Source organism: Triturus cristatus, chromosome 1_1 (assembly GCF_964204655.1).
Source record: "Triturus cristatus chromosome 1_1, aTriCri1.1, whole genome shotgun sequence".
Lineage (NCBI taxonomy): Eukaryota > Metazoa > Chordata > Amphibia > Caudata > Salamandridae > Triturus > Triturus cristatus.
In genome coordinates this window covers 970224342-970368520 of record NC_140579.1, presented here as the reverse complement: position 1 = coordinate 970368520, position 144179 = coordinate 970224342, and positions in this window count along the sequence as shown.

Sequence of the window (144179 nt, the reverse complement as noted above, 5' to 3'; positions counted from 1 at the left end):
CTTTTCAGGGTCGGTGCTGGGCTAAAAGGTGCAGCACTGGGTTCTTTCCTGATAACAGGTGAGTAAATCGGAATTCATAGTTCGGTTGATTTTAGAGGAATATTTGTATGTTTCAAAAATGGACACTTACAAACTTTTCTGCTGAAAACCACACAATGGATTCCTATGGAAGGAAATACAAGTTACTGGTAAGTACACTTAGAATTACTTTCCAGGGTCAGTGCTGGGCTAAATGATGCAGCACTGGGTTCTGACCTGATAACAGGTGAGTATATCGGAATTCATAGTTCGACTTATTTTTGAGGAATATTTGTACGTTTCAAAAAAGGACAGAAGAAACTTTTCTGGTGAAAACCACACAATGGGTTCCTATGGAAGGAAATACAACTTACTGGTAAGTACGCTTAGAATTACTTTTCAGGGTCAGTGCTGGGCTAAAAGATGCAGCACTGGGTTCTGTCCTGATAACAGGTGAGTAAATCGGAATTCATAGTTCGGTTGATTTTAGAGGAATATTTGTACATTTTAAAAATGGACAGTTAGAAACTTTTCTGGTGAAAACCAAACAATGGATTCCTATGGAAGGAAATACAACTTACTGGTAAGTACGATTAGAATTACTTTTCAGGGTCAGTGCTGGGCTAAAAGATGCAGCACTGGGTTCTTTCCTGATAACAGGTGAGTAAATCGGAATTCATAGTTCGGTTGATTTTAGAGGAATATTTGTACGTTTTAAAAATGGACACTTAGAAACTTTTCTTCTGAAAACCACACAATGGATTCCTATGGAAGGAAATACAAGTTACTGGTAAGTACGCTTAGAATTACTTTCCAGGGTCAGTGCTGGTCTAAAATATACAGCACTGTGTTCTCTTCTGATAACAGGTGAGTAAATCGGAATTCGTAGTTCGGCTGATTTTAGAGGAATATTTGTACGTTTCAAAAATGTACACTTAGAAACTTTTCTGCTGAAAACCACACAATGGATATCTATGGAAGGAAATACAAGTTACTGGTAAGTATGCTTATAATTACTTTTCAGGGTCAGTGCTGGGCTAACAGATGCAGCCCTGAATTCTCTCCTGATAACAGGTGAGTAAATCGGAATTCGTAGTTCGGCTGATTTTAGAGGAATATTTGTGCGTTTCAAAAATGAACAGTTAGAAACTTTTCTGATGAAAACCACACAATGGATTCCTATTCAAGGAAATACAAGTTACTGGTAAGTACACTTATAATTACTTTCCAGGGTCAGTGCTGGGTTAAAAGATGCAGCACTGGGTTCTTTCCTGATAACAGGTGAGTAAATCGGAATTCATAGTTCGGTTGATTTTAGAGGAATATTTGTACGTTTTAAAAATGGACACTTAGAAACTTTTTTTCTGAAAACCACACAATGGATTCCTATGGAAGGAAATACAAGTTACTGGTAAGTACACTTAGAATTACTTTCCAGGGTCAGTGCTGGGCTAAATGATGCAGCACTGTGTTCTGTCCTGATAACAGGTGAGTATATCGGAATTCATAGTTCGACTGATTTTCGAGGAATATTTGTACGTTTCAAAAAAGGACAGTTAGAAACTTTTCTGGTGAAAACCACACAATGGATTCCTATGGAAGAAAATACAACTTACTGGTAAGTACGCTTAGAATTACTTTTCAGGGTCAGTGCTGGGCTAAAAGATGCAGCACTGGGTTCTTTCCTGATAACAGGTGAGTAAATCGGAATTCATAGTTCGGTTGATTTTAGAGGAATATTTGTACGTTTTAAAAATGGACACTTAGAAACTTTTTTTCTGAAAACCACACAATGGATTCCTATGGAAGGAAATACAAGTTACTGGTAAGTACACTTAGAATTACTTTCCAGGGTCAGTGCTGGGCTAAATGATGCAGCACTGGGTTCTGTCCTGATAACAGGTGAGTATATCGGAATTCATAGTTCGACTGATTTTCGAGGAATATTTGTACTTTTCAAAAAAGGACAGTTAGAAACTTTTCTGCTGAAAACAACACAATGGATTCCTATGGAAGGAAATACAACTTACTGGTAAGTACGCTTAGAATTACTTTTCAGGGTCGGTGCTGGGCTAACAGATGCAGCACTGGGTTCTTTCCGGATAACAGGTGAGTAAATCGGAATTCATAGTTCGGTTGATTTTAGAGGAATATTTGTACGTTTCAAAAATGGACACTTAGAAACTTTTCTTCTGAAAACCACACAATGGATTCCTATGGAATGAAATACAAGTTACTGGTAAGTAAGCTTAGAATTACTTTTCAGAGTCGTGCTGGCCTAACAGATGCAGCACTGGGTTCTCTCCTAATAACAGGTGAGTAAATCGGAATTCGTAGTTCAGCTGATTTTCGAGGAATATTTGTACGTTTCAAAAATGGACAGTTAGAAACTTTTCTGCTGAAAACTACACAATGGATTCCTATGGAAGGAAATACAAGTTACTGGTAAGTACGCTTAGAATTACTTTCCATGGTCAGTGCAAGACAGCACTGGGTTCTCTCCTGATAACAGGTGAGTAAATCGGAATTCGTAGTTCGGCTGTTTTTAGAGGAATATTTGTACATTTCAAAAATAGACACTTAGCAACTTTTCTTCTGAAAACCACACAATGCATTACTATGGAAGGAAATACAAGTTACTGGTAAGTACGCTTAGAATTACTTTCCAGGGTCAGTGCTGGTCTAAAAGATACAGCACTGGGTTCTCTCCTGTTAACAGGTGAGTAAATCGGAATTCGTAGTTCGGCTGATTTTAGAGGAATATTTGTACGTTTCAAAAATGTACACTTAGAAACTTTTCTGCTGAAAACCACACAATGGATATCTATGGAAGGAAATACAAGTTACTGGTAAGTATGCTTGTAATTACTTTTCAGGGTCAGTGCTGGGCTAACAGATGCAGCTCTGAATTCTCTCCTGATAACAGGTGAGTAAATCGGAATTCGTAGTTCGGCTGATTTTAGAGGAATATTTGTGCGTTTCAAAAATGAACAGTTAGAAACTTTTCTGATGAAAACCACACAATGGATTCCTATGGAAGGAAATACAAGTTACTGGCAAGTATGCTTAGAATTACTTTCCAGGGTCAGTGCTGGGCTAAAAGAAGCAGCACTGGGTTCTCTCCCGATAACAGGTGAGTAAATCAGACTTCATAGTTTGACTGATTTTAGAGGAATATTTGTACGTTTCAAAAATGGACACTTTGAAACTTTTCTTCTGAAAACCACACAATGGATTCCTATGGAAGGAAATACAAGTTACTGGTAAGTACACTTAGAATTACTTTCCAGGGTCAGTGCTGGGCTAAATGATGCTGCACTGGGTTCTGTCCTGATAACAGGTGAGTATATCGGAATTCATAGTTCGACTGATTTTCGAGGAATATTTGTACTTTTCAAAAAAGGACAGTTAGAAACTTTTCTGCTGAAAACAACACAATGGATTCCTATGGAAGGAAATACAACTTACTGGTAAGTACGCTTAGAATTACTTTTCAGGGTTGGTGCTGGGCTAAAAGATGCAGCACTGGGTTCTTTCCTGATAACAGGTGAGTAAATCAGACTTCATAGTTTGACTGATTTTAGAGGAATATTTGTACGTTTCAAAAATGGACACTTACAAACTTTTCTGCTGAAAACCACACAATGGATTCCTATGGAAGGAAATACAAGTTACTGGTAAGTACACTTAGAATTACTTTCCAGGGTCAGTGCTGGGCTAAATGATGCAGAACTGGGTTCTGTCCTGATAACAGGTGAGTATATCGGAATTCATAGTTCGACTGATTTTCGAGGAATATTTGTACGTTTCAAAAAAGGACAGTTAGAAACTTTTCTGGTGAAAACCACACAATGGATTCCTATGGAAGGAAATACAACTTACTGGTAAGTACGCTTAGAATTACTTTTCAGGGTCAGTGCTGGGCTAAAAGATGCAGCACGGGGTTCTTTCCTGATAACAGGTGAGTAAATCGGAATTCATAGTTCGGTTGATGTTAGAGGAATATTTGTACGTTTTAAAAATGGACACTTAGAAACTTTTTTTCTGAAAACCACACAATGGATTCCTATGGAAGGAAATACAAGTTACTGGTAAGTACACTTAGAATTACTTTCCAGGGTCAGTGCTGGGCTAAATGATGCAGCACTGGGTTCTGTCCTGATAACAGGTGAGTATATCGGAATTTATGGTTCGACTGATTTTCGAGGAATATTTGTACTTTTCAAAAAAGGACTGTTAGAAACTTTTCTGCTGAAAACAACACAATGGATTCCTATGGAAGGAAATACAACTTACTGGTAAGTACGCTTAGAATTACTTTTCAGGGTCGGTGCTGGGCTAAAAGGTGCAGCACTGGGTTCTTTCCTGATAACAGGTGAGTAAATCGGAATTCATAGTTCGGTTGATTTTAGAGGAATATTTGTATGTTTCAAAAATGGACACTTACAAACTTTTCTGCTGAAAACCACACAATGGATTCCTATGGAAGGAAATACAAGTTACTGGTAAGTACACTTAGAATTACTTTCCAGGGTCAGTGCTGGGCTAAATGATGCAGCACTGGGTTCTGACCTGATAACAGGTGAGTATATCGGAATTCATAGTTCGACTGATTTTTGAGGAATATTTGTACGTTTCAAAAAAGGACAGAAGAAACTTTTCTGGTGAAAACCACACAATGGGTTCCTATGGAAGGAAATACAACTTACTGGTAAGTACGCTTAGAATTACTTTTCAGGGTCAGTGCTGGGCTAAAAGATGCAGCACTGGGTTCTGTCCTGATAACAGGTGAGTAAATCGGAATTCATAGTTCGGTTGATTTTAGAGGAATATTTGTACATTTTAAAAATGGACAGTTAGAAACTTTTCTGGTGAAAACCACACAATGGATTCCTATGGAAGGAAATACAAGTTACTGGTAAGTACACTTAGAATTACTTTCCAGGGTCAGTGCTGGGCTAAATGATGCAGCACTGGGTTCTGTCCTGATAACAGGTGAGTATATCGGAATTCATAGTTCGACTGATTTTCGAGGAATATTTGTACGTTTCAAAAAAGGACAGTTAGAAACTTTTCTGGTGAAAACCACACAATGGATTCCTATGGAAGGAAATACAACTTACTGGTAAGTACGCTTAGAATTACTTTTCAGGGTCAGTGCTGGGCTAAAAGATGCAGCACGGGGTTCTTTCCTGATAACAGGTGAGTAAATCGGAATTCATAGTTCGGTTGATGTTAGAGGAATATTTGTACGTTTTAAAAATGGACACTTAGAAACTTTTTTTCTGAAAACCACACAATGGATTCCTATGGAAGGAAATACAAGTTACTGGTAAGTACACTTAGAATTACTTTCCAGGGTCAGTGCTGGGCTAAATGATGCAGCACTGGGTTCTGTCCTGATAACAGGTGAGTATATCGGAATTTATGGTTCGACTGATTTTCGAGGAATATTTGTACTTTTCAAAAAAGGACTGTTAGAAACTTTTCTGCTGAAAACAACACAATGGATTCCTATGGAAGGAAATACAACTTACTGGTAAGTACGCTTAGAATTACTTTTCAGGGTCGGTGCTGGGCTAAAAGGTGCAGCACTGGGTTCTTTCCTGATAACAGGTGAGTAAATCGGAATTCATAGTTCGGTTGATTTTAGAGGAATATTTGTATGTTTCAAAAATGGACACTTACAAACTTTTCTGCTGAAAACCACACAATGGATTCCTATGGAAGGAAATACAAGTTACTGGTAAGTACACTTAGAATTACTTTCCAGGGTCAGTGCTGGGCTAAATGATGCAGCACTGGGTTCTGACCTGATAACAGGTGAGTATATCGGAATTCATAGTTCGACTTATTTTTGAGGAATATTTGTACGTTTCAAAAAAGGACAGAAGAAACTTTTCTGGTGAAAACCACACAATGGGTTCCTATGGAAGGAAATACAACTTACTGGTAAGTACGCTTAGAATTACTTTTCAGGGTCAGTGCTGGGCTAAAAGATGCAGCACTGGGTTCTGTCCTGATAACAGGTGAGTAAATCGGAATTCATAGTTCGGTTGATTTTAGAGGAATATTTGTACATTTTAAAAATGGACAGTTAGAAACTTTTCTGGTGAAAACCAAACAATGGATTCCTATGGAAGGAAATACAACTTACTGGTAAGTACGATTAGAATTACTTTTCAGGGTCAGTGCTGGGCTAAAAGATGCAGCACTGGGTTCTTTCCTGATAACAGGTGAGTAAATCGGAATTCATAGTTCGGTTGATTTTAGAGGAATATTTGTACGTTTTAAAAATGGACACTTAGAAACTTTTCTTCTGAAAACCACACAATGGATTCCTATGGAAGGAAATACAAGTTACTGGTAAGTACGCTTAGAATTACTTTCCAGGGTCAGTGCTGGTCTAAAATATACAGCACTGTGTTCTCTTCTGATAACAGGTGAGTAAATCGGAATTCGTAGTTCGGCTGATTTTAGAGGAATATTTGTACGTTTCAAAAATGTACACTTAGAAACTTTTCTGCTGAAAACCACACAATGGATATCTATGGAAGGAAATACAAGTTACTGGTAAGTATGCTTATAATTACTTTTCAGGGTCAGTGCTGGGCTAACAGATGCAGCCCTGAATTCTCTCCTGATAACAGGTGAGTAAATCGGAATTCGTAGTTCGGCTGATTTTAGAGGAATATTTGTGCGTTTCAAAAATGAACAGTTAGAAACTTTTCTGATGAAAACCACACAATGGATTCCTATTCAAGGAAATACAAGTTACTGGTAAGTACACTTATAATTACTTTCCAGGGTCAGTGCTGGGTTAAAAGATGCAGCACTGGGTTCTTTCCTGATAACAGGTGAGTAAATCGGAATTCATAGTTCGGTTGATTTTAGAGGAATATTTGTACGTTTTAAAAATGGACACTTAGAAACTTTTTTTCTGAAAACCACACAATGGATTCCTATGGAAGGAAATACAAGTTACTGGTAAGTACACTTAGAATTACTTTCCAGGGTCAGTGCTGGGCTAAATGATGCAGCACTGTGTTCTGTCCTGATAACAGGTGAGTATATCGGAATTCATAGTTCGACTGATTTTCGAGGAATATTTGTACGTTTCAAAAAAGGACAGTTAGAAACTTTTCTGGTGAAAACCACACAATGGATTCCTATGGAAGAAAATACAACTTACTGGTAAGTACGCTTAGAATTACTTTTCAGGGTCAGTGCTGGGCTAAAAGATGCAGCACTGGGTTCTTTCCTGATAACAGGTGAGTAAATCGGAATTCATAGTTCGGTTGATTTTAGAGGAATATTTGTACGTTTTAAAAATGGACACTTAGAAACTTTTTTTCTGAAAACCACACAATGGATTCCTATGGAAGGAAATACAAGTTACTGGTAAGTACACTTAGAATTACTTTCCAGGGTCAGTGCTGGGCTAAATGATGCAGCACTGGGTTCTGTCCTGATAACAGGTGAGTATATCGGAATTCATAGTTCGACTGATTTTCGAGGAATATTTGTACTTTTCAAAAAAGGACAGTTAGAAACTTTTCTGCTGAAAACAACACAATGGATTCCTATGGAAGGAAATACAACTTACTGGTAAGTACGCTTAGAATTACTTTTCAGGGTCGGTGCTGGGCTAACAGATGCAGCACTGGGTTCTTTCCGGATAACAGGTGAGTAAATCGGAATTCATAGTTCGGTTGATTTTAGAGGAATATTTGTACGTTTCAAAAATGGACACTTAGAAACTTTTCTTCTGAAAACCACACAATGGATTCCTATGGAATGAAATACAAGTTACTGGTAAGTAAGCTTAGAATTACTTTTCAGAGTCGTGCTGGCCTAACAGATGCAGCACTGGGTTCTCTCCTAATAACAGGTGAGTAAATCGGAATTCGTAGTTCAGCTGATTTTCGAGGAATATTTGTACGTTTCAAAAATGGACAGTTAGAAACTTTTCTGCTGAAAACTACACAATGGATTCCTATGGAAGGAAATACAAGTTACTGGTAAGTACGCTTAGAATTACTTTCCATGGTCAGTGCAAGACAGCACTGGGTTCTCTCCTGATAACAGGTGAGTAAATCGGAATTCGTAGTTCGGCTGTTTTTAGAGGAATATTTGTACATTTCAAAAATAGACACTTAGCAACTTTTCTTCTGAAAACCACACAATGCATTACTATGGAAGGAAATACAAGTTACTGGTAAGTACGCTTAGAATTACTTTCCAGGGTCAGTGCTGGTCTAAAAGATACAGCACTGGGTTCTCTCCTGTTAACAGGTGAGTAAATCGGAATTCGTAGTTCGGCTGATTTTAGAGGAATATTTGTACGTTTCAAAAATGTACACTTAGAAACTTTTCTGCTGAAAACCACACAATGGATATCTATGGAAGGAAATACAAGTTACTGGTAAGTATGCTTGTAATTACTTTTCAGGGTCAGTGCTGGGCTAACAGATGCAGCTCTGAATTCTCTCCTGATAACAGGTGAGTAAATCGGAATTCGTAGTTCGGCTGATTTTAGAGGAATATTTGTGCGTTTCAAAAATGAACAGTTAGAAACTTTTCTGATGAAAACCACACAATGGATTCCTATGGAAGGAAATACAAGTTACTGGCAAGTATGCTTAGAATTACTTTCCAGGGTCAGTGCTGAGCTAAAAGAAGCAGCACTGGGTTCTCTCCCGATAACAGGTGAGTAAATCAGACTTCATAGTTTGACTGATTTTAGAGGAATATTTGTACGTTTCAAAAATGGACACTTTGAAACTTTTCTTCTGAAAACCACACAATGGATTCCTATGGAAGGAAATACAAGTTACTGGTAAGTACACTTAGAATTACTTTCCAGGGTCAGTGCTGGGCTAAATGATGCTGCACTGGGTTCTGTCCTGATAACAGGTGAGTATATCGGAATTCATAGTTCGACTGATTTTCGAGGAATATTTGTACTTTTCAAAAAAGGACAGTTAGAAACTTTTCTGCTGAAAACAACACAATGGATTCCTATGGAAGGAAATACAACTTACTGGTAAGTACGCTTAGAATTACTTTTCAGGGTTGGTGCTGGGCTAAAAGATGCAGCACTGGGTTCTTTCCTGATAACAGGTGAGTAAATCGGAATTCATAGTTCGGTTGATTTTAGAGGAATATTTGTACGTTTTAAAAATGGACACTTACAAACTTTTCTGCTGAAAACCACACAATGGATTCCTATGGAAGGAAATACAAGTTACTGGTAAGTACACTTAGAATTACTTTCCAGGGTCAGTGCTGGGCTAAATGATGCAGCACTGGGTTCTGTCCTGATAACAGGTGAGTATATCGGAATTCATAGTTCGACTGATTTTCGAGGAATATTTGTACGTTTCAAAAAAGGACAGTTAGAAACTTTTCTGGTGAAAACCACACAATGGATTCCTGTGGAAGGAAATACAACTTACTGGTAAGTACGCTTAGAATTACTTTTCAGTGTCAGTGCTGGGCTAAAAGATGCAGCACTGGGTTCTTTCCTGATAACAGGTGAGTAAATCGGAATTCATAGTTCAGTTGATTTTAGAGGAATATTTGTACATTTTAAAAATGGACACTTAGAAACTTTTCTTCTGAAAACCACACAATGGATTCCTATGGAAGGAAATACAAGTTACTGGTAAGTACACTTAGAATTACTTTCCAGGGTCAGTGCTGGGCTAAATGATGCAGCACTGGGTTCTGTCCTGATAACAGGTGAGTATATCGGAATTCATAGTTCGACTGATTTTCGAGGAATATTTGTACTTTTCAAAAAAGGACTGTTAGAAACTTTTCTGCTGAAAACAACACAATGGATTCCTGTGGAAGGAAATACAACTTACTGGTAAGTATGCTTAGAATTGCTTTTCAGGGTCGGTGCTGGGCTAAAAGATGCAGCACTGGGTTCTTTCCTGATAACAGGTGAGTAAATCGGAATTCATAGTTCGGTTGATTTTGGAGGAATATTTGTACGTTTTAAAAATGGACACTTAGAAACTTTTCTTCTGAAAACCACACAATGGATTCCTATGGAAGGAAATACAAGTTACTGGTAAGTAAGCTTAGAATTACTTTTCAGAGTTGTGCTGGGCTAACAGATGCAGCACTGGGTTCTCTCCTAATAACAGGTGAGTAAATCGGAATTCGTAGTTCAGCTGATTTTAGAGGAATATTTGTACGTTTCAAAAATGGACACTTAGAAACTTTTCTGCTGAAAACTACACAATGGATTCCTATGGAAGGAAATACAAGTTACTGGTAAGTACACTTAGAATTTCTTTCCAGGGTCAGTGCTGGGCTAAATGATGCAGCACTGGGTTCTGTCCTGATAACAGGTGAGTATATCGGAATTCATAGTTCGACTGATTTTCGAGGAATATTTGTACGTTTCAAAAAAGGACAGTTAGAAACTTTTCTGGTGAAAACCACACAATGGATTCCTGTGGAAGGAAATACAACTTACTGGTAAGTACGCTTAGAATTACTTTTCAGTGTCAGTGCTGGGCTAAAAGATGCAGCACTGGGTTCTTTCCTGATAACAGGTGAGTAAATCGGAATTCATAGTTCAGTTGATTTTAGAGGAATATTTGTACATTTTAAAAATGGACACTTAGAAACTTTTCTTCTGAAAACCACACAATGGATTCCTATGGAAGGAAATACAAGTTACTGGTAAGTACGCTTAGAATTACTTTTCAGTGCTGGGCTAACAGATGCAGCCCTGGGTTCTCTCCTGATAACAGGTGAGTAAATCGGAATTCGTAGTTCAGCTGATTTTAGAGGAATATTTGTACGTTTCAAAAATGGACACTAAGAAACTTTTCTGCTGAAAACCACACAATGGATTCCTATGAAAGGAAATACAAGTTACTGGTAAGTACGCTTAGAATTACTTTCCAGAGTCAGTGCTGGTCTAATAGATGCTGCACTGGCTTCTCTCCTGATAACAGGTGAGTAAATCGGAATTCGTAGTTCGGCTGATTTTAGAGGAATATTTGTATGTTTGAAAAATGTACACTTAGAAACTTTTCTGCTGAAAACCACACAATGGATTCCTATGGAAGGAAATACAAGTTACTGGTAAGTACGCTTAGAATTACTTTTCAGGGTCAGTGCTGGGCTAACAGATGCAGCCCTGGGTTCTCTCCTGATAACAGGTGTGTAAATCGGAATTCGTAGTTCGGCTGATTTTACAGGAATATTTGCATGTTTCAAAAATGGACACTTTGAAACTTTTCTGCCGAAAACCACACAATTCATTTTTATGGAAGGAAACACAAGTTCCTGGTAAGTACTCTTAGAATTACTTTCCAGGGTCAGTGCTGGGCTAAAAGATGCAGCACTGGGTTCTCTCCTGATAACAGGTGAGTAAATCGGAATTCGTAGTTCGGCTGTTTTTAGAGGAATATTTGTACATTTCAAAAATGGACACTTAGCAACTTTTCTTCTGAAAACCACACAATGCATTACTATGGAAGGAAATACAAGTTACTGGTAAGTACGCTTAGAATTACTTTCCAGGGTCAGTGCTGGTCTAAAAGATACAGCACTGGGTTCTCTTCTGATAACAGGTGAGTAAATAGGAATTCGTAGTTCGGCTGATTTTAGAGGAATATTTGTACGTTTCAAAAATGTACACTTACAAACTTTTCTGCTGAAAACCACACAATGGATTCCTATGGAAGGAAATACAAGTTACTGGTAAGTACACTTAGAATTACTTTCCAGGGTCAGTGCTGGGCTAAATGATGCAGCACTGGGTTCTGACCTGATAACAGGTGAGTATATCGGAATTCATAGTTCGACTGATTTTCGAGGAATATTTGTACGTTTCAAAAAAGGACAGTTAGAAACTTTTCTGGTGAAAACCACACAATGGGTTCCTATGGAAGGAAATACAACTTACTGGTAAGTACGCTTAGAATTACTTTTCAGGGTCGGTGCTGGGCTAAAAGGTACAGCACTGGGTTCTTTCCTGATAACAGGTGAGTAAATCGGAATTCATAGTTCGGTTGATTTTAGAGGAATATTTGTACGTTTCAAAAATGGACACTTACAAACTTTTCTGCTGAAAACCACACAATGGATTCCTATGGAAGGAAATACAAGTTACTGGTAAGTACACTTAGAATTACTTTCCAGGGTCAGTGCTGGGCTAAATGATGCAGCACTGGGTTCTGACCTGATAACAGGTGAGTATATCGGAATTCATAGTTCGACTGATTTTCGAGGAATATTTGTACGTTTCAAAAAAGGACAGTTAGAAACTTTTCTGGTGAAAACCACACAATGGGTTCCTATGGAAGGAAATACAACTTATTGGTAAGTACGCTTAGAATTACTTTTCAGGGTCAGTGCTGTGCTAAAAGATGCAGCACTGGGTTCTGTCCTGATAACAGGTGAGTACATCGGAATTCATAGTTCGGTTGATTTTAGAGGAATATTTGTACATTTTAAAAATGGACACTTAGAAACTTTTCTTCTGAAAACCACACAATGGATTCCTATGGAAGGAAATACAAGTTACTGGTAAGTACGCTTAGAATTACTTTTCAGTGCTGGGCTAACAGATGCAGCCCTGGGTTCTCTCCTGATAACAGGTGAGTAAATCGGAATTCGTAGTTCAGCTGATTTTAGAGGAATATTTGTACGTTTCAAAAATGGACACTAAGAAACTTTTCTGCTGAAAACCACGCAATGGATTCCTATGAAAGGAAATACAAGTTACTGGTAAGTACGCTTAGAATTACTTTCCAGAGTCAGTGCTGGTCTAATAGATGCTGCACTGGGTTCTCTCCTGATAACAGGTGAGTAAATCGGAATTCGTAGTTCGGCTGATTTTAGAGGAATATTTGTATGTTTGAAAAATGTACACTTAGAAACTTTTCTGCTGAAAACCACACAATGGATTCCTATGGAAGGAAATACAAGTTACTGGTAAGTACGCTTAGAATTACTTTTCAGGGTCAGTGCTGGGCTAACAGATGCAGCCCTGGGTTCTCTCCTGATAACAGGTGTGTAAATCGGAATTCGTAGTTCGGCTGATTTTACAGGAATATTTGCATGTTTCAAAAATGGACACTTTGAAACTTTTCTGCCGAAAACCACACAATTCATTTTTATGGAAGGAAACACAAGTTCCTGGTAAGTACTCTTAGAATTACTTTCCAGGGTCAGTGCTGGGCTAAAAGATGCAGCACTGGGTTCTCTCCTGATAACAGGTGAGTAAATCGGAATTCGTAGTTCGGCTGTTTTTAGAGGAATATTTGTACATTTCAAAAATGGACACTTAGCAACTTTTCTTCTGAAAACCACACAATGCATTACTATGGAAGGAAATACAAGTTACTGGTAAGTACGCTTAGAATTACTTTCCAGGGTCAGTGCTGGTCTAAAAGATACAGCACTGGGTTCTCTTCTGATAACAGGTGAGTAAATAGGAATTCGTAGTTCGGCTGATTTTAGAGGAATATTTGTACGTTTCAAAAATGTACACTTAGAAACTTTTCTGCTGAAAACCACACAATGGATATCTCTGGAAGGAAATACAAGTTACTGGTAAGTATGCTTATAATTACTTTTCAGGGTCAGTGCTGGGCTAACAGATGCAGCCCTGAATTCTCTCCTGATGACAGGTGAGTAAATCGGAATTCGTAGTTCGACTGATTTTAAAGGAATATTTGTGCGTTTCAAAAATGAACAGTTAGAAACTTTTCTGATGAAAACCACACAATGGATTCCTATGGAAGGAAATACAAGTTACTGGCAAGTATGCTTAGAATTACTTTCCAGGGTCAGTGCTGGGCTAAAAGTAGTAGCACTGGGTTCTCTTCCGATAACAGGTGAGTAAATCGGAATTCATAGTTTGACTGATTTTACAGGAATAGTTGTACGTTTCAAAAATGGACACTTTGAAACTTTTCTGCTGAAAACCACACAATGCATTTCTATGGAAGGTAATACAAGTTACTGCTAATTACGCTTAGAATTACTTTCCAGGGTCAGTGCTGGTCTAAAAGATGCAGCATTGGGTTCTCTCCTGATAACAGGTGAGTAAATCGGAATTCATAGTTCGACTGATTTTCGCGGAATATTTGTACGTTTCAAAAATGGACACTTACAAACTTTTCTGGTGAAAACCACACAATGGATTCCTATGGAAGGAAATACAACTTACTGGTAAGTACGTTTAGAATTACTTTTCAGGGTCAGTGCTGGGCTAAAAGATGCAACACTTGGTTCTCTCCTGATAACAGGTGAGTAAATCGGAATTCGTAGTTCAGCTCATTTTAGAGGAATATTTGTACGTTTCAAAAATGTAGACTTAGATACTTTTCTGCTGAAAACCAAACAATGGATTCCTATGGAAGGAAATACAAGTTACTGGTAAGTACACTTATAATTACTTTCCAGGGTCAGTGCTGGGTTAAAAGATGCAGCACTGGGTTCTTTCCTGATAACAGGTGAGTAAATCGGAATTCATAGTTCGGTTGATTTTAGAGGAATATTTGTACGTTTTAAAAATGGACACTTAGAAACTTTTTTTCTGAAACCACACAATGGATTCCTATGGAAGGAAATACAAGTTACTGGTAAGTACACTTAGAATTATTTTCCAGGGTCAGTGCTGGGCTAAATGATGCAGCACTGGGTTCTGTCCTGATAACAGGTGAGTATATCGGAATTCATAGTTCGACTGATTTTCGAGGAATATTTGTACTTTTCAAAAAAGGACAGTTAGAAACTTTTCTGCTGAAAACAACACAATGGATTCCTATGGAAGGAAATACAACTTACTGGTAAGTACGCTTAGAATTACTTTTCAGGGTCGGTGCTGGGCTAAAAGATGCAGCACTGGGTTCTTTCCTTATAACAGGTGAGTAAATCGGAATTCATAGTTCGGTTGATTTTAGAGGAATATTTGTACGTTTTAAAAATGGACACTTAGAAACTTTTCTTCTGAAAACCACACAATGGATTCCTATGGAAGGTAATACAAGTTACTGCTAATTACGCTTAGAATTACTTTCCAGGGTCAGTGCTGGTCTAAAAGATGCAGCACTGGGTTCTCTCCTGATAACAGGTGAGTAAATCGGAATTCATAGTTCGACTGATTTTCGAGGAATATTTGTACGTTTCAAAAATGGACACTTTCAAACTTTTCTGCTGAAAACCACACAATGGATTCCTATGGAAGGAAATTCAAGTTACTGGTAAGTACACTTACAATTACTTTCCAGGGTCAGTGCTGGGCTAAATGATGCAGCACTGGGTTCTGTCCTGATAACAGGTGAGTATATCGGAATTCATAGTTCGACTGATTTTCGAGGAATATTTGTACGTTTCAAAAAAGGACAGTTAGAAACTTTTCTGGTGAAAACCACACAATGGATTCCTATGGAAGGAAATACAACTTACTGGTAAGTACGCTTAGAATTACATTTCAGGGTCAGTGCTGGGCTAAAAGATGCAGCACTGGGTTCTTTCCTGATAACAGGTGAGTAAATCGGAATTCATAGTTCGGTTGATTTTAGAGGAATATTTGTACGTTTTAAAAATGGACACTTAGAAACTTTTCTTCTGAAAACCACACAATGGATTCCTATGGAAGGTAATACAAGTTACTGCTAATTACGCTTAGAATTACTTTCCAGGGTCATTGCTGGTCTAAAAGATGCAGCACTGGGTTCTCTCCTGATAACAGGTGAGTAAATCGGAATTCATAGTTCGACTGATTTTCGAGGAATATTTGTACTTTTCAAAAATGGACACTTTCAAACTTTTCTGCTGAAAACCACACAATGGATTCCTATGGAAGGAAATACAAGTTACTGGCTACGTACACTTACAATTACTTTCCAGGGTCAGAGCTGGGCTAAATGATGCAGCACTGGGTTCTGTCCTGATAACAGGTGAGTATATCGGAATTCATAGTTCGACTGATTTTTGAGGAATATTTGTACGTTTCAAAAAAGGACAATTAGAAACTTTTCTGGTGAAAACCACACAATGGATTCCTATGGAAGGAAATACAACTTACTGGTAAGTACGCTTAGAATTACTTTTCAGGGTCAGTGCTGGGCTAAAAGATGCAGCACTGGGTTCTTTCCTGATAACAGGTGAGTAAATCGGAATTCATAGTTCGGTTGATTTTAGAGGAATATTTGTACGTTTTAAAAATGGACACTTAGAAACTTTTCTGCTGAAAACCACACAATGGATATCTATGGAAGGAAATACAAGTTACTGGTAAGTATGCTTATAATTACTTTTCAGGGTCAGTGCTGGGCTAACAGATGCAGCCCTGAATTCTCTCCTGATAACAGGTGAGTAAATCGGAATTCGTAGTTCGGCTGATTTTAGAGGAATATTTGTGTGTTTCAAAAATGAACAGTTAGAAACTTTTCTGATGAAAACCACACAATGGATTCCTATGGAAGGAAATACAAGTTACTTGCAAGTATGCTTAGAATTACTTTCCAGGGTCAGTGCTGGGCTAAAAGATGCAGCACTGGGTTCTTTCCTGATAACAGGTGAGTAAATCGGAATTCATAGTTCGGTTGATTTTAGAGGAATATTTGTACGTTTCAAAAATGTACACTTAGAAACTTTTCTTTTGAAAACCACACAATGGATTCCTATGGAAGGAAATACAAGTTACTGGTAAGTACACTTAGAATTACTTTCCAGGGTCAGTGCTGGGCTAAATGATGCAGCACTGTGTTCTGTCCTGATAACAGGTGAGTAAATCAGACTTCATAGTTTGACTGATTTTAGAGGAATATTTGTACGTTTCAAAAATGGACACTTTGAAACTTTTCTGCTGAAAACCACACAATGGATTCCTATGGAAGGAAATACAACTTACTGGTAAGTACGCTTAGAATTACTTTTCAGGGTCAGTGCTGGGCTAAAAGATGCAGCACTGGGTTCTTTCCTGATAACAGGTGAGTAAATCGGAATTCATAGTTCGGTTGGTTTTAGAGGAATATTTGTACATTTTAAAAATGGACACTTAGAAACTTTTCTTCTGAAAACCACACAATGGATTCCTATGGAAGGAAATACAAGTTACTGGTAAGTACACTTAGAATTACTTTCCAGGGTCAGTGCTGGGCTAAATGATGCAGCACTGGGTTCTGTCCTGATAACAGGTGAGTATATCGGAATTCATAGTTCGACTGATTTTTGAGGAATATTTGTACTTTTCAAAAAAGGACTGTTAGAAACTTTTCTGCTGAAAACAACACAATGGATTCCTATGGAAGGAAATACAACTTACTGGTAAGTACGCTTAGAATTACTTTTCAGGGTCGGTGCTGGGCTAAAAGGTACAGCACTGGGTTCTTTCCTGATAACAGGTGAGTAAATCGGAATTCATAGTTCGGTTGATTTTAGAGGAATATTTGTACGTTTCAAAAATGGACACTTACAAACTTTTCTGCTGAAAACCACACAATGGATTCCTATGGAAGGAAATACAAGTTACTGGTAAGTACACTTAGAATTACTTTCCAGGGTCAGTGCTGGGCTAAATGATGCAGCACTGGGTTCTGACCTGATAACAGGTGAGTATATCGGAATTCATAGTTCGACTGATTTTCGAGGAATATTTGTACGTTTCAAAAAAGGACAGTTAGAAACTTTTCTGGTGAAAACCACACAATGGGTTCCTATGGAAGGAAATACAACTTATTGGTAAGTACGCTTAGAATTACTTTTCAGGGTCAGTGCTGTGCTAAAAGATGCAGCACTGGGTTCTGTCCTGATAACAGGTGAGTACATCGGAATTCATAGTTCGGTTGATTTTAGAGGAATATTTGTACATTTTAAAAATGGACACTTAGAAACTTTTCTTCTGAAAACCACACAATGGATTCCTATGGAAGGAAATACAAGTTACTGGTAAGTACGCTTAGAATTACTTTTCAGTGCTGGGCTAACAGATGCAGCCCTGGGTTCTCTCCTGATAACAGGTGAGTAAATCGGAATTCGTAGTTCAGCTGATTTTAGAGGAATATTTGTACGTTTCAAAAATGGACACTAAGAAACTTTTCTGCTGAAAACCACACAATGGATTCCTATGAAAGGAAATACAAGTTACTGGTAAGTACGCTTAGAATTACTTTCCAGAGTCAGTGCTGGTCTAATAGATGCTGCACTGGGTTCTCTCCTGATAACAGGTGAGTAAATCGGAATTCGTAGTTCGGCTGATTTTAGAGGAATATTTGTACGTTTGAAAAATGTACACTTAGAAACTTTTCTGCTGAAAACCACACAATGGATTCCTATGGAAGGAAATACAAGTTACTGGTAAGTACGCTTAGAATTACTTTTCAGGGTCAGTGCTGGGCTAACAGATGCAGCCCTGGGTTCTCTCCTGATAACAGGTGTGTAAATCGGAATTCGTAGTTCGGCTGATTTTACAGGAATATTTGCATGTTTCAAAAATGGACACTTTGAAACTTTTCTGCTGAAAACCACACAATTCATTTTTATGGAAGGAAACACAAGTTCCTGGTAAGTACTCTTAGAATTACTTTCCAGGGTCAGTGCTGGGCTAAAAGATGCAGCACTGGGTTCTCTCCTGATAACAGGTGAGTAAATCGGAATTCGTAGTTCGGCTGTTTTTAGAGGAATATTTGTACATTTCAAAAATGGACACTTAGCAACTTTTCTTCTGAAAACCACACAATGCATTACTATGGAAGGAAATACAAGTTACTGGTAAGTACGCTTAGAATTACTTTCCAGGGTCAGTGCTGGTCTAAAAGATACAGCACTGGGTTCTCTTCTGATAACAGGTGAGTAAATAGGAATTCGTAGTTCGGCTGATTTTAGAGGAATATTTGTACGTTTCAAAAATGTACACTTAGAAACTTTTCTGCTGAAAACCACACAATGGATATCTCTGGAAGGAAATACAAGTTACTGGTAAGTATGCTTATAATTACTTTTCAGGGTCAGTGCTGGGCTAACAGATGCAGCCCTGAATTCTCTCCTGATGACAGGTGAGTAAATCGGAATTCGTAGTTCGACTGATTTTAAAGGAATATTTGTGCGTTTCAAAAATGAACAGTTAGAAACTTTTCTGATGAAAACCACACAATGGATTCCTATGAAAGGAAATACAAGTTACTGGTAAGTACGCTTAGAATTACTTTCCAGAGTCAGTGCTGGTCTAATAGATGCTGCACTGGGTTCTCTCCTGATAACAGGTGAGTAAATCGGAATTCGTAGTTCGGCTGATTTTAGAGGAATATTTGTACGTTTGAAAAATGTACACTTAGAAACTTTTCTGCTGAAAACCACACAATGGATTCCTATGGAAGGAAATACAAGTTACTGGTAAGTACGCTTAGAATTACTTTTCAGGGTCAGTGCTGGGCTAACAGATGCAGCCCTGGGTTCTCTCCTGATAACAGGTGTGTAAATCGGAATTCGTAGTTCGGCTGATTTTACAGGAATATTTGCATGTTTCAAAAATGGACACTTTGAAACTTTTCTGCTGAAAACCACACAATTCATTTTTATGGAAGGAAACACAAGTTCCTGGTAAGTACTCTTAGAATTACTTTCCAGGGTCAGTGCTGGGCTAAAAGATGCAGCACTGGGTTCTCTCCTGATAACAGGTGAGTAAATCGGAATTCGTAGTTCGGCTGTTTTTAGAGGAATATTTGTACATTTCAAAAATGGACACTTAGCAACTTTTCTTCTGAAAACCACACAATGCATTACTATGGAAGGAAATACAAGTTACTGGTAAGTACGCTTAGAATTACTTTCCAGGGTCAGTGCTGGTCTAAAAGATACAGCACTGGGTTCTCTTCTGATAACAGGTGAGTAAATAGGAATTCGTAGTTCGGCTGATTTTAGAGGAATATTTGTACGTTTCAAAAATGTACACTTAGAAACTTTTCTGCTGAAAACCACACAATGGATATCTCTGGAAGGAAATACAAGTTACTGGTAAGTATGCTTATAATTACTTTTCAGGGTCAGTGCTGGGCTAACAGATGCAGCCCTGAATTCTCTCCTGATGACAGGTGAGTAAATCGGAATTCGTAGTTCGACTGATTTTAAAGGAATATTTGTGCGTTTCAAAAATGAACAGTTAGAAACTTTTCTGATGAAAACCACACAATGGATTCCTATGGAAGGAAATACAAGTTACTGGCAAGTATGCTTAGAATTACTTTCCAGGGTCAGTGCTGGGCTAAAAGTAGTAGCACTGGGTTCTCTTCCGATAACAGGTGAGTAAATCGGAATTCATAGTTTGACTGATTTTACAGGAATAGTTGTACGTTTCAAAAATGGACACTTTGAAACTTTTCTGCTGAAAACCACACAATGCATTTCTATGGAAGGTAATACAAGTTACTGCTAATTACGCTTAGAATTACTTTCCAGGGTCAGTGCTGGTCTAAAAGATGCAGCATTGGGTTCTCTCCTGATAACAGGTGAGTAAATCGGAATTCATAGTTCGACTGATTTTCGAGGAATATTTGTACGTTTCAAAAATGGACACTTACAAACTTTTCTGGTGAAAACCACACAATGGATTCCTATGGAAGGAAATACAACTTACTGGTAAGTACGTTTAGAATTACTTTTCAGGGTCAGTGCTGGGCTAAAAGATGCAACACTTGGTTCTCTCCTGATAACAGGTGAGTAAATCGGAATTCGTAGTTCAGCTCATTTTAGAGGAATATTTGTACGTTTCAAAAATGTAGACTTAGATACTTTTCTGCTGAAAACCAAACAATGGATTCCTATGGAAGGAAATACAAGTTACTGGTAAGTACACTTATAATTACTTTCCAGGGTCAGTGCTGGGTTAAAAGATGCAGCACTGGGTTCTTTCCTGATAACAGGTGAGTAAATCGGAATTCATAGTTCGGTTGATTTTAGAGGAATATTTGTACGTTTTAAAAATGGACACTTAGAAACTTTTTTTCTGAAACCACACAATGGATTCCTATGGAAGGAAATACAAGTTACTGGTAAGTACACTTAGAATTATTTTCCAGGGTCAGTGCTGGGCATGATGCAGCACTGGGTTCTGTCCTGATAACAGGTGAGTATATCGGAATTCATAGTTCGACTGATTTTCGAGGAATATTTGTACTTTTCAAAAAAGGACAGTTAGAAACTTTTCTGCTGAAAACAACACAATGGATTCCTATGGAAGGAAATACAACTTACTGGTAAGTACGCTTAGAATTACTTTTCAGGGTCAGTGCTGGGCTAAAAGATGCAGCACTGGGTTCTTTCCTGATAACAGGTGAGTAAATCGGAATTCATAGTTCGGTTGATTTTAGAGGAATATTTGTACGTTTTAAAAATGGACACTTAGAAACTTTTCTTCTGAAAACCACACAATGGATTCCTATGGAAGGTAATACAAGTTACTGCTAATTACGCTTAGAATTACTTTCCAGGGTCAGTGCTGGTCTAAAAGATGCAGCACTGGGTTCTCTCCTGATAACAGGTGAGTAAATCGGAATTCATAGTTCGACTGATTTTCGAGGAATATTTGTACGTTTCAAAAATGGACACTTTCAAACTTTTCTGCTGAAAACCACACAATGGATTCCTATGGAAGGAAATTCAAGTTACTGGTAAGTACACTTACAATTACTTTCCAGGGTCAGTGCTGGGCTAAATGATGCAGCACTGGGTTCTGTCCTGATAACAGGTGAGTATATCGGAATTCATAGTTCGACTGATTTTCGAGGAATATTTGTACGTTTCAAAAAAGGACAGTTAGAAACTTTTCTGGTGAAAACCACACAATGGATTCCTATGGAAGGAAATGCAACTTACTGGTAAGTACGCTTAGAATTACATTTCAGGGTCAGTGCTGGGCTAAAAGATGCAGCACTGGGTTCTTTTCTGATAACAGGTGAGTAAATCGGAATTCATAGTTCGGTTGATTTTAGAGGAATATTTGTACGTTTTAAAAATGGACACTTAGAAACTTTTCTGCTGAAAACCACACAATGGATATCTATGGAAGGAAATACAAGTTACTGGTAAGTATGCTTATAATTACTTTTCAGGGTCAGTGCTGGGCTAACAGATGCATCCCTGAATTCTCTCCTGATAACAGGTGAGTAAATCGGAATTCGTAGTTCGGCTGATTTTAGAGGAATATTTGTGTGTTTCAAAAATGAACAGTTAGAAACTTTTCTGATGAAAACCACACAATGGATTCCTATGGAAGGAAATACAAGTTACTTGCAAGTATGCTTAGAATTACTTTCCAGGGTCAGTGCTGGGCTAAAAGAAGCAGCACTGGGTTCTCTCCCGATAACAGGTGAGTAAATCAGACTTCATAGTTTGACTGATTTTAGAGGAATATTTGTACGTTTCAAAAATGGACAATTTGAAACTTTTCTGCTGAAAACCACACAATGGATTCCTATGGAAGGAAATACAACTTACTGGTAAGTACGCTTAGAATTACTTTTCAGGGTCAGTGCTGGGCTAAAAGATGCAGCACTGGGTTCTTTCCTGATAACAGGTGAGTAAATCGGAATTCATAGTTCGGTTGATTTTAGAGGAATATTTGTACGTTTCAAAAATGTACACTTAGAAACTTTTCTTTTGAAAACCACACAATGGATTCCTATGGAAGGAAATACAAGTTACTGGTAAGTACACTTAGAATTACTTTCCAGGGTCAGTGCTGGGCTAAATGATGCAGCACTGTGTTCTGTCCTGATAACAGGTGAGTAAATCAGACTTCATAGTTTGACTGATTTTAGAGGAATATTTGTACGTTTCAAAAATGGACACTTTGAAACTTTTCTGCTGAAAACCACACAATGGATTCCTATGGAAGGAAATACAACTTACTGGTAAGTATGCTTAGAATTACTTTTCAGGGTCAGTGCTGGGCTAAAAGATGCAGCACTGGGTTCTTTCCTGATAACAGGTGAGTAAATCGGAATTCATAGTTCGGTTGATTTTAGAGGAATATTTGTACGTTTCAAAAATGGACACTTACAAACTTTTCTGCTGAAAACCACACAATGGATTCCTATGGAAGGAAATACAAGTTACTGGTAAGTACACTTACAATTACTTTCCAGGGTCAGTGCTGGGCTAAATGATGCAGCACTGGGTTCTGTCCTGATAACAGGTGAGTATATCGGAATTCATAGTTCGACTGATTTTCGAGGAATATTTGTACGTTTCAAAAAAGGACAATTAGAAACTTTTCTGGTGAAAACCACACAATGGATTCCTATGGAAGGAAATACAACTTACTGGTAAGTACGCTTAGAATTACTTTTCAGGGTCAGTGCTGGGCTAAAAGATGCAGCACTGGGTTCTTTCCTGATAACAGGTGAGTAAATCGGAATTCATAGTTCGGTTGGTTTTAGAGGAATATTTGTACATTTTAAAAATGGACACTTAGAAACTTTTCTTCTGAAAACCACACAATGGATTCCTATGGAAGGAAATACAAGTTACTGGTAAGTACACTTAGAATTACTTTCCAGGGTCAGTGCTGGGCTAAATGATGCAGCACTGGGTTCTGTCCTGATAACAGGTGAGTATATCGGAATTCATAGTTCGACTGATTTTCGAGGAATATTTGTACTTTTCAAAAAAGGACTGTTAGAAACTTTTCTTCTGAAAACCACACAATGGATTCCTATGGAAGGTAATACAAGTTACTGCTAATTACGCTTAGAATTACTTTCCAGGGTCAGTGCTGGTCTAAAAGATGCAGCACTGGGTTCTCTCTTGATAACAGGTGAGTAAATCGGAATTCATAGTTCGACTGATTTTCGAGGAATATTTGTACGTTTCAAAAATGGACACTTACAAACCTTTCTGCTGAAAACCACACAATGGATTCCTATGGAAGGAAATACAAGTTACTGGTAAGTACACTTAGAATTACTTTCCAGGGTCAGTGCTGGGCTAAATGATGCAGCACTGGGTTCTGTCCTCATACCAGGTGAGAATATCGGAATTCATAGTTCGACTGATTTTCGAGGAATATTTGTACGTTTCAAAAAAGGACAGTTAGAAACTTTTCTGGTGAAAACCACACAATGGATTCCTATGGAAGGAAATACAACTTACTGGTAAGTACGCTTAGAATTACTTTTCAGGGTCAGTGCTGGGCTAAAAGATGCAGCACTGGGTTCTTTACTGATAACAGGTGAGTAAATCAGAATTCATAGTTTGGTTGATTTTCGAGGAATATTTGTACTTTTCAAAAAAGGACTGTTAGAAAATTTTCTGCTGAAAACAACACAATGGATTCCTATGGAAGAAAATACAACTTACTGGTAAGTACGCATAGAATTACTTTTCAGGGTCAGTGCTGGGCTAAAAGATGCAGCACTGGGTTCTTTCCTGATAACAGGTGAGTAAATCGGAATTCATAGTTCGGTTGATTTTAGAGGAATATTTGTACGTTTCAAAAATGGACACTTACAAACTTTTCTGCTGAAAACCACACAATGGATTCCTATGGAAGGAAATACAAGTTACTGGTAAGTACGCTTAGAATTACTTTCCAGGGTCAGTGCTGGGCTAAATGATGCAGCACTGGGTTCTGTCCTGATAACAGGTGAGTATATCGGAATTCATAGTTCGACTGATTTTCAAGGAATATTTGTACGTTTCAAAAAAGGACAATTAGAAACTTTTCTGGTGAAAACCACACAATGGATTCCTATGGAAGGAAATACAACTTACTGGTAAGTACGCTTAGAATTACTTTTCAGGGTCAGTGCTGGGCTAAAAGATGCAGCACTGGGTTCTTTCCTGATAACAGGTGAGTAAATCGGAATTCATAGTTCAGTTGATTTTAGAGGAATATTTGTACGTTTCAAAAATGGACACTTACAAACTTTTCTGCTGAAAACCACACAATGGATTCCTATGGAAGGAAATACAAGTTACTGGTAAGTACACTTAGAATTACTTTCCAGGGTCAGTGCTGGGCTAAATGATGCAGCACTGGTTTCTGTCCTGATAACAGGTGAGTATATCGGAATTCACAGTTCGACTGATTTTCAAAGAATATTTGTACGTTTCAAAAAAGGACAATTAGAAACTTTTCTGGTGAAAACCACACAATGGATTCCTATGGAAGGAAATACAACTTACTGGTAAGTACGCTTAGAATTACTTTTCAGGGTCAGTGCTGGGCTAAAAGATGCAGCACTGGGTTCTTTCCTGATAACAGGTGAGTAAATCGGAATTCATAGTTCGGTTGGTTTTAGAGGAATATTTGTACATTTTAAAAATGGACACTTAGAAACTTTTCTTCTGAAAACCACACAATGGATTCCTATGGAAGGAAATACAAGTTACTGGTAAGTACACTTAGAATTACTTTCCAGGGTCAGTGCTGGGCTAAATGATTCAGCACTGGGTTCTGTCCTGATAACAGGTGAGTAAATCAGAATTCATAGTTCGGTTGATTTTTGAGGAATATTTGTACTTTTCAAAAAAGGACTGTTAGAAAATTTTCTGCTGAAAACAACACAATGGATTCCTATGGAAGGAAATACAAGTTACTGGTAAGTACGCTTAGAATTACTTTTCAGTGCTGGGCTAACAGATGCAGCACTGGGTTCTCTCCTGATAACAGGTGAGTAAATCGGAATTCGTAGTTCAGCTGATTTTAGAGGAATATTTGTACGTTTCAAAAATGGACACTAAGAAACTTTTCTGCTGAAAACCACACAATGGATTCCTATGAAAGGAAATACAAGTTACTGGTAAGTACGCTTAGAATTACTTTCCAGAGTCAGTGCTGGTCTAATAGATGCTGCACTGGGTTCTCTCCTGATAACAGGTGAGTAAATCGGAATTCGTAGTTCGGCTGATTTTAGAGGAATATTTGTACGTTTGAAAAATGTACACTTAGAAACTTTTCTGCTGAAAACCACACAATGGATTCCTATGGAAGGAAATACAAGTTACTGGTAAGTACGCTTAGAATTACTTTTCAGGGTCAGTGCTGGGCTAACAGATGCAGCCCTGGGTTCTCTCCTGATAACAGGTGTGTAAATCGGAATTCGTAGTTCGGCTGATTTTACAGGAATATTTGCATGTTTCAAAAATGGACACTTTGAAACTTTTCTGCTGAAAACCACACAATTCATTTTTATGGAAGGAAACACAAGTTCCTGGTAAGTACTCTTAGAATTACTTTCCAGGGTCAGTGCTGGGCTAAAAGATGCAGCACTGGGTTCTCTCCTGATAACAGGTGAGTAAATCGGAATTCGTAGTTCGGCTGTTTTTAGAGGAATATTTGTACATTTCAAAAATGGACACTTAGCAACTTTTCTTCTGAAAACCACACAATGCATTACTATGGAAGGAAATACAAGTTACTGGTAAGTACGCTTAGAATTACTTTCCAGGGTCAGTGCTGGTCTAAAAGATACAGCACTGGGTTCTCTTCTGATAACAGGTGAGTAAATAGGAATTCGTAGTTCGGCTGATTTTAGAGGAATATTTGTACGTTTCAAAAATGTACACTTAGAAACTTTTCTGCTGAAAACCACACAATGGATATCTCTGGAAGGAAATACAAGTTACTGGTAAGTATGCTTATAATTACTTTTCAGGGTCAGTGCTGGGCTAACAGATGCAGCCCTGAATTCTCTCCTGATGACAGGTGAGTAAATCGGAATTCGTAGTTCGACTGATTTTAAAGGAATATTTGTGCGTTTCAAAAATGAACAGTTAGAAACTTTTCTGATGAAAACCACACAATGGATTCCTATGGAAGGAAATACAAGTTACTGGCAAGTATGCTTAGAATTACTTTCCAGGGTCAGTGCTGGGCTAAAAGTAGTAGCACTGGGTTCTCTTCCGATAACAGGTGAGTAAATCGGAATTCATAGTTTGACTGATTTTACAGGAATAGTTGTACGTTTCAAAAATGGACACTTTGAAACTTTTCTGCTGAAAACCACACAATGCATTTCTATGGAAGGTAATACAAGTTACTGCTAATTACGCTTAGAATTACTTTCCAGGGTCAGTGCTGGTCTAAAAGATGCAGCACTGGGTTCTCTCCTGATAACAGGTGAGTAAATCGGAATTCATAGTTCGACTGATTTTCGAGGAATATTTGTACGTTTCAAAAATGGACACTTACAAACTTTTCTGGTGAAAACCACACAATGGATTCCTATGGAAGGAAATACAACTTACTGGTAAGTACGTTTAGAATTACTTTTCAGGGTCAGTGCTGGGCTAAAAGATGCAACACTTGGTTCTCTCCTGATAACAGGTGAGTAAATCGGAATTCGTAGTTCAGCTCATTTTAGAGGAATATTTGTACGTTTCAAAAATGTAGACTTAGATACTTTTCTGCTGAAAACCAAACAATGGATTCCTATGGAAGGAAATACAAGTTACTGGTAAGTACACTTATAATTACTTTCCAGGGTCAGTGCTGGGTTAAAAGATGCAGCACTGGGTTCTTTCCTGATAACAGGTGAGTAAATCGGAATTCATAGTTTGGTTGATTTTAGAGGAATATTTGTACGTTTTAAAAATGGACACTTAGAAACTTTTTTTCTGAAACCACACAATGGATTCCTATGGAAGGAAATACAAGTTACTGGTAAGTACACTTAGAATTATTTTCCAGGGTCATTGCTGGGCTAAATGATGCAGCACTGGGTTCTGTCCTGATAACAGGTGAGTATATCGGAATTCATAGTTCGACTGATTTTCGAGGAATATTTGTACTTTTCAAAAAAGGACAGTTAGAAACTTTTCTGCTGAAAACAACACAATGGATTCCTATGGAAGGAAATACAACTTACTGGTAAGTACGCTTAGAATGACTTTTCAGGGTCGGTGCTGGGCTAAAAGATGCAGCACTGGGTTCTTTCCTGATAACAGGTGAGTAAATCGGAATTCATAGTTCGGTTGATTTTAGAGGAATATTTGTACGTTTTAAAAATGGACACTTAGAAACTTTTCTTCTGAAAACCACACAATGGATTCCTATGGAAGGTAATACAAGTTACTGCTAATTACGCTTAGAATTACTTTCCAGGGTCAGTGCTGGTCTAAAAGATGCAGCACTGGGTTCTCTCCTGATAACAGGTGAGTAAATCGGAATTCATAGTTCGACTGATTTTCGAGGAATATTTGTACGTTTCAAAAATGGACACTTTCGAACTTTTCTGCTGAAAACCACACAATGGATTCCTATGGAAGGAAATTCAAGTTACTGGTAAGTACACTTACAATTACTTTCCAGGGTCAGTGCTGGGCTAAATGATGCAGCACTGGGTTCTGTCCTGATAACAGGTGAGTATATCGGAATTCATAGTTCGACTGATTTTCGAGGAATATTTGTACGTTTCAAAAAAGGACAGTTAGAAACTTTTCTGGTGAAAACCACACAATGGATTCCTATGGAAGGAAATACAACTTACTGGTAAGTACGCTTAGAATTACATTTCAGGGTCAGTGCTGGGCTAAAAGATGCAGCACTGGGTTCTTTCCTGATAACAGGTGAGTAAATCGGAATTCATAGTTCGGTTGATTTTAGAGGAATATTTGTACGTTTTAAAAATGGACACTTAGAAACTTTTCTTCTGAAAACCACACAATGGATTCCTATGGAAGGTAATACAAGTTACTGCTAATTACGCTTAGAATTACTTTCCAGGGTCATTGCTGGTCTAAAAGATGCAGCACTGGGTTCTCTCCTGATAACAGGTGAGTAAATCGGAATTCATAGTTCGACTGATTTTCGAGGAATATTTGTACTTTTCAAAAATGGACACTTTCAAACTTTTCTGCTGAAAACCACACAATGGATTCCTATGGAAGGAAATACAAGTTACTGGCTACGTACACTTACAATTACTTTCCAGGGTCAGAGCTGGGCTAAATGATGCAGCACTGGGTTCTGTCCTGATAACAGGTGAGTATATCGGAATTCATAGTTCGACTGATTTTTGAGGAATATTTGTACGTTTCAAAAAAGGACAATTAGAAAATTTTCTGGTGAAAACCACACAATGGATTCCTATGGAAGGAAATACAACTTACTGGTAAGTACGCTTAGAATTACTTTTCAGGGTCAGTGCTGGGCTAAAAGGTGCAGCACTGGGTTCTTTCCTGATAACAGGTGAGTAAATCGGAATTCATAGTTCGGTTGATTTTAGAGGAATATTTGTACGTTTTAAAAATGGACACTTAGAAACTTTTCTGCTGAAAACCACACAATGGATATCTATGGAAGGAAATACAAGTTACTGGTAAGTATGCTTATAATTACTTTTCAGGGTCAGTGCTGGGCTAACAGATGCAGCCCTGAATTCTCTCCTGATAACAGGTGAGTAAATCGGAATTCGTAGTTCGGCTGATTTTAGAGGAATATTTGTGTGTTTCAAAAATGAACAGTTAGAAACTTTTCTGATGAAAACCACACAATGGATTCCTATGGAAGGAAATACAAGTTACTTGCAAGTATGCTTAGAATTACTTTCCAGGGTCAGTGCTGGGCTAAAAGAAGCAGCACTGGGTTCTGTCCTGATAACAGGTGAGTATATCGGAATTCATAGTTCGACTGATTTTCGAGGAATATTTGTACGTTTCAAAAAAGGACAATTAGAAACTTTTCTGGTGAAACCACACAATGGATTCCTATGGAAGGAAATACAACTTACTGGTAAGTACGCTTAGAATTACTTTTCAGGGTCAGTGCTGGGCTAAAAGATGCAGCACTGGGTTCTTTCCTGATAACAGGTGAGTAAATCGGAATTCATAGTTCGGTTGGTTTTAGAGGAATATTTGTACATTTTCAAAATGGACACTTAGAAACTTTTCTTCTGAAAACCACACAATGGATTCCTATGGAAGGAAATACAAGTTACTGGTAAGTACACTTAGAATTACTTTCCAGGGTCAGTGCTGGGCTAAAAGATGCAGCACTGGGTTCTTTCCTGATAACAGGTGAGTAAATCGGAATTCATAGTTCGGTTGGTTTTAGAGGAATATTTGTACATTTTAAAAATGGACACTTAGAAACTTTTCTTCTGAAAACCACACAATGGATTCCTATGGAAGGAAATACAAGTTACTGGTAAGTACGCTTAGAATTACTTTTCAGGGTCAGTGCTGGGCTAAAAGATGCAGCACTGGGTTCTTTCCTGATAACAGGTGAGTAAATCGGAATTCATAGTTCGGTTGGTTTTAGAGGAATATTTGTACATTTTAAAAATGGACACTTAGAAACTTTTCTTCTGAAAACCACACAATGGATTCCTATGGAAGGAAATACAAGTTACTGGTAAGTACACTTAGAATTACTTTCCAGGGTCAGTGCTGGGCTAAATGATGCAGCACTGGGTTCTGTCCTGATAACAGGTGAGTAAATCAGAATTCATAGTTCGGTTGATTTTTGAGGAATATTTGTACTTTTCAAAAAAGGACTGTTAGAAAATTTTCTGCTGAAAACAACACAATGGATTCCTATAGAAGGAAATACAACTTACTGGTAAGTACGCTTAGAATTACTTTTCAGGGTCGGTGCTGGGCTAAAAGGTGCAGCACTGGGTTCTTTCCTGATAACAGGTGAGTAAATCGGAATTCATAGTTCGGTTGATTTTAGAGGAATATTTGTACGTTTCAAAAATGGACACTTACAAACTTTTCTGCTGAAAACCACACAATGGATTCCTATGGAAGGAAATACAAGTTACTGGTAAGTACACTTAGAATTACTTTCCAGGGTCAGTGCTGGGCTAAATGATGCAGCACTGGGTTCTGTCCTGATAACAGGTGAGTATATCGGAATTCATAGTTCGACTGATTTTCAAAGAATATTTGTACGTTTCAAAAAAGGACAATTAGAAACTTTTCTGGTGAAAACCACACAATGGATTCCTATGGAAGGAAATACAACTTACTGGTAAGTACGCTTAGAATTACTTTTCAGGGTCAGTGCTGGGCTAAAAGATGCAGCACTGGGTTCTTTCCTGATAACAGGTGAGTAAATCGGAATTCATAGTTCGGTTGGTTTTAGAGGAATATTTGTACATTTTAAAAATGGACACTTAGAAACTTTTCTTCTGAAAACCACACAATGGATTCCTATGGAAGGAAATACAAGTTACTGGTAAGTACACTTAGAATTACTTTCCAGGGTCAGTGCTGGGCTAAATGATGCAGCACTGGGTTCTGTCCTGATAACAGGTGAGTAAATCAGAATTCATAGTTCGGTTGATTTTCGAGGAATATTTGTACTTTTCAAAAAAGGACTGTTAGAAAATTTTCTGCTGAAAACAACACAATGGATTCCTATAGAAGGAAATACAACTTACTGGTAAGTACGCTTAGAATTATTTTTCAGGGTCGGTGCTGGGCTAAAAGGTGCAGCACTGGGTTCTTTCCTGATAACAGGTGAGTAAATCGGAATTCATAGTTCGGTTGGTTTTAGAGGAATATTTGTACATTTTAAAAATGGACACTTAGAAACTTTTCTTCTGAAAACCACACAATGGATTCCTATGGAAGGAAATACAAGTTACTGGTAAGTACACTTAGAATTACTTTCCAGGGTCAGTGCTGGGCTAAATGATGCAGCACTGGGTTCTGTCCTGATAACAGGTGAGTATATCGGAATTCATAGTTCGACTGATTTTCGAGGAATATTTGTACTTTTCAAAAAAGGACTGTTAGAAACTTTTCTGCTGAAAACAACACAATCGATTCCTATGGAAGGAAATACAACTTACTGGTAAGTACGCTTAGAATTACTTTTCAGGGTCGGTGCTGGGCTAAAAGGTGCAGCACTGGGTTCTTTCCTGATAACAGGTGTGTAAATCGGAATTCATAGTTCGGTTGATTTTAGAGGAATATTTGTACGTTTCAAAAATGGACACTTACAAACTTTTCTGCTGAAAACCACACAATGGATTCCTATGGAAGGAAATACAAGTTACTGGTAAGTACACTTAGAATTACTTTCCAGGGTCAGTGCTGGGCTAAATGATGCAGCACTGGGTTCTGACCTGATAACAGGTGAGTATATCGGAATTCATAGTTCGACTGATTTTCGAGGAATATTTGCACGTTTCAAAAAAGGACAGTTAGAAACTTTTCTGGTGAAAACCACACAATGGGTTCCTATGGAAGGAAATACAACTTACTGGTAAGTACGCTTAGAATTACTTTTCAGGGTCAGTGCTGGGCTAAAAAATGCAGCACTGGGTTCTGTCCTGATAACAGGTGAGTAAATCGGAATTCATAGTTCGGTTGATTTTAGAGGAATATTTGTACATTTTAAAAATGGACACTTAGAAACTTTTCTTCTGAAAACCACACAATGGATTCCTATGGAAGGAAATACAAGTTACTGGTAAGTACACTTAGAATTACTTTCCAGGGTCAGTGATGGGCTAAATGATGCAGCACTGTGTTCTGTCCTGATAACAGGTGAGTAAATCAGACTTCATAGTTTGACTGATTTTGGAGGAATATTTGTACGTTTCAAAAATGGACACTTTGAAACTTTTCTGCTGAAAACCACACAATGGATTCCTATGGAAGGAAATACAACTTACTGGTAAGTACGCTTAGAATTACTTTTCAGGGTCAGTGCTGGGCTAAAAGATGCAGCACTGGGTTCTTTCCTGATAACAGGTGAGTAAATCGGAATTCATAGTTTGGTTGATTTTAGAGGAATATTTGTACGTTTCAAAAATGGACACTTACAAACTTTTCAGCTGAAAACCACACAATGGATTCCTATGGAAGGAAATACAAGTTACTGGTAAGTACGCTTAGAATTACTTTTCAGGGTCAGTGCTGGGCTAAAAGATGCAGCACTGGGTTCTTTCCTGATAACAGGTGAGTAAATCGGAATTCATAGTTCGGTTGGTTTTAGAGGAATATTTGTACATTTTCAAAATGGACACTTAGAAACTTTTCTTCTGAAAACCACACAATGGATTCCTATGGAAGGAAATACAAGTTACTGGTAAGTACACTTAGAATTACTTTCCAGGGTCAGTGCTGGGCTAAAAGATGCAGCACTGGGTTCTTTCCTGATAACAGGTGAGTAAATCGGAATTCATAGTTCGGTTGGTTTTAGAGGAATATTTGTACATTTTAAAAATGGACACTTAGAAACTTTTCTTCTGAAAACCACACAATGGATTCCTATGGAAGGAAATACAAGTTACTGGTAAGTACGCTTAGAATTACTTTTCAGGGTCAGTGCTGGGCTAAAAGATGCAGCACTGGGTTCTTTCCTGATAACAGGTGAGTAAATCGGAATTCATAGTTCGGTTGGTTTTAGAGGAATATTTGTACATTTTAAAAATGGACACTTAGAAACTTTTCTTCTGAAAACCACACAATGGATTCCTATGGAAGGAAATACAAGTTACTGGTAAGTACACTTAGAATTACTTTCCAGGGTCAGTGCTGGGCTAAATGATGCAGCACTGGGTTCTGTCCTGATAACAGGTGAGTAAATCAGAATTCATAGTTCGGTTGATTTTTGAGGAATATTTGTACTTTTCAAAAAAGGACTGTTAGAAAATTTTCTGCTGAAAACAACACAATGGATTCCTATAGAAGGAAATACAACTTACTGGTAAGTACGCTTAGAATTACTTTTCAGGGTCGGTGCTGGGCTAAAAGGTGCAGCACTGGGTTCTTTCCTGATAACAGGTGAGTAAATCGGAATTCATAGTTCGGTTGATTTTAGAGGAATATTTGTACGTTTCAAAAATGGACACTTACAAACTTTTCTGCTGAAAACCACACAATGGATTCCTATGGAAGGAAATACAAGTTACTGGTAAGTACACTTAGAATTACTTTCCAGGGTCAGTGCTGGGCTAAATGATGCAGCACTGGGTTCTGTCCTGATAACAGGTGAGTATATCGGAATTCATAGTTCGACTGATTTTCAAAGAATATTTGTACGTTTCAAAAAAGGACAATTAGAAACTTTTCTGGTGAAAACCACACAATGGATTCCTATGGAAGGAAATACAACTTACTGGTAAGTACGCTTAGAATTACTTTTCAGGGTCAGTGCTGGGCTAAAAGATGCAGCACTGGGTTCTTTCCTGATAACAGGTGAGTAAATCGGAATTCATAGTTCGGTTGGTTTTAGAGGAATATTTGTACATTTTAAAAATGGACACTTAGAAACTTTTCTTCTGAAAACCACACAATGGATTCCTATGGAAGGAAATACAAGTTACTGGTAAGTACACTTAGAATTACTTTCCAGGGTCAGTGCTGGGCTAAATGATGCAGCACTGGGTTCTGTCCTGATAACAGGTGAGTAAATCAGAATTCATAGTTCGGTTGATTTTCGAGGAATATTTGTACTTTTCAAAAAAGGACTGTTAGAAAATTTTCTGCTGAAAACAACACAATGGATTCCTATAGAAGGAAATACAACTTACTGGTAAGTACGCTTAGAATTATTTTTCAGGGTCGGTGCTGGGCTAAAAGGTGCAGCACTGGGTTCTTTCCTGATAACAGGTGAGTAAATCGGAATTCATAGTTCGGTTGGTTTTAGAGGAATATTTGTACATTTTAAAAATGGACACTTAGAAACTTTTCTTCTGAAAACCACACAATGGATTCCTATGGAAGGAAATACAAGTTACTGGTAAGTACACTTAGAATTACTTTCCAGGGTCAGTGCTGGGCTAAATGATGCAGCACTGGGTTCTGTCCTGATAACAGGTGAGTATATCGGAATTCATAGTTCGACTGATTTTCGAGGAATATTTGTACTTTTCAAAAAAGGACTGTTAGAAACTTTTCTGCTGAAAACAACACAATCGATTCCTATGGAAGGAAATACAACTTACTGGTAAGTACGCTTAGAATTACTTTTCAGGGTCGGTGCTGGGCTAAAAGGTGCAGCACTGGGTTCTTTCCTGATAACAGGTGTGTAAATCGGAATTCATAGTTCGGTTGATTTTAGAGGAATATTTGTACGTTTCAAAAATGGACACTTACAAACTTTTCTGCTGAAAACCACACAATGGATTCCTATGGAAGGAAATACAAGTTACTGGTAAGTACACTTAGAATTACTTTCCAGGGTCAGTGCTGGGCTAAATGATGCAGCACTGGGTTCTGACCTGATAACAGGTGAGTATATCGGAATTCATAGTTCGACTGATTTTCGAGGAATATTTGCACGTTTCAAAAAAGGACAGTTAGAAACTTTTCTGGTGAAAACCACACAATGGGTTCCTATGGAAGGAAATACAACTTACTGGTAAGTACGCTTAGAATTACTTTTCAGGGTCAGTGCTGGGCTAAAAAATGCAGCACTGGGTTCTGTCCTGATAACAGGTGAGTAAATCGGAATTCATAGTTCGGTTGATTTTAGAGGAATATTTGTACATTTTAAAAATGGACACTTAGAAACTTTTCTTCTGAAAACCACACAATGGATTCCTATGGAAGGAAATACAAGTTACTGGTAAGTACACTTAGAATTACTTTCCAGGGTCAGTGATGGGCTAAATGATGCAGCACTGTGTTCTGTCCTGATAACAGGTGAGTAAATCAGACTTCATAGTTTGACTGATTTTGGAGGAATATTTGTACGTTTCAAAAATGGACACTTTGAAACTTTTCTGCTGAAAACCACACAATGGATTCCTATGGAAGGAAATACAACTTACTGGTAAGTACGCTTAGAATTACTTTTCAGGGTCAGTGCTGGGCTAAAAGATGCAGCACTGGGTTCTTTCCTGATAACAGGTGAGTAAATCGGAATTCATAGTTCGGTTGATTTTAGAGGAATATTTGTACGTTTCAAAAATGGACACTTACAAACTTTTCAGCTGAAAACCACACAATGGATTCCTATGGAAGGAAATACAAGTTACTGGTAAGTACACTTAGAATTACTTTCCAGGGTCAGTGCTGGGCTAAATGATGCAGCACTGGGTTCTGTCCTGATAACAGGTGAGTATATCGGAATTCATAGTTCGACTGATTTTCGAGGAATATTTGTACGTTTCAAAAAAGGACAGTTAGAAACTTTTCTGGTGAAAACCACACAATGGATTCCTATGGAAGGAAATACAACTTACTGGTAAGTACGATTAGAATTACTTTTCAGGGTCAGTGCTGGGCTAAAAGATGCAGCACTGGGTTCTTTCCTGATAACAGGTGAGTAAATCGGAATTCATAGTTTGGTTGATTTTAGAGGAATATTTATACGTTTTAAAAATGGACACTTAGAAACTTTTCTTCTGAAAACCACACAATTGATTCCTATGGAAGGAAATACAAGTTACTGGTAAGTACACTTAGAATTACTTTCCAGGGTCAGTGCTGGGCTAAATGATGCAGCACCGGGTTCTGTCCTGATAACAGGTGAGTAAATCGGAATTCATAGTTTGGTTGATTTTAGAGGAATATTTGTACGTTTTAAAAATGGACACTTAGAAACTTTTCTTCTGAAAACCACACAATGGATTCCTATGGAAGGTAATACAAGTTACTGCTAATTACGCTTAGAATTACTTTCCAGGGTCAGTGCTGGTCTAAAAGATGCAGCACTGGGTTCTCTCTTGATAACAGGTGAGTAAATCGGAATTCATAGTTCGACTGATTTTCGAGGAATATTTGTACGTTTCAAAAATGGACACTTACAAACCTTTCTGCTGAAAACCACACAATGGATTCCTATGGAAGGTAATACAAGTTACTGGTAATTACACTTAGAATTACTTTCCAGGGTCAGTGCTGGGCTAAATGATGCAGCACTGGGTTCTGTCCTCATACCAGGTGAGAATATCGGAATTCATAGTTCGACTGATTTTCTAGGAATATTTGTACGTTTCAAAAAAGGACAGTTAGAAACTTTTCTGGTGAAAACCACACAATGGATTCCTATGGAAGGAAATACAACTTACTGGTAAGTATGCTTAGAATTACTTTTCAGGGTCAGTGCTGGGCTAAAAGATGCAGCACTGGGTTCTTTACTGATAACAGGTGAGTAAATCAGAATTCATAGTTCGGTTGATTTTCGAGGAATATTTGTACTTTTCAAAAAAGGACTGTTAGAAAATTTTCTGCTGAAAACAACACAATGGATTCCTATGGAAGGAAATACAACTTACTGGTAAGTACGCTTAGAATTACTTTTCAGGGTCGGTGCTGGGCTAAAAGGTGCAGCACTGGGTTCTTTCCTGATAACAGGTGAGTAAATCGGAATTCATAGTTCGGTTGATTTTAGAGGAATATTTGTACGTTTCAAAAATGGACACTTACAAACTTTTCTGCTGAAAACCACACAATGGATTCCTATGGAAGGAAATACAAGTTACTGGTAAGTACACTTAGAATTACTTTCCAGGGTCAGTGCTGGGCTAAATGATGCAGCACTGGGTTCTGACCTGATAACAGGTGAGTATATCGGAATTCATAGTTCGACTGATTTTCGAGGAATATTTGTACGTTTCAAAAAAGGACAGTTAGAAACTTTTCTGGTGAAAACCACACAATGGGTTCCTATGGAAGGAAATACAGCTTACTGGTAAGTACGCTTAGAATTACTTTTCAGGGTCAGTGCTGGGCTAAAAGATGCAGCACTGGGTTCTGTCCTGATAACAGGTGAGTAAATCGGAATTCATAGTTCGGTTGATTTTAGAGGAATATTTGTACATTTTAAAAATGGACACTTAGAAACTTTTCTTCTGAAAACCACACAATGGATTCCTATGGAAGGAAATACAAGTTACTGGTAAGTACACTTAGAATTACTTTCCAGGGTCAGTGCTGGGCTAAATGATGCAGCACTGTGTTCTGTCCTGATAACAGGTGAGTAAATCAGACTTCATAGTTTGACTGATTTTAGAGGAATATTTGTACGTTTCAAAAATGGACACTTTGAAACTTTTCTGCTGAAAACCACACAATGGATTCCTATGGAAGGAAATACAACTTACTGGTAAGTACGCTTAGAATTACTTTTCAGGGTCAGTGCTGGGCTAAAAGATGCAGCACGGGGTTCTTTCCTGATAACAGGTGAGTAAATCGGAATTCATAGTTCGGTTGGTTTTAGAGGAATATTTGTACATTTTAAAAATGGACACTTAGAAACTTTTCTTCTGAAAACCACACAATGGATTCCTATGGAAGGAAATACAAGTTACTGGTAAGTACACTTAGAATTACTTTCCAGGGTCAGTGCTGGGCTAAATGATGCAGCACTGGGTTCTGTCCTGATAACAGGTGAGTAAATCAGAATTCATAGTTCGGTTGATTTTCGAGGAATATTTGTACTTTTCAAAAAAGGACTGTTAGAAAATTTTCTGCTGAAAACAACACAATGGATTCCTATAGAAGGAAATACAACTTACTGGTAAGTACGCTTAGAATTACTTTTCAGGGTCGGTGCTGGGCTAAAAGGTGCAGCACTGGGTTCTTTCCTGATAACAGGTGAGTAAATCGGAATTCATAGTTCGGTTGATTTTAGAGGAATATTTGTACGTTTCAAAAATGGACACTTACAAACTTCTCTGCTGAAAACCACACAATAGATTCCTATGGAAGGAAATACAAGTTACTGGTAAGTACACTTAGAATTACTTTCCAGGGTCAGTGCTGGGCTAAATGATGCAGCACTGGGTTCTGACCTGATAACAGGTGAGTATATCGGAATTCATAGTTCGACTGATTTTCGAGGAATATTTGTACGTTTCAAAAAAGGACAGTTAGAAACTTTTCTGGTGAAAACCACACAATGGGTTCCTATGGAAGGAAATACAGCTTACTGGTAAGTACGCTTAGAATTACTTTTCAGGGTCAGTGCTGGGCTAAATGATGCAGCACTGTGTTCTGTCCTGATAACAGGTGAGTAAATCAGACTTCATAGTTTGACTGATTTTAGAGGAATATTTGTACGTTTCAAAAATGGACACTTTGAAACTTTTCTGCTGAAAACCACACAATGGATTCCTATGGAAGGAAATACAACTTACTGGTAAGTACGCTTAGAATTACTTTTCAGGGTCAGTGCTGGGCTAAAAGATGCAGCACTGGGTTCTTTCCTGATAACAGGTGAGTAAATCGGAATTCATAGTTCGGTTGATTTTAGAGGAATATTTGTACGTTTCAAAAATGGACACTTACAAACTTTTCAGCTGAAAACCACACAATGGATTCCTATGGAAGGAAATACAAGTTACTGGTAAGTACACTTAGAATTACTTTCCAGGGTCAGTGCTGGGCTAAATGATGCAGCACTGGGTTCTGTCCTGATAACAGGTGAGTATATCGGAATTCATAGTTCGACTGATTTTCAAAGAATATTTGTACGTTTCAAAAAAGGACAATTAGAAACTTTTCTGGTGAAAACCACACAATGGATTCCTATGGAAGGAAATACAACTTACTGGTAAGTACGCTTAGAATTAATTTTCAGGGTCAGTGCTGGGCTAAAAGATGCAGCACTGGGTTCTTTCCTGATAACAGGTGAGTAAATCGGAATTCATAGTTCGGTTGGTTTTAGAGGAATATTTGTACATTTTAAAAATGGACACTTAGAAACTTTTCTTCTGAAAACCACACAATGGATTCCTATGGAAGGAAATACAAGTTACTGGTAAGTACACTTAGAATTACTTTCCAGGGTCAGTGCTGGGCTAAATGATGCAGCACTGGGTTCTGTCCTGATAATAGGTGAGTAAATCAGAATTCATAGTTCGGTTGATTTTCGAGGAATATTTGTACTTTTCAAAAAAGGACTGTTAGAAAATTTTCTGCTGAAAACAACACAATGGATTCCTATAGAAGGAAATACAACTTACTGGTAAGTACGCTTAGAATTACTTTTCAGGGTCGGTGCTGGGCTAAAAGGTGCAGCACTGGGTTCTTTCCTGATAACAGGTGAGTAAATCGGAATTCATAGTTCGGTTGATTTTAGAGGAATATTTGTACGTTTCAAAAATGGACACTTACAAACTTCTCTGCTGAAAACCACACAATAGATTCCTATGGAAGGAAATACAAGTTACTGGTAAGTACACTTAGAATTACTTTCCAGGGTCAGTGCTGGGCTAAATGATGCAGCACTGGGTTCTGACCTGATAACAGGTGAGTATATCGGAATTCATAGTTCGACTGATTTTCGAGGAATATTTGTACGTTTCAAAAAAGGACAGTTAGAAACTTTTCTGGTGAAAACCACACAATGGGTTCCTATGGAAGGAAATACAGCTTACTGGTAAGTACGCTTAGAATTACTTTTCAGGGTCAGTGCTGGGCTAAAAGATGCAGCACTGGGTTCTGTCCTGATAACAGTTGAGTAAATCGGAATTCATAGTTCGGTTGATTTTAGAGGAATATTTGTACATTTTAAAAATGGACACTTTGAAACTTTTCTTCTGAAAACCACACAATGGATTCCTATGGAAGGAAATACAAGTTACTGGTAAGTACACTTAGAATTACTTTCCAGGGTCAGTGCTGAGCTAAATGATGCAGCACTGTGTTCTGTCCTGATAACAGGTGAGTAAATCAGACTTCATAGTTTGACTGATTTTAGAGGAATATTTGTACATTTCAAAAATGGACACTTTGAAACTTTTCTGCTGAAAACCACACAATGGATTCCTATGGAAGGAAATACAACTTACTGGTAAGTACGCTTAGAATTACTTTTCAGGGTCAGTGCTGGGCTAAAAGATGCAGCACTGGGTTCTTTCCTGATAACAGGTGAGTAAATCGGAATTCATAGTTCGGTTGATTTTAGAGGAATATTTGTACGTTTCAAAAATGGACACTTACAAACTTTTCAGCTGAAAACCACACAATGGATTCCTATGGAAGGAAATACAAGTTACTGGTAAGTACACTTAGAATTACTTTCCAGGGTCAGTGCTGGGCTAAATGATGCAGCACTGGGTTCTGTCCTGATAACAGGTGAGTATATCGGAATTCATAGTTCGACTGATTTTCAAAGAATATTTGTACGTTTCAAAAAAGGACAATTAGAAACTTTTCTGGTGAAAACCACACAATGGATTCCTATGGAAGGAAATACAACTTACTGGTAAGTACGCTTAGAATTAATTTTCAGGGTCAGTGCTGGGCTAAAAGATGCAGCACTGGGTTCTTTCCTGATAACAGGTGAGTAAATCGGAATTCATAGTTCGGTTGGTTTTAGAGGAATATTTGTACATTTTAAAAATGGACACTTAGAAACTTTTCTTCTGAAAACCACACAATGGATTCCTATGGAAGGAAATACAAGTTACTGGTAAGTACACTTAGAATTACTTTCCAGGGTCAGTGCTGGGCTAAATGATGCAGCACTGGGTTCTGTCCTGATAATAGGTGAGTAAATCAGAATTCATAGTTCGGTTGATTTTCGAGGAATATTTGTACTTTTCAAAAAAGGACTGTTAGAAAATTTTCTGCTGAAAACAACACAATGGATTCCTATAGAAGGAAATACAACTTACTGGTAAGTACGCTTAGAATTACTTTTCAGGGTCGGTGCTGGGCTAAAAGGTGCAGCACTGGGTTCTTTCCTGATAACAGGTGAGTAAATCGGAATTCATAGTTCGGTTGATTTTAGAGGAATATTTGTACGTTTCAAAAATGGACACTTACAAACTTCTCTGCTGAAAACCACACAATAGATTCCTATGGAAGGAAATACAAGTTACTGGTAAGTACACTTAGAATTACTTTCCAGGGTCAGTGCTGGGCTAAATGATGCAGCACTGGGTTCTGACCTGATAACAGGTGAGTATATCGGAATGCATAGTTCGACTGATTTTCGAGGAATATTTGTACGTTTCAAAAAAGGACAGTTAGAAACTTTTCTGGTGAAAACCACACAATGGGTTCCTATGGAAGGAAATACAACTTACTGGTAAGTACGCTTAGAATTACTTTTCAGGGTCAGTGCTGGGCTAAAAGATGCAGCACTGGGTTCTGTCCTGATAACAGTTGAGTAAATCGGAATTCATAGTTCGGTTGATTTTAGAGGAATATTTGTACATTTTAAAAATGGACACTTAGAAACTTTTCTTCTGAAAACCACACAATGGATTCCTATGGAAGGAAATACAAGTTACTGGTAAGTACACTTAGAATTACTTTCCAGGGTCAGTGCTGGGCTAAATGATGCAGCACTGTGTTCTGTCCTGATAACAGGTGAGTAAATCAGACTTCATAGTTTGACTGATTTTAGAGGAATATTTGTACGTTTCAAAAATGGACACTTTGAAACTTTTCTGCTGAAAACCACACAATGGATTCCTATGGAAGGAAATACAACTTACTGGTAAGTACGCTTAGAATTACTTTTCAGGGTCAGTGCTGGGCTAAAAGATGCAGCACTGGGTTCTTTCCTGATAACAGGTGAGTAAATCGGAATTCATAGTTCGGTTGATTTTAGAGGAATATTTGTACGTTTCAAAAATGGACACTTACAAACTTTTCAGCTGAAAACCACACAATTGATTCCTATGGAAGGAAATACAAGTTACTGGTAAGTACACTTAGAATTACTTTCCAGGGTCAGTGCTGGGCTAAATGATGCAGCACTGGGTTCTGTCCTGATAACAGGTGAGTATATCGGAATTCATAGTTCGACTGATTTTCGAGGAATATTTGTACGTTTCAAAAAAGGACAGTTAGAAACTTTTCTGGTGAAAACCACACAATGGATTCCTATGGAAGGAAATACAACTTACTGGTAAGTACGATTAGAATTACTTTTCAGGGTCAGTGCTGGGCTAAAAGATGCAGCACTGGGTTCTTTCCTGATAACAGGTGAGTAAATCGGAATTCATAGTTCGGTTGATTTTAGAGGAATATTTGTACGTTTTAAAAATGGACACTTAGAAACTTTTCTTCTGAAAACCACACAATGGATTCCTATGGAAGGAAATACAAGTTACTGGTAAGTACACTTAGAATTACTTTCCAGGGTCAGTGCTGGGGTAAATGATGCAGCACTGGGTTCTGTCCTTATAACAGGTGAGTAAATCGGAATTCATAGTTTGGTTGATTTTAGAGGAATATTTGTACGTTTTAAAAATGGACACTTAGAAACTTTTCTTCTGAAAACCACACAATGGATTCCTATGGAAGGTAATACAAGTTACTGCTAATTACGCTAAGAATTACTTTCCAGGGTCAGTGCTGGTCTAAAAGATGCAGCACTGGGTTCTCTCTTGATAACAGGTGAGTAAATCGGAATTCATAGTTCGACTGATTTTCGAGGAATATTTGTACGTTTCAAAAATGGACACTTACAAACCTTTCTGCTGAAAACCACACAATGGATTCCTATTGAAGGAAATACAAGTTACTGGTAAGTACACTTAGAATTACTTTCCAGGGTCAGTGCTGGGCTAAATGATGCAGCACTGGGTTCTGTCCTCATACCAGGTGAGAATATCGGAATTCATAGTTCGACTGATTTTCGAGGAATATTTGTACGTTTCAAAAAAGGACAGTTAGAAACTTTTCCGGTGAAAACCACACAATGGATTCCTATGGAAGGAAATACAACTTACTGGTAAGTACGCTTAGAATTACTTTTCAGGGTTAGTGCTGTGCTAAAAGATGCAGCACTGGGTTCTTTACTGATAACAGGTGAGTAAATCAGAATTCATAGTTCGGTTGATTTTCGAGGAATATTTGTACTTTTCAAAAAAGGACTGTTAGAAAATTTTCTGCTGAAAACAACACAATGGATTCCTATGGAAGGAAATACAACTTACTGGTAAGTACGCTTAGAATTACTTTTCAGGGTCGGTGCTGGGCTAAAAGGTGCAGCACTGGGTTCTTTCCTGATAACAGGTGAGTAAATCGGAATTCATAGTTCGGTTGATTTTAGAGGAATATTTGTACGTTTCAAAAATGGACACTTACAAACTTTTCTGCTGAAAACCACACAATGGATTCCTATGGAAGGAAATACAAGTTACTGGTAAGTACACTTAGAATTACTTTCCAGGGTCAGTGCTGGGCTAAATGATGCAGCACTGTGTTCTGTCCTGATAACAGGTGAGTAAATCAGACTTCATAGTTTGACTGATTTTAGAGGAATATTTGTACGTTTCAAAAATGGACACTTTGAAACTTTTCTGCTGAAAACCACACAATGGATTCCTATGGAAGGAAATACAACTTACTGGTAAGTACGCTTAGAATTACTTTTCAGGGTCAGTGCTGGGCTAAAAGATGCAGCACTGGGTTCTTTCCTGATAACAGGTGAGTAAATCGGAATTCATAGTTCGGTTGATTTTAGAGGAATATTTGTACGTTTCAAAAATGGACACTTAGAAACTTTTCTGCTGAAAACCACACAATGGATTCCTATGGAAGGAAATACAAGTTACTGGTAAGTACACTTAGAATTACTTTCCAGGGTCAGTGCTGGGCTAAATGATGCAGCACTGGGTTCTGTCCTGATAACAGGTGAGTATATCGGAATTCATAGTTCGACTGATTTTCAAAGAATATTTGTACGTTTCAAAAAAGGACAATTAGAAACTTTTCTGGTGAAAACCACACAATGGATTCCTATGGAAGGAAATACAACTTACTGGTAAGTACGCTTAGAATTACTTTTCAGGGTCAGTGCTGGGCTAAAAGATGCAGCACTGGGTTCTTTCCTGATAACAGGTGAGTAAATCGGAATTCATAGTTCGGTTGGTTTTAGAGGAATATTTGTACATTTTAAAAATGGACACTTAGAAACTTTTCTTCTGAAAACCACACAATGGATTCCTATGGAAGGAAATACAAGTTACTGGTAAGTACACTTAGAATTACTTTCCAGGGTCAGTGCTGGGCTAAATGATGCAGCACTGGGTTCTGTCCTGATAACAGGTGAGTAAATCAGAATTCATAGTTCGGTTGATTTTCGAGGAATATTTGTACTTTTCAAAAAAGGACTGTTAGAAAATTTTCTGCTGAAAACAACACAATGGATTCCTATAGAAGGAAATACAACTTACTGGTAAGAACGCTTAGAATTACTTTTCAGGGTCGGTGCTGGGCTAAAAGGTGCAGCACTGGGTTCTTTCCTGATAACAGGTGAGTAAATCGGAATTCATAGTTCGGTTGATTTTAGAGGAATATTTGTACGTTTCAAAAATGGACACTTACAAACTTTTCTGCTGAAAACCACACAATAGATTCCTATGGAAGGAAATACAAGTTACTGGTAAGTACACTTAGAATTGCTTTCCAGGGTCAGTGCTGGGCTAAATGATGCAGCACTGGGTTCTGACCTGATAACAGGTGAGTATATCGGAATTCATAGTTCGACTGATTTTCGAGGAATATTTGTACATTTCAAAAAAGGACAGTTAGAAACCTTTCTGGTGAAAACCACACAATGGGTTCCTATGGAAGGAAATACAACTTACTGGTAAGTACGCTTAGAATTACTTTTCAGGGTCAGTGCTGGGCTAAAAGATGCAGCACTGGGTTCTGTCCTGATAACAGGTGAGTAAATCGGAATTCATAGTTCGGTTGATTTTAGAGGAATATTTGTACATTTTAAAAATGGACACTTAGAAACTTTTCTTCTGAAAACCACACAATGGATTCCTATGGAAGGAAATACAAGTTACTGGTAAGTACACTTAGAATTACTTTCCAGGGTCAGTGCTGGGCTAAATGATGCAGCACTGTGTTCTGTCCTGATAACAGGTGAGTAAATCAGACTTCATAGTTTGACTGATCTTAGAGGAATATTTGTACGTTTCAAAAATGGACACTTTGAAACTTTTCTGCTGAAAACCACACAATGGATTCCTATGGAAGGAAATACAACTTACTGGTAAGTACGCTTAGAATTACTTTTCAGGGTCAGTGCTGGGCTAAAAGATGCAGCACTGGGTTCTTTCCTGATAACAGGTGAGTAAATCGGAATTCATAGTTCGGTTGATTTTAGAGGAATATTTGTACGTTTCAAAAATGGACACTTACAAACTTTTCTGCTGAAAACCACACAATGGACTCCTATGGAAGGAAATACAAGTTACTGGTAAGTACACTTAGAATTACTTTCCAGGGTCAGTGCTGGGCTAAATGATGCAGCACTGGGTTCTGTCCTGATAACAGGTGAGTATATCGGAATTCATAGTTCGACTGATTTTCGAAGAATATTTGTACGTTTCAAAAAAGGACAATTAGAAACTTTTCTGGTGAAAACCACACAATGGATTCCTATGGAAGGAAATACAACTTACTGGTAAGTACGCTTAGAATTACTTTTCAGGGTCAGTGCTGGGCTAAAAGATGCAGCACTGGGTTCTTTCCTGATAACAGGTGAGTAAATCGGAATTCATAGTTCGGTTGGTTTTAGAGGAATATTTGTACATTTTAAAAATGGACACTTAGAAACTTTTCTTCTGAAAACCACACAATGGATTCCTATGGAAGGAAATACAAGTTACTGGTAAGTACACTTAGAATTACTTTCCAGGGTCAGTGCTGGGCTAAATGATGCAGCACTGGGTTCTGTCCTGATAACAGGTGAGTATATCGGAATTCATAGTTCGACTGATTTTCGAGGAATATTTGTACTTTTCAAAAAAGGACTGTTAGAAACTTTTCTGCTGAAAACAACACAATGGATTCCTATGGAAGGAAATACAACTTACTGGTAAGTACGCTTAGAATTACTTTTCAGGGTCGGTGCTGGGCTAAAAGGTGCAGCACTGGGTTCATTCCTGATAACAGGTGAGTAAATCGGAATTCATAGTTCGGTTGATTTTAGAGGAATATTTGTACGTTTCAAAAATGGACACTTACAAACTTTTCTGCTGAAAACCACACAATGGATTCCTATGGAAGGAAATACAAGTTACTGGTAAGTACACTTAGAATTACTTTCCAGGGTCAGTGCTGGGCTAAATGATGCAGCACTGGGTTCTGACCTGATAACAGGTGAGTATATCGGAATTCATAGTTCGACTGATTTTCGAGGAATATTTGTACGTTTCAAAAAAGGACAGTTAGAAACTTTTCTGGTGAAAACCACACAATGGGTTCCTATGGAAGGAAATACAACTTATTGGTAAGTACGCTTAGAATTACTTTTCAGGGTCAGTGCTGGGCTAAAAGATGCAGCACTGGGTTCTGTCCTGATAACAGGTGAGTACATCGGAATTCATAGTTCGGTTGATTTTAGAGGAATATTTGTACATTTTAAAAATGGACACTTAGAAACTTTTCTTCTGAAAACCACACAATGGATTCCTATGGAAGGAAATACAAGTTACTGGTAAGTACACTTAGAATTTCTTTCCAGGGTCAGTGCTGGGCTAAATGATGCAGCACTGTGTTCTGTCCTGATAACAGGTGAGTAAATCAGACTTCATAGTTTGACTGATTTTAGAGGAATATTTGTACGTTTCAAAAATGGACACTTACAAACTTTTCTGCTGAAAACCACACATGGATTCCTATGGAAGGAAATACAAGTTACTGGTAAGTACACTTAGAATTACTTTCCAGCGTCAGTGCTGGGCTAAATGATGCAGCACTGGGTTCTGTCCTGATAACAGGTGAGTATATCGGAATTCATAGTTCGACTGATTTTCAAAGAATATTTGTACGTTTCAAAAAAGGACAATTAGAAACTTTTCTGGTGAAAACCACACAATGGATTCCTATGGAAGGAAATACAACTTACTGGTAAGTACGCTTAGAATTACTTTTCAGGGTCAGTGCTGGGCTAAAAGATGCAGCACTGGGTTCTTTCCTGATAACAGGTGAGTAAATCGGAATTCATAGTTCGGTTGGTTTTAGAGGAATATTTGTACATTTTAAAAATGGACACTTAGAAACTTTTCTTCTGAAAACCACACAATGGATTCCTATGGAAGGAAATACAAGTTACTGGTAAGTACACTTAGAATTACTTTCCAGGGTCAGTGCTGGGCTAAATGATGCAGCACTGGGTTCTGTCCTGATAACAGGTGAGTAAATCAGAATTCATAGTTCGGTTGATTTTCGAGGAATATTTGTACTTTTCAAAAAAGGACTGTTAGAAAATTTTCTGCTGAAAACAACACAATGGATTCCTATAGAAGGAAATACAACTTACTGGTAAGAACGCTTAGAATTACTTTTCAGGGTCGGTGCTGCGCTAAAAGGTGCAGCACTGGGTTCTTTCCTGATAACAGGTGAGTAAATCGGAATTCATAGTTCGGTTGATTTTAGAGGAATATTTGTACGTTTCAAAAATGGACACTTACAAACTTTTCTGCTGAAAACCACACAATAGATTCCTATGGAAGGAAATACAAGTTACTGGTAAGTACACTTAGAATTACTTTCCAGGGTCAGTGCTGGGCTAAATGATGCAGCACTGGGTTCTGACCTGATAACAGGTGAGTATATCGGAATTCATAGTTCGACTGATTTTCGAGGAATATTTGTACGTTTCAAAAAAGGACAGTTAGAAACTTTTCTGGTGAAAACCACACAATGGGTTCCTATGGAAGGAAATACAACTTACTGGTAAGTACGCTTAGAATTACTTTTCAGGGTCAGTGCTGGGCTAAATGATGCAGCACTGGGTTCTGACCTGATAACAGGTGAGTATATCGGAATTCATAGTTCGACTGATTTTCGAGGAATATTTGTACATTTCAAAAAAGGACAGTTAGAAACCTTTCTGGTGAAAACCACACAATGGGTTCCTATGGAAGGAAATACAACTTACTGGTAAGTACGCTTAGAATTACTTTTCAGGGTCAGTGCTGGGCTAAAAGATGCAGCACTGGGTTCTGTCCTGATAACAGGTGAGTAAATCGGAATTCATAGTTCGGTTGATTTTAGAGGAATATTTGTACATTTTAAAAATGGACACTTAGAAACTTTTCTTCTGAAAACCACACAATGGATTCCTATGGAAGGAAATACAAGTTACTGGTAAGTACACTTAGAATTACTTTCCAGGGTCAGTGCTGGGCTAAATGATGCAGCACTGTGTTCTGTCCTGATAACAGGTGAGTAAATCAGACTTCATAGTTTGACTGATCTTAGAGGAATATTTGTACGTTTCAAAAATGGACACTTTGAAACTTTTCTGCTGAAAACCACACAATGGATTCCTATGGAAGGAAATACAACTTACTGGTAAGTACGCTTAGAATTACTTTTCAGGGTCAGTGCTGGGCTAAAAGATGCAGCACTGGGTTCTTTCCTGATAACAGGTGAGTAAATCGGAATTCATAGTTCGGTTGATTTTAGAGGAATATTTGTACGTTTCAAAAATGGACACTTACAAACTTTTCTGCTGAAAACCACACAATGGACTCCTATGGAAGGAAATACAAGTTACTGGTAAGTACACTTAGAATTACTTTCCAGGGTCAGTGCTGGGCTAAATGATGCAGCACTGGGTTCTGTCCTGATAACAGGTGAGTATATCGGAATTCATAGTTCGACTGATTTTCGAAGAATATTTGTACGTTTCAAAAAAGGACAATTAGAAACTTTTCTGGTGAAAACCACACAATGGATTCCTATGGAAGGAAATACAACTTACTGGTAAGTACGCTTAGAATTACTTTTCAGGGTCAGTGCTGGGCTAAAAGATGCAGCACTGGGTTCTTTCCTGATAACAGGTGAGTAAATCGGAATTCATAGTTCGGTTGGTTTTAGAGGAATATTTGTACATTTTAAAAATGGACACTTAGAAACTTTTCTTCTGAAAACCACACAATGGATTCCTATGGAAGGAAATACAAGTTACTGGTAAGTACACTTAGAATTACTTTCCAGGGTCAGTGCTGGGCTAAATGATGCAGCACTGGGTTCTGTCCTGATAACAGGTGAGTATATCGGAATTCATAGTTCGACTGATTTTCGAGGAATATTTGTACTTTTCAAAAAAGGACTGTTAGAAACTTTTCTGCTGAAAACAACACAATGGATTCCTATGGAAGGAAATACAACTTACTGGTAAGTACGCTTAGAATTACTTTTCAGGGTCGGTGCTGGGCTAAAAGGTGCAGCACTGGGTTCATTCCTGATAACAGGTGAGTAAATCGGAATTCATAGTTCGGTTGATTTTAGAGGAATATTTGTACGTTTCAAAAATGGACACTTACAAACTTTTCTGCTGAAAACCACACAATGGATTCCTATGGAAGGAAATACAAGTTACTGGTAAGTACACTTAGAATTACTTTCCAGGGTCAGTGCTGGGCTAAATGATGCAGCACTGGGTTCTGACCTGATAACAGGTGAGTATATCGGAATTCATAGTTCGACTGATTTTCGAGGAATATTTGTACGTTTCAAAAAAGGACAGTTAGAAACTTTTCTGGTGAAAACCACACAATGGGTTCCTATGGAAGGAAATACAACTTATTGGTAAGTACGCTTAGAATTACTTTTCAGGGTCAGTGCTGGGCTAAAAGATGCAGCACTGGGTTCTGTCCTGATAACAGGTGAGTACATCGGAATTCATAGTTCGGTTGATTTTAGAGGAATATTTGTACATTTTAAAAATGGACACTTAGAAACTTTTCTTCTGAAAACCACACAATGGATTCCTATGGAAGGAAATACAAGTTACTGGTAAGTACACTTAGAATTTCTTTCCAGGGTCAGTGCTGGGCTAAATGATGCAGCACTGTGTTCTGTCCTGATAACAGGTGAGTAAATCAGACTTCATAGTTTGACTGATTTTAGAGGAATATTTGTACGTTTCAAAAATGGACACTTACAAACTTTTCTGCTGAAAACCACACATGGATTCCTATGGAAGGAAATACAAGTTACTGGTAAGTACACTTAGAATTACTTTCCAGCGTCAGTGCTGGGCTAAATGATGCAGCACTGGGTTCTGTCCTGATAACAGGTGAGTATATCGGAATTCATAGTTCGACTGATTTTCAAAGAATATTTGTACGTTTCAAAAAAGGACAATTAGAAACTTTTCTGGTGAAAACCACACAATGGATTCCTATGGAAGGAAATACAACTTACTGGTAAGTACGCTTAGAATTACTTTTCAGGGTCAGTGCTGGGCTAAAAGATGCAGCACTGGGTTCTTTCCTGATAACAGGTGAGTAAATCGGAATTCATAGTTCGGTTGGTTTTAGAGGAATATTTGTACATTTTAAAAATGGACACTTAGAAACTTTTCTTCTGAAAACCACACAATGGATTCCTATGGAAGGAAATACAAGTTACTGGTAAGTACACTTAGAATTACTTTCCAGGGTCAGTGCTGGGCTAAATGATGCAGCACTGGGTTCTGTCCTGATAACAGGTGAGTAAATCAGAATTCATAGTTCGGTTGATTTTCGAGGAATATTTGTACTTTTCAAAAAAGGACTGTTAGAAAATTTTCTGCTGAAAACAACACAATGGATTCCTATAGAAGGAAATACAACTTACTGGTAAGAACGCTTAGAATTACTTTTCAGGGTCGGTGCTGCGCTAAAAGGTGCAGCACTGGGTTCTTTCCTGATAACAGGTGAGTAAATCGGAATTCATAGTTCGGTTGATTTTAGAGGAATATTTGTACGTTTCAAAAATGGACACTTACAAACTTTTCTGCTGAAAACCACACAATAGATTCCTATGGAAGGAAATACAAGTTACTGGTAAGTACACTTAGAATTACTTTCCAGGGTCAGTGCTGGGCTAAATGATGCAGCACTGGGTTCTGACCTGATAACAGGTGAGTATATCGGAATTCATAGTTCGACTGATTTTCGAGGAATATTTGTACGTTTCAAAAAAGGACAGTTAGAAACTTTTCTGGTGAAAACCACACAATGGGTTCCTATGGAAGGAAATACAACTTACTGGTAAGTACGCTTAGAATTACTTTTCAGGGTCAGTGCTGGGCTAAAAGATGCAGCACTGGGTTCTGTCCTGATAACAGGTGAGTAAATCGGAATTCATAGTTCGGTTGATTTTAGAGGAATATTTGTACATTTTAAAAATGGACACTTAGAAACTTTTCTTCTGAAAACCACACAATGGATTCCTATGGAAGGAAATACAAGTTACTGGTAAGTACACTTAGAATTACTTTCCAGGGTCAGTGCTGGGCTAAATGATGCAGCACTGTGTTCTGTCCTGATAACAGGTGAGTAAATCAGACTTCATAGTTTGACTGATCTTAGAGGAATATTTGTACGTTTCAAAAATGGACACTTTGAAACTTTTCTGCTGAAAACCACACAATGGATTCCTATGGAAGGAAATACAACTTACTGGTAAGTACGCTTAGAATTACTTTTCAGGGTCAGTGCTGGGCTAAAAGATGCAGCACTGGGTTCTTTCCTGATAACAGGTGAGTAAATCGGAATTCATAGTTCGGTTGATTTTAGAGGAATATTTGTACGTTTCAAAAATGGACACTTACAAACTTTTCTGCTGAAAACCACACAATGGATTCCTATGGAAGGAAATACAAGTTACTGGTAAGTACACTTAGAATTACTTTCCAGGGTCAGTGCTGGGCTAAATGATGCAGCACTGGGTTCTGTCCTGATAACAGGTGAGTATATCGGAATTCATAGTTCGACTGATTTTCGAAGAATATTTGTACGTTTCAAAAAAGGACAATTAGAAACTTTTCTGGTGAAAACCACACAATGGATTCCTATGGAAGGAAATACAACTTACTGGTAAGTACGCTTAGAATTACTTTTCAGGGTCAGTGCTGGGCTAAAAGATGCAGCACTGGGTTCTTTCCTGATAACAGGTGAGTAAATCGGAATTCATAGTTCGGTTGGTTTTAGAGGAATATTTGTACATTTTAAAAATGGACACTTAGAAACTTTTCTTCTGAAAACCACACAATGGATTCCTATGGAAGGAAATACAAGTTACTGGTAAGTACACTTAGAATTACTTTCCAGGGTCAGTGCTGGGCTAAATGATGCAGCACTGGGTTCTGTCCTGATAACAGGTGAGTATATCGGAATTCATAGTTCGACTGATTTTCGAGGAATATTTGTACTTTTCAAAAAAGGACTGTTAGAAACTTTTCTGCTGAAAACAACACAATGGATTCCTATGGAAGGAAATACAACTTACTGGTAAGTACGCTTAGAATTACTTTTCAGGGTCGGTGCTGGGCTAAAAGGTGCAGCACTGGGTTCATTCCTGATAACAGGTGAGTAAATCGGAATTCATAGTTCGGTTGATTTTAGAGGAATATTTGTACGTTTCAAAAATGGACACTTACAAACTTTTCTGCTGAAAACCACACAATGGATTCCTATGGAAGGAAATACAAGTTACTGGTAAGTACACTTAGAATTACTTTCCAGGGTCAGTGCTGGGCTAAATGATGCAGCACTGGGTTCTGACCTGATAACAGGTGAGTATATCGGAATTCATAGTTCGACTGATTTTCGAGGAATATTTGTACGTTTCAAAAAAGGACAGTTAGAAACTTTTCTGGTGAAAACCACACAATGGGTTCCTATGGAAGGAAATACAACTTATTGGTAAGTACGCTTAGAATTACTTTTCAGGGTCAGTGCTGGGCTAAAAGATGCAGCACTGGGTTCTGTCCTGATAACAGGTGAGTACATCGGAATTCATAGTTCGGTTGATTTTAGAGGAATATTTGTACATTTTAAAAATGGACACTTAGAAACTTTTCTTCTGAAAACCACACAATGGATTCCTATGGAAGGAAATACAAGTTACTGGTAAGTACACTTAGAATTACTTTCCAGGGTCAGTGCTGGGCTAAATGATGCAGCACTGGGTTCTGTCCTGATAACAGGTGAGTATATCGGAATTCATAGTTCGACTGATTTTCGAGGAATATTTGTACTTTTCAAAAAAGGACTGTTAGAAACTTTTCTGCTGAAAACAACACAATGGATTCCTATGGAAGGAAATACAACTTACTGGTAAGTACGCTTAGAATTACTTTTCAGGGTCGGTGCTGGGCTAAAAGGTGCAGCACTGGGTTCATTCCTGATAACAGGTGAGTAAATCGGAATTCATAGTTCGGTTGATTTTAGAGGAATATTTGTACGTTTCAAAAATGGACACTTACAAACTTTTCTGCTGAAAACCACACAATGGATTCCTATGGAAGGAAATACAAGTTACTGGTAAGTACACTTAGAATTACTTTCCAGGGTCAGTGCTGGGCTAAATGATGCAGCACTGGGTTCTGACCTGATAACAGGTGAGTATATCGGAATTCATAGTTCGACTGATTTTCGAGGAATATTTGTACGTTTCAAAAAAGGACAGTTAGAAACTTTTCTGGTGAAAACCACACAATGGGTTCCTATGGAAGGAAATACAACTTATTGGTAAGTACGCTTAGAATTACTTTTCAGGGTCAGTGCTGGGCTAAAAGATGCAGCACTGGGTTCTGTCCTGATAACAGGTGAGTACATCGGAATTCATAGTTCGGTTGATTTTAGAGGAATATTTGTACATTTTAAAAATGGACACTTAGAAACTTTTCTTCTGAAAACCACACAATGGATTCCTATGGAAGGAAATACAAGTTACTGGTAAGTACACTTAGAATTTCTTTCCAGGGTCAGTGCTGGGCTAAATGATGCAGCACTGTGTTCTGTCCTGATAACAGGTGAGTAAATCAGACTTCATAGTTTGACTGATTTTAGAGGAATATTTGTACGTTTCAAAAATGGACACTTTGTAACTTTTCTGCTGAAAACCACACAATGGATTCCTATGGAAGGAAATACAACTTACTGGTAAGTACGCTTAGAATTACTTTTCAGGGTCAGTGCTGGGCTAAAAGATGCAGCACTGGGTTCTTTCCTGATAACAGGTGAGTAAATCGGAATTCATAGTTCGGTTGATTTTAGAGGAATATTTGTACGTTTCGAAAATGGACACTTACAAACTTTTCTGCTGAAAACCACACAATGGATTCCTATGGAAGGAAATACAAGTTACTGGTAAGTACACTTAGAATTACTTTCCAGGGTCAGTGCTGGGCTAAATGATGCAGCACTGTGTTCTGTCCTGATAACAGGTGAGTAAATCAGACTTCATAGTTTGACTGATCTTAGAGGAATATTTGTACGTTTCAAAAATGGACACTTTGAAACTTTTCTGCTGAAAACCACACAATGGATTCCTATGGAAGGAAATACAACTTACTGGTAAGTACGCTTAGAATTACTTTTCAGGGTCAGTGCTGGGCTAAAAGATGCAGCACTGGGTTCTTTCCTGATAACAGGTGAGTAAATCGGAATTCATAGTTCGGTTGATTTTAGAGGAATATTTGTACGTTTCAAAAATGGACACTTACAAACTTTTCTGCTGAAAACCACACAATGGATTCCTATGGAAGGAAATACAAGTTACTGGTAAGTACACTTAGAATTACTTTCCAGGGTCAGTGCTGGGCTAAATGATGCAGCACTGGGTTCTGTCCTGATAACAGGTGAGTATATCGGAATTCATAGTTCGACTGATTTTCGAAGAATATTTGTACGTTTCAAAAAAGGACAATTAGAAACTTTTCTGGTGAAAACCACACAATGGATTCCTATGGAAGGAAATACAACTTACTGGTAAGTACGCTTAGAATTACTTTTCAGGGTCAGTGCTGGGCTAAAAGATGCAGCACTGGGTTCTTTCCTGATAACAGGTGAGTAAATCGGAATTCATAGTTCGGTTGGTTTTAGAGGAATATTTGTACATTTTAAAAATGGACACTTAGAAACTTTTCTTCTGAAAACCACACAATGGATTCCTATGGAAGGAAATACAAGTTACTGGTAAGTACACTTAGAATTACTTTCCAGGGTCAGTGCTGGGCTAAATGATGCAGCACTGGGTTCTGTCCTGATAACAGGTGAGTATATCGGAATTCATAGTTCGACTGATTTTCGAGGAATATTTGTACTTTTCAAAAAAGGACTGTTAGAAACTTTTCTGCTGAAAACAACACAATGGATTCCTATGGAAGGAAATACAACTTACTGGTAAGTACGCTTAGAATTACTTTTCAGGGTCGGTGCTGGGCTAAAAGGTGCAGCACTGGGTTCATTCCTGATAACAGGTGAGTAAATCGGAATTCATAGTTCGGTTGATTTTAGAGGAATATTTGTACGTTTCAAAAATGGACACTTACAAACTTTTCTGCTGAAAACCACACAATGGATTCCTATGGAAGGAAATACAAGTTACTGGTAAGTACACTTAGAATTACTTTCCAGGGTCAGTGCTGGGCTAAATGATGCAGCACTGGGTTCTGACCTGATAACAGGTGAGTATATCGGAATTCATAGTTCGACTGATTTTCGAGGAATATTTGTACGTTTCAAAAAAGGACAGTTAGAAACTTTTCTGGTGAAAACCACACAATGGGTTCCTATGGAAGGAAATACAACTTATTGGTAAGTACGCTTAGAATTACTTTTCAGGGTCAGTGCTGGGCTAAAAGATGCAGCACTGGGTTCTGTCCTGATAACAGGTGAGTACATCGGAATTCATAGTTCGGTTGATTTTAGAGGAATATTTGTACATTTTAAAAATGGACACTTAGAAACTTTTCTTCTGAAAACCACACAATGGATTCCTATGGAAGGAAATACAAGTTACTGGTAAGTACACTTAGAATTTCTTTCCAGGGTCAGTGCTGGGCTAAATGATGCAGCACTGTGTTCTGTCCTGATAACAGGTGAGTAAATCAGACTTCATAGTTTGACTGATTTTAGAGGAATATTTGTACGTTTCAAAAATGGACACTTTGTAACTTTTCTGCTGAAAACCACACAATGGATTCCTATGGAAGGAAATACAACTTACTGGTAAGTACGCTTAGAATTACTTTTCAGGGTCAGTGCTGGGCTAAAAGATGCAGCACTGGGTTCTTTCCTGATAACAGGTGAGTAAATCGGAATTCATAGTTCGGTTGATTTTAGAGGAATATTTGTACGTTTCGAAAATGGACACTTACAAACTTTTCTGCTGAAAACCACACAATGGATTCCTATGGAAGGAAATACAAGTTACTGGTAAGTACACTTAGAATTACTTTCCAGGGTCAGTGCTGGGCTAAATGATGCAGCACTGGGTTCTGTCCTGATAACAGGTGAGTATATCGGAATTCATAGTTCGACTGATTTTTGAAGAATATTTGTACGTTTCAAAAAAGGACAATTAGAAACTTTTCTGGTGAAAACCACACAATGGATTCCTATGGAAGGAAATACAACTTACTGGTAAGTACGCTTAGAATTACTTTTCAGGGTCAGTGCTGGGCTAAAAGATGCAGCGCTGGGTTCTTTCCTGATAACAGGTGAGTAAATCGGAATTCATAGTTCGGTTGGTTTTAGAGGAATATTTGTACATTTTAAAAATGGACACTTAGAAACTTTTCTTCTGAAAACCACACAATGGATTCCTATGGAAGGAAATACAAGTTACTGGTAAGTACACTTAGAATTACTTTCCAGGGTCAGTGCTGGGCTAAATGATGCAGCACTGGGTTCTGTCCTGATAACAGGTGAGTATATCGGAATTCATAGTTCGACTGATTTTCGAGGAATATTTGTACTTTTCAAAAAAGGACTGTTAGAAACTTTTCTGCTGAAAACAACACAATGGATTCCTATGGAAGGAAATACAACTTACTGGTAAGTACGCTTAGAATTACTTTTCAGGGTCGGTGCTGGGCTAAAAGGTGCAGCACTGGGTTCTTTCCTGATAACAGGTGAGTAAATCGGAATTCATAGTTCGGTTGATTTTAGAGGAATATTTGTACGTTTCAAAAATGGACACTTACAAACTTTTCTGCTGAAAACCACACAATGGATTCCTATGGAAGGAAATACAAGTTACTGGTAAGTACACTTAGAATTACTTTCCAGGGTCAGTGCTGGGCTAAATGATGCAGCACTGGGTTCTGACCTGATAACAGGTGAGTATATCGGAATTCATAGTTCGACTGATTTTCGAGGAATATTTGTACGTTTCAAAAAAGGACAGTTAGAAACTTTTCTGGTGAAAACCACACAATGGGTTCCTATGGAAGGAAATACAACTTATTGGTAAGTACTCTTAGAATTACTTTTCAGGGTCAGTGCTGGGCTAAAAGATGCAGCACTGGGTTCTGTCCTGATAACAGGTGAGTACATCGGAATTCATAGTTCGGTTGATTTTAGAGGAATATTTGTACATTTTAAAAATGGACACTTAGAAACTTTTCTTCTGAAAACCACACAATGGATTCCTATGGAAGGAAATACAAGTTACTGGTAAGTACACTTAGAATTTCTTTCCAGGGTCAGTGCTGGGCTAAATGATGCAGCACTGTGTTCTGTCCTGATAACAGGTGAGTAAATCAGACTTCATAGTTTGACTGATTTTAGAGGAATATTTGTACGTTTCAAAAATGGACACTTTGTAACTTTTCTGCTGAAAACCACACAATGGATTCCTATGGAAGGAAATACAACTTACTGGTAAGTACGCTTAGAATTACTTTTCAGGGTCAGTGCTGGGCTAAAAGATGCAGCACTGGGTTCTTTCCTGATAACAGGTGAGTAAATCGGAATTCATAGTTCGGTTGATTTTAGAGGAATATTTGTACGTTTCAAAAATGGACACTTACAAACTTTTCTGCTGAAAACCACACAATGGATTCCTTTGGAAGGAAATACAAGTTACTGGTAAGTACACTTAGAATTTCTTTTCAGGGTCAGTGCTGGACTAAATGATGCAGTACTGGGTTCTGTCCTGATAACAGGTGAGTATATCGGAATTCATAGTTCGACTGATTTTCGAGGAATATTTGTACGTTTCAAAAAAGGACAGTTAGAAACTTTTCTGGTGAAAACCACACAATGGATTCCTATGGAAGGAAATACAACTTACTGGTAAGTACGCTTATAATTACTTTTCAGGGTCAGTGCTGGGCTAAAAGATGCAGCACTGGGTTCTTTCCTGATAACAGGTGAGTAAATCGGAATTCATAGTTCGGTTGGTTTTAGAGGAATATTTGTACATTTTAAAAATGGACACTTAGAAACTTTTCTTCTGAAAACCACACAATGGATTCCTATGGAAGGAAATACAAGTTACTGGTAAGTACACTTAGAATTACATTCCAGGGTCAGTGCTGGGCTAAATGATGCAGCACTGGGTTCTGTCCTGATAACAGGTGAGTATATCGGAATTCATAGTTCGACTGATTTTCGAGGAATATTTGTACTTTTCAAAAAAGGACTGTTAGAAACTTTTCTGCTGAAAACAACACAATGGATTCCTATGGAAGGAAATACAACTTACTGGTAAGTACGCTTAGAATTACTTTTCAGGGTCGGTGCTGGGCTAAAAGGTGCAGCACTGGGTTCTTTCCTGATAACAGGTGTGTAAATCGGAATTCATAGTTCGGTTGATTTTAGAGGAATATTTGTACGTTTCAAAAATGGACACTTACAAACTTTTCTGCTGAAAACCATACAATGGATTCCTAAGGAAGGAAATACAACTTACTGGTAAGTACGCTTATAATTACTTTTCAGGGTCAGTGCTGGGCTAAAAGATGCAGCACTGGGTTCTTTCCTGATAACAGGTGAGTAAATCGGAATTCATAGTTCGGTTGGTTTTAGAGGAATATTTGTACATTTTAAAAATGGACACTTAGAAACTTTTCTTCTGAAAACCACACAATGGATTCCTATGGAAGGAAATACAAGTTACTGGTAAGTACACTTAGAATTTTATTCCAGGGTCAGTGCTGGGCTAAATGATGCAACACTGGGTTCTGTCCTGATAACAGGTGAGTATATCGGAATTCATAGTTCGACTGATTTTCGAGGAATATTTGTACTTTTCAAAAAAGGACTGTTAGAAACTTTTCTGCTGAAAACAACACAATGGATTCCTATGGAAGGAAATACAACTTACTGGTAAGTACGCTTAGAATTACTTTTCAGGGTCGGTGCTGGGCTAAAAGGTGCAGCACTGGGTTCTTTCCTGATAACAGGTGTGTAAATCGGAATTCATAGTTCGGTTGATTTTAGAGGAATATTTGTACGTTTCAAAAATGGACACTTACAAACTTTTCTGCTGAAAACCACACAATGGATTCCTATGGAAGGAAATACAAGTTACTGGTAAGTACACTTAGAATTACTTTCCAGGGTCAGTGCTGGGCTAAATGATGCAGCACTGGGTTCTGACCTGATAACAGGTGAGTATATCGGAATTCATAGTTCGACTGATTTTCGAGGAATATTTGTACGTTTCAAAAAAGGACAGTTAGAAACTTTTCTGGTGAAAACCACACAATGGGTTCCTATGGAAGGAAATACAACTTACTGGTAAGTACGCTTAGAATTACTTTTCAGGGTCAGTGCTGGGCTAAAAGATGCAGCACTGGGTTCTGTCCTGATAACAGGTGAGTAAATCGGAATTCATAGTTCGGTTGATTTTTAGAGGAATATTTGTACATTTTAAAAATGGACACTTAGAAACTTTTCTTCTGAAAACCACACAATGGATTCCTATGGAAGGAAATACAAGTTACTGGTAAGTACACTTAGAATTACTTTCCAGGGTCAGTGCTGGGCTAAATGATGCAGCACTGGGTTCTGTCCTGATAACAGGTGAGTATATCGGAATTCATAGTTCGACTGATTTTCGAGGAATATTTGTACGTTTCAAAAAAGGACAGTTAGAAACTTTTCTGGTGAAAACCACACAATGGATTCCTATGGAAGGAAATACAACTTACTGGTAAGTACGATTAGAATTACTTTTCAGGGTCAGTGCTGGGCTAAAAGATGCAGCACTGGGTTCTTTCCTGATAACAGGTGAGTAAATCGGAATTCATAGTTCGGTTGATTTTAGAGGAATATTTGTACGTTTTAAAAATGGACACTTAGAAACTTTTCTTCTGAAAACCACACAATGGATTCCTATGGAAGGAAATACAAGTTACTGGTAAGTACACTTAGAATTACTTTCCAGGGTCAGTGCTGGGCTAAATGATGCAGCACTGGGTTCTGTCCTGATAACAGGTGAGTAAATCGGAATTCATAGTTCGGTTGATTTTAGAGGAATATTTGTACGTTTTAAAAATGGACACTTAGAAACTTTTCTTCTGAAAACCACACAATGGATTCCTATGGAAGGTAATACAAGTTACTGCTAATTACGCTTAGAATTACTTTCCAGGGTCAGTGCTGGTCTAAAAGATGCAGCACTGGGTTCTCTCTTGATAACAGGTGAGTAAATCGGAATTCATAGTTCGACTGATTTTCGAGGAATATTTGTACGTTTCAAAAATGGACACTTACAAACCTTTCTGCTGAAAACCACACAATGGATTCCTATGGAAGGAAATACAAGTTACTGGTAAGTACACTTAGAATTACTTTCCAGGGTCAGTGCTGGGCTAAATGATGCAGCACTGGGTTCTGTCCTCATACCAGGTGAGAATATCGGAATTCATAGTTCGACTGATTTTCGAGGAATATTTGTACGTTTCAAAAAAGGACAGTTAGAAACTTTTCTGGTGAAAACCACACAATGGATTCCTATGGAAGGAAATACAACTTACTGGTAAGTACGCTTAGAATTACTTTTCAGGGTCAGTGCTGGGCTAAAAGATGCAGCACTGGGTTCTTTACTGATAACAGGTGAGTAAATCGGAATTCATAGTTCGGTTGATTTTCGAGGAATATTTGTACTTTTAAAAAAAGGACTGTTAGAAAATTTTCTGCTGAAAACAACACAATGGATTCCTATGGAAGGAAATACAACTTACTGGTAAGTACGCTTAGAATTACTTTTCAGGGTCGGTGCTGGGCTAAAAGGTGCAGCACTGGGTTCTTTCCTGATAACAGGTGAGTAAATCGGAATTCATAGTTCGGTTGATTTTAGAGGAATATTTGTACGTTTCAAAAATGGACACTTACAAACTTTTCTGCTGAAAACCACACAATGGATTCCTATGGAAGGAAATACAAGTTACTGGTAAGTACACTTAGAATTACTTTCCAGGGTCAGTGCTGGGCTAAATGATGCAGCACTGGGTTCTGACCTGATAACAGGTGAGTATATCGGAATTCATAGTTCGACTGATTTTCGAGGAATATTTGTACGTTTCAAAAAAGGACAGTTAGAAACTTTTCTGGTGAAAACCACACAATGGGTTCCTATGGAAGGAAATACAACTTACTGGTAAGTACGCTTAGAATTACTTTTCAGGGTCAGTGCTGGGCTAAAAGATGCAGCACTGGATTCTTTCCTGATAACAGGTGAGTAAATCGGAATTCATAGTTCGGTTGATTTTAGAGGAATATTTGTACATTTTAAAAATGGACACTTAGAAACTTTTCTTCTGTAAACCACACAATGGATTCCTATGGAAGGAAATAGAAGTTACTGGTAAGTACACTTAGAATTACTTTCCAGGGTCAGTGCTGGGCTAAATGATGCAGCACTGTGTTCTGTCCTGATAACAGGTGAGTAAATCAGACTTCATAGTTTGACTGATTTTAGAGGAATATTTGTACGTTTCAAAAATGGACACTTACAAACTTTTCTGCTGAAAACCACACAATGGATTCCTATGGAAGGAAATACAAGTTACTGGTAAGTACACTTAGAATTAATTTCCAGGGTCAGTGCTGGGCTAAATGATGCAGCACTGGGTTCTGTCCTGATAACAGGTGAGTATATCGGAATTCATAGTTCGACTGATTTTCGAGGAATATTTGTACGTTTCAAAAAAGGACAATTAGAAACTTTTCTGGTGAAAACCACACAGTGGATTCCTATGGAAGGAAATACAACTTACTGGTAAGTACGCTTAGAATTACTTTTCAGGGTCAGTGCTGGGCTAAAAGATGCAGCACTGGGTTCTTTCCTGATAACAGGTGAGTAAATCGGAATTCATAGTTCGGTTGGTTTTAGAGGAATATTTGTACATTTTAAAAATGGACACTTAGAAACTTTTCTTCTGAAAACCACACAATGGATTCCTATGGAAGGAAATACAAGTTACTGGTAAGTACACTTAGAATTACTTTCCAGGGTCAGTGCTGGGCTAAATGATGCAGCACTGGGTTCTGTCCTGATAACAGGTGAGTATATCGGAATTCATAGTTCGACTGATTTTCGAGGAATATTTGTACTTTTCAAAAAAGGACTGTTAGAAACTTTTCTGCTGAAAACAACACAATGGATTCCTATGGAAGGAAATACAACTTACTGGTAAGTACGCTTAGAATTACTTTTCAGGGTCGGTGCTGGGCTAAAAGGTGCAGCACTGGGTTCTTTCCTGATAACAGGTGAGTAAATCGGAATTCATAGTTCGGTTGATTTTAGAGGAATATTTGTACGTTTCAAAAATGGACACTTACAAATTTTTCTGCTGAAAACCACACAATGGATTCCTATGGAAGGAAATACAAGTTACTGGTAAGTACACTTAGAATTACTTTCCAGGGTCAGTGCTGGGCTAAATGATGCAGCACTGGGTTCTGACCTGATAACAGGTGAGTATATCGGAATTCATAGTTCGACTGATTTTCGAGGAATATTTGTACGTTTCAAAAAAGGACAGTTAGAATCTTTTCTGGTGAAAACCACACAATGGGTTCCTATGGAAGGAAATACAACTTACTGGTAAGTACGCTTAGAATTACTTTTCAGGGTCAGTGCTGGGCTAAAAGATGCAGCACTGGGTTCTGTCCTGATAACAGGTGAGGAAATCGGAATTCATAGTTCGGTTGATTTTAGAGGAATATTTGTACATTTTAAAAATGGACACTTAGAAACTTTTCTTCTGAAAACCACACAATGGATTCCTATGGAAGGAAATACAAGTTACTGGTAAGTACACTTAGAATTACTTTCCAGGGTCAGTGCTGGGCTAAATGATGCAGCACTGTGTTCTGTCCTGATAACAGGTGAGTAAATCAGACTTCATAGTTTGACTGATTTTAGAGGAATATTTGTACGTTTCAAAAATGGACACTTTGAAACTTTTCTGCTGAAAACCACACAATGAATTCCTATGGAAGGAAATACAAGTTACTGGTAAGTACACTTAGAATTACTTTCCAGGGTCAGTGCTGGGCTAAAGGATGCAGCACTGGGTTCTGTCCTGATAACAGGTGAGTAAATCGGAATTCATAGTTCGGTTGATTTTAGAGGAGTATTTGTACGTTTCAAAAATGGACACTTACAAACTTTTCTGCTGAAAACCACACAATGGATTCCTATGGAAGGAAATACAAGTTACTGGTAAGTACACTTAGAATTTCTTTCCAGGGTCAGTGCTGGGCTAAATGATGCAGCACTGGGTTCTGTCCTGATAACAGGTGAGTATATCGGAATTCATAGTTCGACTGATTTTCGAGGAATATTTGTACGTTTCAAAAAAGGACAATTAGAAACTTTTCTGGTGAAAACCACACAGTGGATTCCTATGGAAGGAAATACAACTTACTGGTAAGTACGCTTAGAATTACTTTTCAGGGTCAGTGCTGGGCTAAAAGATGCAGCACTGGGTTCTTTCCTGATAACAGGTGAGTAAATCGGAATTCATAGTTCGGTTGGTTTTAGAGGAATATTTGTACATTTTAAAAATGGACACTTAGAAACTTTTCTTCTGAAAACCACACAATGGATTCCTATGGAAGGAAATACAAGTTACTGGTAAGTACACTTAGAATTACTTTCCAGGGTCAGTGCTGGGCTAAATGATGCAGCACTGGGTTCTGTCCTGATAACAGGTGAGTATATCGGAATTCATAGTTCGACTGATTTTCGAGGAATATTTGTACTTTTCAAAAAAGGACTGTTAGAAACTTTTCTGCTGAAAACAACACAATGGATTCCTATGGAAGGAAATACAATTTACTGGTAAGTACGCTTAGAATTACTTTTCAGGGTCGGTGCTGGGCTAAAAGGTGCAGCACTGGGTTCTTTCCTGATAACAGGTGAGTAAATCGGAATTCATAGTTCGGTTGATTTTAGAGGAATATTTGTACGTTTCAAAAATGGACACTTACAAATTTTTCTGCTGAAAACCACGCAATGGATTCCTATGGAAGGAAATACAAGTTACTGGTAAGTTCACTTAGAATTACTTTCCAGGGTCAGTGCTGGGCTAAATGATGCAGCACTGGGTTCTGACCTGATAACAGGTGAGTATATCGGAATTCATAGTTCGACTGATTTTCGAGGAATATTTGTACGTTTCAAAAAAGGACAGTTAGAATCTATTCTGGTGAAAACCACACAATGGGTTCCTATGGAAGGAAATACAACTTACTGGTAAGTACGCTTAGAATTACTTTTCAGGGTCAGTGCTGGGCTAAAAGATGCAGCACTGGGTTCTGTCCTGATAACAGGTGAGGAAATCGGAATTCATAATTCGGTTGATTTTAGAGGAATATTTGTACATTTTAAAAATGGACACTTAGAAACTTTTCTTCTGAAAACCACACAATGGATTCCTATGGAAGGAAATACAAGTTACTGGTAAGTACACTTAGAATTACTTTCCAGGGTCAGTGCTGGGCTAAATGATGCAGCACTGTGTTCTGTCCTGATAACAGGTGAGTAAATCAGACTTCATAGTTTGACTGATTTTAGAGGAATATTTGTACGTTTCAAAAATGGACACTTTGAAACTTTTCTGCTGAAAACCACACAATGAATTCCTATGGAAGGAAATACAAGTTACTGGTAAGTACACTTAGAATTACTTTAGAGGGTCAGTGCTGGGCTAAATGATGCAGCACTGGGTTCTGTCCTGATAACAGGTGAGTATATCGGAATTCATAGTTCGACTGATTTTCGAGGAATATTTGTACGTTTCAAAAAAGGACAGTTAGAAACTTTTCTGCTGAAAACCACACAATGGATTCCTATGGAAGGAAATACAACTTACTGGTAAGTACGATTAGAATTACTTTTCAGGGTCAGTGCTGGGCTAAAAGATGCAGCACTGGGTTCTTTCCTGATAACAGGTGAGTAAATCGGAATTCATAGTTCGGTTGATTTTAGAGGAATATTTGTACGTTTTAAAAATGGACACTTAGAAACTTTTCTTCTGAAAACCACACAATGGATTCCTATGGAAGGAAATACAAGTTACTGGTAAGTACACTTAGAATTACTTTCCAGGGTCAGTGCTGGGCTAAATGATGCAGCACTGGGTTCTGTCCTGATAACAGGTGAGTAAATCGGAATTCATAGTTCGGTTGATTTTAGAGGAATATTTGTACGTTTTAAAAATGGACACTTAGAAACTTTTCTTCTGAAAACCACACAATGGATTCCTATGGAAGGTAATACAAGTTACTGCTAATTACGCTTAGAATTACTTTCCAGGGTCAGTGCTGGTCTAAAAGATGCAGCACTGGGTTCTCTCTTGATAACAGGTGAGTAAATCGGAATTCATAGTTCGACTGATTTTCGAGGAATATTTGTACGTTTCAAAAATGGACACTTACAAACCTTTCTGCTGAAAACCACACAATGGATTCCTATGGAAGGAAATACAAGTTACTGGTAAGTACACTTAGAATTACTTTCCAGGGTCAGTGCTGGGCTAAATGATGCAGCACTGGGTTCTGTCCTCATACCAGGTGAGAATATCGGAATTCATAGTTCGACTGATTTTCGAGGAATATTTGTACGTTTCAAAAAAGGACAGTTAGAAACTTTTCTGGTGAAAACCACACAATGGATTCCTATGGAAGGAAATACAACTTACTGGTAAGTACGCTTAGAATTACTTTTCAGGGTCAGTGCTGGGCTAAAAGATGCAGCACTGGGTTCTTTACTGATAACAGGTGAGTAAATCGGAATTCATAGTTCGGTTGATTTTCGAGGAATATTTGTACTTTTCAAAAAAGGACTGTTAGAAAATTTTCTGCTGAAAACAACACAATGGATTCCTATGGAAGGAAATACAACTTACTGGTAAGTACGCTTAGAATTACTTTTCAGGGTCAGTGCTGGGCTAAAAGATGCAGCGCTGGGTTCTTTCCTGATAACAGGTGAGTAAATCGGAATTCATAGTTCGGTTGGTTTTAGAGGAATATTTGTACATTTTAAAAATGGACACTTAGAAACTTTTCTTCTGAAAACCACACAATGGATTCCTATGGAAGGAAATACAAGTTACTGGTAAGTACACTTAGAATTACTTTCCAGGGTCAGTGCTGGGCTAAATGATGCAGCACTGGGTTCTGTCCTGATAACAGGTGAGTATATCGGAATTCATAGTTCGACTGATTTTCGAGGAATATTTGTACTTTTCAAAAAAGGACTGTTGGAAACTTTTCTGCTGAAAACAACACAATGGATTCCTATGGAAGGAAATACAACTTACTGGTAAGTACGCTTAGAATTACTTTTCAGGGTCGGTGCTGGGCTAAAAGGTGCAGCACTGGGTTCTTTCCTGATAACAGGTGAGTAAATCGGAATTCATAGTTCGGTTGATTTTAGAGGAATATTTGTACATTTTAAAAATGGACACTTAGAAACTTTTCTTCTGAAAACCACACAATGGATTCCTATGGAAGGAAATACAAGTTACTGGTAAGTACACTTAGAATTACTTTCCAGGGTCAGTGCTGGGCTAAATGATGCAGCACTGTGTTCTGTCCTGATAACAGGTGAGTAAATCAGACTTCATAGTTTGACTGATTTTAGAGGAATATTTGTACGTTTCAAAAATGGACACTTTGAAACTTTTCTGCTGAAAACCACACAATGAATTCCTATGGAAGGAAATACAAGTTACTGGTAAGTACACTTAGAATTACTTTCCAGGGTCAGTGCTGGGCTAAAGGATGCAGCACTGGGTTCTGTCCTGATAACAGGTGAGTAAATCGGAATTCATAGTTCGGTTGATTTTAGAGGAGTATTTGTACGTTTCAAAAATGGACACTTACAAACTTTTCTGCTGAAAACCACACAATGGATTCCTATGGAAGGAAATACAAGTTACTGGTAAGTACACTTAGAATTTCTTTCCAGGGTCAGTGCTGGGCTAAATGATGCAGCACTGGGTTCTGTCCTGATAACAGGTGAGTATATCGGAATTCATAGTTCGACTGATTTTCGAGGAATATTTGTACGTTTCAAAAAAGGACAATTAGAAACTTTTCTGGTGAAAACCACACAGTGGATTCCTATGGAAGGAAATACAACTTACTGGTAAGTACGCTTAGAATTACTTTTCAGGGTCAGTGCTGGGCTAAAAGATGCAGCACTGGGTTCTTTCCTGATAACAGGTGAGTAAATCGGAATTCATAGTTCGGTTGGTTTTAGAGGAATATTTGTACATTTTAAAAATGGACACTTAGAAACTTTTCTTCTGAAAACCACACAATGGATTGCTATGGAAGGAAATACAAGTTACTGGTAAGTACACTTAGAATTACTTTCCAGGGTCAGTGCTGGGCTAAATGATGCAGCACTGGGTTCTGTCCTGATAACAGGTGAGTATATCGGAATTCATAGTTCGACTGATTTTCGAGGAATATTTGTACTTTTCAAAAAAGGACTGTTAGAAACTTTTCTGCTGAAAACAACACAATGGATTCCTATGGAAGGAAATACAATTTACTGGTAAGTACGCTTAGAATTACTTTTCAGGGTCGGTGCTGGGCTAAAAGGTGCAGCACTGGGTTCTTTCCTGATAACAGGTGAGTAAATCGGAATTCATAGTTCGGTTGATTTTAGAGGAATATTTGTACGTTTCAAAAATGGACACTTACAAATTTTTCTGCTGAAAACCACGCAATGGATTCCTATGGAAGGAAATACAAGTTACTGGTAAGTTCACTTAGAATTACTTTCCAGGGTCAGTGCTGGGCTAAATGATGCAGCACTGGGTTCTGACCTGATAACAGGTGAGTATATCGGAATTCATAGTTCGACTGATTTTCGAGGAATATTTGTACGTTTCAAAAAAGGACAGTTAGAATCTATTCTGGTGAAAACCACACAATGGGTTCCTATGGAAGGAAATACAACTTACTGGTAAGTACGCTTAGAATTACTTTTCAGGGTCAGTGCTGGGCTAAAAGATGCAGCACTGGGTTCTGTCCTGATAACAGGTGAGGAAATCGGAATTCATAGTTCGGTTGATTTTAGAGGAATATTTGTACATTTTAAAAATGGACACTTAGAAACTTTTCTTCTGAAAACCACACAATGGATTCCTATGGAAGGAAATACAAGTTACTGGTAAGTACACTTAGAATTACTTTCCAGGGTCAGTGCTGGGCTAAATGATGCAGCACTGTGTTCTGTCCTGATAACAGGTGAGTAAATCAGACTTCATAGTTTGACTGATTTTAGAGGAATATTTGTACGTTTCAAAAATGGACACTTTGAAACTTTTCTGCTGAAAACCACACAATGAATTCCTATGGAAGGAAATACAAGTTACTGGTAAGTACACTTAGAATTACTTTCCAGGGTCAGTGCTGGGCTAAATGATGCAGCACTGGGTTCTGTCCTGATAACAGGTGAGTATATCGGAATTCATAGTTCGACTGATTTTCGAGGAATATTTGTACGTTTCAAAAAAGGACAGTTAGAAACTTTTCTGCTGAAAACCACACAATGGATTCCTATGGAAGGAAATACAACTTACTGGTAAGTACGATTAGAATTACTTTTCAGGGTCAGTGCTGGGCTAAAAGATGCAGCACTGGGTTCTTTCCTGATAACAGGTGAGTAAATCGGAATTCATAGTTCGGTTGATTTTAGAGGAATATTTGTACGTTTTAAAAATGGACACTTAGAAACTTTTCTTCTGAAAACCACACAATGGATTCCTATGGAAGGAAATACAAGTTACTGGTAAGTACACTTAGAATTACTTTCCAGGGTCAGTGCTGGGCTAAATGATGCAGCACTGGGTTCTGTCCTGATAACAGGTGAGTAAATCGGAATTCATAGTTCGGTTGATTTTAGAGGAATATTTGTACGTTTTAAAAATGGACACTTAGAAACTTTTCTTCTGAAAACCACACAATGGATTCCTATGGAAGGTAATACAAGTTACTGCTAATTACGCTTAGAATTACTTTCCAGGGTCAGTGCTGGTCTAAAAGATGCAGCACTGGGTTCTCTCTTGATAACAGGTGAGTAAATCGGAATTCATAGTTCGACTGATTTTCGAGGAATATTTGTACGTTTCAAAAATGGACACTTACAAACCTTTCTGCTGAAAACCACACAATGGATTCCTATGGAAGGAAATACAAGTTACTGGTAAGTACACTTAGAATTACTTTCCAGGGTCAGTGCTGGGCTAAATGATGCAGCACTGGGTTCTGTCCTCATACCAGGTGAGAATATCGGAATTCATAGTTCGACTGATTTTCGAGGAATATTTGTACGTTTCAAAAAAGGACAGTTAGAAACTTTTCTGGTGAAAACCACACAATGGATTCCTATGGAAGGAAATACAACTTACTGGTAAGTACGCTTAGAATTACTTTTCAGGGTCAGTGCTGGGCTAAAAGATGCAGCACTGGGTTCTTTACTGATAACAGGTGAGTAAATCGGAATTCATAGTTCGGTTGATTTTCGAGGAATATTTGTACTTTTCAAAAAAGGACTGTTAGAAAATTTTCTGCTGCAAACAACACAATGGATTCCTATGGAAGGAAATACAACTTACTGGTAAGTACGCTTAGAATTACTTTTCAGGGTCAGTGCTGGGCTAAAAGATGCAGCGCTGGGTTCTTTCCTGATAACAGGTGAGTAAATCGGAATTCATAGTTCGGTTGGTTTTAGAGGAATATTTGTACATTTTAAAAATGGACACTTAGAAACTTTTCTTCTGAAAACCACACAATGGATTCCTATGGAAGGAAATACAAGTTACTGGTAAGTACACTTAGAATTACTTTCCAGGGTCAGTGCTGGGCTAAATGATGCAGCACTGGGTTCTGTCCTGATAACAGGTGAGTATATCGGAATTCATAGTTCGACTGATTTTCGAGGAATATTTGTACTTTTCAAAAAAGGACTGTTGGAAACTTTTCTGCTGAAAACAACACAATGGATTCCTATGGAAGGAAATACAACTTACTGGTAAGTACGCTTAGAATTACTTTTCAGGGTCGGTGCTGGGCTAAAAGGTGCAGCACTGGGTTCTTTCCTGATAACAGGTGAGTAAATCGGAATTCATAGTTCGGTTGATTTTAGAGGAATATTTGTACGTTTCAAAAATGGACACTTAGAAACTTTTCTTCTGAAAACCACACAATGGATTCCTATGGAAGGAAATACAAGTTACTGGTAAGTACACTTAGAATTACTTTCCAGGGTCAGTGCTGGGCTAAATGATGCAGCACTGGGTTCTGACCTGATAACAGGTGAGTAAATCAGACTTCATAGTTTGACTGATTTTAGAGGAATATTTGTACGTTTCAAAAATGGACACTTTGAAACTTTTCTGCTGAAAACCACACAATGAATTCCTATGGAAGGAAATACAAGTTACTGGTAAGTACACTTAGAATTACTTTCCAGGGTCAGTGCTGGGCTAAATGATGCAGCACTGGGTTCTGTCCTGATAACAGGTGAGTATATCGGAATTCATAGTTCGACTGATTTTCGAGGAATATTTGTACGTTTCAAAAAAGGACAGTTAGAAACTTTTCTGCTGAAAACCACACAATGGATTCCTATGGAAGGAAATACAACTTACTGGTAAGTACGATTAGAATTACTTTTCAGGGTCAGTGCTGGGCTAAAAGATGCAGCACTGGGTTCTTTCCTGATAACAGGTGAGTAAATCGGAATTCATAGTTCGGTTGATTTTAGAGGAATATTTGTACGTTTTAAAAATGGACACTTAGAAACTTTTCTTCTGAAAACCACACAATGGATTCCTATGGAAGGAAATACAAGTTACTGGTAAGTACACTTAGAATTACTTTCCAGGGTCAGTGCTGGGCTAAATGATGCAGCACTGGGTTCTGTCCTGATAACAGGTGAGTAAATCGGAATTCATAGTTCGGTTGATTTTAGAGGAATATTTGTACGTTTTAAAAATGGACACTTAGAAACTTTTCTTCTGAAAACCACACAATGGATTCCTATGGAAGGTAATACAAGTTACTGCTAATTACGCTTAGAATTACTTTCCAGGGTCAGTGCTGGTCTAAAAGATGCAGCACTGGGTTCTCTCTTGATAACAGGTGAGTAAATCGGAATTCATAGTTCGACTGATTTTCGAGGAATATTTGTACGTTTCAAAAATGGACACTTACAAACCTTTCTGCTGAAAACCACACAATGGATTCCTATGGAAGGAAATACAAGTTACTGGTAAGTACACTTAGAATTACTTTCCAGGGTCAGTGCTGGGCTAAATGATGCAGTACTGGGTTCTGTCCTCATACCAGGTGAGAATATCGGAATTCATAGTTCGACTGATTTTCGAGGAATATTTGTACGTTTCAAAAAAGGACAGTTAGAAACTTTTCTGGTGAAAACCACACAATGGATTCCTATGGAAGGAAATACAACTTACTGGTAAGTACGCTTAGAATTACTTTTCAGGGTCAGTGCTGGGCTAAAAGATGCAGCACTGGGTTCTTTACTGATAACAGGTGAGTAAATCGGAATTCATAGTTCGGTTGATTTTCGAGGAATATTTGTACTTTTCAAAAAAGGACTGTTAGAAAATTTTCTGCTGAAAACAACACAATGGATTCCTATGGAAGGAAATACAACTTACTGGTAAGTACGCTTAGAATTACTTTTCAGGGTCGGTGCTGGGCTAAAAGGTGCAGCACTGGGTTCTTTCCTGATAACAGGTGAGTAAATCGGAATTCATAGTTCGGTTGATTTTAGAGGAATATTTGTACATTTTAAAAATGGACACTTAGAAACTTTTCTTCTGAAAACCACACAATGGATTCCTATGGAAGGAAATACAAGTTACTGGTAAGTACACTTAGAATTACTTTCCAGGGTCAGTGCTGGGCTAAATGATGCAGCACTGTGTTCTGTCCTGATAACAGGTGAGTAAATCAGACTTCATAGTTTGACTGATTTTAGAGGAATATTTGTACGTTTCAAAAATGGACACTTTGAAACTTTTCTGCTGAAAACCACACAATGAATTCCTATGGAAGGAAATACAAGTTACTGGTAAGTACACTTAGAATTACTTTCCAGGGTCAGTGCTGGGCTAAAGGATGCAGCACTGGGTTCTGTCCTGATAACAGGTGAGTAAATCGGAATTCATAGTTCGGTTGATTTTAGAGGAGTATTTGTACGTTTCAAAAATGGACACTTACAAACTTTTCTGCTGAAAACCACACAATGGATTCCTATGGAAGGAAATACAAGTTACTGGTAAGTACACTTAGAATTTCTTTCCAGGGTCAGTGCTGGGCTAAATGATGCAGCACTGGGTTCTGTCCTGATAACAGGTGAGTATATCGGAATTCATAGTTCGACTGATTTTCGAGGAATATTTGTACGTTTCAAAAAAGGACAATTAGAAACTTTTCTGGTGAAAACCACACAGTGGATTCCTATGGAAGGAAATACAACTTACTGGTAAGTACGCTTAGAATTACTTTTCAGGGTCAGTGCTGGGCTAAAAGATGCAGCACTGGGTTCTTTCCTGATAACAGGTGAGTAAATCGGAATTCATAGTTCGGTTGGTTTTAGAGGAATATTTGTACATTTTAAAAATGGACACTTAGAAACTTTTCTTCTGAAAACCACACAATGGATTGCTATGGAAGGAAATACAAGTTACTGGTAAGTACACTTAGAATTACTTTCCAGGGTCAGTGCTGGGCTAAATGATGCAGCACTGGGTTCTGTCCTGATAACAGGTGAGTATATCGGAATTCATAGTTCGACTGATTTTCGAGGAATATTTGTACTTTTCAAAAAAGGACTGTTAGAAACTTTTCTGCTGAAAACAACACAATGGATTCCTATGGAAGGAAATACAATTTACTGGTAAGTACGCTTAGAATTACTTTTCAGGGTCGGTGCTGGGCTAAAAGGTGCAGCACTGGGTTCTTTCCTGATAACAGGTGAGTAAATCGGAATTCATAGTTCGGTTGATTTTAGAGGAATATTTGTACGTTTCAAAAATGGACACTTACAAATTTTTCTGCTGAAAACCACGCAATGGATTCCTATGGAAGGAAATACAAGTTACTGGTAAGTTCACTTAGAATTACTTTCCAGGGTCAGTGCTGGGCTAAATGATGCAGCACTGGGTTCTGACCTGATAACAGGTGAGTATATCGGAATTCATAGTTCGACTGATTTTCGAGGAATATTTGTACGTTTCAAAAAAGGACAGTTAGAATCTATTCTGGTGAAAACCACACAATGGGTTCCTATGGAAGGAAATACAACTTACTGGTAAGTACGCTTAGAATTACTTTTCAGGGTCAGTGCTGGGCTAAAAGATGCAGCACTGGGTTCTGTCCTGATAACAGGTGAGGAAATCGGAATTCATAGTTCGGTTGATTTTAGAGGAATATTTGTACATTTTAAAAATGGACACTTAGAAACTTTTCTTCTGAAAACCACACAATGGATTCCTATGGAAGGAAATACAAGTTACTGGTAAGTACACTTAGAATTACTTTCCAGGGTCAGTGCTGGGCTAAATGATGCAGCACTGTGTTCTGTCCTGATAACAGGTGAGTAAATCAGACTTCATAGTTTGACTGATTTTAGAGGAATATTTGTACGTTTCAAAAATGGACACTTTGAAACTTTTCTGCTGAAAACCACACAATGAATTCCTATGGAAGGAAATACAAGTTACTGGTAAGTACACTTAGAATTACTTTCCAGGGTCAGTGCTGGGCTAAAGGATGCAGCACTGGGTTCTGTCCTGATAACAGGTGAGTAAATCGGAATTCATAGTTCGGTTGATTTTAGAGGAGTATTTGTACGTTTCAAAAATGGACACTTACAAACTTTTCTGCTGAAAACCACACAATGGATTCCTATGGAAGGAAATACAAGTTACTGGTAAGTACACTTAGAATTTCTTTCCAGGGTCAGTGCTGGGCTAAATGATGCAGCACTGGGTTCTGTCCTGATAACAGGTGAGTATATCGGAATTCATAGTTCGACTGATTTTCGAGGAATATTTGTACGTTTCAAAAAAGGACAATTAGAAACTTTTCTGGTGAAAACCACACAGTGGATTCCTATGGAAGGAAATACAACTTACTGGTAAGTACGCTTAGAATTACTTTTCAGGGTCAGTGCTGGGCTAAAAGATGCAGCACTGGGTTCTTTCCTGATAACAGGTGAGTAAATCGGAATTCATAGTTCGGTTGGTTTTAGAGGAATATTTGTACATTTTAAAAATGGACACTTAGAAACTTTTCTTCTGAAAACCACACAATGGATTGCTATGGAAGGAAATACAAGTTACTGGTAAGTACACTTAGAATTACTTTCCAGGGTCAGTGCTGGGCTAAATGATGCAGCACTGGGTTCTGTCCTGATAACAGGTGAGTATATCGGAATTCATAGTTCGACTGATTTTCGAGGAATATTTGTACTTTTCAAAAAAGGACTGTTAGAAACTTTTCTGCTGAAAACAACACAATGGATTCCTATGGAAGGAAATACAATTTACTGGTAAGTACGCTTAGAATTACTTTTCAGGGTCGGTGCTGGGCTAAAAGGTGCAGCACTGGGTTCTTTCCTGATAACAGGTGAGTAAATCGGAATTCATAGTTCGGTTGATTTTAGAGGAATATTTGTACGTTTCAAAAATGGACACTTACAAATTTTTCTGCTGAAAACCACGCAATGGATTCCTATGGAAGGAAATACAAGTTACTGGTAAGTTCACTTAGAATTACTTTCCAGGGTCAGTGCTGGGCTAAATGATGCAGCACTGGGTTCTGACCTGATAACAGGTGAGTATATCGGAATTCATAGTTCGACTGATTTTCGAGGAATATTTGTACGTTTCAAAAAAGGACAGTTAGAATCTATTCTGGTGAAAACCACACAATGGGTTCCTATGGAAGGAAATACAACTTACTGGTAAGTACGCTTAGAATTACTTTTCAGGGTCAGTGCTGGGCTAAAAGATGCAGCACTGGGTTCTGTCCTGATAACAGGTGAGGAAATCGGAATTCATAGTTCGGTTGATTTTAGAGGAATATTTGTACATTTTAAAAATGGACACTTAGAAACTTTTCTTCTGAAAACCACACAATGGATTCCTATGGAAGGAAATACAAGTTACTGGTAAGTACACTTAGAATTACTTTCCAGGGTCAGTGCTGGGCTAAATGATGCAGCACTGTGTTCTGTCCTGATAACAGGTGAGTAAATCAGACTTCATAGTTTGACTGATTTTAGAGGAATATTTGTACGTTTCAAAAATGGACACTTTGAAACTTTTCTGCTGAAAACCACACAATGAATTCCTATGGAAGGAAATACAAGTTACTGGTAAGTACACTTAGAATTACTTTCCAGGGTCAGTGCTGGGCTAAATGATGCAGCACTGGGTTCTGTCCTGATAACAGGTGAGTATATCGGAATTCATAGTTCGACTGATTTTCGAGGAATATTTGTACGTTTCAAAAAAGGACAGTTAGAATCTATTCTGGTGAAAACCACACAATGGGTTCCTATGGAAGGAAATACAACTTACTGGTAAGTACGCTTAGAATTACTTTTCAGGGTCAGTGCTGGGCTAAAAGATGCAGCACTGGGTTCTGTCCTGATAACAGGTGAGGAAATCGGAATTCATAATTCGGTTGATTTTAGAGGAATATTTGTACATTTTAAAAATGGACACTTAGAAACTTTTCTTCTGAAAACCACACAATGGATTCCTATGGAAGGAAATACAAGTTACTGGTAAGTACACTTAGAATTACTTTCCAGGGTCAGTGCTGGGCTAAATGATGCAGCACTGTGTTCTGTCCTGATAACAGGTGAGTAAATCAGACTTCATAGTTTGACTGATTTTAGAGGAATATTTGTACGTTTCAAAAATGGACACTTTGAAACTTTTCTGCTGAAAACCACACAATGAATTCCTATGGAAGGAAATACAAGTTACTGGTAAGTACACTTAGAATTACTTTAGAGGGTCAGTGCTGGGCTAAATGATGCAGCACTGGGTTCTGTCCTGATAACAGGTGAGTATATCGGAATTCATAGTTCGACTGATTTTCGAGGAATATTTGTACGTTTCAAAAAAGGACAGTTAGAAACTTTTCTGCTGAAAACCACACAATGGATTCCTATGGAAGGAAATACAACTTACTGGTAAGTACGATTAGAATTACTTTTCAGGGTCAGTGCTGGGCTAAAAGATGCAGCACTGGGTTCTTTCCTGATAACAGGTGAGTAAATCGGAATTCATAGTTCGGTTGATTTTAGAGGAATATTTGTACGTTTTAAAAATGGACACTTAGAAACTTTTCTTCTGAAAACCACACAATGGATTCCTATGGAAGGAAATACAAGTTACTGGTAAGTACACTTAGAATTACTTTCCAGGGTCAGTGCTGGGCTAAATGATGCAGCACTGGGTTCTGTCCTGATAACAGGTGAGTAAATCGGAATTCATAGTTCGGTTGATTTTAGAGGAATATTTGTACGTTTTAAAAATGGACACTTAGAAACTTTTCTTCTGAAAACCACACAATGGATTCCTATGGAAGGTAATACAAGTTACTGCTAATTACGCTTAGAATTACTTTCCAGGGTCAGTGCTGGTCTAAAAGATGCAGCACTGGGTTCTCTCTTGATAACAGGTGAGTAAATCGGAATTCATAGTTCGACTGATTTTCGAGGAATATTTGTACGTTTCAAAAATGGACACTTACAAACCTTTCTGCTGAAAACCACACAATGGATTCCTATGGAAGGAAATACAAGTTACTGGTAAGTACACTTAGAATTACTTTCCAGGGTCAGTGCTGGGCTAAATGATGCAGCACTGGGTTCTGTCCTCATACCAGGTGAGAATATCGGAATTCATAGTTCGACTGATTTTCGAGGAATATTTGTACGTTTCAAAAAAGGACAGTTAGAAACTTTTCTGGTGAAAACCACACAATGGATTCCTATGGAAGGAAATACAACTTACTGGTAAGTACGCTTAGAATTACTTTTCAGGGTCAGTGCTGGGCTAAAAGATGCAGCACTGGGTTCTTTACTGATAACAGGTGAGTAAATCGGAATTCATAGTTCGGTTGATTTTCGAGGAATATTTGTACTTTTCAAAAAAGGACTGTTAGAAAATTTTCTGCTGAAAACAACACAATGGATTCCTATGGAAGGAAATACAACTTACTGGTAAGTACGCTTAGAATTACTTTTCAGGGTCAGTGCTGGGCTAAAAGATGCAGCGCTGGGTTCTTTCCTGATAACAGGTGAGTAAATCGGAATTCATAGTTCGGTTGGTTTTAGAGGAATATTTGTACATTTTAAAAATGGACACTTAGAAACTTTTCTTCTGAAAACCACACAATGGATTCCTATGGAAGGAAATACAAGTTACTGGTAAGTACACTTAGAATTACTTTCCAGGGTCAGTGCTGGGCTAAATGATGCAGCACTGGGTTCTGTCCTGATAACAGGTGAGTATATCGGAATTCATAGTTCGACTGATTTTCGAGGAATATTTGTACTTTTCAAAAAAGGACTGTTGGAAACTTTTCTGCTGAAAACAACACAATGGATTCCTATGGAAGGAAATACAACTTACTGGTAAGTACGCTTAGAATTACTTTTCAGGGTCAGTGCTGGGCTAAAAGATGCAGCGCTGGGTTCTTTCCTGATAACAGGTGAGTAAATCGGAATTCATAGTTCGGTTGGTTTTAGAGGAATATTTGTACATTTTAAAAATGGACACTTAGAAACTTTTCTTCTGAAAACCACACAATGGATTCCTATGGAAGGAAATACAAGTTACTGGTAAGTACACTTAGAATTACTTTCCAGGGTCAGTGCTGGGCTAAATGATGCAGCACTGGGTTCTGTCCTGATAACAGGTGAGTATATCGGAATTCATAGTTCGACTGATTTTCGAGGAATATTTGTACGTTTCAAAAAAGGACAGTTAGAAACTTTTCTGGTGAAAACCACACAATGGATTCCTATGGAAGGAAATACAACTTACTGGTAAGTACGCTTAGAATTACTTTTCAGGGTCAGTGCTGGGCTAAAAGATGCAGCACTGGGTTCTTTACTGATAACAGGTGAGTAAATCGGAATTCATAGTTCGGTTGATTTTCGAGGAATATTTGTACTTTTCAAAAAAGGACTGTTAGAAAATTTTCTGCTGAAAACAACACAATGGATTCCTATGGAAGGAAATACAACTTACTGGTAAGTACGCTTAGAATTACTTTTCAGGGTCAGTGCTGGGCTAAAAGATGCAGCGCTGGGTTCTTTCCTGATAACAGGTGAGTAAATCGGAATTCATAGTTCGGTTGGTTTTAGAGGAATATTTGTACATTTTAAAAATGGACACTTAGAAACTTTTCTTCTGAAAACCACACAATGGATTCCTATGGAAGGAAATACAAGTTACTGGTAAGTACACTTAGAATTACTTTCCAGGGTCAGTGCTGGGCTAAATGATGCAGCACTGGGTTCTGTCCTGATAACAGGTGAGTATATCGGAATTCATAGTTCGACTGATTTTCGAGGAATATTTGTACTTTTCAAAAAAGGACTGTTGGAAACTTTTCTGCTGAAAACAACACAATGGATTCCTATGGAAGGAAATACAACTTACTGGTAAGTACGCTTAGAATTACTTTTCAGGGTCGGTGCTGGGCTAAAAGGTGCAGCACTGGGTTCTTTCCTGATAACAGGTGAGTAAATCGGAATTCATAGTTCGGTTGATTTTAGAGGAATATTTGTACATTTTAAAAATGGACACTTAGAAACTTTTCTTCTGAAAACCACACAATGGATTCCTATGGAAGGAAATACAAGTTACTGGTAAGTACACTTAGAATTACTTTCCAGGGTCAGTGCTGGGCTAAATGATGCAGCACTGTGTTCTGTCCTGATAACAGGTGAGTAAATCAGACTTCATAGTTTGACTGATTTTAGAGGAATATTTGTACGTTTCAAAAATGGACACTTTGAAACTTTTCTGCTGAAAACCACACAATGAATTCCTATGGAAGGAAATACAAGTTACTGGTAAGTACACTTAGAATTACTTTCCAGGGTCAGTGCTGGGCTAAAGGATGCAGCACTGGGTTCTGTCCTGATAACAGGTGAGTAAATCGGAATTCATAGTTCGGTTGATTTTAGAGGAGTATTTGTACGTTTCAAAAATGGACACTTACAAACTTTTCTGCTGAAAACCACACAATGGATTCCTATGGAAGGAAATACAAGTTACTGGTAAGTACACTTAGAATTTCTTTCCAGGGTCAGTGCTGGGCTAAATGATGCAGCACTGGGTTCTGTCCTGATAACAGGTGAGTATATCGGAATTCATAGTTCGACTGATTTTCGAGGAATATTTGTACGTTTCAAAAAAGGACAATTAGAAACTTTTCTGGTGAAAACCACACAGTGGATTCCTATGGAAGGAAATACAACTTACTGGTAAGTACGCTTAGAATTACTTTTCAGGGTCAGTGCTGGGCTAAAAGATGCAGCACTGGGTTCTTTCCTGATAACAGGTGAGTAAATCGGAATTCATAGTTCGGTTGGTTTTAGAGGAATATTTGTACATTTTAAAAATGGACACTTAGAAACTTTTCTTCTGAAAACCACACAATGGATTGCTATGGAAGGAAATACAAGTTACTGGTAAGTACACTTAGAATTACTTTCCAGGGTCAGTGCTGGGCTAAATGATGCAGCACTGGGTTCTGTCCTGATAACAGGTGAGTATATCGGAATTCATAGTTCGACTGATTTTCGAGGAATATTTGTACTTTTCAAAAAAGGACTGTTAGAAACTTTTCTGCTGAAAACAACACAATGGATTCCTATGGAAGGAAATACAATTTACTGGTAAGTACGCTTAGAATTACTTTTCAGGGTCGGTGCTGGGCTAAAAGGTGCAGCACTGGGTTCTTTCCTGATAACAGGTGAGTAAATCGGAATTCATAGTTCGGTTGATTTTAGAGGAATATTTGTACGTTTCAAAAATGGACACTTACAAATTTTTCTGCTGAAAACCACGCAATGGATTCCTATGGAAGGAAATACAAGTTACTGGTAAGTTCACTTAGAATTACTTTCCAGGGTCAGTGCTGGGCTAAATGATGCAGCACTGGGTTCTGACCTGATAACAGGTGAGTATATCGGAATTCATAGTTCGACTGATTTTCGAGGAATATTTGTACGTTTCAAAAAAGGACAGTTAGAATCTATTCTGGTGAAAACCACACAATGGGTTCCTATGGAAGGAAATACAACTTACTGGTAAGTACGCTTAGAATTACTTTTCAGGGTCAGTGCTGGGCTAAAAGATGCAGCACTGGGTTCTGTCCTGATAACAGGTGAGGAAATCGGAATTCATAGTTCGGTTGATTTTAGAGGAATATTTGTACATTTTAAAAATGGACACTTAGAAACTTTTCTTCTGAAAACCACACAATGGATTCCTATGGAAGGAAATACAAGTTACTGGTAAGTACACTTAGAATTACTTTCCAGGGTCAGTGCTGGGCTAAATGATGCAGCACTGTGTTCTGTCCTGATAACAGGTGAGTAAATCAGACTTCATAGTTTGACTGATTTTAGAGGAATATTTGTACGTTTCAAAAATGGACACTTTGAAACTTTTCTGCTGAAAACCACACAATGAATTCCTATGGAAGGAAATACAAGTTACTGGTAAGTACACTTAGAATTACTTTCCAGGGTCAGTGCTGGGCTAAATGATGCAGCACTGGGTTCTGTCCTGATAACAGGTGAGTATATCGGAATTCATAGTTCGACTGATTTTCGAGGAATATTTGTACGTTTCAAAAAAGGACAGTTAGAAACTTTTCTGCTGAAAACCACACAATGGATTCCTATGGAAGGAAATACAACTTACTGGTAAGTACGATTAGAATTACTTTTCAGGGTCAGTGCTGGGCTAAAAGATGCAGCACTGGGTTCTTTCCTGATAACAGGTGAGTAAATCGGAATTCATAGTTCGGTTGATTTTAGAGGAATATTTGTACGTTTTAAAAATGGACACTTAGAAACTTTTCTTCTGAAAACCACACAATGGATTCCTATGGAAGGAAATACAAGTTACTGGTAAGTACACTTAGAATTACTTTCCAGGGTCAGTGCTGGGCTAAATGATGCAGCACTGGGTTCTGTCCTGATAACAGGTGAGTAAATCGGAATTCATAGTTCGGTTGATTTTAGAGGAATATTTGTACGTTTTAAAAATGGACACTTAGAAACTTTTCTTCTGAAAACCACACAATGGATTCCTATGGAAGGTAATACAAGTTACTGCTAATTACGCTTAGAATTACTTTCCAGGGTCAGTGCTGGTCTAAAAGATGCAGCACTGGGTTCTCTCTTGATAACAGGTGAGTAAATCGGAATTCATAGTTCGACTGATTTTCGAGGAATATTTGTACGTTTCAAAAATGGACACTTACAAACCTTTCTGCTGAAAACCACACAATGGATTCCTATGGAAGGAAATACAAGTTACTGGTAAGTACACTTAGAATTACTTTCCAGGGTCAGTGCTGGGCTAAATGATGCAGCACTGGGTTCTGTCCTCATACCAGGTGAGAATATCGGAATTCATAGTTCGACTGATTTTCGAGGAATATTTGTACGTTTCAAAAAAGGACAGTTAGAAACTTTTCTGGTGAAAACCACACAATGGATTCCTATGGAAGGAAATACAACTTACTGGTAAGTACGCTTAGAATTACTTTTCAGGGTCAGTGCTGGGCTAAAAGATGCAGCACTGGGTTCTTTACTGATAACAGGTGAGTAAATCGGAATTCATAGTTCGGTTGATTTTCGAGGAATATTTGTACTTTTCAAAAAAGGACTGTTAGAAAATTTTCTGCTGAAAACAACACAATGGATTCCTATGGAAGGAAATACAACTTACTGGTAAGTACGCTTAGAATTACTTTTCAGGGTCAGTGCTGGGCTAAAAGATGCAGCGCTGGGTTCTTTCCTGATAACAGGTGAGTAAATCGGAATTCATAGTTCGGTTGGTTTTAGAGGAATATTTGTACATTTTAAAAATGGACACTTAGAAACTTTTCTTCTGAAAACCACACAATGGATTGCTATGGAAGGAAATACAAGTTACTGGTAAGTACACTTAGAATTACTTTCCAGGGTCAGTGCTGGGCTAAATGATGCAGCACTGGGTTCTGTCCTGATAACAGGTGAGTATATCGGAATTCATAGTTCGACTGATTTTCGAGGAATATTTGTACTTTTCAAAAAAGGACTGTTAGAAACTTTTCTGCTGAAAACAACACAATGGATTCCTATGGAAGGAAATACAATTTACTGGTAAGTACGCTTAGAATTACTTTTCAGGGTCGGTGCTGGGCTAAAAGGTGCAGCACTGGGTTCTTTCCTGATAACAGGTGAGTAAATCGGAATTCATAGTTCGGTTGATTTTAGAGGAATATTTGTACGTTTCAAAAATGGACACTTACAAATTTTTCTGCTGAAAACCACGCAATGGATTCCTATGGAAGGAAATACAAGTTACTGGTAAGTTCACTTAGAATTACTTTCCAGGGTCAGTGCTGGGCTAAATGATGCAGCACTGGGTTCTGACCTGATAACAGGTGAGTATATCGGAATTCATAGTTCGACTGATTTTCGAGGAATATTTGTACGTTTCAAAAAAGGACAGTTAGAATCTATTCTGGTGAAAACCACACAATGGGTTCCTATGGAAGGAAATACAACTTACTGGTAAGTACGCTTAGAATTACTTTTCAGGGTCAGTGCTGGGCTAAAAGATGCAGCACTGGGTTCTGTCCTGATAACAGGTGAGGAAATCGGAATTCATAGTTCGGTTGATTTTAGAGGAATATTTGTACATTTTAAAAATGGACACTTAGAAACTTTTCTTCTGAAAACCACACAATGGATTCCTATGGAAGGAAATACAAGTTACTGGTAAGTACACTTAGAATTACTTTCCAGGGTCAGTGCTGGGCTAAATGATGCAGCACTGTGTTCTGTCCTGATAACAGGTGAGTAAATCAGACTTCATAGTTTGACTGATTTTAGAGGAATATTTGTACGTTTCAAAAATGGACACTTTGAAACTTTTCTGCTGAAAACCACACAATGAATTCCTATGGAAGGAAATACAAGTTACTGGTAAGTACACTTAGAATTACTTTCCAGGGTCAGTGCTGGGCTAAATGATGCAGCACTGGGTTCTGACCTGATAACAGGTGAGTAAATCAGACTTCATAGTTTGACTGATTTTAGAGGAATATTTGTACGTTTCAAAAATGGACACTTTGAAACTTTTCTGCTGAAAACCACACAATGAATTCCTATGGAAGGAAATACAAGTTACTGGTAAGTACACTTAGAATTACTTTCCAGGGTCAGTGCTGGGCTAAATGATGCAGCACTGGGTTCTGTCCTGATAACAGGTGAGTATATCGGAATTCATAGTTCGACTGATTTTCGAGGAATATTTGTACGTTTCAAAAAAGGACAGTTAGAAACTTTTCTGCTGAAAACCACACAATGGATTCCTATGGAAGGAAATACAACTTACTGGTAAGTACGATTAGAATTACTTTTCAGGGTCAGTGCTGGGCTAAAAGATGCAGCACTGGGTTCTTTCCTGATAACAGGTGAGTAAATCGGAATTCATAGTTCGGTTGATTTTAGAGGAATATTTGTACGTTTTAAAAATGGACACTTAGAAACTTTTCTTCTGAAAACCACACAATGGATTCCTATGGAAGGAAATACAAGTTACTGGTAAGTACACTTAGAATTACTTTCCAGGGTCAGTGCTGGGCTAAATGATGCAGCACTGGGTTCTGTCCTGATAACAGGTGAGTAAATCGGAATTCATAGTTCGGTTGATTTTAGAGGAATATTTGTACGTTTTAAAAATGGACACTTAGAAACTTTTCTTCTGAAAACCACACAATGGATTCCTATGGAAGGTAATACAAGTTACTGCTAATTACGCTTAGAATTACTTTCCAGGGTCAGTGCTGGTCTAAAAGATGCAGCACTGGGTTCTCTCTTGATAACAGGTGAGTAAATCGGAATTCATAGTTCGACTGATTTTCGAGGAATATTTGTACGTTTCAAAAATGGACACTTACAAACCTTTCTGCTGAAAACCACACAATGGATTCCTATGGAAGGAAATACAAGTTACTGGTAAGTACACTTAGAATTACTTTCCAGGGTCAGTGCTGGGCTAAATGATGCAGCACTGGGTTCTGTCCTCATACCAGGTGAGAATATCGGAATTCATAGTTCGACTGATTTTCGAGGAATATTTGTACGTTTCAAAAAAGGACAGTTAGAAACTTTTCTGGTGAAAACCACACAATGGATTCCTATGGAAGGAAATACAACTTACTGGTAAGTACGCTTAGAATTACTTTTCAGGGTCAGTGCTGGGCTAAAAGATGCAGCACTGGGTTCTTTACTGATAACAGGTGAGTAAATCGGAATTCATAGTTCGGTTGATTTTCGAGGAATATTTGTACTTTTCAAAAAAGGACTGTTAGAAAATTTTCTGCTGAAAACAACACAATGGATTCCTATGGAAGGAAATACAACTTACTGGTAAGTACGCTTAGAATTACTTTTCAGGGTCGGTGCTGGGCTAAAAGGTGCAGCACTGGGTTCTTTCCTGATAACAGGTGAGTAAATCGGAATTCATAGTTCGGTTGATTTTAGAGGAATATTTGTACATTTTAAAAATGGACACTTAGAAACTTTTCTTCTGAAAACCACACAATGGATTCCTATGGAAGGAAATACAAGTTACTGGTAAGTACACTTAGAATTACTTTCCAGGGTCAGTGCTGGGCTAAATGATGCAGCACTGTGTTCTGTCCTGATAACAGGTGAGTAAATCAGACTTCATAGTTTGACTGATTTTAGAGGAATATTTGTACGTTTCAAAAATGGACACTTTGAAACTTTTCTGCTGAAAACCACACAATGAATTCCTATGGAAGGAAATACAAGTTACTGGTAAGTACACTTAGAATTACTTTCCAGGGTCAGTGCTGGGCTAAAGGATGCAGCACTGGGTTCTGTCCTGATAACAGGTGAGTAAATCGGAATTCATAGTTCGGTTGATTTTAGAGGAGTATTTGTACGTTTCAAAAATGGACACTTACAAACTTTTCTGCTGAAAACCACACAATGGATTCCTATGGAAGGAAATACAAGTTACTGGTAAGTACACTTAGAATTACTTTCCAGGGTCAGTGCTGGGCTAAATGATGCAGCACTGGGTTCTGTCCTGATAACAGGTGAGTATATCGGAATTCATAGTTCGACTGATTTTCGAGGAATATTTGTACGTTTCAAAAAAGGACAATTAGAAACTTTTCTGGTGAAAACCACACAGTGGATTCCTATGGAAGGAAATACAACTTACTGGTAAGTACGCTTAGAATTACTTTTCAGGGTCAGTGCTGGGCTAAAAGATGCAGCACTGGGTTCTTTCCTGATAACAGGTGAGTAAATCGGAATTCATAGTTCGGTTGGTTTTAGAGGAATATTTGTACATTTTAAAAATGGACACTTAGAAACTTTTCTTCTGAAAACCACACAATGGATTGCTATGGAAGGAAATACAAGTTACTGGTAAGTACACTTAGAATTACTTTCCAGGGTCAGTGCTGGGCTAAATGATGCAGCACTGGGTTCTGTCCTGATAACAGGTGAGTATATCGGAATTCATAGTTCGACTGATTTTCGAGGAATATTTGTACTTTTCAAAAAAGGACTGTTAGAAACTTTTCTGCTGAAAACAACACAATGGATTCCTATGGAAGGAAATACAATTTACTGGTAAGTACGCTTAGAATTACTTTTCAGGGTCGGTGCTGGGCTAAAAGGTGCAGCACTGGGTTCTTTCCTGATAACAGGTGAGTAAATCGGAATTCATAGTTCGGTTGATTTTAGAGGAATATTTGTACGTTTCAAAAATGGACACTTACAAATTTTTCTGCTGAAAACCACGCAATGGATTCCTATGGAAGGAAATACAAGTTACTGGTAAGTTCACTTAGAATTACTTTCCAGGGTCAGTGCTGGGCTAAATGATGCAGCACTGGGTTCTGACCTGATAACAGGTGAGTATATCGGAATTCATAGTTCGACTGATTTTCGAGGAATATTTGTACGTTTCAAAAAAGGACAGTTAGAATCTATTCTGGTGAAAACCACACAATGGGTTCCTATGGAAGGAAATACAACTTACTGGTAAGTACGCTTAGAATTACTTTTCAGGGTCAGTGCTGGGCTAAAAGATGCAGCACTGGGTTCTGTCCTGATAACAGGTGAGGAAATCGGAATTCATAGTTCGGTTGATTTTAGAGGAATATTTGTACATTTTAAAAATGGACACTTAGAAACTTTTCTTCTGAAAACCACACAATGGATTCCTATGGAAGGAAATACAAGTTACTGGTAAGTACACTTAGAATTACTTTCCAGGGTCAGTGCTGGGCTAAATGATGCAGCACTGTGTTCTGTCCTGATAACAGGTGAGTAAATCAGACTTCATAGTTTGACTGATTTTAGAGGAATATTTGTACGTTTCAAAAATGGACACTTTGAAACTTTTCTGCTGAAAACCACACAATGAATTCCTATGGAAGGAAATACAAGTTACTGGTAAGTACACTTAGAATTACTTTCCAGGGTCAGTGCTGGGCTAAATGATGCAGCACTGGGTTCTGTCCTGATAACAGGTGAGTATATCGGAATTCATAGTTCGACTGATTTTCGAGGAATATTTGTACGTTTCAAAAAAGGACAGTTAGAAACTTTTCTGCTGAAAACCACACAATGGATTCCTATGGAAGGAAATACAACTTACTGGTAAGTACGATTAGAATTACTTTTCAGGGTCAGTGCTGGGCTAAAAGATGCAGCACTGGGTTCTTTCCTGATAACAGGTGAGTAAATCGGAATTCATAGTTCGGTTGATTTTAGAGGAATATTTGTACGTTTTAAAAATGGACACTTAGAAACTTTTCTTCTGAAAACCACACAATGGATTCCTATGGAAGGAAATACAAGTTACTGGTAAGTACACTTAGAATTACTTTCCAGGGTCAGTGCTGGGCTAAATGATGCAGCACTGGGTTCTGTCCTGATAACAGGTGAGTAAATCGGAATTCATAGTTCGGTTGATTTTAGAGGAATATTTGTACGTTTTAAAAATGGACACTTAGAAACTTTTCTTCTGAAAACCACACAATGGATTCCTATGGAAGGTAATACAAGTTACTGCTAATTACGCTTAGAATTACTTTCCAGGGTCAGTGCTGGTCTAAAAGATGCAGCACTGGGTTCTCTCTTGATAACAGGTGAGTAAATCGGAATTCATAGTTCGACTGATTTTCGAGGAATATTTGTACGTTTCAAAAATGGACACTTACAAACCTTTCTGCTGAAAACCACACAATGGATTCCTATGGAAGGAAATACAAGTTACTGGTAAGTACACTTAGAATTACTTTCCAGGGTCAGTGCTGGGCTAAATGATGCAGCACTGGGTTCTGTCCTCATACCAGGTGAGAATATCGGAATTCATAGTTCGACTGATTTTCGAGGAATATTTGTACGTTTCAAAAAAGGACAGTTAGAAACTTTTCTGGTGAAAACCACACAATGGATTCCTATGGAAGGAAATACAACTTACTGGTAAGTACGCTTAGAATTACTTTTCAGGGTCAGTGCTGGGCTAAAAGATGCAGCACTGGGTTCTTTACTGATAACAGGTGAGTAAATCGGAATTCATAGTTCGGTTGATTTTCGAGGAATATTTGTACTTTTCAAAAAAGGACTGTTAGAAAATTTTCTGCTGAAAACAACACAATGGATTCCTATGGAAGGAAATACAACTTACTGGTAAGTACGCTTAGAATTACTTTTCAGGGTCAGTGCTGGGCTAAAAGATGCAGCGCTGGGTTCTTTCCTGATAACAGGTGAGTAAATCGGAATTCATAGTTCGGTTGGTTTTAGAGGAATATTTGTACATTTTAAAAATGGACACTTAGAAACTTTTCTTCTGAAAACCACACAATGGATTCCTATGGAAGGAAATACAAGTTACTGGTAAGTACACTTAGAATTACTTTCCAGGGTCAGTGCTGGGCTAAATGATGCAGCACTGGGTTCTGTCCTGATAACAGGTGAGTATATCGGAATTCATAGTTCGACTGATTTTCGAGGAATATTTGTACTTTTCAAAAAAGGACTGTTGGAAACTTTTCTGCTGAAAACAACACAATGGATTCCTATGGAAGGAAATACAACTTACTGGTAAGTACGCTTAGAATTACTTTTCAGGGTCGGTGCTGGGCTAAAAGGTGCAGCACTGGGTTCTTTCCTGATAACAGGTGAGTAAATCGGAATTCATAGTTCGGTTGATTTTAGAGGAATATTTGTACGTTTCAAAAATGGACACTTAGAAACTTTTCTTCTGAAAACCACACAATGGATTCCTATGGAAGGAAATACAAGTTACTGGTAAGTACACTTAGAATTACTTTCCAGGGTCAGTGCTGGGCTAAATGATGCAGCACTGGGTTCTGACCTGATAACAGGTGAGTAAATCAGACTTCATAGTTTGACTGATTTTAGAGGAATATTTGTACGTTTCAAAAATGGACACTTTGAAACTTTTCTGCTGAAAACCACACAATGAATTCCTATGGAAGGAAATACAAGTTACTGGTAAGTACACTTAGAATTACTTTCCAGGGTCAGTGCTGGGCTAAATGATGCAGCACTGGGTTCTGTCCTGATAACAGGTGAGTATATCGGAATTCATAGTTCGACTGATTTTCGAGGAATATTTGTACGTTTCAAAAAAGGACAGTTAGAAACTTTTCTGCTGAAAACCACACAATGGATTCCTATGGAAGGAAATACAACTTACTGGTAAGTACGATTAGAATTACTTTTCAGGGTCAGTGCTGGGCTAAAAGATGCAGCACTGGGTTCTTTCCTGATAACAGGTGAGTAAATCGGAATTCATAGTTCGGTTGATTTTAGAGGAATATTTGTACGTTTTAAAAATGGACACTTAGAAACTTTTCTTCTGAAAACCACACAATGGATTCCTATGGAAGGAAATACAAGTTACTGGTAAGTACACTTAGAATTACTTTCCAGGGTCAGTGCTGGGCTAAATGATGCAGCACTGGGTTCTGTCCTGATAACAGGTGAGTAAATCGGAATTCATAGTTCGGTTGATTTTAGAGGAATATTTGTACGTTTTAAAAATGGACACTTAGAAACTTTTCTTCTGAAAACCACACAATGGATTCCTATGGAAGGTAATACAAGTTACTGCTAATTACGCTTAGAATTACTTTCCAGGGTCAGTGCTGGTCTAAAAGATGCAGCACTGGGTTCTCTCTTGATAACAGGTGAGTAAATCGGAATTCATAGTTCGACTGATTTTCGAGGAATATTTGTACGTTTCAAAAATGGACACTTACAAACCTTTCTGCTGAAAACCACACAATGGATTCCTATGGAAGGAAATACAAGTTACTGGTAAGTACACTTAGAATTACTTTCCAGGGTCAGTGCTGGGCTAAATGATGCAGCACTGGGTTCTGTCCTCATACCAGGTGAGAATATCGGAATTCATAGTTCGACTGATTTTCGAGGAATATTTGTACGTTTCAAAAAAGGACAGTTAGAAACTTTTCTGGTGAAAACCACACAATGGATTCCTATGGAAGGAAATACAACTTACTGGTAAGTACGCTTAGAATTACTTTTCAGGGTCAGTGCTGGGCTAAAAGATGCAGCACTGGGTTCTTTACTGATAACAGGTGAGTAAATCGGAATTCATAGTTCGGTTGATTTTCGAGGAATATTTCTACTTTTCAAAAAAGGACTGTTAGAAAATTTTCTGCTGAAAACAACACAATGGATTCCTATGGAAGGAAATACAACTTACTGGTAAGTACGCTTAGAATTACTTTTCAGGGTCAGTGCTGGGCTAAAAGATGCAGCGCTGGGTTCTTTCCTGATAACAGGTGAGTAAATCGGAATTCATAGTTCGGTTGGTTTTAGAGGAATATTTGTACATTTTAAAAATGGACACTTAGAAACTTTTCTTCTGAAAACCACACAATGGATTCCTATGGAAGGAAATACAAGTTACTGGTAAGTACACTTAGAATTACTTTCCAGGGTCAGTGCTGGGCTAAATGATGCAGCACTGGGTTCTGTCCTGATAACAGGTGAGTATATCGGAATTCATAGTTCGACTGATTTTCGAGGAATATTTGTACTTTTCAAAAAAGGACTGTTAGAAACTTTTCTGCTGAAAACAACACAATGGATTCCTATGGAAGGAAATACAACTTACTGGTAAGTACGCTTAGAATTACTTTTCAGGGTCGGTGCTGGGCTAAAAGGTGCAGCACTGGGTTCTTTCCTGATAACAGGTGAGTAAATCGGAATTCATAGTTCGGTTGATTTTAGAGGAATATTTGTACGTTTCAAAAATGGACACTTACAAACTTTTCTGCTGAAAACCACACAATGGATTCCTATGGAAGGAAATACAAGTTACTGGTAAGCACACTTAGAATTACTTTCCAGGGTCAGTGCTGGGCTAAATGATGCAGCACTGGGTTCTGACCTGATAACAGGTGAGTAAATCAGACTTCATAGTTTGACTGATTTTAGAGGAATATTTGTACGTTTCAAAAATGGACACTTTGAAACTTTTCTGCTGAAAACCACACAATGAATTCCTATGGAAGGAAATACAAGTTACTGGTAAGTACACTTAGAATTACTTTCCAGGGTCAGTGCTGGGCTAAATGATGCAGCACTGGGTTCTGTCCTGATAACAGGTGAGTATATCGGAATTCATAGTTCGACTGATTTTCGAGGAATATTTGTACGTTTCAAAAAAGGACAGTTAGAAACTTTTCTGCTGAAAACCACACAATGGATTCCTATGGAAGGAAATACAACTTACTGGTAAGTACGATTAGAATTACTTTTCAGGGTCAGTGCTGGGCTAAAAGATGCAGCACTGGGTTCTTTCCTGATAACAGGTGAGTAAATCGGAATTCATAGTTCGGTTGATTTTAGAGGAATATTTGTACGTTTTAAAAATGGACACTTAGAAACTTTTCTTCTGAAAACCACACAATGGATTCCTATGGAAGGAAATACAAGTTACTGGTAAGTACACTTAGAATTACTTTCCAGGGTCAGTGCTGGGCTAAATGATGCAACACTGGGTTCTGTCCTGATAACAGGTGAGTAAATCGGAATTCATAGTTCGGTTGATTTTAGAGGAATATTTGTACGTTTTAAAAATGGACACTTACAAACCTTTCTGCTGAAAACCACACAATGGATTCCTATGGAAGGAAATACAAGTTACTGGTAAGTACACTTAGAATTACTTTCCAGGGTCAGTGCTGGGCTAAAAGATGCAGCACTGGGTTCTCTCTTGATAACAGGTGAGTAAATCGGAATTCATAGTTCGACTGATTTTCGAGGAATATTTGTACGTTTCAAAAATGGACACTTACAAACCTTTCTGCTGAAAACCACACAATGGATTCCTATGGAAGGAAATACAAGTTACTGGTAAGTACACTTAGAATTACTTTCCAGGGTCAGTGCTGGGCTAAATGATGCAGCACTGGGTTCTGTCCTCATACCAGGTGAGAATATCGGAATTCATAGTTCGACTGATTTTCGAGGAATATTTGTACGTTTCAAAAAAGGACAGTTAGAAACTTTTCTGGTGAAAACCACACAATGGATTCCTATGGAAGGAAATACAACTTACTGGTAAGTACGCTTAGAATTACTTTTCAGGGTCAGTGCTGGGCTAAAAGATGCAGCACTGGGTTCTTTACTGATAACAGGTGAGTAAATCGGAATTCATAGTTCGGTTGATTTTCGAGGAATATTTGTACTTTTCAAAAAAGGACTGTTAGAAAATTTTCTGCTGAAAACAACACAATGGATTCCTATGGAAGGAAATACAACTTACTGGTAAGTACGCTTAGAATTACTTTTCAGGGTCAGTGCTGGGCTAAAAGATGCAGCGCTGGGTTCTTTCCTGATAACAGGTGGGTAAATCGGAATTCATAGTTCGGTTGGTTTTAGAGGAATATTTGTACATTTTAAAAATGGACACTTAGAAACTTTTCTTCTGAAAACCACACAATGGATTCCTATGGAAGGAAATACAAGTTACTGGTAAGTACACTTAGAATTACTTTCCAGGGTCAGTGCTGGGCTAAATGATGCAGCACTGGGTTCTGTCCTGATAACAGGTGAGTATATCGGAATTCATAGTTCGACTGATTTTCGAGGAATATTTGTACTTTTCAAAAAAGGACTGTTAGAAACTTTTCTGCTGAAAACAACACAATGGATTCCTATGGAAGGAAATACAACTTACTGGTAAGTACGCTTAGAATTACTTTTCAGGGTCGGTGCTGGGCTAAAAGGTGCAGCACTGGGTTCTTTCCTGATAACAGGTGAGTAAATCGGAATTCATAGTTCGGTTGATTTTAGAGGAATATTTGTACGTTTCAAAAATGGACACTTACAAACTTTTCTGCTGAAAACCACACAATGGATTCCTATGGAAGGAAATACAAGTTACTGGTAAGTACACTTAGAATTACTTTCCAGGGTCAGTGCTGGGCTAAATGATGCAGCACTGGGTTCTGACCTGATAACAGGTGAGTATATCGGAATTCATAGTTCGACTGATTTTCGAGGAATATTTGTACGTTTCAAAAAAGGACAGTTAGAAACTTTTCTGGTGAAAACCACACAATGGGTTCCTATGGAAGGAAATACAACTTATTGGTAAGTACGCTTAGAATTACTTTTCAGGGTCAGTGCTGGGCTAAAAGATGCAGCACTGGGTTCTGTCCTGATAACAGGTGAGTACATCGGAATTCATAGTTCGGTTGATTTTAGAGGAATATTTGTACATTTTAAAAATGGACACTTAGAAACTTTTCTTCTGAAAACCACACAATGGATTCCTATGGAAGGAAATACAAGTTACTGGTAAGTACACTTAGAATTTCTTTCCAGGGTCAGTGCTGGGCTAAATGATGCAGCACTGTGTTCTGTCCTGATAACAGGTGAGTAAATCAGACTTCATAGTTTGACTGATTTTAGAGGAATATTTGTACGTTTCAAAAATGGACACTTTGTAACTTTTCTGCTGAAAACCACACAATGGATTCCTATGGAAGGAAATACAACTTACTGGTAAGTACGCTTAGAATTACTTTTCAGGGTCAGTGCTGGGCTAAAAGATGCAGCACTGGGTTCTTTCCTGATAACAGGTGAGTAAATCGGAATTCATAGTTCGGTTGATTTTAGAGGAATATTTGTACGTTTCAAAAATGGACACTTACAAACTTTTCTGCTGAAAACCACACAATGGATTCCTTTGGAAGGAAATACAAGTTACTGGTAAGTACACTTAGAATTTCTTTTCAGGGTCAGTGCTGGGCTAAATGATGCAGCACTGGGTTCTGTCCTGATAACAGGTGAGTATATCGGAATTCATAGTTCGACTGATTTTCGAGGAATATTTGTACGTTTCAAAAAAGGACAGTTAGAAACTTTTCTACTGAAAACCATACAATGGATTCCTATGGAAGGAAATACAACTTGCTGGTAAGTACGCTTATAATTACTTTTCAGGGTCAGTGCTGGGCTAAAAGATGCAGCACTGGGTTCTTTCCTGATAACAGGTGAGTAAATCGGAATTCATAGTTCGGTTGGTTTTAGAGGAATATTTGTACATTTTAAAAATGGACACTTAGAAACTTTTCTTCTGAAAACCACACAATGGATTCCTATGGAAGGAAATACAAGTTACTGGTAAGTACACTTAGAATTTTATTCCAGGGTCAGTGCTGGGCTAAATGATGCAGCACTGGGTTCTGTCCTGATAACAGGTGAGTATATCGGAATTCATAGTTCGACTGATTTTCGAGGAATATTTGTACTTTTCAAAAAAGGACTGTTAGAAACTTTTCTGCTGAAAACAACACAATGGATTCCTATGGAAGGAAATACAACTTACTGGTAAGTACGCTTAGAATTACTTTTCAGGGTCGGTGCTGGGCTAAAAGGTGCAGCACTGGGTTCTTTCCTGATAACAGGTGTGTAAATCGGAATTCATAGTTCGGTTGATTTTAGAGGAATATTTGTACGTTTCAAAAATGGACACTTACAAACTTTTCTGCTGAAAACCACACAATGGATTCCTATGGAAGGAAATACAAGTTACTGGTAAGTACACTTAGAATTACTTTCCAGGGTCAGTGCCCGGCTAAATGATGCAGCACTGGGTTCTGACCTGATAACAGGTGAGTATATCGGAATTCATAGTTCGACTGATTTTCGAGGAATATTTGTACGTTTCAAAAAAGGACAGTTAGAAACTTTTCTGGTGAAAACCACACAATGGGTTCCTATGGAAGGAAATACAACTTACTGGTAAGTACGCTTAGAATTACTTTTCAGGGTCAGTGCTGGGCTAAAAGATGCAGCACTGGGTTCTGTCCTGATAACAGGTGAGTAAATCGGAATTCATAGTTCGGTTGATTTTAGAGGAATATTTGTACATTTTAAAAATGGACACTTAGAAACTTTTCTTCTGAAAACCACACAATGGATTCCTATGGAAGGAAATACAAGTTACTGGTAAGTACACTTAGAATTACTTTCCAGGGTCAGTGCTGGGCTAAATGATGCAGCACTGTGTTCTGTCCTGATAACAGGTGAGTAAATCAGACTTCATAGTTTGACTGATTTTAGAGGAATATTTGTACGTTTCAAAAATGGACACTTTGAAACTTTTCTGCTGAAAACCACACAATGGATTCCTATGGAAGGAAATACAACTTACTGGTAAGTACGCTTAGAATTACTTTTCAGGGTCAGTGCTGGGCTAAAAGATGCAGCACTGGGTTCTTTCCTGATAACAGGTTAGTAAATCGGAATTCATAGTTCGGTTGATTTTAGAGGAATATTTGTACGTTTCAAAAATGGACACTTACAATCTTTTCAGCTGAAAACCACACAATGGATTCCTATGGAAGGAAATACAAGTTACTGGTAAGTACACTTAGAATTACTTTCCAGGGTCAGTGCTGGGCTAAATGATGCAGCACTGGGTTCTGTCCTGATAACAGGTGAGTATATCGGAATTCATAGTTCGACTGATTTTCGAGGAATATTTGTACGTTTCAAAAAAGGACAGTTAGAAACTTTTCTGGTGAAAACCACACAATGGATTCCTATGGAAGGAAATACAACTTACTGGTAAGTACGCTTATAATTACTTTTCAGGGTCAGTGCTGGGCTAAAAGATGCAGCACTGGGTTCTTTCCTGATAACAGGTGAGTAAATCGGAATTCATAGTTCGGTTGGTTTTAGAGGAATATTTGTACATTTTAAAAATGGACACTTAGAAACTTTTCTTCTGAAAACCACACAATGGATTCCTATGGAAGGAAATACAAGTTACTGGTAAGTACACTTAGAATTACATTCCAGGGTCAGTGCTGGGCTAAATGATGCAGCACTGGGTTCTGTCCTGATAACAGGTGAGTATATCGGAATTCATAGTTCGACTGATTTTCGAGGAATATTTGTACTTTTCAAAAAAGGACTGTTAGAAACTTTTCTGCTGAAAACAACACAATGGATTCCTATGGAAGGAAATACAACTTACTGGTAAGTACGCTTAGAATTACTTTTCAGGGTCGGTTCTGGGCTAAAAGGTGCAGCACTGGGTTCTTTCCTGATAACAGGTGTGTAAATCGGAATTCATAGTTCGGTTGATTTTAGAGGAATATTTGTACGTTTCAAAAATGGACACTTACAAACTTTTCTGCTGAAAACCATACAATGGATTCCTATGGAAGGAAATACAACTTACTGGTAAGTACGCTTATAATTACTTTTCAGGGTCAGTGCTGGGCTAAAAGATGCAGCACTGGGTTCTTTCCTGATAACAGGTGAGTAAATCGGAATTCATAGTTCGGTTGGTTTTAGAGGAATATTTGTACATTTTAAAAATGGACACTTAGAAACTCTTCTTCTGAAAACCACACAATGGATTCCTATGGAAGGAAATACAAGTTACTGGTAAGTACACTTAGAATTTTATTCCAGGGTCAGTGCTGGGCTAAATGATGCAGCACTGGGTTCTGTCCTGATAACAGGTGAGTATATCGGAATTCATAGTTCGACTGATTTTCGAGGAATATTTGTACTTTTCAAAAAAGGACTGTTAGAAACTTTTCTGCTGAAAACAACACAATGGATTCCTATGGAAGGAAATACAACTTACTGGTAAGTACGCTTTGAATTACTTTTCAGGGTCGGTGCTCGGCTAAAAGGTGCAGCACTGGGTTCTTTCCTGATAACAGGTGTGTAAATCGGAATTCATAGTTCGGTTGATTTTAGAGGAATATTTGTACGTTTCAAAAATGGACACTTACAAACTTTTCTGCTGAAAACCACACAATGGATTCCTATGGAAGGAAATACAAGTTACTGGTAAGTACACTTAGAATTACTTTCCAGGGTCAGTGCTGGGCTAAATGATGCAGCACTGGGTTCTGACCTGATAACAGGTGAGTATATCGGAATTCATAGTTCGACTGATTTTCGAGGAATATTTGTACGTTTCAAAAAAGGACAGTTAGAAACTTTTCTGGTGAAAACCACACAATGGGTTCCTATGGAAGGAAATACAACTTACTGGTAAGTACGCTTAGAATTACTTTTCAGGGTCAGTGCTGGGCTAAAAGATGCAGCACTGGGTTCTGTCCTGATAACAGGTGAGTAAATCGGAATTCATAGTTCGGTTGATTTTAGAGGAATATTTGTACATTTTAAAAATGGACACTTAGAAACTTTTCTTCTGAAAACCACACAATGGATTCCTATGGAAGGAAATACAAGTTACTGGTAAGTACACTTAGAATTACTTTCCAGGGTCAGTGCTGGGCTAAATGATGCAGCACTGTGTTCTGTCCTGATAACAGGTGAGTAAATCAGACTTCATAGTTTGACTGATTTTAGAGGAATATTTGTACGTTTCAAAAATGGACACTTTGAAACTTTTCTGCTGAAAACCACACAATGGATTCCTATGGAAGGAAATACAACTTACTGGTAAGTACGCTTAGAATTACTTTTCAGGGTCAGTGCTGGGCTAAAAGATGCAGCACTGGGTTCTTTCCTGATAACAGGTGAGTAAATCGGAATTCATAGTTCGGTTGATTTTAGAGGAATATTTGTACGTTTCAAAAATGGACACTTACAATCTTTTCAGCTGAAAACCACACAATGGATTCCTATGGAAGGAAATACAAGTTACTGGTAAGTACACTTAGAATTACTTTCCAGGGTCAGTGCTGGGCTAAATGATGCAGCACTGGGTTCTGTCCTGATAACAGGTGAGTATATCGGAATTCATAGTTCGACTGATTTTCGAGGAATATTTGTACGTTTCAAAAAAGGACAGTTAGAAACTTTTCTGGTGAAAACCACACAATGGATTCCTATGGAAGGAAATACAACTTACTGGTAAGTACGATTAGAATTACTTTTCAGGGTCAGTGCTGGGCTAAAAGATGCAGCACTGGGTTCTTTCCTGATAACAGGTGCGTAAATCGGAATTCATAGTTCGGTTGATTTTAGAGGAATATTTGTACGTTTTAAAAATGGACACTTAGAAACTTTTCTTCTGAAAACCACACAATGGATTCCTATGGAAGGAAATACAAGTTACTGGTGAGTACACTTAGAATTACTTTCCAGGGTCAGTGCTGGGCTAAATGATGCAGCACTGGGTTCTTTCCTGATAACAGGTGAGTAAATCGGAATTCATAGTTCGGTTGATTTTAGAGGAATATTTGTACGTTTCAAAAATGGACACTTACAATCTTTTCAGCTGAAAACCACACAATGGATTCCTATGGAAGGAAATACAAGTTACTGGTAAGTACACTTAGAATTACTTTCCAGGGTCAGTGCTGGGCTAAATGATGCAGCACTGGGTTCTGTCCTGATAACAGGTGAGTATATCGGAATTCATAGTTCGACTGATTTTCGAGGAATATTTGTACGTTTCAAAAAAGGACAGTTAGAAACTTTTCTGGTGAAAACCACACAATGGATTCCTATGGAAGGAAATACAACTTACTGGTAAGTACGCTTATAATTACTTTTCAGGGTCAGTGCTGGGCTAAAAGATGCAGCACTGGGTTCTTTCCTGATAACAGGTGAGTAAATCGGAATTCATAGTTCGGTTGGTTTTAGAGGAATATTTGTACATTTTAAAAATGGACACTTAGAAACTTTTCTTCTGAAAACCACACAATGGATTCCTATGGAAGGAAATACAAGTTACTGGTAAGTACACTTAGAATTACATTCCAGGGTCAGTGCTGGGCTAAATGATGCAGCACTGGGTTCTGTCCTGATAACAGGTGAGTATATCGGAATTCATAGTTCGACTGATTTTCGAGGAATATTTGTACTTTTCAAAAAAGGACTGTTAGAAACTTTTCTGCTGAAAACAACACAATGGATTCCTATGGAAGGAAATACAACTTACTGGTAAGTACGCTTAGAATTACTTTTCAGGGTCGGTTCTGGGCTAAAAGGTGCAGCACTGGGTTCTTTCCTGATAACAGGTGTGTAAATCAGAATTCATAGTTCGGTTGATTTTAGAGGAATATTTGTACGTTTCAAAAATGGACACTTACAAACTTTTCTGCTGAAAACCATACAATGGATTCCTATGGAAGGAAATACAACTTACTGGTAAGTACGCTTATAATTACTTTTCAGGGTCAGTGCTGGGCTAAAAGATGCAGCACTGGGTTCTTTCCTGATAACAGGTGAGTAAATCGGAATTCATAGTTCGGTTGGTTTTAGAGGAATATTTGTACATTTTAAAAATGGACACTTAGAAACTCTTCTTCTGAAAACCACACAATGGATTCCTATGGAAGGAAATACAAGTTACTGGTAAGTACACTTAGAATTTTATTCCAGGGTCAGTGCTGGGCTAAATGATGCAGCACTGGGTTCTGTCCTGATAACAGGTGAGTATATCGGAATTCATAGTTCGACTGATTTTCGAGGAATATTTGTACTTTTCAAAAAAGGACTGTTAGAAACTTTTCTGCTGAAAACAACACAATGGATTCCTATGGAAGGAAATACAACTTACTGGTAAGTACGCTTAGAATTACTTTTCAGGGTCGGTGCTCGGCTAAAAGGTGCAGCACTGGGTTCTTTCCTGATAACAGGTGTGTAAATCGGAATTCATAGTTCGGTTGATTTTAGAGGAATATTTGTACGTTTCAAAAATGGACACTTACAAACTTTTCTGCTGAAAACCACACAATGGATTCCTATGGAAGGAAATACAAGTTACTGGTAAGTACACTTAGAATTACTTTCCAGGGTCAGTGCTGGGCTAAATGATGCAGCACTGGGTTCTGACCTGATAACAGGTGAGTATATCGGAATTCATAGTTCGACTGATTTTCGAGGAATATTTGTACGTTTCAAAAAAGGACAGTTAGAAACTTTTCTGGTGAAAACCACACAATGGGTTCCTATGGAAGGAAATACAACTTACTGGTAAGTACGCTTAGAATTACTTTTCAGGGTCAGTGCTGGGCTAAAAGATGCAGCACTGGGTTCTGTCCTGATAACAGGTGAGTAAATAGGAATTCATAGTTCGGTTGATTTTAGAGGAATATTTGTACATTTTAAAAATGGACACTTAGAAACTTTTCTTCTGAAAACCACACAATGGATTCCTATGGAAGGAAATACAAGTTACTGGTAAGTACACTTAGAATTACTTTCCAGGGTCAGTGCTGGGCTAAATGATGCAGCACTGTGTTCTGTCCTGATAACAGGTGAGTAAATCAGACTTCATAGTTTGACTGATTTTAGAGGAATATTTGTACGTTTCAAAAATGGACACTTTGAAACTTTTCTGCTGAAAACCACACAATGGATTCCTATGGAAGGAAATACAACTTACTGGTAAGTACGCTTAGAATTACTTTTCAGGGTCAGTGCTGGGCTAAAAGATGCAGCACTGGGTTCTTTCCTGATAACAGGTGAGTAAATCGGAATTCATAGTTCAGTTGATTTTAGAGGAATATTTGTACGTTTCAAAAATGGACACTTACAATCTTTTCAGCTGAAAACCACACAATGGATTCCTATGGAAGGAAATACAAGTTACTGGTAAGTACACTTAGAATTACTTTCCAGGGTCAGTGCTGGGCTAAATGATGCAGCACTGGGTTCTGTCCTGATAACAGGTGAGTATATCGGAATTCATAGTTCGACTGATTTTCGAGGAATATTTGTACGTTTCAAAAAAGGACAGTTAGAAACTTTTCTGGTGAAAACCACACAATGGATTCCTATGGAAGGAAATACAACTTACTGGTAAGTACGATTAGAATTACTTTTCAGGGTCAGTGCTGGGCTAAAAGATGCAGCACTGGGTTCTTTCCTGATAACAGGTGAGTAAATCGGAATTCATAGTTCGGTTGATTTTAGAGGAATATTTGTACGTTTTAAAAATGGACACTTAGAAACTTTTCTTCTGAAAACCACACAATGGATTCCTATGGAAGGAAATACAAGTTACTGGTAAGTACACTTAGAATTACTTTCCAGGGTCAGTGCTGGGCTAAATGATGCAGCACTGGGTTCTGTCCTGATAACAGGTGAGTAAATCAGAATTCATAGTTCGGTTGATTTTAGAGGAATATTTGTACGTTTTAAAAATGGACACTTACAAACCTTTCTGCTGAAAACCACACAATGGATTCCTATGGAAGGAAATACAAGTTACTGGTAAGTACACTTAGAATTACTTTCCAGGGTCAGTGCTGGGCTAAATGATACAGCACTGGGTTCTGTCCTCATACCAGGTGAGAATATCGGAATTCATAGTTCGACTGATTTTCGAGGAATATTTGTACGTTTCAAAAAAGGACAGTTAGAAACTTTTCTGGTGAAAACCACACAATGGATTCCTATGGAAGGAAATACAACTTACTGGTAAGTACGCTTAGAATTACTTTTCAGGGTCAGTGCTGGGCTAAAAGATACAGCACTGGGTTCTTTACTGATAACAGGTGAGTAAATCGGAATTCATAGTTCGGTTTATTTTCGAGGAATATTTGTACTTTTCAAAAAAGGACTGTTAGAAAATTTTCTGCTGAAAACAACACAATGGATTCCTATGGAAGGAAATACAACTTACTGGTAAGTACGCTTAGAATTACTTTTCAGGGTCGGTGCTGGGCTAAAAGGTGCAGCACTGGGTTCTTTCCTGATAACAGGTGAGTAAATCGGAATTCATAGTTCGGTTGATTTTAGAGGAATATTTGTACGTTTCAAAAATGGACACTTACAAACTTTTCTGCTGAAAACCACACAATGGATTCCTATGGAAGGAAATACAAGTTACTGGTAAGTACACTTAGAATTACTTTCCAGGGTCAGTGCTGGGCTAAATGATGCAGCACTGGGTTCTGACCTGATAACAGGTGAGTATATCGGAATTCATAGTTCGACTGATTTTCGAGGAATATTTGTACGTTTCAAAAAAGGACAGTTAGAAACTTTTCTGGTGAAAACCACACAATGGGTTCCTATGGAAGGAAATACAACTTACTGGTAAGTACGCTTAGAATTACTTTTCAGGGTCAGTGCTGGGCTAAAAGATGCAGCACTGGGTTCTTTCCTGATAACAGGTGAGTAAATCGGAATTCATAGTTCGGTTGATTTTAGAGGAATATTTGTACATTTTAAAAATGGACACTTAGAAACTTTTCTTCTGTAAACCACACAATGGATTCCTATGGAAGGAAATAGAAGTTACTGGTAAGTACACTTAGAATTACTTTCCAGGGTCAGTGCTGGGCTAAATGATGCAGCACTGTGTTCTGTCCTGATAACAGGTGAGTAAATCAGACTTCATAGTTTGACTGATTTTAGAGGAATATTTGTACGTTTCAAAAATGGACACTTTGAAACTTTTCTGCTGAAAACCACACAATGGATTCCTATGGAAGGAAATACAACTTACTGGTAAGTACGCTTAGAATTACTTTTCAGGGTCAGTGCTGGGCTAAAAGATGCAGCACTGGGTTCTTTCCTGATAACAGGTGAGTAAATCGGAATTCATAGTTCGGTTGATTTTAGAGGAATATTTGTACGTTTCAAAAATGGACACTTACAAACTTTTCTGCTGAAAACCACACAATGGATTCCTATGGAAGGAAATACAAGTTACTGGTAAGTACACTTAGAATTACTTTCCAGGGTCAGTGCTGGGCTAAATGATGCAGCACTGGGTTCTGTCCTGATAACAGGTGAGTATATCGGAATTCATAGTTCGACTGATTTTCGAGGAATATTTGTAAGTTTCAAAAAAGGACAATTAGAAACTTTTCTGGTGAAAACCACACAGTGGATTCCTATGGAAGGAAATACAACTTACTGGTAAGTACGCTTAGAATTACTTTTCAGGGTCAGTGCTGGGCTAAAAGATGCAGCACTGGGTTCTTTCCTGATAACAGGTGAGTAAATCGGAATTCATAGTTCGGTTGGTTTTAGAGGAATATTTGTACATTTTAAAAATGGACACTTAGAAACTTTTCTTCTGAAAACCACACAATGGATTCCTATGGAAGGAAATACAAGTTACTGGTAAGTACACTTAGAATTACTTTCCAGGGTCAGTGCTGGGCTAAATGATGCAGCACTGGGTTCTGTCCTGATAACAGGTGAGTATATCGGAATTCATAGTTCGACTGATTTTCGAGGAATATTTGTACTTTTCAAAAAAGGACTGTTAGAAACTTTTCTGCTGAAAACAACACAATGGATTCCTATGGAAGGAAATACAACTTACTGGTAAGTACGCTTAGAATTACTTTTCAGGGTCGGTGCTGGGCTAAAAGGTGCAGCACTGGGTTCTTTCCTGATAACAGGAGAGTAAATCGGAATTCATAGTTCGGTTGATTTTAGAGGAATATTTGTACGTTTCAAAAATGGACACTTACAAATTTTTCTGCTGAAAACCACACAATGGATTCCTATGGAAGGAAATACAAGTTACTGGTAAGTACACTTAGAATTACTTTCCAGGGTCAGTGCTGGGCTAAATGATGCAGCACTGGGTTCTGACCTGATAACAGGTGAGTATATCGGAATTCATAGTTCGACTGATTTTCGAGGAATATTTGTACGTTTCAAAAAAGGACAGTTAGAATCTTTTCTGGTGAAAACCACACAATGGGTTCCTATGGAAGGAAATACAACTTACTGGTAAGTACGCTTAGAATTACTTTTCAGGGTCAGTGCTGGGCTAAAAGATGCAGCACTGGGTTCTGTCCTGATAACAGGTTAGGAAATCGGAATTCATAGTTCGGTTGATTTTAGAGGAATATTTGTACATTTTAAAAATGGACACTTAGAAACTTTTCTTCTGAAAACCACACAATGGATTCCTATGGAAGGAAATACAAGTTACTGGTAAGTACACTTAGAATTACTTTCCAGGGTCAGTGCTGGGCTAAATGATGCAGCACTGTGTTCTGTCCTGATAACAGGTGAGTAAATCAGACTTCATAGTTTGACTGATTTTAGAGGAATATTTGTACGTTTCAAAAATGGACACTTTGAAACTTTTCTGCTGAAAACCACACAATGAATTCCTATGGAAGGAAATACAAGTTACTGGTAAGTACACTTAGAATTACTTTCCAGGGTCAGTGCTGGGCTAAAGGATGCAGCACTGGGTTCTGTCCTGATAACAGGTGAGTAAATCGGAATTCATAGTTCGGTTGATTTTAGAGGAGTATTTGTACGTTTCAAAAATGGACACTTACAAACTTTTCTGCTGAAAACCACACAATGGATTCCTATGGAAGGAAATACAAGTTACTGGTAAGTACACTTAGAATTTCTTTCCAGGGTCAGTGCTGGGCTAAATGATGCAGCACTGGGTTCTGTCCTGATAACAGGTGAGTATATCGACATTCATAGTTCGACTGATTTTCGAGGAATATTTGTACGTTTCAAAAAAGGACAGTTAGAAACTTTTCTGGTAAAAACCACACAATGGATTCCTATGGAAGGAAATACAACTTACTGGTAAGTACGATTAGAATTACTTTTCAGGGTCAGTGCTGGGCTAAAAGATGCAGCACTGGGTTCTTTCCTGATAACAGGTGAGTAAATCGGCATTCATAGTTCGGTTGATTTTAGAGGAATATTTGTACGTTTTAAAAATGGACACTTAGAAACTTTTCTTCTGAAAACCACACAATGGATTCCTATGGAAGGAAATACAAGTTACTGGTAAGTACACTTAGAATTACTTTCCATGGTCAGTGCAGGACAGCACTGGGTTCTCTCCTGATAACAGGTGAGTAAATCGGAATTCGTAGTTTGGCTGCTTTTAGAGGTATATTTGTACGTTTCAAAAATGTACACTTAGAAACTTTTCTGCTGAAAACAACACAATGGATTCCTATGGAAGGAAATACAAGTTACTGGTAAGTACACTTAGAATTACTTTCCAGGGTCAGTGCTGGGCTAAATGATGCAGCACTGGGTCCTGACCTGATAACAGGTGAGTATATCGGAATTCATAGTTCGACTGATATTCGAGGAATATTTGTACGTTTCAAAAAAGGACTGTTAGAAACTTTTCTGGTGAAAACCACACAATGGGTTCCTATGGAAGGAAATACAACTTACTGGTAAGTACGCTTAGAATTACTTTTCAGGGTCAGTGCTGGGCTAAAAGATGCAGCACTGGGTTCTTTCCTGATAACAGGTGAGTAAATCGGAATTCATAGTTCGGTTGATTTTAGAGGAATATTTGTACATTTTAAAAATGGACACTTAGAAACTTTTCTTCTGTAAACCACACAATGGATTCCTATGGAAGGAAATAGAAGTTACTGGTAAGTACACTTAGAATTACTTTCCAGGGTCAGTGCTGGGCTAAATGATGCAGCACTGTGTTCTGTCCTGATAACAGGTGAGTAAATCAGACTTCATAGTTTGACTGATTTTAGAGGAATATTTGTACGTTTCAAAAATGGACACTTTAAAACTTTTCTGCTGAAAACCACACAATGGATTCCTATGGAAGGAAATACAACTTACTGGTAAGTACACTTAGAATTACTTTTCAGGGTCAGTGCTGGGCTAAAAGATGCAGCACTGGGTTCTTTCCTGATAACAGGTGAGTAAATCGGAATTCATAGTTCGGTTGATTTTAGAGGAATATTTGTACGTTTCAAAAATGGACACTTACAAACTTTTCTGCTGAAAACCACACAATGGATTCCTATGGAAGGAAATACAAGTTACTGGTAAGTACACTTAGAATTACTTTCCAGGGTCAGTGCTGGGCTAAATGATGCAGCACTGGGTTCTGTCCTGATAACAGGTGAGTATATCGGAATTCATAGTTCGACTGATTTTCGAGGAATATTTGTACTTTTCAAAAAAGGACTGTTAGAAACTTTTCTGCTGAAAACAACACAATGGATTCCTATGGAAGGAAATACAACTTACTGGTAAGTACGCTTAGAATTACTTTTCAGGGTCGGTGCTGGGCTAAAAGGTGCAGCACTGGGTTCTTTCCTGATAACAGGAGAGTAAATCGGAATTCATAGTTCGGTTGATTTTAGAGGAATATTTGTACGTTTCAAAAATGGACACTTACAAATTTTTCTGCTGAAAACCACACAATGGATTCCTATGGAAGGAAATACAAGTTACTGGTAAGTACACTTAGAATTACTTTCCAGGGTCAGTGCTGGGCTAAATGATGCAGCACTGGGTTCTGACCTGATAACAGGTGAGTATATCGGAATTCATAGTTCGACTGATTTTCGAGGAATATTTGTACGTTTCAAAAAAGGACAGTTAGAATCTTTTCTGGTGAAAACCACACAATGGGTTCCTATGGAAGGAAATACAACTTACTGGTAAGTACGCTTAGAATTACTTTTCAGGGTCAGTGCTGGGCTAAAAGATGCAGCACTGGGTTCTGTCCTGATAACAGGTTAGGAAATCGGAATTCATAGTTCGGTTGATTTTAGAGGAATATTTGTACATTTTAAAAATGGACACTTAGAAACTTTTCTTCTGAAAACCACACAATGGATTCCTATGGAAGGAAATACAAGTTACTGGTAAGTACACTTAGAATTACTTTCCAGGGTCAGTGCTGGGCTAAATGATGCAGCACTGTGTTCTGTCCTGATAACAGGTGAGTAAATCAGACTTCATAGTTTGACTGATTTTAGAGGAATATTTGTACGTTTCAAAAATGGACACTTTGAAACTTTTCTGCTGAAAACCACACAATGAATTCCTATGGAAGGAAATACAAGTTACTGGTAAGTACACTTAGAATTACTTTCCAGGGTCAGTGCTGGGCTAAAGGATGCAGCACTGGGTTCTGTCCTGATAACAGGTGAGTAAATCGGAATTCATAGTTCGGTTGATTTTAGAGGAGTATTTGTACGTTTCAAAAATGGACACTTACAAACTTTTCTGCTGAAAACCACACAATGGATTCCTATGGAAGGAAATACAAGTTACTGGTAAGTACACTTAGAATTTCTTTCCAGGGTCAGTGCTGGGCTAAATGATGCAGCACTGGGTTCTGTCCTGATAACAGGTGAGTATATCGACATTCATAGTTCGACTGATTTTCGAGGAATATTTGTACGTTTCAAAAAAGGACAGTTAGAAACTTTTCTGGTAAAAACCACACAATGGATTCCTATGGAAGGAAATACAACTTACTGGTAAGTACGATTAGAATTACTTTTCAGGGTCAGTGCTGGGCTAAAAGATGCAGCACTGGGTTCTTTCCTGATAACAGGTGAGTAAATCGGCATTCATAGTTCGGTTGATTTTAGAGGAATATTTGTACGTTTTAAAAATGGACACTTAGAAACTTTTCTTCTGAAAACCACACAATGGATTCCTATGGAAGGAAATACAAGTTACTGGTAAGTACACTTAGAATTACTTTCCATGGTCAGTGCAGGACAGCACTGGGTTCTCTCCTGATAACAGGTGAGTAAATCGGAATTCGTAGTTTGGCTGCTTTTAGAGGTATATTTGTACGTTTCAAAAATGTACACTTAGAAACTTTTCTGCTGAAAACAACACAATGGATTCCTATGGAAGGAAATACAACTTACTGGTAAGTACGCTTAGAATTACTTTTCAGGGTCGGTGCTGGGCTAAAAGGTGCAGCACTGGGTTCTTTCCTGATAACAGGTGAGTAAATCGGAATTCATAGTTCGGTTGATTTTAGAGGAATATTTGTACGTTTCAAAAATGGACACTTACAAACTTTTCTGCTGAAAACCACACAATGGATTCCTATGGAAGGAAATACAAGTTACTGGTAAGTACACTTAGAATTACTTTCCAGGGTCAGTGCTGGGCTAAATGATGCAGCACTGGGTCCTGACCTGATAACAGGTGAGTATATCGGAATTCATAGTTCGACTGATTTTCGAGGAATATTTGTACGTTTCAAAAAAGGACTGTTAGAAACTTTTCTGGTGAAAACCACACAATGGGTTCCTATGGAAGGAAATACAACTTACTGGTAAGTACGCTTAGAATTACTTTTCAGGGTCAGTGCTGGGCTAAAAGATGCAGCACTGGGTTCTTTCCTGATAACAGGTGAGTAAATCGGAATTCATAGTTCGGTTGATTTTAGAGGAATATTTGTACATTTTAAAAATGGACACTTAGAAACTTTTCTTCTGTAAACCACACAATGGATTCCTATGGAAGGAAATAGAAGTTACTGGTAAGTACACTTAGAATTACTTTCCAGGGTCAGTGCTGGGCTAAATGATGCAGCACTGTGTTCTGTCCTGATAACAGGTGAGTAAATCAGACTTCATAGTTTGACTGATTTTAGAGGAATATTTGTACGTTTCAAAAATGGACACTTTAAAACTTTTCTGCTGAAAACCACACAATGGATTCCTATGGAAGGAAATACAACTTACTGGTAAGTACACTTAGAATTACTTTTCAGGGTCAGTGCTGGGCTAAAAGATGCAGCACTGGGTTCTTTCCTGATAACAGGTGAGTAAATCGGAATTCATAGTTCGGTTGATTTTAGAGGAATATTTGTACGTTTCAAAAATGGACACTTACAAACTTTTCTGCTGAAAACCACACAATGGATTCCTATGGAAGGAAATACAAGTTACTGGTAAGTACACTTAGAATTACTTTCCAGGGTCAGTGCTGGGCTAAATGATGCAGCACTGGGTTCTGTCCTGATAACAGGTGAGTATATCGGAAATTCATAGTTCGACTGATTTTCGAGGAATATTTGTACGTTTCAAAAAAGGACAATTAGAAACTTTTCTGGTGAAAACCACACAGTGGATTCCTATGGAAGGAAATACAACTTACTGGTAACTACGCTTAGAATTACTTTTCAGGGTCAGTGCTGGGCTAAAAGATGCAGCACTGGGTTCTTTCCTGATAACAGGTGAGTAAATCGGAATTCATAGTTCGGTTGGTTTTAGAGGAATATTTGTACATTTTAAAAATGGACACTTAGAAACTTTTCTTCTGAAAACCACACAATGGATTCCTATGGAAGGAAATACAAGTTACTGGTAAGTACACTTAGAATTACTTTCCAGGGTCAGTGCTGGGCTAAATGATGCAGCACTGGGTTCTGTCCTGATAACAGGTGAGTATATCGGAATTCATAGTTCGACTGATTTTCGAGGAATATTTGTACTTTTCAAAAAAGGACTGTTAGAAACTTTTCTGCTGAAAACAACACAATGGATTCCTATGGAAGGAAATACAACTTACTGGTAAGTACGCTTAGAATTACTTTTCAGGGTCGGTGCTGGGCTAAAAGGTGCAGCACTGGGTTCTTTCCTGATAACAGGTGAGTAAATCGGAATTCATAGTTCGGTTGATTTTAGAGGAATATTTGTACGTTTCAAAAATGGACACTTACAAATTTTTCTGCTGAAAACCACACAATGGATTCCTATGGAAGGAAATACAAGTTACTGGTAAGTACACTTAGAATTACTTTCCAGGGTCAGTGCTGGGCTAAATGGTGCAGCACTGGGTTCTGACCTGATAACAGGTGAGTATATCGGAATTCATAGTTCGACTGATTTTCGAGGAATATTTGTACGTTTCAAAAAAGGACAGTTAGAATCTTTTCTGGTGAAAACCACACAATGGGTTCCTATGGAAGGAAATACAACTTACTGGTAAGTACGCTTAGAATTACTTTTCAGGGTCAGTGCTGGGCTAAAAGATGCAGCACTGGGTTCTGTCCTGATAACAGGTGAGGAAATCGGAATTCATAGTTCGGTTGATTTTAGAGGAATATTTGTACATTTTAAAAATGGACACTTAGAAACTTTTCTTCTGAAAACCACACAATGGATTCCTATGGAAGGAAATACAAGTTACTGGTAAGTACACTTAGAATTACTTTCCAGGGTCAGTGCTGGGCTAAATGATGCAGCACTGTGTTCTGTCCTGATAACAGGTGAGTAAATCAGACTTCATAGTTTGACTGATTTTAGAGGAATATTTGTACGTTTCAAAAATGGACACTTTGAAACTTTTCTGCTGAAAACCACACAATGAATTCCTATGGAAGGAAATACAAGTTACTGGTAAGTACACTTAGAATTACTTTCCAGGGTCAGTGCTGGGCTAAAGGATGCAGCACTGGGTTCTGTCCTGATAACAGGTGAGTAAATCGGAATTCATAGTTCGGTTGATTTTAGAGGAGTATTTGTACGTTTCAAAAATGGACACTTACAAACTTTTCTGCTGAAAACCACACAATGGATTCCTATGGAAGGAAATACAAGTTACTGGTAAGTACACTTAGAATTACTTTCCAGGGTCAGTGCTGGGCTAAATGATGCAGCACTGTGTTCTGTCCTGATAACAGGTGAGTAAATCAGACTTCATAGTTTGACTGATTTTAGAGGAATATTTGTACGTTTCAAAAATGGACACTTTGAAACTTTTCTGCTGAAAACCACACAATGAATTCCTATGGAAGGAAATACAAGTTACTGGTAAGTACACTTAGAATTACTTTCCAGGGTCAGTGCTGGGCTAAATGATGCAGCACTGGGTTCTGTCCTGATAACAGGTGAGTATATCGGAATTCATAGTTCGACTGATTTTCGAGGAATATTTGTACGTTTCAAAAAAGGACAATTAGAAACTTTTCTGGTGAAAACCACACAGTGGATTCCTATGGAAGGAAATACAACTTACTGGTAAGTACGCTTAGAATTACTTTTCAGGGTCAGTGCTGGGCTAAAAGATGCAGCACTGGGTTCTTTCCTGATAACAGGTGAGTAAATCGGAATTCATAGTTCGGTTGGTTTTAGAGGAATATTTGTACATTTTAAAAATGGACACTTAGAAACTTTTCTTCTGAAAACCACACAATGGATTCCTATGGAAGGAAATACAAGTTACTGGTAAGTACACTTAGAATTACTTTCCAGGGTCAGTGCTGGGCTAAATGATGCAGCACTGGGTTCTGTCCTGATAACAGGTGAGTATATCGGAATTCATAGTTCGACTGATTTTCGAGGAATATTTGTACTTTTCAAAAAAGGACTGTTAGAAACTTTTCTGCTGAAAACAACACAATGGATTCCTATGGAAGGAAATACAATTTACTGGTAAGTACGCTTAGAATTACTTTTCAGGGTCGGTGCTGGGCTAAAAGGTGCAGCACTGGGTTCTTTCCTGATAACAGGTGAGTAAATCGGAATTCATAGTTCGGTTGATTTTAGAGGAATATTTGTACGTTTCAAAAATGGACACTTACAAATTTTTCTGCTGAAAACCACACAATGGATTCCTATGGAAGGAAATACAAGTTACTGGTAAGTTCACTTAGAATTACTTTCCAGGGTCAGTGCTGGGCTAAATGATGCAGCACTGGGTTCTGACCTGATAACAGGTGAGTATATCGGAATTCATAGTTCGACTGATTTTCGAGGAATATTTGTACGTTTCAAAAAAGGACAGTTAGAATCTTTTCTGGTGAAAACCACACAATGGGTTCCTATGGAAGGAAATACAACTTACTGGTAAGTACGCTTAGAATTACTTTTCAGGGTCAGTGCTGGGCTAAAAGATGCAGCACTGGGTTCTGTCCTGATAACAGGTGAGGAAATCGGAATTCATAGTTCGGTTGATTTTAGAGGAATATTTGTACATTTTAAAAATGGACACTTAGAAACTTTTCTTCTGAAAACCACACAATGGATTCCTATGGAAGGAAATACAAGTTACTGGTAAGTACACTTAGAATTACTTTCCAGGGTCAGTGCTGGGCTAAATGATGCAGCACTGTGTTCTGTCCTGATAACAGGTGAGTAAATCAGACTTCATAGTTTGACTGATTTTAGAGGAATATTTGTACGTTTCAAAAATGGACACTTTGAAACTTTTCTGCTGAAAACCACACAATGAATTCCTATGGAAGGAAATACAAGTTACTGGTAAGTACACTTAGAATTACTTTCCAGGGTCAGTGCTGGGCTAAATGATGCAGCACTGGGTTCTGTCCTGATAACAGGTGAGTATATCGGAATTCATAGTTCGACTGATTTTCGAGGAATATTTGTACGTTTCAAAAAAGGACAGTTAGAAACTTTTCTGCTGAAAACCACACAATGGATTCCTATGGAAGGAAATACAACTTACTGGTAAGTACGATTAGAATTACTTTTCAGGGTCAGTGCTGGGCTAAAAGATGCAGCACTGGGTTCTTTCCTGATAACAGGTGAGTAAATCGGAATTCATAGTTCGGTTGATTTTAGAGGAATATTTGTACGTTTTAAAAATGGACACTTAGAAACTTTTCTTCTGAAAACCACACAATGGATTCCTATGGAAGGAAATACAAGTTACTGGTAAGTACACTCAGAATTACTTTCCAGGGTCAGTGCTGGGCTAAATGATGCAGCACTGGGTTCGGTCCTGATAACAGGTGAGTAAATCAGAATTCATAGTTCGGTTGATTTTAGAGGAATATTTGTACGTTTTAAAAATGGACACTTAGAAACTTTTCTTCTGAAAACCACACAATGGATTCCTATGGAAGGTAATACAAGTTACTGCTAATTACGCTTAGAATTACTTTCCAGGGTCAGTGCTGGTCTAAAAGATGCAGCACTGGGTTCTCTCTTGATAACAGGTGAGTAAATCGGAATTCATAGTTCGACTGATTTTCGAGGAATATTTGTACGTTTCAAAAATGGACACTTACAAACCTTTCTGCTGAAAACCACACAATGGATTCCTATGGAAGGAAATACAAGTTACTGGTAAGTACACTTAGAATTACTTTCCAGGGTCAGTGCTGGGCTAAATGATGCAGCACTGGGTTCTGTCCTCATACCAGGTGAGAATATCGGAATTCATAGTTCGACTGATTTTCGAGGAATATTTGTACGTTTCAAAAAAGGACAATTAGAAACTTTTCTGGTGAAAACCACACAATGGATTCCTATGGAAGGAAATACAACTTACTGGTAAGTACGCTTAGAATTACTTTTCAGGGTCAGTGCTGGGCTAAAAGATGCAGCACTGGGTTCTTTCCTGATAACAGGTGAGTAAATCGGAATTCATAGTTCGGTTGATTTTAGAGGAATATTTGTACGTTTCAAAAATGGACACTTACAAACTTTTCTGCTGAAAACCACACAATGGATTCCTGTGGAAGGAAATACAAGTTACTGGTAAGTACACTTAGAATTACTTTCCAGGGTCAGTGCTGGGCTAAATGATGCAGCACTGGGTTCTGTCCTGATAACAGGTGAGTATATCGGAATTCATAGTTCGACTGATTTTCAAAGAATATTTGTACGTTTCAAAAAAGGACAATTAGAAACTTTTCTGGTGAAAACCACACAATGGATTCCTATGGAAGGAAATACAACTTACTGGTAAGTACGCTTAGAATTACTTTTCAGGGTCAGTGCTGGGCTAAAAGATGCAGCACTGGGTTCTTTCCTGATAACAGGTGAGTAAATCGGAATTCATAGTTCGGTTGGTTTTAGAGGAATATTTGTACATTTTAAAAATGGACACTTAGAAACTTTTCTTCTGAAAACCACACAATGGATTCCTATGGAAGGAAATACAAGTTACTGGTAAGTACACTTAGAATTACTTTCCAGGGTCAGTGCTGGGCTAAATGATGCAGCACTGGGTTCTGTCCTGATAACAGGTGAGTAAATCAGAATTCATAGTTCGGTTGATTTTCGAGGAATATTTGTACTTTTCAAAAAAGGACTGTTAGAAAATGTTCTGCTGAAAACAACACAATGGATTCCTATAGAAGGAAATACAACTTACTGGTAAGTACGCTTAGAATTACTTTTCAGGGTCGGTGCTGGGCTAAAAGGTGCAGCACTGGGTTCTTTCCTGATAACAGGTGAGTAAATCGGAATTCATAGTTCGGTTGATTTTAGAGGAATATTTGTACGTTTCAAAAATGGACACTTACAAACTTTTCTGCTGAAAACCACACAATGGATTCCTATGGAAGGAAATACAAGTTACTGGTAAGTACACTTAGAATTACTTTCCAGGGTCAGTGCTGGGCTAAATGATGCAGCACTGGGTTCTGTCCTGATAACAGGTGAGTATATCGGAATTCATAGTTCGACTGATTTTCGAAGAATATTTGTACGTTTCAAAAAAGGACAATTAGAAACTTTTCTGGTGAAAACCACACAATGGATTCCTATGGAAGGAAATACAACTTACTGGTAAGTACGCTTAGAATTACTTTTCAGGGTCAGTGCTGGGCTAAAAGATGCAGCACTGGGTTCTTTCCTGATAACAGGTGAGTAAATCGGAATTCATAGTTCGGTTGGTTTTAGAGGAATATTTGTACATTTTAAAAATGGACACTTAGAAACTTTTCTTCTGAAAACCACACAATGGATTTCTATGGAAGGAAATACAAGTTACTGGTAAGTACACTTAGAATTACTTTCCAGGGTCAGTGCTGGGCTAAATGATGCAGCACTGGGTTCTGTCCTGATAACAGGTGAGTATATCGGAATTCATAGTTCGACTGATTTTCGAGGAATATTTGTACTTTTCAAAAAAGGACTGTTAGAAACTTTTCTGCTGAAAACAACACAATGGATTCCTATGGAAGGAAATACAACTTACTGGTAAGTACGCTTAGAATTACTTTTCAGGGTCGGTGCTGGGCTAAATGGTACAGCACTGGGTTCTTTCCTGATAACAGGTGAGTAAATCGGAATTCATAGTTCGGTTGATTTTAGAGGAATATTTGTACGTTTCAAAAATGGACACTTACAAACTTTTCTGCTGAAAACCACACAATGGATTCCTATGGAAGGAAATATAAGTTACTGGTAAGTACACTTAGAATTACTTTCCAGGGTCAGTGCTGGGCTAAATGATGCAGCACTGGGTTCTGTCCTGATAACAGGTGAGTATATCGGAATTCATAGTTCGACTGATTTTCGAGGAATATTTGTACTTTTCAAAAAAGGACTGTTAGAAACTTTTCTGCTGAAAACAACACAATGGATTCCTATGGAAGGAAATACAACTTACTGGTAAGTATGCTTAGAATTACTTTTCAGGGTCGGTGCTGGGCTAAAAGGTACAGCACTGGGTTCTTTCCTGATAACAGGTGAGTAAATTGGAATTCATAGTTCGGTTGATTTTAGAGGAATATTTGTACGTTTCAAAAATGGACACTTACAAACTTTTCTGCTGAAAACCACACAATGGATTCCTATGGAAGGAAATACAAGTTACTGGTAAGTACACTTAGAATTACTTTCCAGGGTCAGTGCTGGGCTAAATGATGCAGCACTGGGTTCTGACCTGATAACAGGTGAGTATATCGGAATTCATAGTTCGACTGATTTTCGAGGAATATTTGTACGTTTCAAAAAAGGACAGTTAGAAACTTTTCTGGTGAAAACCACACAATGGGTTCCTATGGAAGGAAATACAACTTATTGGTAAGTACGCTTAGAATTACTTTTCAGGGTCAGTGCTGTGCTAAAAGATGCAGCACTGGGTTCTGTCCTGATAACAGGTGAGTACATCGGAATTCATAGTTCGGTTGATTTTAGAGGAATATTTGTACATTTTAAAAATGGACACTTAGAAACTTTTCTTCTGAAAACCACACAATGGATTCCTATGGAAGGAAATACAAGTTACTGGTAAGTACACTTAGAATTTCTTTCCAGGGTCAGTGCGGGGCTAAATGATGCAGCACTGTGTTCTGTCCTGATAACAGGTGAGTAAATCAGACTTCATAGTTTGACTGATTTTAGAGGAATATTTGTACGTTTCAAAAATGGACACTTTGTAACTTTTCTGCTGAAAACCACACAATGGATTCCTATGGAAGGAAATACAACTTACTGGTAAGTACGCTTAGAATTACTTTTCAGAGTCAGTGCTGGGCTAAAAGATGCAGCACTGGGTTCTTTCCTGATAACAGGTGAGTAAATCGGAATTCATAGTTCGGTTGATTTTAGAGGAATATTTGTACGTTTCAAAAATGGACACTTACAAACTTTTCTGCTGAAAACCACACAATGGATTCCTTTGGAAGGAAATACAAGTTACTGGTAAGTACACTTAGAATTTCTTTCCAGGGTCAGTGCTGGGCTAAATGATGCAGCACTGGGTTCTGTCCTGATAACAGGTGAGTATATCGGAATTCATAGTTCGACTGATTTTCGAGGAATATTTGTACGTTTCAAAAAAGGACAGTTAGAAACTTTTCTGGTGAAAACCACACAATGGATTCCTATGGAAGGAAATACAATTTACTGGTAAGTACGCTTAGAATTACTTTTCAGGGTCAGTGCTGGGCTAAAAGATGCAGCACTGGGTTCTTTCCTGATAACAGGTGAGTAAATCGGAATTCATAGTTCGGTTGGTTTTAGAGGAATATTTGTACATTTTAAAAATGGACACTTAGAAACTTTTCTTCTGAAAACCACACAATGGATTCCTATGGAAGGAAATACAAGTTACTGGTAAGTACACTTAGAATTACTTTCCAGGGTCAGTGCTGGGCTAAATGATGCAGCACTGGGTTCTGTCCTGATAACAGGTGAGTATATCGGAATTCATAGTTCGACTGATTTTCGAGGAATATTTGTACTTTTCAAAAAAGGACTGTTAGAAACTTTTCTGCTGAAAACAACACAATGGATTCCTATGGAAGGAAATACAACTTACTGGTAAGTACGCTTAGAATTACTTTTCAGGGTCAGTGCTGGGCTAAAAGATGCAGCACTGGGTTCTTTCCTGATAACAGGTGAGTAAATCGGAATTCATAGTTCGGTTGGTTTTAGAGGAATATTTGTACATTTTAAAAATGGACACTTAGAAACTTTTCTTCTGAAAACCACACAATGGATTCCTATGGAAGGAAATACAAGTTACTGGTAAGTACACTTAGAATTACTTTCCAGGGTCAGTGCTGGGCTAAATGATGCAGCACTGGGTTCTGTCCTGATAACAGGTGAGTATATCGGAATTCATAGTTCGACTGATTTTTGAGGAATATTTGTGCTTTTCAAAAAAGGACTGTTAGAAACTTTTCTGCTGAAAACAACACAATGGATTCCTATGGAAGGAAATACAACTTACTGGTAAGTACGCTTAGAATTACTTTTCAGGGTCGGTGCTGGGCTAAAAGGTACAGCACTGGGTTCTTTCCTGATAACAGGTGAGTAAATCGGAATTCATAGTTCGGTTGATTTTAGAGGAATATTTGTACGTTTCAAAAATGGACACTTACAAACTTTTCTGCTGAAAACCACACAATGGATTCCTATGGAAGGAAATACAAGTTACTGGTAAGTACACTTAGAATTACTTTCCAGGGTCAGTGCTGGGCTAAATGATGCAGCACTGGGTTCTGACCTGATAACAGGTGAGTATATCGGAATTCATAGTTCGACTGATTTTCGAGGAATATTTGTACGTTTCAAAAAAGGACAGTTAGAAACTTTTCTGGTGAAAACCACACAATGGGTTCCTATGGAAGGAAATACAACTTATTGGTAAGTACGCTTAGAATTACTTTTCAGGGTCAGTGCTGTGCTAAAAGATGCAGCACTGGGTTCTGTCCTGATAACAGGTGAGTACATCGGAATTCATAGTTCGGTTGATTTTAGAGGAATATTTGTACATTTTAAAAATGGACACTTAGAAACTTTTCTTCTGAAAACCACACAATGGATTCCTATGGAAGGAAATACAAGTTACTGGTAAGTACGCTTAGAATTACTTTTCAGTGCTGGGCTAACAGATGCAGCCCTGGGTTCTCTCCTGATAACAGGTGAGTAAATCGGAATTCGTAGTTCAGCTGATTTTAGAGGAATATTTGTACGTTTCAAAAATGGACACTAAGAAACTTTTCTGCTGAAAACCACACAATGGATTCCTATGAAAGGAAATACAAGTTACTGGTAAGTACGCTTAGAATTACTTTCCAGAGTCAGTGCTGGTCTAATAGATGCTGCACTGGGTTCTCTCCTGATAACAGGTGAGTAAATCGGAATTCGTAGTTCGGCGGATTTTAGAGGAATATTTGTACGTTTGAAAAATGTACACTTAGAAACTTTTCTGCTGAAAACCACACAATGGATTCCTATGGAAGGAAATACAAGTTACTGGTAAGTACGCTTAGAATTACTTTTCAGGGTCAGTGCTGGGCTAACAGATGCAGCCCTGGGTTCTCTCCTGATAACAGGTGTGTAAATCGGAATTCGTAGTTCGGCTGATTTTACAGGAATATTTGCATGTTTCAAAAATGGACACTTTGAAACTTTTCTGCTGAAAACCACACAATTCATTTTTATGGAAGGAAACACAAGTTCCTGGTAAGTACTCTTAGAATTACTTTCCAGGGTCAGTGCTGGGCTAAAAGATGCAGCACTGGGTTCTCTCCTGATAACAGGTGAGTAAATCGGAATTCGTAGTTCGGCTGTTTTTAGAGGAATATTTGTACATTTCAAAAATGGACACTTAGCAACTTTTCTTCTGAAAACCACACAATGCATTACTATGGAAGGAAATACAAGTTACTGGTAAGTACGCTTAGAATTACTTTCCAGGGTCAGTGCTGGTCTAAAAGATACAGCACTGGGTTCTCTTCTGATAACAGGTGAGTAAATAGGAATTCGTAGTTCGGCTGATTTTAGAGGAATATTTGTACGTTTCAAAAATGTTCACTTAGAAACTTTTCTGCTGAAAACCACACAATGGATATCTCTGGAAGGAAATACAAGTTACTGGTAAGTATGCTTATAATTACTTTTCAGGGTCAGTGCTGGGCTAACAGATGCAGCCCTGAATTCTCTCCTGATGACAGGTGAGTAAATCGGAATTCGTAGTTCGACTGATTTTAAAGGAATATTTGTGCGTTTCAAAAATGAACAGTTAGAAACTTTTCTGATGAAAACCACACAATGGATTCCTATGGAAGGAAATACAAGTTACTGGCAAGTATGCTTAGAATTACTTTCCAGGGTCAGTGCTGGGCTAAAAGTAGTAGCACTGGGTTCTCTTCCGATAACAGGTGAGTAAATCGGAATTCATAGTTTGACTGATTTTACAGGAATAGTTGTACGTTTCAAAAATGGACACTTTGAAACTTTTCTGCTGAAAACCACACAATGCATTTCTATGGAAGGTAATACAAGTTACTGCTAATTACGCTTAGAATTACTTTCCAGGGTCAGTGCTGGTCTAAAAGATGCAGCATTGGGTTCTCTCCTGATAACAGGTGAGTAAATCGGAATTCATAGTTCGACTGATTTTCGAGGAATATTTGTACGTTTCAAAAATGGACACTTACAAACTTTTCTGGTGAAAACCACACAATGGATTCCTATGGAAGGAAATACAACTTACTGGTAAGTACGTTTAGAATTACTTTTCAGGGTCAGTGCTGGGCTAAAAGATGCAACACTTGGTTCTCTCCTGATAACAGGTGAGTAAATCGGAATTCGTAGTTCAGCTCATTTTAGAGGAATATTTGTACGTTTCAAAAATGTAGACTTAGATACTTTTCTGCTGAAAACCAAACAATGGATTCCTATGGAAGGAAATACAAGTTACTGGTAAGTACACTTATAATTACTTTCCAGGGTCAGTGCTGGGTTAAAAGATGCAGCACTGGGTTCTTTCCTGATAACAGGTGAGTAAATCGGAATTCATAGTTCGGTTGATTTTAGAGGAATATTTGTACGTTTTAAAAATGGACACTTAGAAACTTTTTTTCTGAAACCACACAATGGATTCCTATGGAAGGAAATACAAGTTACTGGTAAGTACACTTAGAATTATTTTCCAGGGTCAGTGCTGGGCTAAATGATGCAGCACTGGGTTCTGTCCTGATAACAGGTGAGTATATCGGAATTCATAGTTCGACTGATTTTCGAGGAATATTTGTACTTTTCAAAAAAGGACAGTTAGAAACTTTTCTGCTGAAAACAACACAATGGATTCCTATGGAAGGAAATACAACTTACTGGTAAGTACGCTTAGAATTACTTTTCAGGGTCGGTGCTGGGCTAAAAGATGCAGCACTGGGTTCTTTCCTGATAACAGGTGAGTAAATCGGAATTCATAGTTCGGTTGATTTTAGAGGAATATTTGTACGTTTTAAAAATGGACACTTAGAAACTTTTCTTCTGAAAACCACACAATGGATTCCTATGGAAGGTAATACAAGTTACTGCTAATTACGCTTAGAATTACTTTCCAGGGTCAGTGCTGGTCTAAAAGATGCAGCACTGGGTTCTCTCCTGATAACAGGTGAGTAAATCGGAATTCATAGTTCGACTGATTTTCGAGGAATATTTGTACGTTTCAAAAATGGACACTTTCAAACTTTTCTGCTGAAAACCACACAATGGATTCCTATGGAAGGAAATTCAAGTTACTGGTAAGTACACTTACAATTACTTTCCAGGGTCAGTGCTGGGCTAAATGATGCAGCACTGGGTTCTGTCCTGATAACAGGTGAGTATATCGGAATTCATAGTTCGACTGATTTTCGAGGAATATTTGTACGTTTCAAAAAAGGACAGTTAGAAACTTTTCTGGTGAAAACCACACAATGGATTCCTATGGAAGGAAATGCAACTTACTGGTAAGTATGCTTAGAATTACATTTCAGGGTCAGTGCTGGGCTAAAAGATGCAGCACTGGGTTCTTTTCTGATAACAGGTGAGTAAATCGGAATTCATAGTTCGGTTGATTTTAGAAAAATATTTGTACGTTTTAAAAATGGACACTTAGAAACTTTTCTGCTGAAAACCACACAATGGATATCTATGGAAGGAAATACAAGTTACTGGTAAGTATGCTTATAATTACTTTTCAGGGTCAGTGCTGGGCTAACAGATGCATCCCTGAATTCTCTCCTGATAACAGGTGAGTAAATCGGAATTCGTAGTTCGGCTGATTTTAGAGGAATATTTGTGTGTTTCAAAAATGAACAGTTAGAAACTTTTCTGATGAAAACCACACAATGGATTCCTATGGAAGGAAATACAAGTTACTTGCAAGTATGCTTAGAATTACTTTCCAGGGTCAGTGCTGGGCTAAAAGAAGCAGCACTGGGTTCTCTCCCGATAACAGGTGAGTAAATCAGACTTCATAGTTTGACTGATTTTAGAGGAATATTTGTACGTTTCAAAAATGGACAATTTGAAACTTTTCTGCTGAAAACCACACAATGGATTCCTATGGAAGGAAATACAACTTACTGGTAAGTACGCTTAGAATTACTTTTCAGGGTCAGTGCTGGGCTAAAAGATGCAGCACTGGGTTCTTTCCTGATAACAGGTGAGTAAATCGGAATTCATAGTTCGGTTGATTTTAGAGGAATATTTGTACGTTTCAAAAATGTACACTTAGAAACTTTTCTTTTGAAAACCACACAATGGATTCCTATGGAAGGAAATACAAGTTACTGGTAAGTACACTTAGAATTACTTTCCAGGGTCAGTGCTGGGCTAAATGATGCAGCACTGTGTTCTGTCCTGATAACAGGTGAGTAAATCAGACTTCATAGTTTGACTGATTTTAGAGGAATATTTGTACGTTTCAAAAATGGACACTTTGAAACTTTTCTGCTGAAAACCACACAATGGATTCCTATGGAAGGAAATACAACTTACTGGTAAGTATGCTTAGAATTACTTTTCAGGGTCAGTGCTGGGCTAAAAGATGCAGCACTGGGTTCTTTCCTGATAACAGGTGAGTAAATCGGAATTCATAGTTCGGTTGATTTTAGAGGAATATTTGTACGTTTCAAAAATGGACACTTACAAACTTTTCTGCTGAAAACCACACAATGGATTCCTATGGAAGGAAATACAAGTTACTGGTAAGTACACTTACAATTACTTTCCAGGGTCAGTGCTGGGCTAAATGATGCAGCACTGGGTTCTGTCCTGATAACAGGTGAGTATATCGGAATTCATAGTTCGACTGATTTTCGAGGAATATTTGTACGTTTCAAAAAAGGACAATTAGAAACTTTTCTGGTGAAAACCACACAATGGATTCCTAGGGAAGGAAATACAACTTACTGGTAAGTACGCTTAGAATTACTTTTCAGGGTCAGTGCTGGGCTAAAAGATGCAGCACTGGGTTCTTTCCTGATAACAGGTGAGTAAATCGGAATTCATAGTTCGGTTGGTTTTAGAGGAATATTTGTACATTTTAAAAATGGACACTTAGAAACTTTTCTTCTGAAAACCACACAATGGATTCCTATGGAAGGAAATACAAGTTACTGGTAAGTACACTTAGAATTACTTTCCAGGGTCAGTGCTGGGCTAAATGATGCAGCACTGGGTTCTGTCCTGATAACAGGTGAGTATATCGGAATTCATAGTTCGACTGATTTTCGAGGAATATTTGTACTTTTCAAAAAAGGACTGTTAGAAACTTTTCTTCTGAAAACCACACAATGGATTCCTATGGAAGGTAATACAAGTTACTGCTAATTACGCTTAGAATTACTTTCCAGGGTCAGTGCTGGTCTAAAAGATGCAGCACTGGGTTCTCTCTTGATAACAGGTGAGTAAATAGGAATTCATAGTTCGACTGATTTTCGAGGAATATTTGTACGTTTCAAAAATGGACACTTACAAACCTTTCTGCTGAAAACCACACAATGGATTCCTATGGAAGGAAATACAAGTTACTGGTAAGTACACTTAGAATTACTTTCCAGGGTCAGTGCTGGGCTAAATGATGCAGCACTGGGTTCTGTCCTCATACCAGGTGAGAATATCGGAATTCATAGTTCGACTGATTTTCGAGGAATATTTGTACGTTTCAAAAAAGGACAGTTAGAAACTTTTCTGGTGAAAACCACACAATGGATTCCTATGGAAGGAAATACAACTTACTGGTAAGTACGCTTAGAATTACTTTTCAGGGTCAGTGCTGGGCTAAAAGATGCAGCACTGGGTTCTTTACTGATAACAAGTGAGTAAATCAGAATTCATAGTTTGGTTGATTTTCGAGGAATATTTGTACTTTTCAAAAAAGGACTGTTAGAAAATTTTCTGCTGAAAACAACACAATGGATTCCTATGGAAGAAAATACAACTTACTGGTAAGTACGCTTAGAATTACTTTTCAGGGTCAGTGCTGGGCTAAAAGATGCAGCACTGGGTTCTTTCCTGATAACAGGTGAGTAAATCGGAATTCATAGTTCGGTTGATTTTAGAGGAATATTTGTACGTTTCAAAAATGGACACTTACAAACTTTTCTGCTGAAAACCACACAATGGATTCCTATGGAAGGAAATACAAGTTACTGGTAAGTACGCTTAGAATTACTTTCCAGGGTCAGTGCTGGGCTAAATGATGCAGCACTGGGTTCTGTCCTGATAACAGGTGAGTATATCGGAATTCATAGTTCGACTGATTTTCAAGGAATATTTGTACGTTTCAAAAAAGGACAATTAGAAACTTTTCTGGTGAAAACCACACAATGGATTCCTATGGAAGGAAATACAACTTACTGGTAAGTACGCTTAGAATTACTTTTCAGGGTCAGTGCTGGGCTAAAAGATGCAGCACTGGGTTCTTTCCTGATAACAGGTGAGTAAATCGGAATTCATAGTTCAGTTGATTTTAGAGGAATATTTGTACGTTTCAAAAATGGACACTTACAAACTTTTCTGCTGAAAACCACACAATGGATTCCTATGGAAGGAAATACAAGTTACTGGTAAGTACACTTAGAATTACTTTCCAGGGTCAGTGCTGGGCTAAATGATGCAGCACTGGTTTCTGTCCTGATAACAGGTGAGTATATCGGAATTCACAGTTCGACTGATTTTCAAAGAATATTTGTACGTTTCAAAAAAGGACAATTAGAAACTTTTCTGGTGAAAACCACACAATGGATTCCTATGGAAGGAAATACAACTTACTGGTAAGTACGCTTAGAATTACTTTTCAGGGTCAGTGCTGGGCTAAAAGATGCAGCACTGGGTTCTTTCCTGATAACAGGTGAGTAAATCGGAATTCATAGTTCGGTTGGTTTTAGAGGAATATTTGTACATTTTAAAAATGGACACTTAGAAACTTTTCTTCTGAAAACCACACAATGGATTCCTATGGAAGGAAATACAAGTTACTGGTAAGTACACTTAGAATTACTTTCCAGGGTCAGTGCTGGGCTAAATGATTCAGCACTGGGTTCTGTCCTGATAACAGGTGAGTAAATCAGAATTCATAGTTCGGTTGATTTTTGAGGAATATTTGTACTTTTCAAAAAAGGACTGTTAGAAAATTTTCTGCTGAAAACAACACAATGGATTCCTATGGAAGGAAATACAAGTTACTGGTAAGTACGCTTAGAATTACTTTTCAGTGCTGGGCTAACAGATGCAGCACTGGGTTCTCTCCTGATAACAGGTGAGTAAATCGGAATTCGTAGTTCAGCTGATTTTAGAGGAATATTTGTACGTTTCAAAAATGGACACTAAGAAACTTTTCTGCTGAAAACCACACAATGGATTCCTATGAAAGGAAATACAAGTTACTGGTAAGTACGCTTAGAATTACTTTCCAGAGTCAGTGCTGGTCTAATAGATGCTGCACTGGGTTCTCTCCTGATAACAGGTGAGTAAATCGGAATTCGTAGTTCGGCTGATTTTAGAGGAATATTTGTACGTTTGAAAAATGTACACTTAGAAACTTTTCTGCTGAAAACCACACAATGGATTCCTATGGAAGGAAATACAAGTTACTGGTAAGTACGCTTAGAATTACTTTTCAGGGTCAGTGCTGGGCTAACAGATGCAGCCCTGGGTTCTCTCCTGATAACAGGTGTGTAAATCGGAATTCGTAGTTCGGCTGATTTTACAGGAATATTTGCATGTTTCAAAAATGGACACTTTGAAACTTTTCTGCTGAAAACCACACAATTCATTTTTATGGAAGGAAACACAAGTTCCTGGTAAGTACTCTTAGAATTACTTTCCAGGGTCAGTGCTGGGCTAAAAGATGCAGCACTGGGTTCTCTCCTGATAACAGGTGAGTAAATCGGAATTCGTAGTTCGGCTGTTTTTAGAGGAATATTTGTACATTTCAAAAATGGACACTTAGCAACTTTTCTTCTGAAAACCACACAATGCATTACTATGGAAGGAAATACAAGTTACTGGTAAGTACGCTTAGAATTACTTTCCAGGGTCAGTGCTGGTCTAAAAGATACAGCACTGGGTTCTCTTCTGATAACAGGTGAGTAAATAGGAATTCGTAGTTCGGCTGATTTTAGAGGAATATTTGTACGTTTCAAAAATGTACACTTAGAAACTTTTCTGCTGAAAACCACACAATGGATATCTCTGGAAGGAAATACAAGTTACTGGTAAGTATGCTTATAATTACTTTTCAGGGTCAGTGCTGGGCTAACAGATGCGGCCCTGAATTCTCTCCTGATGACAGGTGAGTAAATCGGAATTCGTAGTTCGACTGATTTTAAAGGAATATTTGTGCGTTTCAAAAATGAACAGTTAGAAACTTTTCTGATGAAAACCACACAATGGATTCCTATGGAAGGAAATACAAGTTACTGGCAAGTATGCTTAGAATTACTTTCCAGGGTCAGTGCTGGGCTAAAAGTAGTAGCACTGGGTTCTCTTCCGATAACAGGTGAGTAAATCGGAATTCATAGTTTGACTGATTTTACAGGAATAGTTGTACGTTTCAAAAATGGACACTTTGAAACTTTTCTGCTGAAAACCACACAATGCATTTCTATGGAAGGTAATACAAGTTACTGCTAATTACGCTTAGAATTACTTTCCAGGGTCAGTGCTGGTCTAAAAGATGCAGCACTGGGTTCTCTCCTGATAACAGGTGAGTAAATCGGAATTCATAGTTCGACTGATTTTCGAGGAATATTTGTACGTTTCAAAAATGGACACTTACAAACTTTTCTGGTGAAAACCACACAATGGATTCCTATGGAAGGAAATACAACTTACTGGTAAGTACGTTTAGAATTACTTTTCAGGGTCAGTGCTGGGCTAAAAGATGCAACACTTGGTTCTCTCCTGATAACAGGTGAGTAAATCGGAATTCGTAGTTCAGCTCATTTTAGAGGAATATTTGTACGTTTCAAAAATGTAGACTTAGATACTTTTCTGCTGAAAACCAAACAATGGATTCCTATGGAAGGAAATACAAGTTACTGGTAAGTACACTTATAATTACTTTCCAGGGTCAGTGCTGGGTTAAAAGATGCAGCACTGGGTTCTTTCCTGATAACAGGTGAGTAAATCGGAATTCATAGTTTGGTTGATTTTAGAGGAATATTTGTACGTTTTAAAAATGGACACTTAGAAACTTTTCTTCTGAAAACCACACAATGGATTCCTATGGAAGGAAATACAAGTTACTGGTAAGTACACTTAGAATTACTTTCCAGGGTCAGTGCTGGGCTAAATGATTCAGCACTGGGTTCTGTCCTGATAACAGGTGAGTAAATCAGAATTCATAGTTCGGTTGATTTTTGAGGAATATTTGTACTTTTCAAAAAAGGACTGTTAGAAAATTTTCTGCTGAAAACAACACAATGGATTCCTATGGAAGGAAATACAAGTTACTGGTAAGTACGCTTAGAATTACTTTTCAGTGCTGGGCTAACAGATGCAGCACTGGGTTCTCTCCTGATAACAGGTGAGTAAATCGGAATTCGTAGTTCAGCTGATTTTAGAGGAATATTTGTACGTTTCAAAAATGGACACTAAGAAACTTTTCTGCTGAAAACCACACAATGGATTCCTATGAAAGGAAATACAAGTTACTGGTAAGTACGCTTAGAATTACTTTCCAGAGTCAGTGCTGGTCTAATAGATGCTGCACTGGGTTCTCTCCTGATAACAGGTGAGTAAATCGGAATTCGTAGTTCGGCTGATTTTAGAGGAATATTTGTACGTTTGAAAAATGTACACTTAGAAACTTTTCTGCTGAAAACCACACAATGGATTCCTATGGAAGGAAATACAAGTTACTGGTAAGTACGCTTAGAATTACTTTTCAGGGTCAGTGCTGGGCTAACAGATGCAGCCCTGGGTTCTCTCCTGATAACAGGTGTGTAAATCGGAATTCGTAGTTCGGCTGATTTTACAGGAATATTTGCATGTTTCAAAAATGGACACTTTGAAACTTTTCTGCTGAAAACCACACAATTCATTTTTATGGAAGGAAACACAAGTTCCTGGTAAGTACTCTTAGAATTACTTTCCAGGGTCAGTGCTGGGCTAAAAGATGCAGCGCTGGGTTCTCTCCTGATAACAGGTGAGTAAATCGGAATTCGTAGTTCGGCTGTTTTTAGAGGAATATTTGTACATTTCAAAAATGGACACTTAGCAACTTTTCTTCTGAAAACCACACAATGCATTACTATGGAAGGAAATACAAGTTACTGGTAAGTACGCTTAGAATTACTTTCCAGGGTCAGTGCTGGTCTAAAAGATACAGCACTGGGTTCTCTTCTGATAACAGGTGAGTAAATAGGAATTCGTAGTTCGGCTGATTTTAGAGGAATATTTGTACGTTTCAAAAATGTACACTTAGAAACTTTTCTGCTGAAAACCACACAATGGATATCTCTGGAAGGAAATACAAGTTACTGGTAAGTATGCTTATAATTACTTTTCAGGGTCAGTGCTGGGCTAACAGATGCAGCCCTGAATTCTCTCCTGATGACAGGTGAGTAAATCGGAATTCGTAGTTCGACTGATTTTAAAGGAATATTTGTGCGTTTCAAAAATGAACAGTTAGAAACTTTTCTGATGAAAACCACACAATGGATTCCTATGGAAGGAAATACAAGTTACTGGCAAGTATGCTTAGAATTACTTTCCAGGGTCAGTGCTGGGCTAAAAGTAGTAGCACTGGGTTCTCTTCCGATAACAGGTGAGTAAATCGGAATTCATAGTTTGACTGATTTTACAGGAATAGTTGTACGTTTCAAAAATGGACACTTTGAAACTTTTCTGCTGAAAACCACACAATGCATTTCTATGGAAGGTAATACAAGTTACTGCTAATTACGCTTAGAATTACTTTCCAGGGTCAGTGCTGGTCTAAAAGATGCAGCACTGGGTTCTCTCCTGATAACAGGTGAGTAAATCGGAATTCATAGTTCGACTGATTTTCGAGGAATATTTGTACGTTTCAAAAATGGACACTTACAAACTTTTCGGGTGAAAACCACACAATGGATTCCTATGGAAGGAAATACAACTTACTGGTAAGTACGTTTAGAATTACTTTTCAGGGTCAGTGCTGGGCTAAAAGATGCAACACTTGGTTCTCTCCTGATAACAGGTGAGTAAATCGGAATTCGTAGTTCAGCTCATTTTAGAGGAATATTTGTACGTTTCAAAAATGGACACTTAGAAACTTTTTTTCTGAAACCACACAATGGATTCCTATGGAAGGAAATACAAGTTACTGGTAAGTACACTTAGAATTATTTTCCAGGGTCAGTGCTGGGCTAAATGATGCAGCACTGGGTTCTGTCCTGATAACAGGTGAGTATATCGGAATTCATAGTTCGACTGATTTTCGAGGAATATTTGTACTTTTCAAAAAAGGACAGTTAGAAACTTTTCTGCTGAAAACAACACAATGGATTCCTATGGAAGGAAATACAACTTACTGGTAAGTACGCTTAGAATGACTTTTCAGGGTCGGTGCTGGGCTAAAAGATGCAGCACTGGGTTCTTTCCTGATAACAGGTGAGTAAATCGGAATTCATAGTTCGGTTGATTTTAGAGGAATATTTGTACGTTTTAAAAATGGACACTTAGAAACTTTTCTTCTGAAAACCACACAATGGATTCCTATGGAAGGTAATACAAGTTACTGCTAATTACGCTTAGAATTACTTTCCAGGGTCAGTGCTGGTCTAAAAGATGCAGCACTGGGTTCTCTCCTGATAACAGGTGAGTAAATCGGAATTCATAGTTCGACTGATTTTCGAGGAATATTTGTACGTTTCAAAAATGGACACTTTCGAACTTTTCTGCTGAAAACCACACAATGGATTCCTATGGAAGGAAATTCAAGTTACTGGTAAGTACACTTACAATTACTTTCCAGGGTCAGTGCTGGGCTAAATGATGCAGCACTGGGTTCTGTCCTGATAACAGGTGAGTATATCGGAATTCATAGTTCGACTGATTTTCGAGGAATATTTGTACGTTTCAAAAAAGGACAGTTAGAAACTTTTCTGGTGAAAACCACACAATGGATTCCTATGGAAGGAAATACAACTTACTGGTAAGTACGCTTAGAATTACATTTCAGGGTCAGTGCTGGGCTAAAAGATGCAGCACTGGGTTCTTTCCTGATAACAGGTGAGTAAATCGGAATTCATAGTTCGGTTGATTTTAGAGGAATATTTGTACGTTTTAAAAATGGACACTTAGAAACTTTTCTTCTGAAAACCACACAATGGATTCCTATGGAAGGTAATACAAGTTACTGCTAATTACGCTTAGAATTACTTTCCAGGGTCATTGCTGGTCTAAAAGATGCAGCACTGGGTTCTCTCCTGATAACAGGTGAGTAAATCGGAATTCATAGTTCGACTGATTTTCGAGGAATATTTGTACTTTTCAAAAATGGACACTTTCAAACTTTTCTGCTGAAAACCACACAATGGATTCCTATGGAAGGAAATACAAGTTACTGGCTACGTACACTTACAATTACTTTCCAGGGTCAGAGCTGGGCTAAATGATGCAGCACTGGGTTCTGTCCTGATAACAGGTGAGTATATCGGAATTCATAGTTCGACTGATTTTTGAGGAATATTTGTACGTTTCAAAAAAGGACAATTAGAAAATTTTCTGGTGAAAACCACACAATGGATTCCTATGGAAGGAAATACAACTTACTGGTAAGTACGCTTAGAATTACTTTTCAGGGTCAGTGCTGGGCTAAAAGGTGCAGCACTGGGTTCTTTCCTGATAACAGGTGAGTAAATCGGAATTCATAGTTCGGTTGATTTTAGAGGAATATTTGTACGTTTTAAAAATGGACACTTAGAAACTTTTCTGCTGAAAACCACACAATGGATATCTATGGAAGGAAATACAAGTTACTGGTAAGTATGCTTATAATTACTTTTCAGGGTCAGTGCTGGGCTAACAGATGCAGCCCTGAATTCTCTCCTGATAACAGGTGAGTAAATCGGAATTCGTAGTTCGGCTGATTTTAGAGGAATATTTGTGTGTTTCAAAAATGAACAGTTAGAAACTTTTCTGATGAAAACCACACAATGGATTCCTATGGAAGGAAATACAAGTTACTTGCAAGTATGCTTAGAATTACTTTCCAGGGTCAGTGCTGGGCTAAAAGAAGCAGCACTGGGTTCTGTCCTGATAACAGGTGAGTATATCGGAATTCATAGTTCGACTGATTTTCGAGGAATATTTGTACGTTTCAAAAAAGGACAATTAGAAACTTTTCTGGTGAAACCACACAATGGATTCCTATGGAAGGAAATACAACTTACTGGTAAGTACGCTTAGAATTACTTTTCAGGGTCAGTGCTGAGCTAAATGATGCAGCACTGGGTTCTGTCCTGATAACAGGTGAGTATATCGGAATTCATAGTTCGACTGATTTTCGAGGAATATTTGTACGTTTCAAAAAAGGACAATTAGAAACTTTTCTGGTGAAACCACACAATGGATTCCTATGGAAGGAAATACAACTTACTGGTAAGTACGCTTAGAATTACTTTTCAGGGTCAGTGCTGGGCTAAAAGATGCAGCACTGGGTTCTTTCCTGATAACAGGTGAGTAAATCGGAATTCATAGTTCGGTTGGTTTTAGAGGAATATTTGTACATTTTAAAAATGGACACTTAGAAACTTTTCTTCTGAAAACCACACAATGGATTCCTATGGAAGGAAATACAAGTTACTGGTAAGTACACTTAGAATTACTTTCCAGGGTCAGTGCTGGGCTAAAAGATGCAGCACTGGGTTCTTTCCTGATAACAGGTGAGTAAATCGGAATTCATAGTTCGGTTGGTTTTAGAGGAATATTTGTACATTTTAAAAATGGACACTTAGAAACTTTTCTTCTGAAAACCACACAATGGATTCCTATGGAAGGAAATACAAGTTACTGGTAAGTACGCTTAGAATTACTTTTCAGGGTCAGTGCTGGGCTAAAAGATGCAGCACTGGGTTCTTTCCTGATAACAGGTGAGTAAATCGGAATTCATAGTTCGGTTGGTTTTAGAGGAATATTTGTACATTTTAAAAATGGACACTTAGAAACTTTTCTTCTGAAAACCACACAATGGATTCCTATGGAAGGAAATACAAGTTACTGGTAAGTACACTTAGAATTACTTTCCAGGGTCAGTGCTGGGCTAAATGATGCAGCACTGGGTTCTGTCCTGATAACAGGTGAGTAAATCAGAATTCATAGTTCGGTTGATTTTTGAGGAATATTTGTACTTTTCAAAAAAGGACTGTTAGAAAATTTTCTGCTGAAAACAACACAATGGATTCCTATAGAAGGAAATACAACTTACTGGTAAGTACGCTTAGAATTACTTTTCAGGGTCGGTGCTGCGCTAAAAGGTGCAGCACTGGGTTCTTTCCTGATAACAGGTGAGTAAATCGGAATTCATAGTTCGGTTGATTTTAGAGGAATATTTGTACGTTTCAAAAATGGACACTTACAAACTTTTCTGCTGAAAACCACACAATGGATTCCTATGGAAGGAAATACAAGTTACTGGTAAGTACACTTAGAATTACTTTCCAGGGTCAGTGCTGGGCTAAATGATGCAGCACTGGGTTCTGTCCTGATAACAGGTGAGTATATCGGAATTCATAGTTCGACTGATTTTCAAAGAATATTTGTACGTTTCAAAAAAGGACAATTAGAAACTTTTCTGGTGAAAACCACACAATGGATTCCTATGGAAGGAAATACAACTTACTGGTAAGTACGCTTAGAATTACTTTTCAGGGTCAGTGCTGGGCTAAAAGATGCAGCACTGGGTTCTTTCCTGATAACAGGTGAGTAAATCGGAATTCATAGTTCGGTTGGTTTTAGAGGAATATTTGTACATTTTAAAAATGGACACTTAGAAACTTTTCTTCTGAAAACCACACAATGGATTCCTATGGAAGGAAATACAAGTTACTGGTAAGTACACTTAGAATTACTTTCCAGGGTCAGTGCTGGGCTAAATGATGCAGCACTGGGTTCTGTCCTGATAACAGGTGAGTAAATCAGAATTCATAGTTCGGTTGATTTTCGAGGAATATTTGTACTTTTCAAAAAAGGACTGTTAGAAAATTTTCTGCTGAAAACAACACAATGGATTCCTATAGAAGGAAATACAACTTACTGGTAAGTACGCTTAGAATTATTTTTCAGGGTCGGTGCTGGGCTAAAAGGTGCAGCACTGGGTTCTTTCCTGATAACAGGTGAGTAAATCGGAATTCATAGTTCGGTTGGTTTTAGAGGAATATTTGTACATTTTAAAAATGGACACTTAGAAACTTTTCTTCTGAAAACCACACAATGGATTCCTATGGAAGGAAATACAAGTTACTGGTAAGTACACTTAGAATTACTTTCCAGGGTCAGTGCTGGGCTAAATGATGCAGCACTGGGTTCTGTCCTGATAACAGGTGAGTATATCGGAATTCATAGTTCGACTGATTTTCGAGGAATATTTGTACTTTTCAAAAAAGGACTGTTAGAAACTTTTCTGCTGAAAACAACACAATCGATTCCTATGGAAGGAAATACAACTTACTGGTAAGTACGCTTAGAATTACTTTTCAGGGTCGGTGCTGGGCTAAAAGGTGCAGCACTGGGTTCTTTCCTGATAACAGGTGTGTAAATCGGAATTCATAGTTCGGTTGATTTTAGAGGAATATTTGTACGTTTCAAAAATGGACACTTACAAACTTTTCTGCTGAAAACCACACAATGGATTCCTATGGAAGGAAATACAAGTTACTGGTAAGTACACTTAGAATTACTTTCCAGGGTCAGTGCTGGGCTAAATGATGCAGCACTGGGTTCTGACCTGATAACAGGTGAGTATATCGGAATTCATAGTTCGACTGATTTTCGAGGAATATTTGTACGTTTCAAAAAAGGACAGTTAGAAACTTTTCTGGTGAAAACCACACAATGGGTTCCTATGGAAGGAAATACAACTTACTGGTAAGTACGCTTAGAATTACTTTTCAGGGTCAGTGCTGGGCTAAAAGATGCAGCACTGGGTTCTGTCCTGATAACAGGTGAGTAAATCGGAATTCATAGTTCGGTTGATTTTAGAGGAATATTTGTACATTTTAAAAATGGACACTTAGAAACTTTTCTTCTGAAAACCACACAATGGATTCCTATGGAAGGAAATACAAGTTACTGGTAAGTACACTTAGAATTACTTTCCAGGGTCAGTGATGGGCTAAATGATGCAGCATTGTGTTCTGTCCTGATAACAGGTGAGTAAATCAGACTTCATAGTTTGACTGATTTTGGAGGAATATTTGTACGTTTCAAAAATGGACACTTTGAAACTTTTCTGCTGAAAACCACACAATGGATTCCTATGGAAGGAAATACAACTTACTGGTAAGTACGCTTAGAATTACTTTTCAGGGTCAGTGCTGGGCTAAAAGATGCAGCACTGGGTTCTTTCCTGATAACAGGTGAGTAAATCGGAATTCATAGTTCGGTTGATTTTAGAGGAATATTTGTACATTTCAAAAATGGACACTTACAAACTTTTCAGCTGAAAACCACACAATGGATTCCTATGGAAGGAAATACAAGTTACTGGTAAGTACACTTAGAATTACTTTCCAGGGTCAGTGCTGGGCTAAATGATGCAGCACTGGGTTCTGTCCTGATAACAGGTGAGTAAATCGGAATTCATAGTTCGACTGATTTTCGAGGAATATTTGTACGTTTCAAAAAAGGACAGTTAGAAACTTTTCTGGTGAAAACCACACAATGGATTCCTATGGAAGGAAATACAACTTACTGGTAAGTACGATTAGAATTACTTTTCAGGGTCAGTGCTGGGCTAAAAGATGCAGCACTGGGTTCTTTCCTGATAACAGGTGAGTAAATCGGAATTCATAGTTTGGTTGATTTTAGAGGAATATTTGTACGTTTTAAAAATGGACACTTAGAAACTTTTCTTCTGAAAACCACACAATTGATTCCTATGGAAGGAAATACAAGTTACTGGTAAGTACACTTAGAATTACTTTCCAGGGTCAGTGCTGGGCTAAATGATGCAGCACCGGGTTCTGTCCTGATAACAGGTGAGTAAATCGGAATTCATAGTTTGGTTGATTTTAGAGGAATATTTGTACGTTTTAAAAATGGACACTTAGAAACTTTTCTTCTGAAAACCACACAATGGATTCCTATGGAAGGTAATACAAGTTACTGCTAATTACGCTTAGAATTACTTTCCAGGGTCAGTGCTGGTCTAAAAGATGCAGCACTGGGTTCTCTCTTGATAACAGGTGAGTAAATCGGAATTCATAGTTCGACTGATTTTCGAGGAATATTTGTACGTTTCAAAAATGGACACTTACAAACCTTTCTGCTGAAAACCACACAATGGATTCCTATGGAAGGTAATACAAGTTACTGGTAAGTACACTTAGAATTACTTTCCAGGGTCAGTGCTGGGCTAAATGATGCAGCACTGGGTTCTGTCCTCATACCAGGTGAGAATATCGGAATTCATAGTTCGACTGATTTTCTAGGAATATTTGTACGTTTCAAAAAAGGACAGTTAGAAACTTTTCTGGTGAAAACCACACAATGGATTCCTATGGAAGGAAATACAACTTACTGGTAAGTATGCTTAGAATTACTTTTCAGGGTCAGTGCTGGGCTAAAAGATGCAGCACTGGGTTCTTTACTGATAACAGGTGAGTAAATCAGAATTCATAGTTCGGTTGATTTTCGAGGAATATTTGTACTTTTCAAAAAAGGACTGTTAGAAAATTTTCTGCTGAAAACAACACAATGGATTCCTATGGAAGGAAATACAACTTACTGGTAAGTACGCTTAGAATTACTTTTCAGGGTCGGTGCTGGGCTAAAAGGTGCAGCACTGGGTTCTTTCCTGATAACAGGTGAGTAAATCGGAATTCATAGTTCGGTTGATTTTAGAGGAATATTTGTACGTTTCAAAAATGGACACTTACAAACTTTTCTGCTGAAAACCACACAATGGATTCCTATGGAAGGAAATACAAGTTACTGGTAAGTACACTTAGAATTACTTTCCAGGGTCAGTGCTGGGCTAAATGATGCAGCACTGGGTTCTGACCTGATAACAGGTGAGTATATCGGAATTCATAGTTCGACTGATTTTCGAGGAATATTTGTACGTTTCAAAAAAGGACAGTTAGAAACTTTTCTGGTGAAAACCACACAATGGGTTCCTATGGAAGGAAATACAGCTTACTGGTAAGTACGCTTAGAATTACTTTTCAGGGTCAGTGCTGGGCTAAAAGATGCAGCACTGGGTTCTGTCCTGATAACAGGTGAGTAAATCGGAATTCATAGTTCGGTTGATTTTAGAGGAATATTTGTACATTTTAAAAATGGACACTTAGAAACTTTTCTTCTGAAAACCACACAATGGATTCCTATGGAAGGAAATACAAGTTACTGGTAAGTACACTTAGAATTACTTTCCAGGGTCAGTGCTGGGCTAAATGATGCAGCACTGTGTTCTGTCCTGATAACAGGTGAGTAAATCAGACTTCATAGTTTGACTGATTTTAGAGGAATATTTGTACGTTTCAAAAATGGACACTTTGAAACTTTTCTGCTGAAAACCACACAATGGATTCCTATGGAAGGAAATACAACTTACTGGTAAGTACGCTTAGAATTACTTTTCAGGGTCAGTGCTGGGCTAAAAGATGCAGCACTGGGTTCTTTCCTGATAACAGGTGAGTAAATCGGAATTCATAGTTCGGTTGATTTTAGAGGAATATTTGTACGTTTCAAAAATGGACACTTACAAACTTTTCAGCTGAAAACCACACAATGGATTCCTATGGAAGGAAATACAAGTTACTGGTAAGTACACTTAGAATTACTTTCCAGGGTCAGTGCTGGGCTAAATGATGCAGCACTGGGTTCTGTCCTGATAACAGGTGAGTATATCGGAATTCATAGTTCGACTGATTTTCAAAGAATATTTGTACGTTTCAAAAAAGGACAATTAGAAACTTTTCTGGTGAAAACCACACAATGGATTCCTATGGAAGGAAATACAACTTACTGGTAAGTACGCTTAGAATTAATTTTCAGGGTCAGTGCTGGGCTAAAAGATGCAGCACTGGGTTCTTTCCTGATAACAGGTGAGTAAATCGAAATTCATAGTTCGGTTGGTTTTAGAGGAATATTTGTACATTTTAAAAATGGACACTTAGAAACTTTTCTTCTGAAAACCACACAATGGATTCCTATGGAAGGAAATACAAGTTACTGGTAAGTACACTTAGAATTACTTTCCAGGGTCAGTGCTGGGCTAAATGATGCAGCACTGGGTTCTGTCCTGATAATAGGTGAGTAAATCAGAATTCATAGTTCGGTTGATTTTCGAGGAATATTTGTACTTTTCAAAAAAGGACTGTTAGAAAATTTTCTGCTGAAAACAACACAATGGATTCCTATAGAAGGAAATACAACTTACTGGTAAGTACGCTTAGAATTACTTTTCAGGGTCGGTGCTGGGCTAAAAGGTGCAGCACTGGGTTCTTTCCTGATAACAGGTGAGTAAATCGGAATTCATAGTTCGGTTGATTTTAGAGGAATATTTGTACGTTTCAAAAATGGACACTTACAAACTTCTCTGCTGAAAACCACACAATAGATTCCTATGGAAGGAAATACAAGTTACTGGTAAGTACACTTAGAATTACTTTCCAGGGTCAGTGCTGGGCTAAATGATGCAGCACTGGGTTCTGACCTGATAACAGGTGAGTATATCGGAATTCATAGTTCGACTGATTTTCGAGGAATATTTGTACGTTTCAAAAAAGGACAGTTAGAAACTTTTCTGGTGAAAACCACACAATGGGTTCCTATGGAAGGAAATACAGCTTACTGGTAAGTACGCTTAGAATTACTTTTCAGGGTCAGTGCTGGGCTAAAAGATGCAGCACTGGGTTCTGTCCTGATAACAGTTGAGTAAATCGGAATTCATAGTTCGGTTGATTTTAGAGGAATATTTGTACATTTTAAAAATGGACACTTAGAAACTTTTCTTCTGAAAACCACACAATGGATTCCTATGGAAGGAAATACAAGTTACTGGTAAGTACACTTAGAATTACTTTCCAGGGTCAGTGCTGAGCTAAATGATGCAGCACTGTGTTCTGTCCTGATAACAGGTGAGTAAATCAGACTTCATAGTTTGACTGATTTTAGAGGAATATTTGTACGTTTCAAAAATGGACACTTTGAAACTTTTCTGCTGAAAACCACACAATGGATTCCTATGGAAGGAAATACAACTTACTGGTAAGTACGCTTAGAATTACTTTTCAGGGTCGGTGCTGGGCTAAAAGATGCAGCACTGGGTTCTTTCCTGATAACAGGTGAGTAAATCGGAATTCATAGTTCGGTTGATTTTAGAGGAATATTTGTACGTTTCAAAAATGGACACTTACAAACTTTTCAGCTGAAAACCACACAATGGATTCCTATGGAAGGAAATACAAGTTACTGGTAAGTACACTTAGAATTACTTTCCAGGGTCAGTGCTGGGCTAAATGATGCAGCACTGGGTTCTGTCCTGATAACAGGTGAGTATATCGGAATTCATAGTTCGACTGATTTTCAAAGAATATTTGTACGTTTCAAAAAAGGACAATTAGAAACTTTTCTGGTGAAAACCACACAATGGATTCCTATGGAAGGAAATACAACTTACTGGTAAGTACGCTTAGAATTAATTTTCAGGATCAGTGCTGGGCTAAAAGATGCAGCACTGGGTTCTTTCCTGATAACAGGTGAGTAAATCGGAATTCATAGTTCGGTTGGTTTTAGAGGAATATTTGTACATTTTAAAAATGGACACTTAGAAACTTTTCTTCTGAAAACCACACAATGGATTCCTATGGAAGGAAATACAAGTTACTGGTAAGTACACTTAGAATTACTTTCCAGGGTCAGTGCTGGGCTAAATGATGCAGCACTGGGTTCTGTCCTGATAATAGGTGAGTAAATCAGAATTCATAGTTCGGTTGATTTTCGAGGAATATTTGTACTTTTCAAAAAAGGACTGTTAGAAAATTTTCTGCTGAAAACAACACAATGGATTCCTATAGAAGGAAATACAACTTACTGGTAAGTACGCTTAGAATTACTTTTCAGGGTCGGTGCTGGGCTAAAAGGTGCAGCACTGGGTTCTTTCCTGATAACAGGTGAGTAAATCGGAATTCATAGTTCGGTTGATTTTAGAGGAATATTTGTACGTTTCAAAAATGGACACTTACAAACTTCTCTGCTGAAAACCACACAATAGATTCCTATGGAAGGAAATACAAGTTACTGGTAAGTACACTTAGAATTACTTTCCAGGGTCAGTGCTGGGCTAAATGATGCAGCACTGGGTTCTGACCTGATAACAGGTGAGTATATCGGAATGCATAGTTCGACTGATTTTCGAGGAATATTTGTACGTTTCAAAAAAGGACAGTTAGAAACTTTTCTGGTGAAAACCACACAATGGGTTCCTATGGAAGGAAATACAACTTACTGGTAAGTACGCTTAGAATTACTTTTCAGGGTCAGTGCTGGGCTAAAAGATGCAGCACTGGGTTCTGTCCTGATAACAGTTGAGTAAATCGGAATTCATAGTTCGGTTGATTTTAGAGGAATATTTGTACATTTTAAAAATGGACACTTAGAAACTTTTCTTCTGAAAACCACACAATGGATTCCTATGGAAGGAAATACAAGTTACTGGTAAGTACACTTAGAATTACTTTCCAGGGTCAGTGCTGGGGTAAATGATGCAGCACTGGGTTCTGTCCTGATAACAGGTGAGTAAATCGGAATTCATAGTTTGGTTGATTTTAGAGGAATATTTGTACGTTTTAAAAATGGACACTTAGAAACTTTTCTTCTGAAAACCACACAATGGATTCCTATGGAAGGTAATACAAGTTACTGCTAATTACGCTAAGAATTACTTTCCAGGGTCAGTGCTGGTCTAAAAGATGCAGCACTGGGTTCTCTCTTGATAACAGGTGAGTAAATCGGAATTCATAGTTCGACTGATTTTCGAGGAATATTTGTACGTTTCAAAAATGGACACTTACAAACCTTTCTGCTGAAAACCACACAATGGATTCCTATTGAAGGAAATACAAGTTACTGGTAAGTACACTTAGAATTACTTTCCAGGGTCAGTGCTGGGCTAAATGATGCAGCACTGGGTTCTGTCCTCATACCAGGTGAGAATATCGGAATTCATAGTTCGACTGATTTTCGAGGAATATTTGTACGTTTCAAAAAAGGACAGTTAGAAACTTTTCCGGTGAAAACCACACAATGGATTCCTATGGAAGGAAATACAACTTACTGGTAAGTACGCTTAGAATTACTTTTCAGGGTCAGTGCTGGGCTAAAAGATGCAGCACTGGGTTCTTTACTGATAACAGGTGAGTAAATCAGAATTCATAGTTCGGTTGATTTTCGAGGAATATTTGTACTTTTCAAAAAAGGACTGTTAGAAAATTTTCTGCTGAAAACAACACAATGGATTCCTATGGAAGGAAATACAACTTACTGGTAAGTACGCTTAGAATTACTTTTCAGGGTCGGTGCTGGGCTAAAAGGTGCAGCACTGGGTTCTTTCCTGATAACAGGTGAGTAAATCGGAATTCATAGTTCGGTTGATTTTAGAGGAATATTTGTACGTTTCAAAAATGGACACTTACAAACTTTTCTGCTGAAAACCACACAATGGATTCCTATGGAAGGAAATACAAGTTACTGGTAAGTACACTTAGAATTACTTTCCAGGGTCAGTGCTGGGCTAAATGATGCAGCACTGTGTTCTGTCCTGATAACAGGTGAGTAAATCAGACTTCATAGTTTGACTGATTTTAGAGGAATATTTGTACGTTTCAAAAATGGACACTTTGAAACTTTTCTGCTGAAAACCACACAATGGATTCCTATGGAAGGAAATACAACTTACTGGTAAGTACGCTTAGAATTACTTTTCAGGGTCAGTGCTGGGCTAAAAGATGCAGCACTGGGTTCTTTCCTGATAACAGGTGAGTAAATCGGAATTCATAGTTCGGTTGATTTTAGAGGAATATTTGTACGTTTCAAAAATGGACACTTACAAACTTTTCTGCTGAAAACCACACAATGGATTCCTATGGAAGGAAATACAAGTTACTGGTAAGTACACTTAGAATTACTTTCCAGGGTCAGTGCTGGGCTAAATGATGCAGCACTGGGTTCTGTCCTGATAACAGGTGAGTATATCGGAATTCATAGCTCGACTGATTTTCAAAGAATATTTGTACGTTTCAAAAAAGGACAATTAGAAACTTTTCTGGTGAAAACCACACAATGGATTCCTATGGAAGGAAATACAACTTACTGGTAAGTACGCTTAGAATTACTTTTCAGGGTCAGTGCTGGGCTAAAAGATGCAGCACTGGGTTCTTTCCTGATAACAGGTGAGTAAATCGGAATTCATAGTTCGGTTGGTTTTAGAGGAATATTTGTACATTTTAAAAATGGACACTTAGAAACTTTTCTTCTGAAAACCACACAATGGATTCCTATGGAAGGAAATACAAGTTACTGGTAAGTACACTTAGAATTACTTTCCAGGGTCAGTGCTGGGCTAAATGATGCAGCACTGGGTTCTGTCCTGATAACAGGTGAGTAAATCAGAATTCATAGTTCGGTTGATTTTCGAGGAATATTTGTACTTTTCAAAAAAGGACTGTTAGAAAATTTTCTGCTGAAAACAACACAATGGATTCCTTTAGAAGGAAATACAACTTACTGGTAAGAACGCTTAGAATTACTTTTCAGGGTCGGTGCTGGGCTAAAAGGTGCAGCACTGGGTTCTTTCCTGATAACAGGTGAGTAAATCGGAATTCATAGTTCGGTTGATTTTAGAGGAATATTTGTACGTTTCAAAAATGGACACTTACAAACTTTTCTGCTGAAAACCACACAATAGATTCCTATGGAAGGAAATACAAGTTACTGGTATGTACACATAGAATTGCTTTCCAGGGTCAGTGCTGGGCTAAATGATGCAGCACTGGGTTCTGACCTGATAACAGGTGAGTATATCGGAATTCATAGTTCGACTGATTTTCGAGGAATATTTGTACGTTTCAAAAAAGGACAGTTAGAAACTTTTCTGGTGAAAACCACACAATGGGTTCCTATGGAAGGAAATACAACTTACTGGTAAGTACGCTTAGAATTACTTTTCAGGGTCAGTGCTGGGCTAAAAGATGCAGCACTGGGTTCTGTCCTGATAACAGGTGAGTAAATCGGAATTCATAGTTCGGTTGATTTTAGAGGAATATTTGTACATTTTAAAAATGGACACTTAGAAACTTTTCTTCTGAAAACCACACAATGGATTCCTATGGAAGGAAATACAAGTTACTGGTAAGTACACTTAGAATTACTTTCCAGGGTCAGTGCTGGGCTAAATGATGCAGCACTGTGTTCTGTCCTGATAACAGGTGAGTAAATCAGACTTCATAGTTTGACTGATCTTAGAGGAATATTTGTACGTTTCAAAAATGGACACTTTGAAACTTTTCTGCTGAAAACCACACAATGGATTCCTATGGAAGGAAATACAACTTACTGGTAAGTACGCTTAGAATTACTTTTCAGGGTCAGTGCTGGGCTAAAAGATGCAGCACTGGGTTCTTTCCTGATAACAGGTGAGTAAATCGGAATTCATAGTTCGGTTGATTTTAGAGGAATATTTGTACGTTTCAAAAATGGACACTTACAAACTTTTCTGCTGAAAACCACACAATGGATTCCTATGGAAGGAAATACAAGTTACTGGTAAGTACACTTAGAATTACTTTCCAGGGTCAGTGCTGGGCTAAATGATGCAGCACTGGGTTCTGTCCTGATAACAGGTGAGTATATCGGAATTCATAGTTCGACTGATTTTCGAAGAATATTTGTACGTTTCAAAAAAGGACAATTAGAAACTTTTCTGGTGAAAACCACACAATGGATTCCTATGGAAGGAAATACAACTTACTGGTAAGTACGCTTAGAATTACTTTTCAGGGTCAGTGCTGGGCTAAAAGATGCAGCACTGGGTTCTTTCCTGATAACAGGTGAGTAAATCGGAATTCATAGTTCGGTTGGTTTTAGAGGAATATTTGTACATTTTAAAAATGGACACTTAGAAACTTTTCTTCTGAAAACCACACAATGGATTCCTATGGAAGGAAATACAAGTTACTGGTAAGTACACTTAGAATTACTTTCCAGGGTCAGTGCTGGGCTAAATGATGCAGCACTGGGTTCTGTCCTGATAACAGGTGAGTATATCGGAATTCATAGTTCGACTGATTTTCGAGGAATATTTGTACTTTTCAAAAAAGGACTGTTAGAAACTTTTCTGCTGAAAACAAGACAATGGATTCCTATGGAAGGAAATACAACTTACTGGTAAGTACGCTTAGAATTACTTTTCAGGGTCGGTGCTGGGCTAAAAGGTGCAGCACTGGGTTCATTCCTGATAACAGGTGAGTAAATCGGAATTCATAGTTCGGTTGATTTTAGAGGAATATTTGTACGTTTCAAAAATGGACACTTACAAACTTTTCTGCTGAAAACCACACAATGGATTCCTATGGAAGGAAATACAAGTTACTGGTAAGTACACTTAGAATTACTTTCCAGGGTCAGTGCTGGGCTAAATGATGCAGCACTGGGTTCTGACCTGATAACAGGTGAGTATATCGGAATTCATAGTTCGACTGATTTTCGAGGAATATTTGTACGTTTCAAAAAAGGACAGTTAGAAACTTTTCTGGTGAAAACCACACAATGGGTTCCTATGGAAGGAAATACAACTTATTGGTAAGTACGCTTAGA